A 144179-nucleotide genomic window follows, 5' to 3' on the forward strand; every position below is an offset into this window, starting at 1 on the left:
AGGGCTGAGGATAAAGATAAGGTCATGATGGCGTGAAATAGGGAGAGGTCAAGGTTGATAGTGGAGTTGAAAATGTTGCACAAAAGAAATTTGAAGAAAGCTTGTGTGTGCTTTCTGGTCTTTGCCAACCAAGTGGAGCATAACATTGTTTTCCTGAGTCGTCTCCCCTATTTCCTAAATTCAATAATTCATAGTTTCCAACAGCCTAACAAATTTTGATATATCATATAGAAATGTTAAACTTTTTTATCGGGTGGGCTCAGAGTGTTCAGACTGCGTCTAATAAGAACGAGACGGGAGCCCGCGTTGTCTTCTGGCTCTGTGTCACATGACATAATGTAAGTCTATGAGGCCATATCATCCACATAGGCACAACGTGGGGGAAGAGGTGCACTGATCTGTTATGTCCTGGACACTCAGATCCCAACAGATAAAAACTTTTGACAGGTCTCTGATACTTCTCAGTTTTTTGGGTGACAGGTACGCTTAAAGCTACTGCGTGCGTAAGGAAAGCTGAAATTTAATATGCTAAATCACCCTTGCTTCTAAAGTTTGCCATCAGGGACAGGCTGTCACTACAGAACTACAATTATCAGCCCAATCCTTCAAAATCACCTGAATTGGCCAACATTTACTTGACGTGTAAGGCCAGTGTGCTGCAAAGTAAAGAAAAAGTTTCCGAAAGCGACCACAGCGCAGCTCAAACAGACAGAATACACGAGTTATTAAGTAATAGTACCCTCCGACGTCAGACGCTCAGACACAGGGGAAACCATTCTTTTTGTTTTATTTAGAAATAAATCAGACAACTTTAGATAACTGAATTTGCAATTATACAAAATATTTACAAAAACATCAGTTTTTGAAGCTCGGAAACAAATTTACTTTTTTTTTTTTGTTTGTTTTATGATTTTGTAGTAAAACGACATGAAAATGCAGTGCTATGAACATGGAACATGAATGATACATCAGAGTCTTCACACCAGGAAATTACGAGAAACTACCAAGTCTTCGACCTTTGAGCTGTGAACAGCTTATTATATGCTAGCCGCCGTTAGTTCCAATATAGTTGAAATATAGGACTCTAAAGTTGAATATATACGAACAGTTTAGGAAAAAAAACTCATGAAAATGAGTTTAAGGGTGGATTTAGACATAGCGTTTAGATTTTTTTGTGGAAAATGTTACTGCAGTTTCTGAGCCAAAGCTACAAGTCAAAAACTGTAGTGAAGTTTTTTCCCCAAAAAATAAAATAAAATAAAAAATACGTCCTTATATTAGCACAATATCTTTCTGTTAGAAGTCCTGTTATCCCAAAAGTACAAAAAATAAAAAAATGTGAAAACAGAAATATACAAAATGCTTATAATATAACCTATCATCAGTGCTATAATAAGGCAGTAGCACAATGATATCTGTCCCTTTACAGTAAAGCTGCCATCAATTTGGCCTTTATAGAAATAGGTCTGTGATATTCTGTATAGGCAGTGCCTAAAAAACTAAGTGCCTGACCTGATACGGGTGTGAGTGGGATGAGTCGGCTGTATGTCTCTTTTTTTTTTTTTATTACTATGGGGCTATTAGATAAACAGCACAATATTACGTTCTGCCACGCAGTACCGCACCCTAGCTGGCCTCTCATTATAACAAGCCGCCATTGGATACCATGTTCTCGACAGACCAAGTTTACAGTCTTACAGGTTTACTTTACAAAGTTTACTTTCTTAATGGAACTGATGGTGAGCTTCTGTGTCACAGATAATAACTATATCAGACTACAATAGAGTTTGCGGTGCCCGAGCCAATTCTTGTGTTATCCGACCATATGAAATAACGGGCATATATTAGGAACAAACCAACAACAGAGCCTGGTGTCTGCCCAATATAACCTCACTACAAGGACCGAGAATGAACACCCCCTCCCCACTCCCACGCACAACCACAGGCACCACCATGCCAACCAGACACACCAGACTATGAAGCAGCACTAGTATGGTCTAAATGCTTAATTCTCAACACATTCGCTTTCAGATGCTAAACTGTGCAATTAAATAATCCCATATTATGAGAATAAATGACAACCTGTAACTTTGCATTAGATGATTCGGGATTGTGTCTTAGGCCTATTGTATCAAGTCCGTCTTGATGGAAAAACATGGACTTTGGTAGCGACATTAGTTGTCCAAGACAGTTTTGATTGGCGTCAAATCTTTAGAATATGAAGTGTAAAGACTTTTGTATGAAAAAAATCACAGCACATAAGCAAATTCCTGATTGGCTGTTGAGCGCTAAAAGCCCCATAGACTCCCTCCAGTGCTCCACCCATGGATTGCCTTCAATCAACTGTAACAACTGCAAAAGTTTCCACTGGTTTTGCTAACTGGTTGAGATAAAGCAAAGACTCTATGCGACTCTACAGACGGCTGCTCACAGTCCTGTAACTTTGTTATTTGGAACAGCAATTCTTTAAAGTGAATGGACGCTCAGGTACATCGCTGCTTTTTCTTTTACCATAATCTTTTCCCGAGCAACGGTCCGCCCCGAAGCACTTGGGGCAGGTCCGCTGCCCCCTAGTGTGACAAAACCCCTTTCCCCTCTTCGATGAGGCTCCATAGAAGGGGTTTGTCACACTGGGGGGCGGCAGGTCTACTCCCAGTACTCTGGGGCGGAACGTTGCTCGGGAAAAGACCAGGGTCAAGCACGGGAACTGGGCAGCATTTCAAAAAACAAAAAGGACCGTGCCACCATCATCCCCGCACCCAATAATTAAGGTTAGAAAAAAGCAACAATGTACCTGATGGTACATTTGCTTTAATAAGTGCAAAGATATTCACTTGAGCTAGAGTGGGTATCTAAAAACCTCCATGTCTCACAACATTATAGTACTGGCAAAGCCTACCCAAGCTGGCAATAGCTGGCACACACACTGATGCTTTCTTTTAACTACCCAGACAATAGTTATAGAGCAAATAATTGCTGGGTGTACATGTACTGGGTGTAGCAATGTAGCGTCAGGATGAAAAAAATACTCCCCACTTGTAATAATAATTAAAAAAAAAAATATATATATATATATATAAATATATATATATATATATATATATATATATATATATATATATTAGCACAGTAACCTTATCTTAGTTCAGTACAGGATACAGAAAAACAAAAACCTGGCCACCACTTTTACTGTGAAATGAAATGTAGTCTTACCCTGGGTTCACGCTATGTTTTTTTCATCCGTTTTTGCATTGACTTCCATTATAAAAAAAAAACAAAACCCACAGATGGACACAAATGCATCAGTTTTCAGTCTGTATTTTGTAAAAAACGGATGAAAAAAAACCTTAGTGTGAACTCAGCCTTAGGGATAAATAGCATATGCCTTACTGATTGTGAACTTGTGGCAGCTGGTGTAATCGATATACGGCATGTGATCAAATCCTTCTAGACAACCGTTTTTATTGTCACCCTTCGCTAAGGTTAATTATTGATACAGATATTTCTTAGGTATCCATACAGTTGTTGCTTCATTTTTTTTTACAGGGCTTTATAGTTCTGCAATATAAGTTACTGATGGCAACAAAACGGTGAAATCTATTTAGCTTTTATATCTCCACCTCTAACTTATGACTGCTCCCCACCATCTCCCCTATACATATATATACACATAAATACAACGGTGAGTGATGGAAACAGGTAAGTTGAAAACATATAATTGGCCCTGCGTGGCGATATTAACAGGAATAGCGAGAAGTTAGTCATTCGCCCTCTTCCTTTATGCGCTGCTGCTTATTTCTACGAGCATCCATATCGAAATTGAAATCATTCCAATCGTCACGCGGGGGGAAGGAGATGGTCTGGCGGAGCGTGAACCGCACTGCATCGATGACTCTTTCTCCACGAGATTCGTTGGATCCCACGCTGACGGTGGACGCGCTGCTTGTTGTCCGCAGCAGATGGGGAGGCGAGGAGAACTCGTGGATTTGCCGGTGTTCTACTAGACCCTTCCAGATTGCATGGCGGAACTGCTCAGGAATCTTGAGACTAATCAAGTCCTACATGAGAAATAAATAATGGTGAAAAACTGTAGAAAGCATGAGGGTCAATGATTGTATTCTATATCATCTATACCATATAGAAACAATTCAATCATATGGTTTAGAGACTTTTTACTGGGGTCTTTCAGATAGAACATGGTTGTGATTGGGCCTCACTATTGCTGACAGTCTATTGTAAAATTATACAAAATTTTATAACTTATGTTTTAAGGGAATCTGTCACTAGGTTTATTCCGCCTTAAATTAATACAGCATAAACTAGTGACAGAAATGCTGAACAGATCAGTGTATTACTGACATCATTCTGTCCAGCCGTTCTCCTAATATGCAGGAGAATAGGATTCTTGCCACACCCCACTCCCACCCTCCAGCTGCTGATTGACAGGTGACTGCCTATACTTAGCATGGATAGATAACTGCCAATCAGCAGCTGGTGGGTTGAGTTTTCTGCTTCTCATGAATATCCAGGACTACTGAGCTCAAGTACATAATGGAGAGGACTACTTATTGTCCATGTTATTCAGGAGGAGATCTCTGGATCAGCTGCACAGAACAATGTAAATGATCCACCATTCTGTTTAGCTTCTCTGTCACTAGTTTATACCACCCTGAGATAGGACACCATAATCCTACTGACAGTCTCTTTAATCTGTCTTCAACTCAATTTAACATTAAAATAGGCCAAATAGTTCTCACTTATGTTGTTAAACCCAAGCCTGTGCAGCCCACCATCATGTCTGTCAAAGCAGATCCTTACTTGCCTCACAGTTTGAGAAGTACTTTTATATAATACAATATAACACTTTCCTTTAACAACTATTACACTTGGATATAAGGAGATGAAACCTCCGACCTTCATGATTTACCCTTATTTACTCTCAGTTGGAGAGAAGACGATGGAAGTTATAAATGAGTAAAAATAGAGCCAATCCCTGTATCAGATGTGAGGAATGGGATACAATGGGTTTGGTTTGGAATCTCACCTCCATGGAGTAGTGCTCAATCTGATAGATGCTGCTCAGGCCCTGGGTAGTGAAATAGTCCAGACAGGATGAACATCCCAATCTCGCTAAAAAACTAGAAGACAAGAAATAGTATTTTGTGTTAAAAAAAGTAGGCCCTGATTCGGAAAACTTTTAATTTTCAGAAAACACGTTTTCAGAAAACTACACGAGATATCAGACAACATAACATCTGTTATGTGCTTTCTGAATCTTTTAGCACTTGGAGGCTCTTTAAGAGGCTGACTTCAAAGCTATTAAGTATGAACCTTTATATAACGGCAGTCTCCTCTCTCTGAGTAAGGAGAGATGAAGACTTCTGCTCAAGGCAGTGTTCAGACATGCTCTAAAGGTAGAAGAAGCATCAAGACCTAGAGGGACCCACTGGCAGCCAGAAAAGTCAACTCAGGAGTATGACGGCAAAGATTAAAGCACCTGACCAAGCAAGCAGCGTGGCTGAAGGTGGCGGAGTTGTAGGGAACTTCCGGAGACGGCAGAGAAGTTCTCAATACTTCACATTTCACATTGTCCAACTTCACTAATCTAATGTGAAGTGCCCGAAACTCAGCCACGTTAGCCAGAAGTATTCCTTAATACAGAGACTAGTAAAGGACTGGGTTGCAGAGGTAAAATCGGTGTCATCTCACCTCACGTCTTTCTTTTACTTGTCCGTACGCATGCACAAATTGATTAGGGGCGGGGGATGAATCCGAGCCCAGGTGACTGTAAGGGGGGTGCAAAATACAACCCCTTACTTTGCATATATTTAATATGATTTAGATGTCGATACATAAAAGATGCAGAAGGCACTTACAAGTAATACAGCTATGCTTACGTTAATAACAGACATGCAATCTACTATACGACAACGTACAGAGAACCGACACAGTCTACACAGAGTTTAGCATGATGCACAGAAATCTGCTCAGGTTATATCAGGAGGCAACAAAAAGGACTTGCGAGAACTTGAAAGTTTAAACTCTCAGCGGAAACCAATGATTTCTATGTAAAGAAAAAGACAGGACGATATGGAAACTGATAAGACTCGTTAAAGGAGAAGTCCGGTGGGGGGCAAAAAAATTATTCCAGGCTGGGGGCACATAAAAAGAAGTCATATGTCTTCTTAGCTCCTCTCCGGCTACGTCATGACCCGGTTGACGGATGTCCCGCTCAGCTAGTTAGTGACTGGGGAGAGACACCGCTGCAGTCACTGATTGGACGAGCAGGCTAAGTCCCACCCTCTTGTCACATTCAACCCGGGTCATGATGTACATGGAAACTGAAAGAAGAGGACACCCGTCAGGGTAGGGAGCCCGGTGATGTGTAAACATATTGTCCTTTTATTTCCCCCTGCCCATAGTGATTTTTTGCCCCCCTCCTTCCGTCGGACTTCTCCTTTAAATATTAAATTTATTCAATCTAGCAGATCCATTTTGATTTGCACATAACCGATGCCTAGTTGTCCATCAATCTATATGTCCCAGACCTCTCTAAAGGGTTGGGTATATGCAGTCACCTTTATTATATTTGGTTCCTAACAGATGGGTGTATGGTATGACTGTATATATAGAATCCGCTAGAATAACAGGCTTTTAAGAAGCCATTGGACAACTTTTTGTTCATGTTTTCATTAAGGAGCGCTGCATCTGTCCATCTGCACTATAACATTCTGTACATGCAATCTCTACGCACTCATATTTGAATTTTTTTCATACTATAAAAAGTTAAACTTTCTTATTGCCGTCAATGATCAGACTTATTTGTATTGTTTTTTTAAGCACTTACCTGGAGATGCTGCAGTCTGTTGGATATGGAGGAGGCGGCGTGCAGTGGGACGTGGTTGTCATGGATAGGGAAGGAGGCAGGGTCTGTGGTGGGCTTAGTCCATTAAGATCACCAGCCATCGGCATATGTGCACTCATCATCGGAACTGGTAACGAGAAGAAACCGCCTATAAGGTAACAATCAATCTTTTGATGCAATCAATCTATTTTTTTTAACAAGAGTGTTAGGGCCCTATTACTCAGGACGATTATCGTTATGTCATTTGAATTTAAACGATAATCGTTCTGAGTAATTGCAGGCAGTGTCGTCGATCGTTGATTTAGATCTGAACCTAAAATCATGGTTAATCGCTGTTATTTCACATTCGTTAGCTCAAGTTCCGTATTTGTTTACTAATCATTCAGTGTAATTGCACAGATCAGATGGTGTAAACGATCATAGTAACGATCACAGTAACGATCATAGTAACTTTCGTAACTAACGACTATCGTTTGCGCTTGTTTATCGTTAGTCGTTAAAAAACGCTTTAACTCGACTGTCTTCATAACAATGCTGCGGGTAGAACACATGGCCTGCGGCTCTATCATTCCTATGGAGCCACTGGAAAGAGACAAGTAAGCACATTTCCAGCTTACTCGGCTCCCTGCAGCAGCTCCATAGGAATGAATAGAGCCGCGGGCCATGTGATCTACCCGCAGCATTGTTATGAAGACAATCGGGGGGTACAGAGGTCGGACAGTGTTTGATTCCTCCACCACATGCAGTGTGTCATGGGTTCTCTCCTCTCTCTACACATATACACAGCCTGTGTCATTACTCCTTCCTCCCTCTCGGATGCTTCTCCCTCTCTGACAGAGCCGGGAGCTGCGTGAGCTACGTCAGAAGCAACAGGAAAAATGTGAAAAACATGTGAAGAGGTGACAAACACTCTACAGCAAAATGGTAGGAAATTCCAAATAAAGACCTAATCTAAAGATCTAGAAATTTGCTTAATTTTGCATTAAGCCAATGAACAAAAAAAAATATTCAGTGCAAGGCTAGGTTCACACCTGGTACGAACAATGGCGACTGTTGCGTTGAAAATCGCATTGAAATCAATGCACAACGGCCGGAAAAAATTGACAAAGTCAATTATTTCAATGGCCGTTGTTCAATAAATTGTGTGGACAATGACCGTTTTTCAATACATTGTGTGGACAATGGCCAGAGTTTGCATTAACTTCAATGCAACACATTTCACTATAATAAGATGAAAACAACGTCCATACTTGTCACAAAAATAAGTTGTGTGAGCATAGCCCAAGAGTGTACAAACCCTTTAATAAACCAAACAGTAGATATTCTAGGACTGCAGGTCTGGACTTCCTCATGCAGCTCAGTGGATTACTCGGTGTAACCTCAGGCCGCATTCTGTATATGTATCTTATCTGAGAAATGGTGCAGATGTGCAGCACGAAAAATGATCTGCTACCTGCTGCAGGCGAATGCTGATCACATGTTATTAGATATTTGAGATGGAGCACTTGTCTAAAACTTCCCATATATATTATGTAACTCGTCTAAAGTTTCCCATATGTAACGTTTCTATTGATTTACCAATAACAGCAAATGTAAATGGACACTGAGAATGTAACTAAAATCACTGCCTTTTAAAGGGGTTGTTCACTAAAAAAATGTTTTCTTTCAAATCAACTGTTGTCAGAAATTTATATAGATTTGTAATTTACTTCTATTAAAAAAAATCTCCAGTCTTCCAGTACTTAACAGCTGCTGTAGGCCCTGCACAAAATGGCATATTCTCTCCAGTCTGATACCGTGCTCTCTGCTGCCACCTCTGTCCACGTCAGGAGCAAATCCTCAAAGAAAACCTCTCCTGCTCTCCAGACTGGAAAGAATACTACTTCCTGCAGGACATACAGCAGCTGATAAGCACTGGGTAAGATTTGAGTTGATTTGAAAGAAATTTTTGGAGGGTGAACTACCCCTTTAAGAAATTTTGTTCAGGGAGAATACGACCAATACTTACTGTTCGATCCCATGCCGTCTGCCATGGCATTTGGAGTAAGAGAATTCCTCTGCTGTGGATTCATCAGCTGACTGACTGACGGCAATTTGTTCATACTGTTCATCTTGCCAAGCGGGGGAGATGCAGATCCAAAAGAAGGCTGTGCTTGTAATGACGATCTGCAGGAGTGCAAAAAAAAAAAAATCTGACGGTTACACGCTGACAGGTACTGAGCTAAGTAACTTGTATAGATCAATGTTAGTTTTACATGTATCCCAGATTTGTAATTTACTTCTATTAATAAATCTTGAGTCTTCCAGTACTTATCAGCTGATACATGTCCTGCAAGAAGTGGTATTCTTTCCAGTCTGGAGAACAGGAGAGGTTTTCTATAGGAATTTGCTACTAGTCTGGACAATTCCTGATATGAACAGAGGTGGCAGCAGAGAGCACTGTGTGAGACTGGAAAGAATACACCACTTCCTGCAGGATATACAGCAGCTGATAAGTACTGGAAGACTTGAGCTTTGGCTGTCCAGGCATTATGGGAATTGTAGTTTTGCACTAGCTGAGGGTCCTGAGATTGACCCCCCTGACTATAAGGCCATTTATCTTTGTAGCATCTCGGTGTGCTGCCTGGTTTCCATGAAGCTCCGGAAAAGACCAGAATTTCTATTTATACGTTCCTATGAGGAAGAGGAGATATTTTTCCCTAACTCCATCATTCCAGTATCAGTGAACACATCTTGCGGGCAGGTATGTGGAGAGATAGGATCGCTCTCAGCCTCCGGGTATACGGCATGAAGCCAAGTGGAGGAGGTGCTGATCATACACCCTCAGGCACTGGCTGCAAGACCTGAGGATTCTATTACACAAGGATTCTAATATACAGTGCAATGCAGGCAATGGCTGACAGCGAGGAGAAGGGCGATCACACAACACGGGGCTTAGGTCTATGATTCAGTCAGAAAACGGATGAATCAGCTTTTACTATTACAGCTTTTATAATCACACATGACGATTGGAACCGGATCAATTACTGGAGTATATATATATATACACATGTATAACGTGGTATGAGCCAGGCCAGCTAGGCACTATGTCCACCAAATGAGTTTACAGGAAATAAAGGAATTTTTAAAGGGGTTCTCCAGCACTACAAAAACATGGCCACTTCCTTCCAGAGACAGCGCCGCTCAGGTCTCCAGTTCAGGTGCGGTTTGCAATTAAGCTCCATTCCCTTCAATGAAACAGGGAGGGCGAAAGCGGGCGCAGCAAATCGGCAGCCCGTGCATGAAGGGATGGGCAGCAAGGGGTTAACTGGAGCAGGGCAGATGCACGTGGGGAACATGGGACAGTTAGCTGGGGACGCTAGGATAGGCCAATCAGGGGTTAGACTGAGGCATAGGGGGTGTGTTTGGAGGGGCCAAATATATAGGAAGGGGGGAGGGGTTTACTCACTTGCTCTGTGCCTGGACAGGGAAGCGCCCGCCCGCCCTATGTGTGTTGGCCGGTGGGTGGTTGGCTATATGTCTTTACTATTCGTTGCGGTACTGTCTCTGGGAGAAAGCGGCCATGTTTTTGTAGTGCTGGAGAACCCCTTTAATCAACCTACTTGTATTCTGTAACTTTAAAGTTGTCTATACTGTAGCTCCTGCCTTAGAATTTGTGGCTGCGGCTCTAAAGGGCGTACACTTGGCTTTTATCTAGGACTTTTTAGCATCTTTTTTCTTTTCTCTTACTATATTTTCCTGCTCAAGATACTCACCCTAGTTGTAAGGGTGAAACTGAAAATTTAAAGGGGAACTAACAGCAGGTGAGATGAATCTAACCTGCTGCTATGTCCCTATTGTACAGGAGACGCTGAGGAGGAAGGTATGATGGAGATTTATCAAACATGGTGTATAGTGAAACTGGCTCAGTCGCCCCTGGCAACCAATCAGATTCCACCTCTCATTCCTCACAGACTCCTTGGAAAATGAAAGGTGGAATCTGATTGGTTGCTAGGGGCGACTGAGCCAGTTTCACTTTACACCATGTTTGATAAATCTCCCTCTGTGTCTCCTATAGCGTGTCTCTTGTAGCGTGTCTCTTATAGTGTGTCTCTTATAGTGTGTCTCTTATAGTATGTCTCTTATAGTATGTCTCTTATAGTGTGTCTCTTATAGTGTGTCTCTTATAGTATGTCTCTTATACTGTGTCTCTTATAGTGTGTCTCTTATAGTGTGTCTCTTGTAGTGTGTCTCTTGTAGCGTGTCTCTTATAGTATGTCTCTTATAGTGTGTCTCTTATAGTGTGTCTCTTATAGTGTGTCTCTTATAGTGTGTCTCTTATAGTATGTCTCTTATAGTCTGTCTCTTATAGCGTGTCTCTTATAGCATGTCTCTTATAGTGTGTCTCTTATAGTGTGTCTCTTATAGCATGTCTCTTGTAGCGTGTCTCTTATAGTGTGTCTCTTATAGTGTGTCTCTTATAGTGTGTCTCCTATAGTGTGTCTCCTATAGTGTGTCCCTTATAGTGTGTCCCTTATAGTGTGTCTCTTATAGTGTGTCTCTTATAGTGTGTCTCTTATAGTGTGTCTCTTATAGTGTGTCTCTTATAGTGTGCCTCTTATAGTATGTCTCTTATACTGTGTCTCTTATAGTGTGTCTCTTATAGTGTGTCTCCTATAGTATGTCTCTTATAGTGTGTCTCTTATAGTATGTCTCTTATAGTGTGTCTCTTATAGTGTGTCTCCTATAGTATGTCTCTTATAGTGTGTCTCTTATAGTGTGTCTCCTATAGTATGTCTCTTATAGTGTGTCTCTTATAGTATGTCTCTTATAGTGTGTCTCTTATAGTGTCTCTTACCTCCTCGTGCCATTCCAGGGCAGTTAGTAGTTTTCTCCACAGTCCGGTGAGGCTGTTAGGAACATTGCGCACCCCCAGCCGGCCCAATCCATTCCTTATCATTAGAAAGGGGACGGATCAGCGCTATGGGGGTGGCCAGTGCTCCTAACAGCCTCACCGGACTGTGGAGAAAACTACTAACTGCCCTGGAATGGCACGAGGAGGTAAGAGACACACTATAAGAGACATTACTATAAGAGACATACTATAAGAGACACACTATAAGAGACATACTATAGGAGACACACTATAAGAGACACACTATAAGAGACACACTATAAGAGACACACTATAAGAGACATACTATAAGAGACACACTATAAGAGACATACTATAAGAGACATACTATAAGAGACACACTATAAGAGACACACTATAAGAGACACACTATAAGAGACACACTATAAGAGACATGCTATAAGAGACACGCTATAAGAGACAGACTATAAGAGACATACTATAAGAGACACACTATAAGAGACACACTATAAGAGACACACTATAAGAGACACGCTATAAGAGACACGCTATAAGAGACACACTATAAGAGACACGCTATAAGAGACACACTATAAGAGACACGCTATAAGAGACACACTATAAGAGACACGCTATAAGAGACACACTATAGGAGACACACTATAAGAGACACACTATAAGAGACACGCTATAAGAGACACATACTATAGGAGACACGCTATAAGAGACACACTATAGGAGACACACTATAAGAGACACACTATAAGAGACACACTATAAGAGACATGCTATAAGAGACACACTATAAGAGACACACTATAAGAGACACACTATAAGAGACACGCTATAAGGGACACACTATAAGAGACACGCTATAAGAGACACACTATAAGGGACACACTATAAGAGACACGCTATAAGAGACACACTATAAGAGACACGCTATAAGAGACACACTATAAGAGACACGCTATAAGAGACACGCTATAAGAGACACACTATAGGAGACACGCTATAAGAGACACACTATAGGAGACACACTATAAGAGACACACTATAAGAGACACACTATAAGAGACATACTATAAGAGACACGCTATAAGAGACACACTATAAGAGACACGCTATAAGAGACACATACTATAGGAGACATACTATAAGAGACATACTATAAGAGACACGCTATAAGAGACACGCTATAAGAGACACGCTATAAGAGACACACTATAAGAGACACACTATAAGGGACACGCTATAAGGGACATGCTATAAGGGACACGCTATAAGAGACACGCTATAAGAGACACACTATAAGAGACACGCTATAAGAGACACACTATAAGAGACACACTATAAGAGACACACTATAAGAGACACACTATAAGAGACACTCTATAAGAGACATACTATAAGAGACACACTATAAGAGACACACTATAAGAGACACACTATAAGAGACACACTATAAGAGACATACTATAAGAGACACACTATAAGAGACACACTATAAGAGACACACTATAAGAGACACACTATAAGAGACACTCTATAAGAGACATACTATAAGAGACACACTATAAGAGACACGCTATAAGAGACACGCTATAAGAGACATACTATAAGAGACACACTATAAGAGACATACTATAAGACACATACTATAAGAGACACTATAAGAGACACACTATAAGAGACACACTATAAGGGACACACTATAAGAGACACACTGTAAGGGACACACTGTAAGAGACACACTGTAAGAGACATACTATAAGAGACATACTATAAGAGACACACTATAAGAGACACATACTATAGGAGACACACTATAAGAGACACATACTATAGGAGACACACTATAAGAGACACACTATAAGAGACACACTATAAGAAACACACTGTAAGAGACACACTATAAGAGACACACTATAAGAGACACATACTATAAGAAACACACTGTAAGAGACACACTGTAAGAGACACACTATAAGGGACACACTGTAAGAGACACACTATAAGGGACACGCTATAAGGGACACGCTATAAGGGACACGCTATAAGGGACACGCTATAAGGGACACGCTATAAGGGACACACTATAAGAGACACACTATAAGAGACATTACTATAAGAGACATACTATAAGAGACACACTATAAGAGACACACTATAAGAGACACACTATAAGAGACATTACTATAAGAGACATACTATAAGAGACACACTATAGGAGACACACTATAAGGGACACACTATAAGAGACACACTATAAGAGACACACTATAAGAGACACACTATAAGAGACATACTATAAGAGACATACTATAAGAGACACAGTATAAGGGACACACTATAAGAGACACACTATAAGAGACACACTATAAGAGACACACTATAAGGGACACACTATAAGGGACACACTATAAGAGACACACTATAAGAGACATACTATAAGAGACATACTATAAGGGACATACCCTCCTCCTCAGCGTCTCCTGTACAATAGGAACATATCATAAGGTTAGATTTGTCTCACCTGCTGATAGTTCCCCCTTAAGGTCAACAGAGCCGACTGCCTTATGGGCGTTAGGGCCCTATTACACCAACAGATAATTTGACATATTTTTTAAGCCAAAGCCCGGAATGGATTTGAAAAGAGGAGAAATCTCAGTCTTTCCTTTATGACTTGTTCTCTGTTTATAGTCCACTCCTGGCTTTGGCTCAAAAAAATCTGTCAGATAATCTGCTGGGGTAATAGGGCCCTTAGAAACGATCGTTGCATTTCCTGAAAATGACAGTAGATTTCCACAATGTACTATATATGAAAAAGAACCCTGTATAATACCTCACTATGACCTTACTGACCTTACTCTGGATTAAGTACTAGAGAGAGAACAGGAACTGGAACAAAAAGACATTTAATGTCCAAGATAAACTAGTATAAATATTTATTGGCAATTTAGAACATGCAGCCACTCGAAGCCGCACTTCACCGTGGTGCCAAGGGGAAACCCGGAGGAATTTGTCTACACAAAAAAAAAAAGAATATTTTCCAATTTTTATACAAGATCACATTTTTATTTTTTCAGTGAATGACACAATATAAGAAAGTACAGCATGTCCATTGCATACAATCCAGTGTGAACAGTACTATGGAAACAGCGGAGGTGAAACAGCATTGTTACAGTGAGCTCTATAATTTTACCAATGGTGTTAACAATCCGATAGTAAATAAAACAATACAACAAACAATAAAATTAAAGGGGTTGTTCACCATTTTTTTCCTTTCAAATCAACTAATCCCAGCAAGTGCCAGAGATTTATAATTTACTTCTATTAAAAAAGTCTCAAGTCTTTCTTTCAGTACTTATTAGCTGCTGTATGTCCTGCAGGAAGTGGTGTATTCTCTCCTGTCTGACACATCTGCCACCTCTGTCCATGTCAGGAACTGTCCAGAGCAGGAGAAGTTTTCTATGGGGATTTGCTGCTGCTCTGGACAGTTCCTGACATGGACAGAGGTGGCAGCAGAGAGCACTGTGTCAGACTGGAGAGAATACACCACTTCCTGCAGGACATACAGCAGCTGAAAGACCTGAGATTTTTTTTTAATAAAAGTAAATTACAAATTTCTGTCACTTGCTGGGGATAGATGATTTGAAACAAAAATTTTGGTCAACTACTCTGCACGCTATATTTTATCTTTATATTGCCAGTAAGTCTTTGTAAGAAGGTTCCACTGTATTACTGTTTAAACCTATAACTTAATAGTATCCTGGTATGATGATGGATCTGGCAGTATTATAACTGTGTTTAATCTAAATGTAATCTACCAGAGAAATGTTCATGTAATCCAATGCAGCTATGACTATTACTTATCCATGTTGTCGATGAAAGTATATTGTAACCCTAAAATTGCTTACATAGCCCAAGCTGTCGCTCAAATATAACTAATAAGGAACATTTGCCTGTCCAGCAGAAACGGTACATAATCTCACATGCCCAGCATTCACTAACATCAGCAACCTGGAAAAAAAACATATTTTCCCAGAGTTTTACATATTTAAAACCATTCAAATATAATAAAAAAATAAATGTATACAGTTGAGTCCTGCTCAAACAGACACAAGTATTACAAACACCAATCCAGAAAGATCTGCCGCTGAAAAGGACCGGCTAGAAGGCACATAGTCCGCCACAATGGCAGAGCTGTACTTGAGTCCCTTAATAATAAAACTACATTGTGAACAATCAAATGAAAAACAAAGCCGTAAAAACAACTACAAGACGTCATCTAAGAGGAGCACAAACAAGAGAGTAACTCTGCAGTATGTCCGCTATGACTCCCACTCCTGTTACAGATGTGCACCCAGCCCCTGGGGTTAAGACCTCAATGTTTCTATGTTTTGTGCAAATGAATAGTGTCTGACCTGAGTTACATCAATTTCTTAAAGAGACTCTGTCAGTAGGTTTATAGTGTCCTATCTCAGGGTGGCATAAACTAGTGACAGAGAAGCTGAACAGAATGATGTATCACTTACACTGTTCTGTGCAGCTGATCCAGAGATCTCCTCCTGAATAACATGGACAATAAGTAGTCCTCTCCATTATGTGCATGAGCCCAGCTGTCCTGGATATTCATGAGAAGCAGAAAACTCCGCCCACCAGCTGCTGATTGGCAGTTATCTATCCATGCTGTGTATAGGCAGTTAACAGTCAATCAGAAGCTGGAGGGCGGGGGGAGGGGTGTGGCAAGAATCCTATTCTCCTGCATATTAGGAGAACGGCTGAACAGAATGATGTAAGTAATACACCGGTCTGTTCAGCATGTCTGTCTCTAGTTTATACTGCCCTCATTTAAGACAACATACACCTTGTAACAGATTCCCTTTAGGCTCTACAGAAAATGACTGACACCTTACAAGAAGAGTCAGGGACCTTTTACATCAGAGCTCTACAATTGCTCAAACCACTTAAAAACTCTCCACTGGATGGAGCCAACCACTGATCACGACAGCTCCTATATTCCATGGTCATACAGGCTACAAGTCAAAGCTATCGCCTTTACTACTATATTTTACTCTCTTCCAATCCAATAAGATGATATATATTAAGCAGTCCTATAATCTTGGGAAGTAACTTTACACGAGATCCGCTAGTAAGAGTTGTCTATACACAGTACCGATACAGTACAAGCACTACTAAAGTCAGTAAAACAGTATTGATCATTGCAATAATTCTTTTTTATATTGAGAAGCTATCACTATTATGTAGATGCATTAGAATAGAAGCATTATATGACATGTATGTCTAGCTCTATAACCAGGCAGGATGACGACCACTTTCACACAGCAGGATTTAATAAGTATTTTACGTCAGTATTTGTAAGGGAAAACCTGGAATAGAACTATAATGGAAGGATTTTCACCTACTCCAGGTCTGATGCAAAACACTGAGAAATATACTGTTATGTGATAGTGGCCTACATCTTTCTCCAGTACAATAATTTCAAGTGTAATATTTCCACATAATAATATACATTATATTTTATTTCATAATATTTTCATATAATATTATGCTGAGGCTGTACAGAAAAGAAAAAAAAAAAGCAAAAGCTTCTGCAGTCCCTTGCCGGAGCAGGACCTGCCCAATGAGCCAATCACTGGCTGCAGAGGTGTCCTGTCCCATTCAGTGATTGGCTGAGCAGGGAGGAGCTGCAGGGGGTACCAGGCACAGGTAAGTATAGTTTTTTTCCCCTTCTTCTCTTCAGACGCAATATTATATGGCGTTTTTGGGAACAATGAAATACCCCCAAGTGTTGCAGTTATCAGATAGTTTTGAGGCCTCCACAGAAGAGGAAATATGTATTCCATCCGATTTAGACATACTGAGATTTGACGTATAATTATTTTTCTATCTAAGAACAGTAATGTCCTACAGCAAGGCAGAATGATGAATAGTCTACATTTATGGAAACATTGCAAGGTGGGGGAATGTTGAGTGTTTTAGGAAGGTGTCTTTGTCTTTCAGAGGTTCTCCCCGAGGTTCCAGGAGTTCATTCCGGAAACAGGCAGACAGAAGACTGTAAGGAAGAAAGCAGAGAAGAAAAGAAGAAAAGATGAAGAGACGAGGAGTTGGAAAGTTCAATGACACCACTATGACCAATGTGTGACATACTATAGGATGGGAGAAGTCTGCTCACATGATAGTAGCTCTACCATAGCCCCTCAATGAAGAAGTGAGTTAAGGACAGCGTCGGGGAACACGCTCCTCTTCACTGGCCAGGTGTTAGAAAATGCCTTAGCCCGTCCTTTATTCTCTTAGAATTGGCAGACTTCACACAAATATTCATACAATATTGCTTTTCTGGGAAAATGGACGTGAGAGAGCAAGTGTACCACAAAGATCTAGAAACAAAGGCTCACAATGTTGGGATTACAACACGTGCCAGCTCTGTAATTTCCTGAAATTTAAGCCAACAGCATGAGGAGAGGACAAGCAGCCTGCTTAAGGTGGAATGAAACCTAATGCTTCCTCCTCCTATTCCATCTTGATATGGCTCCAGTAACTAAACAATCCTAATGCCCAAAGTTCAAGTGATCACCGAGTCAGGCGTACGATTACACAGAACTGCCATTATGATGGGGAGGGATCTGGGCACTGTCATAGTCATTTCACTATTCTTTCTTTCTAATCGCTGTAGACATCGTCCTGTTGACGGAGATGTGTTCCGTTACAGACACATTTGCTAAGTTACTTTCAAAGCGTCGCTGTCATTCGACAAAACGTTTGACGTGTGGAGACGCGTCTAAGGTTTCGATCGGTCGGGATGTTCGGACCACCAATGATTGCTAGATTGAGCCAGAAGAAGCACTCAGCTAAGTGCTTCTCTTAATAATAAACTTAATAATAATAATAAACTTAATAATAAACTTTCTATAGAGTCCATCTCCTACAATAAGATGGGCAGCGAGCTGAAGAAAGCAGCGATCAGCCAAGTGCTCCTCTCTAGTGATCAGTGGAGATTAGAGATGAGCGAACTGATTGTCCAAACTTAAGCATGCTCGATGTTCGCTCATCTCTAGTGGAGATCTGAACACCAAGACCATCCGTAAGGAACTGTGGCTCCCCAGTTGTTGCAAAACTACAACTCCCATCATGCATGGACAGCCAAAGCTAAAGCTTTGGCTGTCCAAGCATGATGGGAGTTGTAGTTTTGCAACAGCTGGCGAGCCAAGGTTCCCTGACCTAGACCTTGATTGATCAAGACTTCGGACACGCCGAAAAATTTGTTGAATGACAGAAAGTAGAAAGTAAAGTATAGTCTGATTCCAGGAGGAGGGGGAAGTGCATCGCTTTCGATTATGGCCCGATGTCTTGGTTACAGATTTACGCACATTTTTTTACACTACATTTATTACACGACAGTACGGTCCTGCATACAGGGTTGGCCTATCTTGTATCCCGACTGCAGGAAAAGCTCTATGTCATATAGAAAACAGGTGTGCATAAAAAACCACAACACACCACAAAACCCAGGATAAAGGAGCAAAAACATCAACACCTTGACGGAACAATGAGCCATGGCGGCTTTGCTATCTTTGTGGGTGAGCTATAATTTTAGCAGTCACACTGTGATCACAGAGGTGCGGGGGTTAGTGAGGAAAAACAAAGGGAACACATTAGAAGAAATCTGACATGCAAAATGGGAGACTTGAAAGGAAAGCAGAGAAAGGAATATCCACCACAGCGACAATCTTGAAAGGACTGTCAACATTTCTCTAGACCATGGTAAGGATGAGTATGCCACATTTACACACGATGCTCCTTCTCCGGTGAAATAACACCCCGGCTTTCATCTTTTTTTTTCCAGGATCTATAGATCTACATTCAGGCTGTGTTCACACAGGGCCGTGTTGCTGCGTTTTCCCCAGTATGCAATTTTCGGTAATAATGTCCTGTTTGTAGCGGAATTTCCACAACTGAGGTAAGATAGCGAAAGTCTTTATGCCACAATTTTGGAAAAATTACAGGAATAATGCTGCAAAACCGCATAGTGTGAACACAGCCGCATGGAGTAAAGGAATTCACCTTTGTGATAGTAAATAAGGTAACCAACCACTACTACCAATGGCTGTCTATGGCCCTCGCATGGCTGTGTGTGTAACTGTATGCACCTCTTAGCAATGGGAGTGACTTTTTTGCCCGGAAGACCCCTTAAAATCTTTCAGTTTTTGTAGCCCGTCTTTTGACCTGTTCTATTTTTTCAGTCTTGTAGTTGAGGTCTCCAGAACTGGACACAGTATTCCAGATGTAATGTCACCAGCTCTCTATACAGAGGGATCACAATCTCCTCTTCTTACAGGTTATACCTGCCCAGCGTGTGTGTGTGTGTGTGTGTGTATAATATATATATATATACACACACACACACACACACACACACATACATACACAGAGGTACCTTGGTTTAAGAGTAACTTGGTTTAAGAGTTCAGTTTTTTTAAATTGTAACTTGGTGTAAGAGCTCCCTGTACTGGGTGGGAGGGGGAGTGGGGGAGGGGCATGGTCTGCATAGCGGGGTCTACAGCCCTGTACTCTGACCCAGGAAGTCTCCCTCACCTTCCAAATCATAGCAGATCCACTTCAGGCTGGGGCTTACATCAGGGGACAGGACTGTGGGGGTAATCTCTCCATAGCTGTAACCCCTCTCTCCCCTGACAGAGAGTGCTGCATGTATGTGCCCACATCTGCCCTGCTCATTCCTTCATGCTCCCTGCAGTCTCTGTCAGACCTTGTTTTCCATCCTCTTCATTACTGTACAGTAACTTATAATTTAACATATTCTGCTGTTTCTGAATCTTTGTTTCCTTTGTTTTACATGCTATTTAGAATAATAAATCATTATTTTTGGGGTGTGGAACCAATTGTCTGCATTTATATGATTTCTTATGGGAAAATTTGCTTTGGTTTAAGAGCAGATTTGGATTACAAGCGCCGTCCCGGAACGAATTATGCTCCTAATCCAAGGCACTACTGTACAGCCCAGCATACCATTATATATATATATATATATATATATATATATACAGCCCAGCATAATATTATGTATACAGCCCAGCATATCAGTATATATATATATTTTTTTTTTTTTTTTTTTTTTTTAACAAGCCAGCATATCATTATATAAATACAGGCCAGTATGTATATCTCTCTCTCTCTCTCTCTCTCTCTCTCTCTCTCTCTCTATATATATATATATATATATATATATATTCCCTTCCGCCTGGTTGCACTGGTGCCTTACTTTAAAGCTCTCAGATATCACTACCCCTGAACCCTTCTCTTCTGAAGTTCTCCACAAATATTTCTCTCGCTAAAAACATGAGCACTTGTTGAGGTTGAAATGTTTAAAGGGAATCTGTCACCATGTTCATGATGTCCTGTGTGAGGTGTGAAATCGGGCCAGAAATGCTGTTTCTGTTAGACTATGTGGTGCTTTTTTTTTTTCTTCGCAGCTTAATAGTTGCAGTGCGATGCCAGCGCTATGAAACAAGAGTCCCACCTATTCATAAGATGACGGCCTCCTTGACCACTAGCCGCTGACTGACAGCTTTGTTCCTGTACACAGTAATAAAATAAAAGCTGTCAATCAGCAGCAGGAGGGGGCAGTCTGCAACTCATATACATACATTACACTTTTGCCTCATAGTACTGGTATCTCACTGCAACTATTAAGCTGCAAATGTAACAAAAACACCACTACAATCATAGATGAACACCGCCCCGTCCAGAGAGGGCCGCATATACTTGGTGACAGATTCCTTCCTAGAGCTGCTTTAGTCTATGATGACTTACAATGCTACACACCTAACTTACCACGAACTATATAGAAACTGCATAAGTTGTAATAAAAATAATATAGCAGTATATATTACAAGCAAAAATAACTTATTTATTATACTTGAAAAGGCACAAAAACATTACTTAAACGTGTAATTTTTATCATTGTGGAAAGGACCCCCAATCAGATGCCTATTGACGTATCCCACCCTAACGTGCTGTCCGAGCTGAAGGTGAGGGAACCACATTTGCAGACTGCGGTGCTTTCCTTGGACTGGACAAGAAACCATCTCAGACTGTAGCTATACAACTATAATGGAGAACCCTTGTGGTGGGCGTCTTCTTTTCTCCACCTCCTCCTTGCCCTACGTACCACGCTCTTTCTATGTTCTTCAATGCTCCTGATTCTGCCCCCATAAATACACCTTATATATCGTATATATAACTACTACATATACAGAATATACATAATACAATATGAGGCGATATCCTATGCTGCAGACCGAGCCAGAACTTCCATGGATCACCTAGATTTGCACATCACGGTGGATTAAACTCTAACACAGGTTAATAGATGGTAGTGAAGTTGTACCGTTCATTTAGGTAATTTTCGTCTCTGACATCTTGTTCTACTGGAGAAAACTTTAGATTGTGTTCCATGTAGTTGGGGCTGTTCTGCATTCTTTTTTGCCATTGATGTCTGGAGAAGATGTCACTCCTCCCTGTATTTCGGGGGCCGGGCATGATGTTGCTTTGTAGGCTTCTGTCCCTAAGCAATTTAATGTCACGTATTAAGAGTCTTAAAGCCAACTTGATGAAAGCTAATGCTATCCTAGGAAGCTTGGGTATGCTACTATAAGTGATATCTATACCCTGAGAGGACAGTCCTGCCTTGGTGCTTGTAATACTAAGACAACATGTAACAATCTGGCGTGTGCACCATGTCTGCACTTCTGGATATGGTGGTATAACTCTTACTAGTCAATGGTCCACTATGTAATAAGGGGGGGGGGTGCAAAGTTGAGCTCTACTACATGCAACAATCCTTCCCATGCCAAACAAAGCGCACACACAGCTGAGTTGCTATATTCCCCCGTATATACTCACTGTTTCTGCAGTAGATGCTGCTGTTGCTGTCTGTAGGTCTCGATGGTGTGTTGGGGAATGTACTGCATAAGCTCCAGCGACTCTTTAATCTTTAATAAAGTTTCATAGATCTCCCGGCCTTTCACCTAAAATTAGAAGGGGGTCGGGTTAAGACTATAGTATGTACAATACTCTTATTCTAATAACTTAAATGACCAACCAAGGAATTCTAATTCCTTAAAATTGCCAACGCGTTTCGAACCAAACTGGTTCTAATTCATGGTATCTTGGTTTGAAGAATATGCATTCAACATGAAGTCACCATAAAGCAAAGAAGCTCTTATAGGACAGCGTCGCCTGCACGCTTCCTACACAGAGATGTCCTATCAGAGTTTGTTTGCTTTATGGTGACTTCATGTAGAATGCATATTCTTTATCTATTCAGACCAAGATACCATGAATAAGAACCAGTTTGGTTTGAAATGCGTCGGTCATTTTAAGCATTTACTACAATAAAATATATTAATATTAGGAGCTGCCAGATTTTGGTCGTTTAACAGATGACTGTGCCAGGGGGAGTCTTGTCTAGCTAAATATTCTCCTCCACAGGAGAAATGGAGTACTAAGCTGCACCCCTACTTTCTAACTCATAGAGAGGGGGTTCAGCTAACCTTTTAAAGTGACCCTGCCACATCATTAAACTTTTGTTAAGTTCTAGAGAGTTGTAAAATTTCTAAAGGGGAACGAATCCAACCTGCTGATATGTCCCTATAGCGCTGGGGACACTGAGGAGGAAGCTGTGTGTGTTACCTACCTCCTCAGTCCCAAGCTTTTAGCCGGGTAAATGCCGCTCCGGAGCACCGCTGCGTCATCCAGCTTGCCCCTTCTAATGATAATCAATGGAGGGGAGCGGTCGGATGACGCAGCAGTACTACTAAGGGTGTTACGGAGCCGAGGAGGAAGGTAAGAGACATACCTTCTCCTCAGCTTCCCCGGCACTATAGGGGCTATCAGCAGCTTAGATTTGTCTAACCTGCTGATAGTTCCCTTTTAAACAAAGCCGGGAGAAGTGCTTCCTTGTCCGCCTCGCTGCAGAAGATGGGTTCACTTAAAATGCAACAAGTCAGAGAGTGAAGTACTTCGCCAAGTGTTTTTCCCTGCTCTAATGATAGAAAATAAAGTCTTATTGCGATATAAACTGTATATATAAAAAAAAAAAGCATGTAGAAAATAAAGTGTTATTGCTATGTCGTCGTATCTTTTACTTACTCCCAAAAACCTGCAAAATTTCAAATCCTCTGATGTGTTCCAATGATAGGGGACTGTGCCCATTAATAATATGGATGCAAGATGTCACAGAGATGTGTGGTGTTAGCCCTTTGCTGCTCGCTGCTCTTTCACTATAGTAAAGAATAGAGATCAGTGACTTACAGGTAGGTATAACACCTCATCATCTGGTAACCGCCGCTTTTTCACAGACGTCATCTGAATACCGTGTGTGGTCTGTCGGAAAGCTGTCAAGAAAATCAGAAGGAACAAAGATTAACACTGAAGCCAGTGCACAGCTCAAGCTGTAATTTCAAAATCAATATGACTATATAATTGCTGGATTACAGTTAACCTGATATACGGGCATCGATCAGCCATCTTGGGTTATACTGGACTGAACTTACAGTAGATCACTATAACCCCTATCCTGAACTTTAGTAGAACCTCAGAGATCCAGAACCGCAGCCATAATACTGATGAGATTATTAATCTACATTACATCTGCTTAAGCCTTCAGCCTCTTTGACACGTTCAGTGATTTTTCTGGGCTGCAAATCCTCCCATTATTTTTTCTCCATGGTCCGTGGAAAATCATCCGTATTTGTATCCGTATTCATAAAATGCAAGTTCTAGTTGGCGTAGATCTTTGTTTTTTTATGGACGTCACAAATGTGACATCCGTCGATAATATGGATCCCATAAACATCTACTGGTAATCCGTACCACAATCACAATTCGTACTAAGACTTGCCTTTTTTTTTTTTTTTTTTTTTACTGAACGGATTGCGGATCAAAATTAAAGCGGACAGTGATTATGGATCCGCAATTACGGACAAGTTTACGGGACGTGTGTATAAGGCCTAACTAATATGAAACCCCTGCTCACTGCTGCCAGCTACATGGAGTCAACTTACATTCCTTCATACCTTCTCCGTTTTTTGAGCTGTCTGAGACTTGCTGTTTCCGGATACTATCCTCATCCGCCTTTCTGTCTCTGCCCGGACAGGCACAGATCCGAGCCTCAAAACATCTGCGTCCAAGTACTTGACCACTGAGAAAAGTTTAAAAAAAAAACAAAAAAAAACACACATTACACCTTTTACCAAAGACGTTTTATGTGATGAAGGAACTTGTCGTCAAGATGTATCTCACTGTATCCAAGCCATGAAGACAGCTTGTGAAGTTGGTGACAGATGACCAGATACTCACTCTCTAGTTTCCAGGGTCACAATGATCAAAATTGGCCGACGATTCATTCCCCCGACACAACTGCTGTTGCACATAAAATTATACAATATGGTGGTGAATTCTGTGCCAACCTGAAATATAGATTGAACAGAAGACAATGAGGTTTATAAGGTCCTGGTTGCATTTTCCCAGCACACCTCCATTGTCTTTTCCCTTCTTACCTGTGGAGGCTCGTAAGGCACCAGGACACTCTGTCTCCCAGTTATTGGGTCTTCCACATACTGCGCATGGCTGTTTCCTTCCACTCTTATGAGGTGACTTGCAGGCGCCATTTGACCTACAAATAATAGGTGCATAAAGGTTTCACTAGCCTTTTTTTTAACACTAGCGTATAGCTGATATCAGGTACTGCCTTAAAGGGGTTGTTCAGGATTAGAAAACATGACTGCATTTTACATTTTTAGGACACGTCAAAAGTTTTCTTTAAATAACATGTTAAGGAATCTGTCACTAGGCTTATTCCACCTTAAATGAGGGCAGCATAAACTAGTGACAGAAATGCTGAACAGATCAGTGTATTACTTACATCATTCTGTTCAGCCGTTCTCCTAATATGCAGGAGAATAGGATTCTTTCCACACCCCTCCTCCCGCCCTCCAGCTGCTGATTGACAGTTAACTGCCTAAACACAGCATGAATAGATAACTGCCAATCAGCAACTGGTGGGCGGAGTTTTCTGCTTCTCATGAATATCCAGGACTGCTGGGCTCATGCACATAATGGAGAGGACTTTTTATTGTCCGTGTTATTCAGGAGGAGATCTCTGGATCAGCTGCACAGGACAATGTAAGCAATCCATCATTCTGCTCAGCTTCTCTGTCACTAGTTTACGCCACCCTGAGATAGGACGCCATATAACTACTGACAGAGTCTCTTTAAGGTCTATTAGTACTTGTATGGCATATTTGATCATACCCTCATTAAACTCTCGGCTGAGCTCATGGTTCGGGCAACGTTTTACGACTTCTGTGACATGTTCGGCCTTCTTGTAGACTGGCATTGCCCTGATAACAGCTCCTTGTGGTGGCGGGGTCATTACTTTGATCTGAATCGGACATGTCTTGGCGATTTGGCAGTAGAGCTTCTTCAGATCTGTAGAATACTGAAAGATAGAAAAAAGAGAAAGAGAATTACTAATAAATTTGTCAGTCTTCGTAATAACACGTATCAAAGGGAATAAGGAAAGGGTGATTCTCCATGCCAGGCACTTCTGCCACTGTGCCTACTATAGGTGTGGCATCACTTAATCCTTGGACCTGTCCGCTTCTCATAGAGCTGATTGAATTGTTAAGACGTTTAGACTACATATCGTAATTCACCATATCCCTGAGATCATAAAATTATCAGCAATAAGATTAACACTTCATAAGCTTGTAAAGCAAACAGATGAGCAATGGGAAACAGTATTGTCATGTAACCAGGTGTTGGTAGGGTGCAGCCCTAACAGGATTAAATGTGCGGATTAACAAAAGAAGATTTACTATTGCACTTTGATAACTTAGCATAAAAGACCATGTACTAGATGTGAACGCCCATCCATCATCCCGGGAGGGTTATATATCAGTTTGTTGTATAGTTCAAGCTCAGTTATTGGGAATTATGATGCTGAACCCATTACACTGCCAGCTCAGCCAACCTTATAGTTTGCTATACTTACTATGACTCCAACTTTAGCAATTTCTTATACCCAATTGCCTAAACCCATAGACATAGAGAAACGCGTCTCCATTTTATGACCTTTTGTGAGTTACAGAATGCAGGAACATTCCCCTTTAGATATAAGTAAACTTGGTATATGGAGGGGGATATGATTTTTCTTTTTTTGCAAATCACGGCTTTAGATAAAACGGAAGGCGTATCACTATGAATTGCTGGTTGTTATTGTGCAATCTGTCGCGTACCCTGAGGCGAAGGATTAGAACAGAAGAGCTTTAAGTAGCCTGCGGATACAGCGAATGCTGCCAGGAGATAAAACACACATTGTGAAAGACATTCTTTTTACTTCCTTCTTGTAAACTTGAAAAAAGAACTACATTAGGCAGCTGGCGTTAAATAAACATGATATTAAATAAAAAAAGTGAGCTAAGACACAAAGCGTGACTGTCCAAATTGTTATTTTAATAAAAGTTTACTTCTGAATGCGGGTTAGGCCGGATCCTAGGACACGTTTCTTAGGAAAGCAAATCAGAAATGCCCCAACAAATTACAGGAATCCAAGGCTACTCTCAGAATGTCCGCCATGGATTACTTTACCCTAAACTGATTATTACTAATAATTACCCTGTATTATTATACCCTAAACTGACTATTAGGTACAGCTGCCCCAGCTCGGGGAAGCCTTCTCCTGCCTGCAGCAGCTCCCCATGTTCTTCTCCTGGCCCCCGGCATCCTCGCTCCAGCGGACAGGAGAAGGTCCGGGAGCTGCTGCAGGCAGGGGGAGCTTCTCCCAGCAGCGGGGGCTGCCCTGATGAGGGGGGAGAATAAGCATGTGGGTGCCGGATGAGCCGTGCCAAGAGCCGCCGACACTGGAGCGAGGGTGCAGGCGGCAAGGAGAAGGTCCTGAGGGGGCTGCTGCAGGCGGGAGGAGGCTTCCCCAAGCAGGGGCAGGCTGGGGGAGCGGTTCCTACTGGGCAGGTGCACAGGGCTGCCCTCACACTGGCAATGGCATTAACCTAGGGGAAAGGCACCACAACTGTGCCGGCGCAGAAATTGCAAGAAATTGAAGACTTCGTGCAGTAGTAGGTGCAGAAAAAAACACTATGTACATTTCACGTTATAAGTGTCTATTGGTAATTTGTATAATACTTTAAAATAGCTTTGAGCATGAACAAAAGGGCAGTGTTTATGTGGGCAGGAACCAGTGATGGTGCATAAAGTATAGGGGATAGATAGATAGATAGATAGATAGATAGATAGATAGATAGATAGATAGATAGATAGATAGATAGGAGATAGATAGGAGATAGATAGATAGGAGATAGATAGATAGATAGATAGATAGATAGATAGATAGATAGATAGATAGGAGATAGATAGGAGATAGATAGATAGATAGATAGATAGATAGATAGATAGATAGATAGATAGGAGATAGATAGGAGATAGGAGATAGATAGATAGATAGATAGATAGATAGATAGATAGATAGATAGATAGATAGGAGATAGATAGGAGATAGATAGATAGATAGATAGATAGATAGATAGATAGATAGGAGATAGATAGATAGATAGATAGATAGATAGATAGATAGATAGATAGATAGATAGGAGATAGATAGGAGATAGATAGGAGATAGATAGATAGGAGATAGATAGATAGATAGATAGATAGATAGATAGATAGATAGATAGATAGATAGGAGATAGATAGGAGATAGATAGGAGATAGATAGGAGATAGATAGATAGATAGATAGATAGATAGGAGATAGATAGATAGATAATGGATAGATAGATAGATAGATAGATAGATAGATAGATAGATAGATAGATAGATAGGAGATAGATAGATAGATAGATAAATAGATAGATAGGAGATAGATAGATAGATAGATAGATAGATAGATAGATAGATAGATAGATAGGAGATAGATAGATAGGAGATAGATAGATAGATAGATAGATAGGAGATAGATAGATAGATAATGGATAGATAGATAGATAGATAGATAGATAGATAGATAGGAGATAGATAGATAGATAAATAGATAGATAGGAGATAGATAGATAGATAGATAGATAGATAGATAGATAGATAGATAGGAGATAGATAGAAGATAGGAGATAGATAGATAGATAGATAGATAGATAGATAGATAGATAGATAGATAGATAGGAGATAGATAGGAGATAGGAGATAGATAGATAGATAGATAGATAGATAGATAGATAGATAGATAGATAGATAGGAGATAGATAGATAATGGATAGATAGATAGATAGATAGATAGGAGATAGATAGATAGATAAATAGATAGATAGGAGATAGATAGATAGATAGATAGATAGATAGATAGATAGAAGATAGGAGATAGATAGATAGATAGATAGATAGATAGATAGATAGATAGATAGATAGGAGATAGATAGAAGATAGGAGATAGATAGATAGATAGATAGATAGATAGATAGATAGATAGATAGATGATAGATAGATAGATAGATAGATAGATAGATAGATAGATAGGAGATAGATAGATAGATAGATAGATAGGAGATAGATAGGAGATAGATAGATAGATAGATAGATAGATAGATAGATAGATAGATAGATAGGAGATAGGAGAGAGATAGATAGATAGATAGATAGATAGATAGGAGATAGATAGATAGATAGAAGATAGATAAATAAATAAATAATAAATAGATAGATAGATAGATAGATAGATAGATAGAAGATAGATAGATAGATAGATAGATAGATAGATAGATAGATAGAAGATAGATAGATAGATAGATAGATAGATAGGAGATAGATAGATAGATAGATAGATAGGAGATAGATAGATAGGAGATAGATAGATAGATAGATAGATAGATAGATAGATAGATAGATAGGAGATAGATAGATAGATAGATAGATAGATAGATAGATAGGAGATAGATAGATAGGAGATAGATAGATAGATAGATAGATAGATAGATAGATAGATAGAAGATAGATAGGTAGATAGATAGATAGATAGATAGATAGGAGATAGATAGATAGATAGATAGATAGGAGATAGATAGATAGATAGATAGATAGATAGATAGATAGATAGAAGATAGATAAATAAATAATAAATAGATAGATAGATAGATAGATAGATAGATAGATAGATGATAGATAGATAGATAGATAGATAGATAGATAGATAGATAGATAGAAGATAGATAGATAGATAGATAGATAGATAGGATAGATAGAGGCTTTTTCTGCCGACAATCTTCTATGTTTCTATGTCCCTCTTGTATCTCTGTAATAACAGGCAATGTTTCCCGACTTTCCATACAGTTACAATATCCTGAGGGCCATGTCGGTGTATTTGTATTTCCAGCATACCCACTGACCTAACCTAATCCAGTGTAAAAGCCTGTAAGTTCCCTGGCAGCTCCGTCCCATCATTCTGGTTGATAAATAAGAACAAACAGAAAAAAACTATAGCCTGGGGGAATGTGTCTTGGAAGTGATATCCAGTATTCTTATTGCTGCAATCCGGGATCAGATTACCTGGCATGCCTTTCCTATTCAACTCCTTGTTTTCAGGTTCACCTGCAATGTCATGTTTAAATAAGCAGCTTCAGGTAGGCAAAGCGGGAGAACAACAGCGTATTCGGGGACATTAATAATAACACCTTATAAAAGAACATTCCAATGACTATGACCCCAGTCTCACCACCTGCCTCCCCAGTTACAGAGTCCTGGCATCCCAGTCTGATTCCTTAGGACAATGTACCTGCGTGCCAGGGACTGACACCACACACCTGTCTGCTTTCTTAAGAAAATCACCAATATTTCTCGTATCTGCAACAGAGCATAAATAAATCCTATCCCAGATAAAATCGGTATTCTCAGTGTGAACTGTATATTGGATGTTATCGCAGAGACAACAAACAGGGCACTGGACCGCCTGTTTAAAGGGGTTGTTCACAAGTAAATTTCTTTCAAATCAACTGGTGCCACAAAGTAATGGTGCGTTTACACAGGCAGATTTATCTGACCAATTTTGGAAGCCAAAGTCAAGAATGGACTTGAAAAGAGGAGAAATCTCAGTCTTTCCTTTATGACCTGCACCCTGTTTATAATCTGTTCCTGACTTTGGCTTCAAAAATCTGTCAGATAAACCTCTCTGTGTAAACGCACCATTATATAGATTTGTATTGTAACTCTTTTTAAAAATCTCCAGTCTTCCAGTACTTCTCAGCTGCTGTATGTCCTGAAGGAAGTGGTGTATTTTCTCCAGTCTGACAGTGCTCTCTGCTGCCACCTCTGTCCGTGTCAGGAACTGTCCAGAGCAGCAGCAAATCCCCATAGAAAACCTCTCCTGCTCAGGACAGTTCCTGACATGGACAGAGGTGGCAGCAGAGAGCACTGTGTCAGACTGGAGAGAATACGCCACTTCCTGATAAGTATGGGATGACTGGGGAATTTTAAATAGAAGTAAATTACAAATCTATATAACTTTCTAAAACCAGTTAATTTGAAAGAAAAAGATTTTTGCTGGAGTACCCCTTTAAAGTGACTGTACCACCAGGCCCAGGCTGAAGCACTGGAGGCGGCCGACCCACCCTTAGTGGGAGGAAACCCCCTCCCCCCTCTATGATGACTCATGGAGGGGCTGGAGTTTCTTCCCACTAAGGGTGGGTCGGCCGCCTCCAGTGCTTCAGCCTGGTGGTACAGTCACTTTAAAGAACTACATAAAACCAGACCCAAAAAGCACTTGTTGATAAAATATCAGATATTAAAAAACATATATATATAATTATGAATTGAAAGAATGAATTGAATAAAAATCCCTAAAAGAATGTTCTGAAAAGGTTCCCATTTTTAGACTGTAAAAACATACATTATATCCCCCCCCCCCAGCGCTCCCCCCACCCCCCGCCTAGATGGCTTCATAAAAAAATTACTATTCAACCTGATATTAAATTTTAATTTTTTAAAGCCACTATGGAAAGCATATCAGGGTCAGGGATGGGGAACCTTGGGCCCTCCAGCATTAGCTCTCCAGGCATGATGAGAGTTGTAGTTTTGCACCAGCTGGAGAGTGGACGGTTCCCCACCCCAGATACAGGTGAAGGAAAAAGGACGCAGCGTTTATTTTAGGCCGTTTAGACCTGGAACCTTCTAGAGTCCGTTCTCTGCTGGAAGAACTGTATTCTGTGCAGAAGATACTTGTCTAAACAACTACTTTAGCATCGCGCTGATATGGTCAATAGAGCGATGACTAGGTGTACAATGTGGACCAAGAGGTGTTTGTTCAGTGTGCATGGTATATACCTGCAGTGCTCCGCCGCTGCCTCCTGCCACCTGTCAGTCACAGCAGATTAATGACCTGGGCGGCCAGTGCTGGGAGCGGCACATTCCAACCTGGCCGCACCCAGAGGTGTTGACATCAGACAGGTGAGGTCCCCCTCCTAAACTGCTTGGAAGGTTGCAGACTGGCCCCACCCTGCAATGTCCCCACTCACTATATGACCCCTGCGGGCAGAATAGGAGAGCGCTACGCCTCTGTACTGGATGCGGTAAACACTCCCTTCATTTAGCCGTGATTAGGCTGAGGCGAGGAGTTCTAGCCTGGGGGACAGTTTGAGCAAATCAGGACATTGTTGTCTACGCTGCACATATTTAATCTGAAGGGATTCCAGTGAATGGATGGTGCCGAGAGCAAGGCGTACGTCTACAGAATCGCTGCACTCATTGTATTAGGAGCCAGGGTCCTCTCACCATCTCTACACCCCCCACTTGTTGTCCTATGGAACTTGGTAGCAACAGCGGAAATTACGGGATAACAACAAAAAATGCCATACAACTTTTTGTGATATAGATTCAAATCTGTTCTCAGTTATTAATATAGTATAGCAATAAATATATAATAGTTTCTGAGAAAATACGTATAATCGCTCAATCGCTGATCAGCAAGTACTGAATCCTTTTCAACCCATTGATTTCTATGGTAAATTTTTTTAGAACTACCCCTTTAAATTGCAGATCCACAAAATACGGATGATTTTTTTTTTTTTTTGTGGATGAAGACTTTAATCCTGTGAACGTGAACGTGGCCTAACTTAGCGGCAGCACAATATCACTGGAGGGAGGGATAGGGAGTTGGAGGGAGGGATAGGGCTGTCGTGTGCCTGTAATTGCAGCACCTCCCGCCTGGCTGGCTGCCCCGGGGGCTATGCCTCACCCTGAGGTTTTGGGCCACGTTCCAGCCACGCTGCCCCGGTATAAATGAAAAGAAAGAATAATAAGAAAAACCTGATAACTACCTCTAGTCAAACATAGTTCAGTTTACACAGAAATTAAAAAGACAAAGCGGTTGGAGGGAGGGAACGGCATACTTGAGTTTCTCTGGCATGTGTGCCTGGAGGCTACATATATATATATATATATATATGGACAGAACGGAGGAAGAAAAGAAGTGTTTGAAAAGGCAAACCATTCAGTCCATTAAGCAAGAGGAATGTATCATACAGTCAGCGCTGCTTGTTACATCACTGCCAACCAACTAAGTCAACAGAGGACGGGGACAAGTGAAGAGAGTAAGCCCTCCGCAGACACAGAGATCGCACCAAAGTACAAAGAGAACCCTGTGCGGTACTGCATGCTGTCTATAGACCGCCGCCATAATGGATACCACTGCTAGGTTGTAGTCAGCACACTCTCTACATGAACCGTGACATGAACTGTGGAGAGCACCAGTATACATGAAATACTATTAAGCTATGGAGTAAGGCTGGGTTCATACTGCGTTTTTGCAATCCATTTTTTTCATCCGTTTTGTGCAAAAAAAAAAAAAAGAAGGATTAAAAAAGGGATGCATTTGTGTACATCCGTTTTTCCATTGACTTCTATTATAATAGAAAACACATTTCTCTTTTTAGTGTGCATAAAAACATGGCGACCACATATTTGTGTATGCTAAAATAAAGATGCATTTTTTTATTTTTTTTTTCAATAATAGAAGTCAATTGAAAAACGGATCAAAATGGATGCACACAAAAAGATCCAAACTCAGTATGAACCCAGCCTTATAGTCAACAGTTGGCTAAACCCCTCGACTTTAGCGAGACTGGCCTAAAGTGTATGGGGCCCTCCAGACTCTCTAACAATAGATAACGTCAGGGGAGTAAAGGGTCGGACATGTTGGATTTCAACTGCCTATTCCCTTTGTTCTCAGACACATAAGCCACTGTCTGGCAGCAGCTTACCTATTGAGATTAGAAAAGTGTGGAAAGAAACACATTAGGATGCATCACAATCTTGTAGTGTTAAAAAGAGTTAAAGGCCATGTTCCCATGAGTGTGTCTGACATAAATGTGTACAACTATGCTAAGCATATCCATAGGGCTCTGGAAAAAAAAAGCCAAAAGGGAAGGAAAAGTGTAATTGACTACACTAATCTGAACAACAGTATACGGTAAAGAAAATGGTATACAGCACAGTGCCCAGATTATTTGCAATGGGACCCTATAGGTGAGATATCCTGCTGTATGTCTAAACTAGGGATGGGGAACCTAAGGAAACAATCAGCCAATGATTGTTTCATCGGCTGATCGCTGTCTCTATGTCCTGATTTGGCCGATTATCGCTGTGTTATACGGCCCTTACAGACCCAGAGGGAGGCCTTGTCGTCCCACGCTCACAAGATGCGGGATCCACCTCTGCACTCTCTCTCTTTCGCATTACACTCTTTTCCAGCTTCCTGTGTGCACAAAAACAAACAAAAAACAGGCAAAGGCTACGTACACACAAGGTTTTTTAGGCAAAATAACGGCCAATGTTTGATAACGACAGTCGTTAATAATGTTCATGAACATTACTGACGGCCATGATTGTAAAATAACAGCTGGTATTTTATAAACAATGGCCGTTATTATAAAGAGACAACGTGTGACCAAAGCCAACCAGTGATACGTTGCGGCCTTCTACTGGTTTATGTGGTGTCCTGATTTATTTCTCCAAAATTTACTCAAAAGATGATGGAAACTCAAAGGTACATAACAAAACAAAATTAGTATTTTCAACAACATAGTATATAAAATATGGGCCCGGGCCCTATTACATGGGACCATTATTGTGTGAAAAATTGTTATATCGTTCGAATTTACACGATAATCCTTCTGTGTAATTGCAGGCAACGATTGAAAAATCATTTATGTCATTGATCTTTGATTTAGATCTGAACCTAAAATTATCGCTAATCGTTTGCTGTAATTCCACATTCGTTCGCTGTATTGTTCAGTGTAATTGCACATTGTTCATTGTTTTGCTGGGATCAGAAGGAGTAAACAATCATAGTAACGATCGCAATAACAATTGTAGTAACGATCGTAACTAACGACTATCGTTCTGTGTAATATGGTGAACGGTAATAGGGCCCTAAGTGCTCGCTTACAAAAAGTAATCGCTCTGTGTAATAGCGCCCTAAGTGCTCGCTTACAGAAAGTCATCGCTCTGTGTAATAGGGCCCTAAGTGCTCGCTTACAGAAAGTAATTGCTCTGTGTAATAGCGCCCTAAGTGCTCGCTTACAGAAAGTCATTGCTCTGTGTAATAGGGCCCTAAGTGCTCGCTTACAGAAAGTCATCGCTCTGTGTAATAGGGCCCTAAGTGCTCGCTTACAGAAAGTCATCGCTCTGTGTAATAGGACACTAAGTGCTCGCTTACAGAAAGTAATTGCTCTGTGTAATAGCGCCCTAAGTGCTCGCTTACAGAAAGTCATCGCTCTGTGTAATAGGGCCCTAAGTGCTCGCTTACAGAAAGTAATTGCTCTGTGTAATAGCGCCCTAAGTGCTCGCTTACAGAAAGTAATCGCTCTGTGTAATAGCGCCCTAAGTGCTCGCTTACAGAAAGTCATTGCTCTGTGTAATAGGGCCCTAAGTGCTCGCTTACAGAAAGTAATCGCTCTGTGTAATAGCGCCCTAAGTGCTCGCTTACAGAAAGTCATCGCTCTGTGTAATAGGGCCCTAAGTGCTCGCTTACACAAAGTCATCGCTCTGTGTAATAGGGCCCTAAGTGCTCGCTTACAGAAAGTAATTGCTCTGTGTAATAGCGCCCTAAGTGCTCGCTTACAGAAAGTAATCGCTCTGTGTAATAGCGCCCTAAGTGCTCGCTTACAGAAAGTAATCGCTCTGTGTAATAGCGCCCTAAGTGCTCGCTTACAGAAAGTCATCGCTCTGTGTAATAGCGCCCTAAGTGCTCGCTTACAGAAAGTCATCGCTCTGTGTAATAGGGCCCTAAGTGCTCGCTTACAGAAAGTCATCGCTCTGTGTAATAGCGCCCTAAGTGCTCGCTTACAGAAAGTCATCGCTCTGTGTAATAGGGCTCTAAGTGCTCGCTTACAGAAAGTCATCGCTTTGTGTAATAGGGCCCTAAGTGCTCGCTTACAGAAAGTCATTGCTCTGTGTAATAGGGCCCTAAGTGCTCGCTTACAGAAAGTCATCGCTCTGTGTAATAGGGCCCTAAGTGCTCGCTTACAGAAAGTCATCGCTGTGTGTAATAGGACCCTAAGTGCTCGCTTACAGAAAGTCATCGCTCTGTGTAATAGGGCCCTAAGTGCTCGCTTACAGAAAGTAATCGCTCTGTGTAATAGCGCCCTAAGTGCTCGCTTACAGAAAGTCATCGCTGTGTGTAATAGGACCCTAAGTGCTCGCTTACAGAAAGTCATTGCTCTGTGTAATAGGGCCCTAAGTGCTCGCTTACAGAAAGTCATTGCTCTGTGTAATAGGGCCCTAAGTGCTCTCTTACAGAAAGTCATGGCTCTGTGTAATAGGGCCCTAAGTGCTCGCTTACAGAAAGTCATTGCTCTGTGTAATAGGGCCCTAAGTGCTCGCTTACACAAAGTCATTGCTCTGTGTAATAGGACCCTAAGTGCTCGCTTACAGAAAGTAATCGCTCTGTGTAATAGGGCCCTAAGTGCTCGCTTGCAGAAAGTAATCGCTCTGTGTAATAGCGCCCTAAGTGCTCGCTTACACAAAGTCATTGCTCTGTGTAATAGGGCCCTAAGTGCTCGCTTACAGAAAGTCATTGCTCTGTGTAATAGCGCCCTAAGTGCTCGCTTACACAAAGTCATTGCTCTGTGTAATAGGGCCCTAAGTGCTCGCTTACAGAAAGTAATTGCTCTGTGTAATAGCGCCCTAAGTGCTCGCTTACAGAAAGTTATTGCTCTGTGTAATAGGGCCCTAAGTGCTCGCTTACAGAAAGTCATCGCTCTGTGTAATAGGGCCCTAAGTTTACACCGTCCATGAACTGGACGTGCTTAGTAAATTCTCCCCTAAGGCTGATGGTAAGTACAATAGAAATACACTAACATACAATCAGGTATATTATAGTAATATTAGTATATGCACAGTATATTGCTATCATAATGGTAACACCAGACCAGAATCACTATGCAGAAAGGCTCGTGCGCATGGCGGATGACTTTTCTTTTCATGGGACGGTCATTACAGAACATTATCCATGAACATTACACAGGGCCGATCAGTTCTTTCTAAACCATCAATAATGAGGTGCACTTAAAGTTATGACTTTATCGACGGTTGGCATAGAAGCTTTACGCATCATGTGATTCAATTAAAGGGGCAGCAGAAAGCTTGTCGTCTGGCACTTTAGAAGAGCTCCAAAGAGCTTAGTATAATTTCCAGAGATCAAACAGTGGTATCCAGATCATAGGCTGGGAACCGTGACCGGGGCTGAAGCCGCACGTCTCCGCTTCAGGTGTATTGTAGGAAGAAAGTCCTCATAAACCTTCCCCTCTTATTAAGAGACAAATGTAGTAATGACAGATAAATGTAGAGGATCCATCTAAAATGGCGTGCTCATGGGGAGAGCTGTCAGTCTGGAGTCTGAGTCTCTATGTCTGGAATACTGACGAGGATCATTTGATGTTCATGGGGACGACGCTAACAGAACAGGCCGGGGTGGTGCACCGTGCGGCTTCCAGGATGGGGGAATGCTAAAGTGGGACGGCATAAGGAGACAGCAGATGTTCAATGTGAATAGAAGAGGAACCTGTCATGCTGCCTGAACGACAAGTCATTGGGGTGGTCCCCGGTGGCTTCTGCCTGTCCTGCCGGCTTTGAATATATCTCTCCCCAAACAGGGATGGATTAATCAGTGGAGGCTGGTGGGGTGGGGAGAAGTCGCTTAGGAATGACTCAATGACTGGTGATTTAGGCACCATGATAGAGACGACAGCCTTTGGTTACATTAATCCTATGCTACAACAAAGACAATGCTGGAACCTTACATGTATTATATAGGCAGTCCTCAGTGGACACAAAATCCTTTTTGCATGGTGGCTCATGGTTAGCACTGTAGCCTGGCAACACTGGGGTCCTGGGCTTAAATCCCACCAAGGGCTACATCTGCAAAGAGTTTGTATGTTCTCTCCCTGTTTGCGTGGGTTTTCTCCCACACCCAAAACATACAGATAGGTGAATTTAGATTGTGAGCCCTAATGGGGACAGGGCTGCGGAATCAGTTGGCGCTATACAAATATTATATAAATATATGTGTCTGTAATGACATCCAACAGCTCAGCTTTGAGTAACAGACATGTACAGTTCCATAATGCAAAATATGCCATTTAGCCCTAAATTGATAAAGACATGAGAACATCACGTAACATGTTAGTATAAGATTCACAAAGCAAACTACTCAGCATTGTATGCACAGTAAAGCTCCGAGTTATCCTTTAAACTGAGCTTCATTTGACTATATGAACTTAAAGACGAACTTCAGCTACCAAAAAATAAATAAAAGCATATAGGTGCACTCACTAAACCACCACCTATTGTTGGACACCTTCAAAATTTTACTAATAATTCCAGTTTTACAATATGTAATCATTCCAGGAGACTACATCCCCCAGCATGCACTGCACCTCAGAGCCAATGACCGGGTACCCTCCTGTCTTGTAGTATCTGCCCACCACTGGCTCCATCTGTTTCTGATTTGCCAAGTACTTGTCTGGACTTTGTCAGAAAAGTTTCAGCTTACTCTACATGCACCAATTGACTTTGCTCCATATAAAGGGCAATAACATAAAAATTGAGATGGCAGAGAGGTGGCTAATGTATGGCTTTATGATGACATATATATGAAGCTAGCTGCAGAAGTATAGGAATCTCAATGAAAGGTGAAGTCCAGCAGCGGGCCGGGGAGGAGGTGGCTGAACATAACATGCACCGACCTCCCCTCCCCCAGCGCTGGGGTCTGCTGTCCCCCCGCTGCGATGCCTGGTTCCCTGCTCCGGGTTGTGAAGTGTCAAGTCCACTCAGCCAGTCAATGGCCAAGACGGGACCCCGCTAAGACCAGGAAGAGGCCGGAGGACAGGGGACCCCAGGAGATGGGGAGGTAGGTGCAGATGTTATGCTCAGTCACCTCCTTCCCGGCTCTTTTGTAAAAAAAAACGACCAACCTTCACATGGAAACAGTCTTTAGCAATCCTTGCCTATGCTTCTCCAGTGGGTGTGGAGCTCCGCTCTTGTGTTATATAATTTATCACGGTATAATATCAATTCTATAAGTCTATGGCGGTATTATCCCTGCCAGTAAAACACATCATTATAGAGTGAGTAATTCCCCTGTTTACTTCAAACACTTTTCCCAACATGGGCAGGTCTGATCAGGCAGCATTTTGGAACGAGTCTCAGCGTCCCAATTTCTACATAATGCTGTAGGCCACGGGAGAAAGGCAAGTCCCAACCGCGCTCCATACAGTAATCAAGCTTTACGGCGCCTCTGGTCTTGCCTTCTGCATATTTTTCAAGTATCGTCATGTCTTCAAACTTTGTCTTCAAAATCTGTCTCATCTGCCGTCCGCACAAACATGCTTATCCGGCCTTTACATTTATACAGTTCACACAGCTGAACCTCGGCTCTGCTTTACATATTCATCATTACCCGGCTGCACGGCACTGCCCCAAATTACAGAAAAATAGAGAGAAGAAGACATCATTCTTCATAGTTTAGTTCCTTCATGAACGCTATGTAATAGTATGACTATACACTAGGATGTGGGAGCCATTCGATAAGTAATAACATGACAGGCCATCAATATTGGGGGGGGGGGGTACATCCGACACCCTGATTAGCTGTTTTAAAGGGGCCATTGAGAAAAGGTTACAGCCTCTTTGCAGGAGGTGCAGCTGCCCCTTCATACCGCTGATCAGCAAGGGTGCCACCAGTTGGAACCACAAATCAAAAATTCATGGCTTACCTGGGAGAAAGGCCAGCAATTTTTACAAGCTGGATAAGGCTGGGTTCACACTGTGTTTTTTTGCAATCTGTTTTATGCAAAAAAAAACCTGATGCATGTGTGTGCATCTGTTTTGATCCTTTTTTCACTTTTTTTTTTTTTTATAAAATGGAAGTCACAGGAAATACTGATCAAAACAGATGTACACAAATGCATCAGTTTTTTTTGCATAAAACAGATTGCAAAAACACAGTGTGAACCCAGCTTAACCCCTTTAAGGTTCCCATGTGTCCTGATATATGTGACACTTGATGGGTAAAACATCTTATGGCTCATTGAGCACCAGTGTACCTCACCCTCTACCATCCAATGACAATATTCTTATTCCTAACATATTAGGTACTCCTTATTTCTACCATTTCTTCAGTCCAGGGACCCAGTATCCTCCTGTAGAATGGACTCCCAGAAAGCTCCAGTTTGGGCTCCTGGCTGGCACCATTGCCCTCAAAGACTAATATTCCCCATCACTAATACTGTGTAGGAGCCGGATGATAGGTAGGTAGAATAAACATAACTGGTAATATTCCCATTGATCAGTATGGAGCATTATACAGCCGCAATAATAAGCCACAGTGGCCAAAATTACACAAAATGTCCTGAATATAGGAAGATGATGGGCTATAGATCAGTACAGACCAAGGCCAGTCCTTCTATTCAGTCCCTCAGGGCAGCCGGCTGTGCTACTTAGAGGCTTCTGCATTCTTCCTCCCAACTCATAATTACATCTAAAAAAGTTTTCGATTTAATAATTCTTCATTGTATGTTTTATACAAGACGTATAATGGAAGGTGCCATGAAAAGGCCTGAAAAGCCAAATTACTTTTTTTCTTTTTTTTTTCTCCAAACTTGAAAATGCTCTTTATTCCTCCTCCTCCTCCCTTGTTATGGTTCCTTACATCTGTCTAGACACTTTTAGTAATAATATGGGGCAGCATTAAGTAGGTGGGCCCGCCAGTAAGGTGTTCTAGCCTATGGCAAAGGAAACCGCCTGAACAATACGCGGTACCAAGCCCAAATGTGCCGCATGACTTCTGTAAAATCAACAAGGAAATAAAGGTAACAAAACAAAAACATCTGACATCATTTACCGAGGATTATTATTATTATTTTACAGCCCACTCATGTACTTTACAAAGACGGCAAAAAGACCTGTTGAAATAAATGTAGAAAGATCAGTCATAAAGTAGAAGCACTAAATAATTGAAGTTAAAGGGTGAAAATCTTTGTCTTTCAAATATACTGGTTCCAGAAAGTTATGTAGATTTGTAATTTACTTCTATTTAAAAATCTAGAAGTAACCCCCTTATATCTTAGTAGTTAGCGCAGGGATCAGATTGTAAGTCATATCCAGTAAACAAAAGTTGTTGCTATGCTGATTTTCGAGTTGACGACAGATTAGCAGAGGGGAGGGAAGATGCTTGATATCAGGACAAGGAAGCATTTTTGTCTGATAAGATATATTGCAGAGGTTTTTTTATATATATATATATATATATATATATATATATATACTTGTACATCTGTCCAAAGTCAGCTCAAACGTCAGTGCCTCATTAAATTTTGTCACTTATTTGAAAGTACATAACCTTAAAGAGTTCCTGTCACTACAGCCACCGCTTGATCTGCGGTGAATTCAAATCTGAACCCAGAAGTTCAAGTACCAATAGAAATGAACTCATCATTACAACAATTAAGGCAACCCCCATTCTGATCCTATCTGCCTCCGCCAGAATTTGGCTGAAAAAGTGTCTCACAAGATTTTTCTATATATTTATTTAGCATTTAAGACACTTTTCTACAACTTTCAGACACTTTTCCGCTTGGTATAAAAAAGGGGCGGGACTATACAAAAATAGGGTGTGGCCTACTTTGCACTAAAAATAAAAAATAAAAAAAATGAATCTGCCTGAAAAATTGTTGCAGACTTCAAGCCAAGTAATAGATGCTGTAAACTTTACACCACAAACTAGACAGTCTAAGGGGCCTATTCCACGGAGCAATAATCGGCCGATCGTTCTGTGGAATAGAGACAACAATCAGCTGCTGATCGTTTATTTAGGGTTAAACCTAAAATCATGTGGAATAGCGATGCGCGGCGGCCGACGATTTTACAAGCACCATACATTACCTACACATGTTACTGGTCTTCTTCCTCTCGGTCCCGCGCGCAGCAGCAGCTTCGGTGCGGCCTGTCTTAGCTGACAGACCGCTCAGCCAATCACTGACCAGGACCGCCGCGGCCAGTGATTGGCTGAGCGGTCTGTCAGCTCAAACAGGCCGCACCGAAGCTGCAGCTGTAATGTATGGTGTTTAAATAAGGGCTGCAAAGACATCGGTAATGACGTCCCTGCAGCCCTTGCTATCGATTATCGGGCCGTGGAATAGGCCCAGTAAACGAGCGGCGATCTAGCAGATCGGCACTCGTTTACATTATTGATCGGGCCGCCATCGGCCTGTGGAATACGACCCTAAGTGGGACAGATTTATCAAACAGCCTGATAACTCCGGTACATTTATAGATTGTCTAGTCTATATTGTGTCTCCGGCTTAGAAAGCACCACTGATCTAAGCAATGTGGATCCCCTAAACAACAATGGTAATTTTCTGGAGTGTTTTCTACGACCCCCCTGACCTTCTGACTCTTCCGCTTATAGCTGACAGTAGTCACAGTTCTCATCTCTCTATGACCTTATTTCTAAAGAAAAAAACAGCACAGTTGATATTGCCAAATCCATTGACTAATGGACTGCACATTCATTTTCCAGACATAAATCAATATGCGCTGTATAATTTCTTTTCTCTAGAAGTATAGGTATTCTTTCTGCCCTGTGCGTGTTATGACAGGCAGCAGGATACAAACAAGTCTTGGCCCCATCTCATACAGAACGGGCTGGCTGCAGATGTTCTCCTGCAAGCCGCGTCTTGTCCCCAGCAAGAACAATCATCTCAGAAACACATCATTTTGTATTCTTTGCCTTCAGCAAAACTGAGGAGTGGTTTTATTAATAGTTACATAAAATACTTTCCTAAAGGGAACTCTAAAACGTACGGGCCGTGCCCCTGACCAACTCTTCCCTCCCAGCAGTACTAGGCTGTCCTCTGTCGGTAAAATCTATGGCCCCCGTACAGATGTATAGTCACCGAGCAGTCAGATAGGATAGAGGCCCAGCACTACTAGAGGCTAACCTAATAACATATATTACATGTGTATACTGCTAACTAGATGCTAACCTAGTAATATATAATACAATGGTACCTTGGTTTAAGAGTAACTTGGATTAAGAGCGTTTTGGTTTAAGAGATCAGTTTTTCAAAATTGTGACTTGGTGTAAGAGCATTGCTTTGGTGTAAGAGCTCCCTGTACTGGGTAGGAGGGGGAGTGGGGGAGGGGCATGGTCTGCATAGCGGGGTCTACAGCCCTGTACTCTGACCCAGGAAGTCTCTCTCACCTTCCAAATCATAGCAGATCCACTTCAGGCTGGGGCTTACATCAGGGGACAGGACTGTGGAGGTAATCTCTTCATACCTGTAACCCCTCTCTCCCCGGACAGAGAGTGCTGCTATACTGTGTTCACCCTATACCCTGCTAATTCCTTCGTGCCCCCTGCTGTCTCTATTATCCCTTGTGTTTCCCATCCTCTCCATTTCTGATATAATGTGCCTGTACTTACACTCAGCTATACATACTGCTGCTATGATGTGCCTTCACTCACACTCAGCTGTACACACTGCTGCTATAATGTGCCTACACTCACACTCAGCTATACATACTGCTGCTATACTGTGCCTGCACTCACACTCAGCTATACATACTGCTGCTATAATGTGCCTGCACTCACACTCAGCTATACATACTGCTGCTATACTGTGCCTGCACTCACACTCAGCTATACATACTGCTGCTATACTGTGCCTGCTCTCACATTCAGCCATTATGGCGATCTGCAGTTCCATCCATGGACCAGGCTTTCAGAGGTCCACGAGGGGATTAGGTGAGTCCTGGATGGTGGCACAGGTTGGAATTAATTTCAGGGGTGCCCTAATTTTGAGTAGGGGGATGCCTTACTTTAGGTAAGAGTGTAGAGTAGGTGGGTTGTCTTATTTTAGGAGGGGAAACATGGTAATATATAATACACCTTCAAAAAGGATTCAACAGATATCAATGTTTTCGAACTAACAGTTCATGGGAAAATCTTTTTGATGGGGTCGGGGTGCTCAGACACAGAAGCAGGAAGACGATAGAGGACCGGAATGAGAGAAATGGCAGCTGCAGGGGCCCGAGGGTAGGAACATCAGCAGGTTAGACAAATGAATCCTGCTGATATGTCCCTATTGTACAGGAGATGCTGAGGAGGATGGTATGTCTCTTATAGTGTGTCTCTTATAGTGTGTCTCTCTTACAGTATGTCGCTTAAAGTGTGTCTCATAGTATGTCTCCTATAGCGTGTCTCTTATAGCAGGTCTCTTATAGCAGGTCTCCTATAGCAAGTCTCCTATAGCAGGTCTCTTATAGTATGTCTCTTATAGTGTGTCTCTTATAGTGTGTCTCTTATAGAGTGTCTCTTATAGTATGTCTCCTATAGTGTGTCTCCTATAGTGTGTCTCTTATAGCGTGTCTCTTATAGTATGTCTCTTATAGTGTGTCTCTTATAGTGTGTCTCTTATAGTGTGTCTCTTATAGTGTGTCTCTTATAATGTGTCTCTTACAGCGTGTCTCTTATAGCGTGTCTCTTATAGTATGTCTCTTATAGTGTGTCTCCTATAGTGTGTCTCTTATAGCGTGTCTCTTATAGCGTGTCTCTTATCGTGTGTCTCTTATAGTGTGTCTCTTATAGTATGTCTCTTATAGCGTGTCTCTTATAGCGTGTCTCTTATAGTGTGTCTCTTATAGCGTGTCTCTTATAGCGTGTCTCCTATAGCGTGTCTCTTATAGCTTCTCTCTTTTAGCGTGTCTCTTATAGTGTGTCTCTTACAGCAGGTCTCTTACAGCAGGTCTCTTATAGTAGGTCTCCTACAGTATGTCTCTTATAGTATGTCTCTTACAGCAGGTCTCTTATAGTGTGTCTCTTATAGCGTGTCTCTTATAGCGTGTCTCTTATCGTGTGTCTCTTATAGTGTGTCTCTTATAGTATGTCTCTTATAGCGTGTCTCTTATAGCGTGTCTCTTATAGCGTGTCTCTTATAGCGTGTCTCTTATAGCGTGTCTCCTATAGCGTGTCTCTTATAGCTTCTCTCTTTTAGCGTGTCTCTTATAGTGTGTCTCTTACAGCAGGTCTCTTACAGCAGGTCTCTTATAGTAGGTCTCCTACAGTATGTCTCTTATAGTATGTCTCTTACAGCAGGTCTCTTATAGTGTGTCTCTTATAGTGTGTCTCTTATAGTGTGTCTCTTATAGTGTGTCTCTTATAGCTGTCTCTTATAGTGTGTCTCTTACAGCAGGTCTCTTACAGCATGTCTCTTATAGTATGTCTCTTACAGCAGGTCTCTTATAGTGTGTCTCTTATAGTGTGTCTCTTATAGTGTGTCTCTTATAGTGTGTCTCTTATAGCTGTCTCTTATAGTGTGTCTCTTACAGCAGGTCTCTTACAGCATGTCTCTTATAGTGTGTCTCTTACAGCAGGTCTCCTACAGTATGTCTCTTATAGTATGTCTCTTACCTTCCTCCTTGGTGCCACTCCAGTGCATTCATTATCATTAGAAAGGACCAGGCCGGTCAGGGCTGAATCGATGCTATGGGGACAGAGCTCCTAACAGGTGTCCCAGTTCTGATCAGAGCGGGAGCGGCTGCTGAGACCGTCTGTGATCAATAACTTTTGACGTGTCTGATGACATCAAGGTAATTGACAGTCCAACGGCATCCATGGTAAACATAATCCACTTTTATTCAGCCATACAACGTTTTGACCAATCGATGGTCTTCATCCAGTATCATACTTGATAAAGACCAGTGATTTGTCGAAATACTGTACAGCACTTGGCTAAATAAAAGGGGATTATGTTTACCATGGAGGCTGTTGGACTGTGAATTACCTTGATGTAAAGGTTCTCTAATATGGGATTGTGAATCCCCGCTGTGTATCCTATTGACCTACTTGAGTATCTAGTGATCTACTGGTGCTGCTGGACCCCTCACTCTCTGCTATGTCTGAGGACATAACATAAGTACCACATTACAATAAGATAAACTTCCTGTCCTGGAGGAAGTGGCGTATTCTCTCCAGTCTGACCCAGTGCTCTCTGCTGCCACCTCTGTCCATGTCAGGAACTGTCCAGAGCAGCAGCAAATCCCCATAGAAAACCTCTCCTGCTCCCAGACCAGAAAGAATCCCTGACTTCCTTCAGGACATACAGCAGCTGCTAAGTACTGGAAGACTGGACTTTCTCACAACAGTTGATTTGAAAGAAAAAGATTTTTGCTGGAGTACCTCTTTAACTATATAAAGAGTAACAGTGTATCCACACAATCTATCAAACACATGCATCCAAAACCAGGTTCCGATGTGTTGGCCAAAGGCGGCACAATGTTGACGATTTTTTTGAAATTTACAACTGTAGTTTCTATCGGACTAAGTAGGGGGGGACTTAAAATAATAATAATAATAATATTTAATTGTATAGCGCCAACAGATTCCACAAAACATATAACACAGGATAGGGGACAAGTACAATATCTGATCGGTAGAGGAATGACCCGCCAGGACCTCCACCAATCACAAGAACATGGGTCCCTTATGCCAGATGACTGAAAAGGGTACTCCGGGCGGGGGTTATTTTTAGGGTATGGCCAGGGACTTACCTCCACGGTTCCAGCTCCGAGTCCCGGATCGCCCCGTTCTCCCATCTGGCTGCTGCTTCCTGGTCTGAGCTGCGGCTTGGGACGTCACGTCTCAAGCCGCAGCTCAGACCAGGAAGCGGCTGCAATACAGGAGAACGGGGCTGCGCAATCCGGGACTCAGAGCTGGAACCCGGGGAGGTAAGTGACCGGTGGCCTCTATTTCCACCACTTCCCCGGCCATACCCTAAAAATAACCCCCGCCCAGAGTACCCCTTGAGGCAGCAGATGGATGTTCCCCCTAAAGCCAGGTGCAAGGACTAGGCACAGACGGGGATAGTTTCATAGATTTTAAGTAAAACCGAACAGAAACAAAGAGACGCAGCGCTCACATGGACGTTTCTGTCCCTTTGTTATAAAAATGAGTGAGGGTCCTGGCAACCGGACCCCCATGGATCACAACTTATGACATCACTATGAGCTGTCAGAAGTTGTCTGAAAGTTTAGACACACTTTATGGAATAGAGTGTCCCCGGCTACCTGTTATTACTTAGGAAATAAGTGCGGCGAGAGCTGTCAGGATTCACTGGCAGACACATGATACAGTGACAATAGGATCTCAGCACCAGTGATAGCGTCGTCTTGGTAGGTGGTAAAGCTCTAAATTATTACCTGGCAAAAGACAAGAAACCAGGTGCTGCGACTTTATGGTAAGTTAAAAGCCGGGCTCTAATGTTCTGACCACCTGTCTGACGGCCAGGACGTTTGTAGAGATGACATGAAAGAGAGCAGAGAAAAACATAACATCCTTTTCCTCGTAAAAACCACAAGAACTAAAAGCAACATCCACTCTACAGGGCAAGTGAGTTTTTTAGACAATTGGCCGAGAATATTTATGAAGCAGAAGTGCGAGACGGAGAAGATCCCGACTTCTGTCATACGCGGTAATCCAATAATCCGAGACTTTTAGAGAAGTCGGGAAAGGTTTTATATGAGGTGTCTGTAGTCTCTCCTCGGCTCGTAAACCCGGCTCTCAGCCAATATTGCCAACGGCTTTGGAATGTGTTTATTGTTCGCCTTCACACGGTGATTTCACTTTATGCGCTGAAAGCAGATTTAATCCGGGCTCCCAGCCGCATTTTCTATAGTAAAACAGGGTGGGGTTTCATTTAGAATATGGCAATTAAATGTAATGATCAACTCTACAAGCCTGGCAGAGGAGCGGGCCATCAATCCTCTACAGCTGTCTGGGGAAATGTCACCCCTTTGTAGTTAAACAGCTATTATGACTTTAAAGGGGGTTTCCATCATTTTTTTTTCTTTCAAATCAACTGGTGCCAGAGATTTGTAATTTACTTCTATTTAAAAATCTCCAGTCTTCCAGTACGTATCAGCTGCTGTATGTCCTGCAGGAAGTGGTGTATTCTCTCCAGTCTGACACAGTGCTCTCTGCTGCCACCTCTGTCCATGTCAGGAACTGTCCAGAGCAGCAGCAAATCCCCATAGAAATCCTCTCCTGCTCTCCAGACTGGAGAAAATACACCACTTCTTGTAGGACATACAGCAGCTGATAAGTACTGGAAGACTTAAGATTTTTTAATAGAAGTGAATTACAAATCTCTGGCACTTTCTTTCACCCCTTTAATTTTGTGATCTTTATATCCCAAACCACAATGATCATCTAAGAAGCAGACACCACATTACCTCTCAGGACTTTATAGTGTAATTGAAAATAAATAAAATGCTGGTGACATTGCAACCTAGTGCTTTATAAAATAATTCCAACTAGTAACCTGATATCTGTAACATATGTGTCAGATGAAACAGGTTCTGCAGGTCACATCTGATTGCAGGACGTATTTGCAAACAAACAACAGGCAGAAGCTGTTTGGCCTTCCTGTAATTTGCGCACTGGACAGAAATCTTAGGTGTAGCACCGTCCCAGATGTCTTGTCTTCCTCCAGCAGGTGGGAGGAGGCCGAGGCTGCACATGGGAATGTGACTGCTGACAGTGTCTCACCATACAGAGAGGAGAATAAATAATGCATTACTAATTACACCGTCTTCATGTCACTGGAGTAATGACACAGTCAGCGTGTCAGAGAAACTTCATGTTCACTTCTTGTCATGTGAGTCGCTCAATTATCTTAAAGTTTTCAGTAATAACACAGCAACACCCCACACATAAGAGGACATCAAGGTCTTAGTGAAGGGGCCTCGCAGTTAAATAAATGAAAGTTAAAGGGGTACTCCAGCGAAAATCTTATACTTAAAAATCAACTGGTTATTATTATTATTTATATTATTTTTATATTATTATTTATATTATATATTGTTATTATTTATTTTTAAAGCGCCTTTGATTCCAGAAAGTTATATAGATTGGTAATTTACTTCTATTTAAAAAAAAAATCTTCAGTCTTCCAGTACTTATCAGCTGCTGTATGTCCTGCAGGAAGTGGTGTATTCTCTCCAGTCTGACACAGTGCTCTCTGCTGCCACCTCTGTCCATGTCAGAAACTGTCCAGAGCAGGAGACGTTTTCTATGGGGATTTGCTGCTGCTCTGGACGGTTCCTGACATGGACAGAGGTGGCAGCAGAGAGGACTGTGTCAGACTGGAGCGAATACACCACTTCCTGTAGGACATACAGCAGCTGATAAGTACTGGAAGACTGGAGAATTTTTAAATAGAAGTAAATTCCAAAACTATATAACTTTCTTAAAAAAAAAGATTTTTGACGGAGTACCCCTTTAAATCTTTGCTAAAAATTAAATAGAAAACCTTACTGAGCAGGTAAATAAGTTATGATTCCCTCAAAAGAACCCAGTACAATTGTATATGGAGTTGTGGTAAATCCTCTCTCTGTATCATCATTTCCTTCTTGAGCATTGCGTAATATATTGGTGGACGGTCCTATTATACAGCTCGATGATATTTAGCTTACCGTCCATGTGGCAGACTTGGCCGTGCTGGACTGTTGAAATGAGACATCGAAGCTGTGAGGTCCTGGGTAGTCAGTGTTTGAAGGAATCGCTGGAGAAGGAGACAAGGCATCGAAGGTCGAGCTTGGCTGAGCATACGGGGACGGTGTCGTCACACTGTTCTGTGCATGTTCATTGGTATAGGGACTCGTGGATGAAGAACCGTTCTGGATCTGCTGCTCCATACTGTTCAGCAGGCCCAGGTTCGTATACTGCGGCTAAAAAAAAAGAACAAAAGCAATGATACAACCTGAATAAGAAGAAACACAGCATTTATAGTACACAGTTTAGAAAAATGTTTAATACACAAGCAACGTACCATAACCAATGGGGTTGTCCGGCAGAACACAACTTTTTTTTAATTAAAAAAAAAAAAGCAGGGCAGACTATGTAGAAAAAAGGTAATACTCACCCCACACCAATCCCCTGCCCCTTCATCAGTATACAAGACCCTGATCTCCCCCCTCTGGTCCTCATCTATCTCTAGACAGATTAGAGGTGGCCATAAACCCCCAATAACTGAAGGCCAAGCTCTCTCCCGTCCGTCCCCTGTCCTCCACATACACATCCTATGTTCTCTATGGGGTAACAAGGATTATCTCTTCCAGAACAAAAGGTATCGAGCAGTGACTTCCATCATCTGTCGTTGTCAGGAAAGGTGAATGGCTGAACCCGCTACGGGCACTAAAGTATAAGGTGTATGGGGGACCTGTGTGTTAAGATATGGACAAGAAAGTGGAGGTCGGCAGGGAGGAACCCCTGTACCATCCAAACAGCACAGGGAGGGAATGGGGGGAGCACTGCTTTTTTTAAATTTAGGTTATTTTTTAAAAAATCTTATCCCTTTAAAAAGGAACATAAACACTGATAATAACTTAGTTCACATAGCAAATATTATGACTTGAGCAAGAAATAAAGAAAAAAATGATTACTATTTTATTATAGGCTATGTTATTACTATATCTAAAAGGAATCTGTCAGCAGTTTTAAACTGCCAGCACTATACAAAGGACATGCCTAGGGGGATGGTCATGCAGGTTACATAACTGAAAATCCTAGTTCTAAGGCCCCCGGCACGGAGTATCCAGGAAGCGGCAGCTCTAAGTTGGCCCCTCCTCCCAGCTGAGTGGCAGCTCTAAGCTGGCCCCTCCTCCCAGCTCTGAGTGGCAGCTCTAAGCTGGCCCCTCCTCCCAGCTCTGAGTGGCAGCTCTAAGTTGGCCACTCCTCCCAGCTCTGAGTGGCAGCTCTAAGTTGGCCACTCCTCCCAGCTCTGAGTGGCAGCTCTAAGTTGGCCACTCCCCCCAGCTCTGAGTGGCAGCTCTAAGTTGGCCACTCCTCCCAGCTCTGAGTGGCAGCTCTAATGTCCAATCAGAAAACCACTGGAGACATGAGGCAGAGCTAAGAGGAGCAGATGAGAAAGCATTTAGTGCAGAGAGCTCTGGGAACTATAAAGCAGTCCCCCGGGCCCGCCTAACAGCAGCACCACTGTTTTGACCCTACAACCTGCATGACCTTTACTCTAAATATATTTACAGTTCCTTCCCTGTCCATATATACTTCATTGCTACTGCTGCTTGTAGATTCTAGAACAGGGGTCCTCAACTGGTGGACTGCGGAGGCTAGCTGTCTGGACCCCTGCTGCAGCTCTGTATACCTGCATACTGAGCTGTGCTCTGCACAGTAACTATGTTGCCGTCATAGTTACCGTGCAGCAGCACTGACAGGGAGGGAGCCATCGGCTCCCTCCCTGTCAGTCACAAGGGGCTGCTCTCTGCCTCTGGTGCTGGCGCTGAAGTGACGTCACTGGAGCGCCGGCGCCAGGACAGGGGGGAGCGGCCTCTTGTGACTGCTGCAGTGCGGCCACAAGAGGGAAGAGAAGAGGAGACGCCCGGACCAAGGTGAGTATAAGTGTTTGTTTTTTTTATGTTATATGCTTTATGGGAGGGGGACTATATAATTAAGGGAGCACACAGCAGGGGTTTATATTTACTACTGCGAAGCACACAGGAGGGCTGTATGTTACTGGGGGAGCGCACAGGGGGACTATATACTACTGAGGGAGAACACAGGGGGACTATATACTACTGGGGGAGCGCACAGGGGGACTATATACTACTGGGGGAGCGTACAGGGGGACTATATACTACTGGGGGAACGTACAGGGGGACTATATACTACTGGGGAAGCGCATAGGGGGATTATATACTACTGGGGGAGCACACAGGGGAACTATTTACTACTGAGGGAGAACACAGGGGGAATATATACTACTGGCGTGAGCGCGCAGGGGAATTATATACTACTGGGGGAGCACACAGGGGGATTTTTTACTACTGGGGCAGTCACCCCCTTTGTACCTAATTTCAAAGGGCCGGTGAGAGAGGAAAAATGCCAGTTTTCCCACTAATAAGCATTAATTCTGTATGTAAATAGTTCAACAACATTTGTAAAGAGAAACAAAACACATTTACTACTAATGTTCAGCTTAGACTTTCACCTGACAATAGACCCCGGTAAGTGGACCTTCACTAAAAGTTGTTGAGTACCCCTGTTCTAGACGCCATGTTAAAGTCAGAAGAATACAAAGTGTCCAGGAGTATGCCATTGTTTATGAGCGTATTATAAGGTAAAAGAGTCTTCTTTGCCTTACATCTGCCAGGATAGCACAGAACATAAGGTTTTACCCCTTGTGGTGGATGCGGTCCACACGGCACACAATGAGACCCATGCAACTAAATACAGTCATAGAAAGGTGAGCTAAACAGCACAAGGCCCGGTGGCTGGGAATTTGCCATTTGAGGATAATCTGCTTTATAAGAACCTGTCTGACTGCTTAAAGGTAAAATACAAACAGGTAAGCCATAATTAATATAGGACTTTCAAAAGAAACAACTGAATGGCAGATGTGAAGATCAGTGTCTCAAAAGTGCACACAGGGACACTCCCAGGTACACGAGTGATCTCAACAAGGGAGATTAAATGTAAAACTAAAGCATGTCCAAACTGATATAAAACATACACATAGAACATACAAACATATGCGTACATGTGTGAGTGTGTGTGTGTGTGTATACATACATATATATATCTCTTTCAGTATAGTCAAGAAATAGTTTATATGGAACTCCACTGGACATAAGTAAAAAGGCTACAGAGAAGCAACTGCTTAAAGAGGAATCTAACCTGCTGATATGTCTTGACGCCGAGGAGGAGGGTATGTCTCTTATAGTATGTCTCTTACCTTCATCCTCAGTGCCGTTCCAGCGCAGTTAGTAGTTTGCTCTACAGTCAGGGGAGACTGTTAGGAGCATTGGGGCACAATTAGGAGCACTGCCCGTCCCTGTAACCCTAATCTGGCCCACAGATCAGCGCTATGGGAGTGGGCAGTGCTCCTAGCGGTCTCACCATGGAGCAAACTACTAACTGCCCCAGGAAGACACCGAGGAGGAAGGTAAGAAACATGCTATAAGAGATGCACCATCGTCCTCGGCGTCTCCTGTGCAATAGGGACATATCAGGAGGTTACATTTGTCTAGCCTCCTGATAGTTCCCCTTTAAGACTCAGAATAACTATATCCAACATAATTGTAGCAGTCACACTTCTAGTTAGGCTTTATCTTTGAGCTGCAGCTTCTTTGCTGTTCTCGGTCTATATGCTAACCCACTGACATATATTGGGTACCATGAGCCAGTTTTTGGCCTAAAGTACTGAAAACGTGACTAATCAATGGGTGTAAACTGCCCACAGCGACCACTGACAGCTTTTATAGTAGCAGAGCTAAAGGCTGAGCTGTAACAGGTTGTGTCTTACACACCATGACAAATCTAGGCCATTGTAGGCACCAAAACGGTACATAATTTTATTTTTCCATCAAAATTGAAAACGGAGAAGGTCTTCAAGGACAGAACATAAAAATGGTGAGGATTCTGGCACATATCTAATCCTGCTCTTGTAGCGTCTTAGGGGTTTTGCGTATGATCCTCATGCTGTACTTTTTATAAATATCTGTAAATAGTGTATGATCACCTTTTGAGTACTTTGAGTTAAAAACACTGGGAAACATTAGCGACGGAACCTGCAGTTAGTACCGTTATAGAATTACGGAGGCCATGGTAAAGAAGTCATTCTTTCACAATATAGAAGATAGGTAGATAGAAAAGCCTGGCACTCACCAAATGAATTTTGCTTATTTATTCAAGTGCAGCATGCATAAGTATTACAGTTGGGACGTGTTTTGGCCAAGCACGGCCTTCATTAGCTTGTCAAGCTGGCTGCTTCCTGACTGTACTACATACATGCATGCTGCGCTTAAATAAATAAAATTTATTTGGTGAGTGCCGGACACTTATATCTACCATTCTTTCAAGATATGTGACTGAACTTGGCAAGGAAGTTAAGAAACACGGAAGGGGTGTCTCTTTTTAGGCACTGTGCATCATATAGAAAGGTTTATTTAACATATAGAAACATATAACACATCAAATCATAATCACCACGGGAACATCATGCGTGTCATGGCGCTCTTTTGCTCTTGGCCAAGCAGCTTCCTTCTAAGAAGGTGACTAAGAGGAGTACCTTGCCTAATGGGAAGTGTGAATAAGCACCCAGAAAAGATGACTCAAGCTTTACAAAATGTGTCTATTGTGGTTCTTAACTCCGTCTACCTAACTATTAAGTCTGTCACACAGATCACAGAGTTTACAGCTGGAATGGGGAATTTTGCAATTCTTAGGTGGAGGTCCTTTGTCTCCATTTATAAAACCTACAAATGCAGACGACACCTGACAGCCGCGGCTAATGGCAGATCTGCGATATCGCTAACAGAAGCGCCGTTTACCAGGTTTCCATCACAACAGAAATAAAGGAACAAATAAAAAAAAAATTCTCATACTTAAAAGCCCGGGCTGCAAAGGAATTCTAGAGATTGGGTTACAGAGGGTTTGTAGCAGGCGAGGTGAGATGCCTGTATCCCAGACAAGTGTGATGCCCAGAGAGCGGAGAACGGCATCAGACGCTCTCACGTTGCTTCTCTAACAAAAGACGTGTCAACGAGACGGACAGAAGTATCGGGGGCAGGAAGTGTAAAATGCTAAACCAGGTGAAAATCTGAACAAATTCAAGAGCAAAGATCTCATGACAGAATAAACAAACGTCTACGTCTCACTAACCCCTAACCCGCTGATAGGTTGGCCTAGTGACAAAGATTATCAAGCGTGTATGTCTACCACCCTATAAGACTGGGGCCCCCGCTGAACGACTTCGGGATTACTTTGTGTAGCTATTGCTTTAATAAAAACCTGTCACCGGTAGTAGAAATACAGGATTGTAATTGGATACGGTATATGATAACAAATAAGGAAAAGTAAAAGAATATCAAGGAACCTTGTTTTCCAAGAATCAACAGAAACTACAGTGAGCTTAGAGGGGTTGTTCACCAATTTTTTTTCTTTCAAATCAACTGGTCCCAGCAAGTGCCAGAGATTTGTAATTTACTTCTATTAAAAAATCTCCAGTCCTCCAGTACTTATCAGCTGCTGTATGTCCTGCTGGAAGTGGTGTATTATCTCCAGTGCTCTCTGCTGCCACCTCTGTCCATGTCAGGAACTATCCAGAGCAGCAGCAAACCCAATAGAAAATCTCTCCTGCTCTCCAGACTGCAAAGAATTCACCACTTCCTGCAGGAACAACCCCTTTAAGTCAAGTCAAGTGTATGTGAATAACACTGATCATAGTGCATTGGAAAGAGATAGATAGTGCAAAGCCTTGTGTATTGTGCTGAATTTTTTTTTTTGCCTCCACTGTAATGGAAACCAGGTAAGATAGTGACTAAAATGTCTCCCGAATAACATCAGCGAGTATGTTTGCTATCAGGCGGACACCTCTGACTCTTGGCTGCCCTAAGGGCAGGTATTTATAGGGCAAAGCCTAGACTGTCTCCTGCACATTCCATGTCAAATCAAAGTTCCTGCAGGGCACAACCGAAAGTTTACACTTCAAGATCCCTGATAGAAGAATTCCCCCTTAAAGAAGGGTCAGAGCGTATTACTCATCACATCATCACTACTCTTCAGGGTGAAGGTAATATAGACATACAGTATGTATTTTCTCCTATGGTTGTACGGTAACTAAATCTACTGGATTCTTTGTCTTTTCCTAGAAGGAAATGTGGTTACAACAATCGACCTGTATAAGGAAAGCCACAAGTTGCCTAACATTACAAATGTGCTGGGACGGTTATTATATTGCAATGAAGCATCATGAGCAAATAGACGGCATGAGATGGAAGGCGATGGAGATGAAAGGTTTGGAGGCATCCTCCCACCTGCAGACTGGTTTCACAAGAGTTTCCCATAACTATCCAGATAATAAAAAGGAAGCACTCCTGAAGCCGCAGCTCAAATCACCCATAGACACCCACCCCCATGAGGAACCCCCACCATCATCTGCTTGAACACACTTTAAAGCCAGATGATCAACACCATCATGCGGTGGTTGTGACTCAACAAATGACGGGATGAGATCATAATAGTCGGGAATGGTCCGAATATCAATAAAGGCCGCAACAAATGAGGCTTGAGAAGTCTTTCACCAACACGTCACTGGATGCAGCAAACCAGCTATATCAGGGATTTACTACCTCCATCTTTATCATGGTAAATACTTGTAATCAAAGTATTTTAGGAGTGATTCCTTTATTGGCCAACAAAGATTAGTCAGAGCTGTGAGCTTTCGGGATTCATTACAAGTATTTACCACGATACCGATTTTTCTGGCTAACACGGTGCCATACTATACATTTTTTTCTACCTCCATCTTATAATGGGCCTCAACTTTTTAAACCTGTGACGTAGCTCCCTGCCCCTTTGTTTCTGCTCCTCAGAAGTTTGAGCACACGTGGTACAGACGCCACGATGGTCTCATAGAGATAAATGGAGACTGTCATGGCGCCTGTGCTCCTTGCAGATATGAAGTGGTCAGCTAAGCGCTTCTGCCCTTCATTTTCAGTCACAGCAGGAAAACCTCCAAGGAACATAACTTCTTACTTGTCTCTCAGAAGTTGAATAAAAGTTTAGATACTCTTTAAGTGGTGAAGTCTTAGAACTACAAATAGCCGATATGACAATGGACTATAAACTTAAAGGGGTTATCCAGTGTTAGAAATACATGGAAGCTTTCTTCCAGAGACAGCGCCGCTCCTGTCTCCAGTTTGGGTGCAGGTTTTGTAACCCATTCCATTGAAGTGAATGGAGCTTAACTACGAAGCACACCTGACCTGGAGACAAGAGTGGGGCTGTCTCTGGAAGACAGTGTCCATGTTTTTGCAGCGCTGGAGAACCCCTTTAAAAGAATTTCTAAAAACGAGAGCTACTGATTACCGATTTCTTAATGTTTATCCTGTGTTTATGTTATTAACTCTCAGCATAGACGACTTATAACTATATACACACACACACACACTCACTATGATACAAAGGTAGGTGTAGTGGGCTTCAGATGGGGATTCTTCTTTAATGGCCAAAACTATAACTCATATATATATATATATATATATATATATATATATATACACACACAGACACATATATGACACCGATGACTATACAAGCAGGCTGATAGTAGATGGCAATGTTTCAACTCAAAGGAGCAAATGAGTAGACTGGCTGTACATACGCTGCTCACTTTGCTACCAGGAGCCCACAGATGCTAACTAGTTGCCCAAATTATTTTGACCTTTGCAATACTCCTATTCACAATGCTATTGTAGACCAGTAATGTAAGCAACTCCCATCAAACTGTAATCTGAACGCAGGTGTATAAAGCTTGTAGCACAATACTAGGGAGGGACCGGACAAGTGACAACTGTATCGCTGCAGCAGAAGAATCCTCCGAGCAGTTGTCAATTACCTTCCTCCATTCGCCATTAAAAGAGGCTGAACCCTATATTTGCTGTAATAGATTGCAGAACATTGAACTCTATGGCTATTTAGGTCTAGGAAGAGAGCTCAATCCCCTGGTAAAATCTATAAAATTTGTTTTCAGGATATTGCGGCAATGTCGTCTACTACAGAAGCGTGCACCAAAACATGTTGTCATTGCTTCTATATTAGATGGCTGCTTCCTTTGAACAATCAAATAACATCATAAGGACCCACATGGGGGCGGCTCAGAATGCATAGGGGTATGTTTGAATTACAATTTCTTCCATTTTTTCAAAAGGTATGAGGCTGGAAAAAAGATAGGGGTGGGGGGAAGCATGACAGACGTGGAATTCCTTTCCTCCCAGCCCCCTGGACACTATTACCAGCTTAATCCCCCGGTCTTAGCCCCTTCTTCTTTACCTTTTAAAACTGATCCATTATCACCAGCCATGCACTTAGGCTGCTCTAATGTGTTTAAGCAGTTTATAAAGACTAGGCAAAACACCAAGACTTCCTAGAGCAAAAACTCAAGTGCTCGAAACTAGCAAAATTGTATGAGACAGGAAAAGAACGTCTCCTAAGGGTGTGTTCACACGTACAGGATCTGCAGCAGATTTGATTAAATTTGCGCCATCAAATCTGCTGCAGATCCTGTATGTGTGAACGCACCCTAGACATGTATGTTATCTCACATTGTAGTAATACAGATTATAGAATTGATGACCGAGATTAAACTGTACATAGAGGGTAAGGAACCTTGGCTCTCCAGCTAAGGCTTAGTGTGTCCAGGCATGATGGGAGTTGTAGTTCTGCCACAGCTGGGGGGCCAAAGTTCCCTACCCCTGGATTAGAGAATGAGATGAAACTGTACGTGATCCGTTGTTGCATTGACTTTAATGTTAAAAAAATAAGAAAGTAACAGAAAGTAACCTCTCTAGTAAATGGGACAACACAGTATACTTTCATTTAAAGCATTATGCAATGACATCCCCAGTGTGAACCAGGCCCTGATAGCCCTTCCTACTCATAAGATGATGCACTATAACCTTTCTTCTTGAGCAGAGTACTGCAAAGTAACGATAGATTAAGATGTGACTACTAGAATTACAGATGGTCCATTTGTATCATTACAGTGCTAGTAATGATGTATAGGGTCAAGGTTTCAGGACATGCTCAGAGGCTGCTGACTCCACTGACAGTGTATGCACTGAACCTGCTGTCTTACCCTAAATGGCCATTGTCTGTGCACCAGAAACACATCCCACACTGGAAATGTCCCCGACCACATGAAGGTCCATCATAACCTGACCAATGTCGTCCAACATTTGGACAAGTGGAATTGTTAATGGTCGGTTTTCACCTTTAGGTAAATAATCCGTCTGCATTCAACACCTCATTAGAGGCTAATGCAATCCCTGACAGAACGGCCCTCGCCATGAAGAACAACAGCAGCTCTCTTTCCACCTGCCTATAGAACAAACATTATCGCCGCTAACAATCAATTCACATAGACATCTTTGGAGAACTTCCAGGGCCATAAAATACTACTCAAAAAAAAAAAAGGCTATTGAAAACTTGTAATCAAACCATATGTACTTAAAGCGTAGAAAGGGTCCGGTAACAATAAGTAGCTAATCATTCCAAGAGTACCGCACAGTCCTCAGCTATTCACATCTGATCGTATTGCACAATGCCGTGTAATTCCGGCCATTCACAAGCGGCAGCTGCACTTATACTGTTATACTCCGGAATGTCACATCAGCCCTGCGCCATGAGCCGGGATAAAAGTTATTATAAAGTCCATAGCAAAGAAAACACATACAATAAAAAGTTATTATAAAGTACACATAGAATACAATGCATGCTCATTAAACATGCTATTGGTTACTATACAAACTGTATGTGCCATAAAGAACACTATGCATATATATATATTCATGTAAAAATCCCTACATTCTACATTGCAAAACCAATAAAGCAGCACAAAGATGCAAATATATAGTATAATGGCATTGTTATTTCAGGTGTATAACTCAATATAATATATATATATATATATATATATATATATATATATATATATATATATATTGTATTTAAATGAATAAATAAATAATAAAGTGGGAATATGTTACCTCGCTATACTGAGCCTGGGCATTATTTTCCAGGTACAACATCTTGGCTGTGAAGTTGATCAGAGATGCTGTCCTTTCTTCAGGCTCCAGGATCTTTGGACAACCCCTCCCCCCCCAAGATGGCCCAAAGCAGGTAGAGTTCTTGCAAGAAGACACCAAGGATGATGAAGTTTCTCTCCCACTGTCTGTCACATCATTTATTTCCCACTCTGTTTATATATATACACCTAGATTCAGGAGCAGAGGGGCGGAGCCTTCCTTATACCTGTCCAATCTGTCAGAAGTTCCACCTTGGTCCCAGATCAGCCTCTCCCACCTCACCAAGTAGTTAAAATTCCTTAAAAACTCCTCACAAAAGAGACGGACAAAAGGGACCTGGGGGCCATGTCCACATGCAGCCAGTAGGAAGCTGGTACACACACCCGGTGCCGCTATATAGGCTGAGATAGAGGGAACCCTGCACAGCTGCACTCCTCACCCAACAAAATGTATATAGAGAGAGAAGTAGAACCACTAACATGTTAAAGGGGGACTCCCATCTCAACTAATAGAGTTAAAACATCTGACATGTACGAGGTTTGTTTTGGTCGGGGTCTGGGTGCTAAAGGGCCCCCGACTATCGTTAGAATGAAAGGGCAAACGCGCGCACTCGGCCTCTTCATCTTTGCCTCACAGCTAAAGTATCGGTGGACGGATTTACACTACCATTCAAAAGTATGGGGTCGCCCAAACAATTTTGTGTTTTCCATGAAAAGTCCCACTTCTTCACCACCGTACGTTGTGAAATGAATAGAAAATAGAGACAAGACATTGACAAGGTTAGAAATACTGATTTGTATGTGAAATAACATTGTTCTTCCATCACACTTTGCTTCCGTCCCAGAATCCTCCTTGTGCAGCAATTCCAGCATTGCACACCTTTGGCATTCTAGCTATTAATCTGTTGGGGTAAGCTGGAGAAATTGCCCCCCACGCTTCTAGAAGCAGCTCCCACAAGTTGGATTGGTTGGATGGGCACTTCTGGCGTACCATACGGTCCAGCTGCTCCCACAATGGGGTGGTGATCTGGTGACTGCGCTGGCCACTCCATTACCTATGATAGAATACCAGCTGCTGCTTCTGCTGGAAATAGTTCTTGCACAATTTGGAGGTGTTTAGGGTCATTGTCCTGTTGTAGGATGAAATTGGCTCCAACCAAGCGCTGCCCACTGGGTATGGCATGGCGGTGCAGAGTGATCGCCTTCCTTATTCACAATCCCTTTTACCCTGTACAAATCTCCCACCTTACCAGCACCAACCCCAGACCATCACATGACCTCCACCATGTATAACAGATGGCGTCAGGCATTCTTCCAGCATCTTCTCATTTCTTCTGCGTCTCACAAACCTTCTTCTTTGTGATCCAAACACCTCAAACTTGGATTCATCCATCGTCCACAACACTTTTTTCCACTCTTCCTCTGTCCAATGTCTGTGTTCTTTTCCCATCTTAATCTTTTTCTTTTATTGGCCAGTCTCAGATATGGCTTTTTCTTTGCCGCTCTGCCCTGAAGCCCAAAATCCGGCAGCCGCCTCTTCCCTGTAGATGGTGACGCTGTTTTTTTGCGGGTACTATGTAATGAAGATGCCAGGTGGGGACCTGTGAGGCGCCTGTTTCTCAAACTAGAGACTCTAATGTGCTTATCTTCTTGCTTAGTTGTGCAACGCGACTTCCCACTTCTTTTTCTACTCTGGTTAGAGCCTGTTTGTGCTGTCCTCTGAAGGGAGTAGTACCCACCGTTGTAGGAAATCTTCAATTTCTTAGCAATTTCTCACATGGAATAGACATTTCAATGTGACCCCAAATTTTTGAACGGTAGTATATATATATATATATATATATATACATATATATACATATATATAGTGGTATCTTGGTTTAAGAGTAACTTGGTTTAAGAGCGTTTTGCAAGAAGAGCTCACAGTTTTTCAAAATTGTGACTTGGTTTAAGAGCATTGCTTTGGTTTAAGAGCTCCTGGTATTGGGTAGGAGCGTGAGTGGGGGAGGGGCATGGCCTGCATAGCGGGGTCTGCAGCACAGTACTCTGACCCAGGAAGTCTCTCTCACCTTCCAATTTATAACAGATCCACTTCAGGCTGGTGTTTGCATCAGGGGACAGGACTGTGGGGGTAATCTCTTTATAGCTTTAACCCCTCTCTCCTCGGACAGAGAGTGCTGCTATACTGTGTCCACATCTGCCCTGCTCATTCCTTCCTGCTCCCTGCAGTCTCTATCAGTCCTTGTGTTTCCCATCCTCTCCATTCCTGCTATAATGTGCTTGCACTCACACTCAGCTATACACACTGCTGCTATAATGTGCTTGCACTCACACTCAGCTATACACACTGCTGCTATAATGTGCTTGCACTCACACTCAGCTATACACACTGCTGCTATAATGATTATAAAATGATTTTTGGGGTGTGGAACCAATTGTCTACATTTCAATTATTTCTTATGGGAAAATTTGCTTTGGTATAAGAGTGGATTTGGATTACAAGCACGGTCCCGGAACGAATTATGCTCGTAATCCAAGGCACCACTGTATATATATATATATATATATATATATATATATATATATATATATATACAGTATATATATATATATATATACATATATATATATATATATTTATTTAGATGTATAAGGATAAGGTGTATATAATGTATAATATATATAAATATGTGTACTCGGTAACCTAAACAATGTGTGCTCGGTAACCTAAACAATGATCTGTCAACAAATTGAGGGGAAGAGCGGCCTATCAGGAGAAGGAGGAAAGTTTGCCAGATGAATGTATTTGCAGAAAATATTTAAAGGCCGGTGAACGGTCAGATTAGAGCTTGCTTGCTGCTGTTACACACACCGACAGCGAACGGGGAAGAGCAGGGAGACGCTCCTATTACATGGCGCAAAGGCCAGCAGACCGTCGCCATTGTCATAGTTTTTTTCCAACATGTTGAAAGACAAGGATCAGCCAACCCTGAGCATGTCAGCTGATCGTTGCCTTTTAATACTAGCTGTTATACAAAGTAATTATCGGCTGTAACAGACAAATATGGCTGATAATCGCTTGGTGTAATAGGGCCTTAACTTTACGAGCCTTAAAAGTTTACCTATAATTGTTGAGATGGGAATACCCCTTTAAACGAGTAACGCAAATGCGTTGTCCCACCACGGGTGTTACTATTGGTTACAACCTTCGTAAAAGCCTCTACTTAAAGGGGTTATCCAGCGCTACAAAAACATGGCCACTTTTCCCCCTACTGTTGTCTCCAGTTCAGGTGCGGTTTGCAATTAAGCTCCATTTACTTCAATGGAACGAAGTTTCAAAACCCCACCCAAACTGGAGACAACAGTAGGGGGAAAGTGGCCATGTTTTTGTAGCGCTGGATAACCCCTTTAAGTGGTGATGAAGGTAGTGATAAAGTTTCACCACTAGATGTCGCTGTATTAGATATCTGCACTTAGATGCTGCACGGCTGAAGTATGGAAAGTATGGAAAATTGTTTATTTGTGTGTCACATGGTTCTGTGAACCTATGGGAATCTTTTCTTCTCTCCTATCATCTCGCTCTTTACTTCTTCTAGTGCACTCTACACCCACTCACAGCGCACCTTAGATACGCTGGGGAAAAAAAGTCACGTGGGAGACAGGAAGAGTAGTTCAGTCTTAGTCAGATCCCGGTATGTGTAACAACACAGGACACAGCTTACAGTCTCTGCCCAGTTTACTGTACACAACACTATGCAGTGTTAAAGGACAACTCCGGCGGGACCCCCCCCCCCCCCCAAAAAAAAACACAGACACACACAGACACCATACTCACCATCCCTCCGGTGACGATTGCCACTCCATTCGCCCACCGTCCGCCTCACCGTCACCGCCGTCCAGCGATGTCTCTGACTTCCGGGTCCTGGGGATGGAAAAGGCTGCCAGTGCGCTTGCGCACCGGCAGCCTTTTCATTGGCTGGAGCGCATCACATGGCTTCCAGCAACCTCAGCCAATCAGGGCTGAGCAACCTGGAAGCCATGTGATGCGCTCCAGCCAATGAAAAGGCTGCTGGTGCGCATGTGCCCCAGCAGCCTTTTCCGTCCCATTCACTCTCTATGAAGACGCCGAGGAGGAAGAAGCCCCGGACCGCCCCTTGGCTCTGACGTCGTCGTCACCAGATGCCGCCCGGGAGAAGAGGACCGTGACGTCCGTAATAGGTAATGTATACATTCTTTAACTTCCGGGCGGGGGGTTGGGGGTCCGAAAGTGGGGGAAGGGGGCCAGACCGGGTATTTAACCACATTACAAAGTTATATAACTTTGTAATGTGTGTTAAATAAGCTAAAAAAAAAATTCGTGGGAGTTGTCCTTTAAACTCCTAAAGGAGAGGACAAGTTAGAGATCACCTCAACCCACGCCGTGGACTAGGAGAGTCACAGAGCAGGGCAGTATCCACAGACAGCAGTAAAATAGTAACTGATCTGGATAGAGCAAAGTTTCTAAGAGCCTAGGAACTCTATCTCACAGCACGGTTGTCAGCAAGGAACCCTGAGCATTTTGTTCATCCCTGGGGCCTTGTGTCACCCTCATAGGACGGGTCACCCGATACTGGTGGGCATTAGGTGGTGTGAAGACCCAAAGGCCAATACACGGGCACAATTATTCTCTTTTTCTTCTAAGTATTCTTCTACCTCATCCTCCAACATCCCGGCAGAGCACAGTAGTACTTGGGTTTAGACTCTCACGACATCCTCCTCTCTGCTACTCTGATTCTTTGTATCTCTCAATACGCTACTCAGTCAGCACGACTGTACTCTTCACTGTTTTCCTATCACAAATTTGGTGTTGTATTATCATGTGTACTACCGAGTGTATTATCAAGTGTATTATCAAGTGCTTTCTCAAGAGAAACGTCACGGGAAAGGGAAAGTTGTATTGCCTGCTGTACACGAGTACTTTTAAGGATGAAGGATACAACGACTATCAGCGATTGATTCACAGTGATTTACAGGTAAAGCTGCGCTTATATCACAATACACATCGGCATCAGGATACCCAGGTATATGCCAATATACAGGCATGGGCCCCATTCACTTCAATGGCCAGAACACAGTCCGCTAGTAACTAGTCATTTTCCAAGCATATAAGTGTTTGTGTTCAGACCATAAAGCCTAGCAAACCACACTTTAGGGTTGACCTATAAACACATATACAGTTATGGTCTTAAAGGGGCACTTAAAGAGGTTTTTCGCCTAAATGTTTTTCTTTCAAATCAACTGGTGTCAGAGATTTGTAATTTAATTCTATAAAAACATTTGTTTTCTTCCAGTACTTATCAGCTGCGGTATGTCCTGCAGGAAATGGTGTATTCTTTCCAGTCTGGAGAGCAGGAGAGTTATTTTTCCAAAAAGTTATTGGAGCAGAAGATGTTTTCGATAGGGATTTGCTGCTATTCTGGACAGTTCCTGACATGGACAGAGGTGGCAGCAGAGAGCACTGTGTCAGACTGGAGAGAATACACCACTTCCTGCAGGACATACAGAGGCTGCTAAATACTGGAAAAATTGAATTTTTTAATAGAAGTAAACTACAAATCTCTGTCAGTTTCTGGTAGTTGATTTAAATGATTTAAAATATATATATTTTGGTCAACAACCCCGTTAAGTCAATAGGGCCCAAGCCGGTCCTTGCACATATACATCAGCATCCCATCTGTACAGTAAGGCCCATGAAGCTGCGTTAGATCGGTTATTGTTATGGGCAGATTTTTATTCTAGAGAATTTGTGGTTATCAGCACAAACAATATACTGTCCTATTTAACAGAAAACCGCCGCATAATGGCCGAAGCGCGCTCAGAAACCAAAATGTACGACACCCCCTAGTTATACAAGACAATCTGCAGGTGGTTTCCATCGGTGGATACTACAAGAGAGATGCCACCAATTCAACAGTAATAAACTACTCGACTGAACATACAAAAAATAAAAATAAAAAAACAAAAGCATTGTCCTTTTCTGTCAATGTATTCATTCTATTCACTCAGATGGATGTGTCTGGGGTATACTGTTTATACAGACCAAAGTTAGGGTCCTTTTGCACAGACAGATTATTTGACAGATTCTTGAAGCCAAAGCCAGGAACAGACTATACACAGGGAACAGGTCATAAAGGAAAGACTGAGATTTCTCCTCTTTTAAGATCCATTTTTGGCTTTGGCTTCAAAAACCTGTCAGATAAATCTGTCTGTGTAAATGCAGCCTAAAGCCCCTATTCCACGGGTCGAATGAGAAGAGCAAATAAGCGCTGTCATTGCTCGTTTGCTCCTCGTTCCCCGCTCGCTGCCATTGCTATTACACGTGCTAGCAGCGAGCGGGTGAGTACAGGGGCGGCAGGGAGCTGGTTTAGTTACGAGTGGCCGGGAAGACAACCATAGCCGCTCAATGCTCCAATCCAGATACGGAAGTAAAAGTATATACTAATTTATTATTCAGACACTTATGAGCTAATGTTAACACTTAAGGTGAGGAATATTATAATACTGCCACATACAATAATGACTGGAAGAAGTTATAATATATGGAAATCATCTTTTAAAGTACGGTGGCCAGCAGGGACATCTCTAATACAGCTTGTGGGGTCACCGACCAGAGAATGTTCTAGACTTCTTATTTACTAATCGGGAATCGGGTGTCAGAGTGGAAGAACGTTTAGGTTCCGGCCACCACCAGTTCAGAGGAAGGCGAGTGCCCAGTAACCTGTGGCCGAGCAAGATGGTGGACCTAATAAATAGAGGAGCCATTGCCGTGCTCTAGCAGCTGCCTCTGGGGAACCAGGTTAACAAGGATTTACATATACAATTTACTCTTCAATGGATAATAAGAGCGATTTATTACCAGCAATCATTGTCCTGACGTATGTGATGAAGAATATATGTGTGAAAAACGTGTGAACTCTGGATTAAAGGTTACTAAGAATCAGCTGCTGTGGCCCGGTCATGGGTCATGCCCACCAGTGCTACCGTTCCTGTATCTAATGATCTTGCCAGGACCGCCGTTATACTTGGCGCTGCTACTTTTATTGTACAATGTGTTATACTGTCAGAGTAGCGGCACTGGTCCAGGGCTCCTCTTGCGGTCCGCTTCTCATCAGGTCCCGCGCGCTGCAGCTTCAGAGCGGCCAATCGTAGCTGACAGGCAGTCCTGGCCAATGATTGGCTGAGCGGCCAGTAAGCAGAGACAGGCCGCTCTTAAAGCTGCAGCGCGCGGGACCCGGGGAGAAGCGGACCGCAAGAGAAGCCCTGGACCATGGCTAGGTAATGTATGCACTTTGCAAATTGTCAGTCGCCGGTTACGCACCGCTATTACATGTAGCGATGCGCGGTCAGTGCCCAACAATTATAGGTCCAAACCTTTATCAACGATCAGCCGATGATCGTTGACAACGGCTGATCGTTGTGTTTATTACACGGAACGATAATCGGCCAGATAGGGCCGATTATTGTTACGTGTAATAGTATCCTTAGTAAATCCAGCTGGGGTAAAGGGGATGGGGTCTAATTTAGAACTGGCGTACATGTATGCCAGTCTTTATAAATGTCCCCCACTGTGTTTCCGATGCAGAGGGGTAAGCTGCAGCCAGACTGCTCTGGTGGTGGCTTATCTCTCTATGAACAAAGGCGTCTTCCTATTTTGTTTCTTCTAATTATCTCATCCTGGACTTGGCTAGTACCCCACTTAGCTCCAATATACAGCAGGGTTGTATCTCCAATCCTCTTTAAGGAATATGAAGCAGTCTTTTGCAAACACCGGACACACAGTTTTTCTTTGCTCAACGTCCTTTCACTGTTTATACTATTAAATTCAATGGACTTTCAATAAGAAACAAAGGGCGATCCGTCCACCTGACCTAGAATAACGGACAAACAGCCGTCACCGCACTGACAGAGAGAAAAAAAGGTTGTGGAAACATAGCCTATACCTGCTCTCTTTATACCATCATTCTCCTGAGGTAATTGCTCACGCAACATAAGAGAAACAGCTGTTTTGTGGCCTCCCACCACTTCATTTGGCTCTCACAGTTTTACATCTAAAAGGGGTTGTGCCAGAGATTTGTAATTTACTTCTATTAAAAAGTATCCAGTCTTCCAGTACTTATCAGCTGCTGTATGTCCTGCAGGAGGTGGTGTATTTTCTCCAGTCTGACACAGTGCTCTCTGCTGCCACCTCTGTCCATGTCAGGAACTGTCCAGAGCAGCAGCAAATCCCCATAGAAAACCCCTACTGCTCTCCAGACTAGAAAGAATACACCACTTCCTGCAGGACATACAGCAGCAGATAAGTATTAGAAGACTTAAGATTTTTTTAATAGAAGTAAATTACAAATTTCTGGCATCAGATGATTTGAAAAAAAAAAAATAAAATGTGAACTAACCCTTTACAAAGATAAAAAAAAACCTGACATATTTATCCACCACTGCTCCTGTTGAGTTCATTACATATTCATGTATATTTTATAGATGCAGATTTGTCTTGTCTGCTTACTTGTATATCCTAGTTAAAATAGATTGATCTATTTATTTCTCTATCTCTAACCACATCAGTAATAACTATGAGTGTAAGTTTTTTTTTCTCCTTGATCTACTACCATCAGCTCCATCTGAGATCATTCATTATATAACACCTGGGGATCTGTAACAGAAGTTTAATGGACTGCCGGGGTCATTCGCTTTTGTTATCTTGGCAACTGAGAAATAGCTAATAAAGATATATAGTGATCTTCTTGACATTGTCATCTCTATCTTCTTATATCTTACATGGTTCTATAGTGTTGTATATGCATCATCTGACCAGGCTGCCTGGCACCTACAGTTATAGAATGTGCATGAAGCTAGTGTACTGTATATGCATCTTAGACTAAGTCAAAGTCATGAAGCAAAACACATATACGTAAAAGAAGTTTACACAACATTTTTGCAATCAGTTTTTTTCATCCACTTTTTTGCAAAAACGGATGAAAAAAACGGATGCAGTTGTGTGCATCCGTTTTGATCCGTTTTTCCATTGGCTTCCATTGTAAAAAAAAACAAACAAAAAAAAAACGATCAAAAAAGATGCTTTTTTTTTTTTCAACGTACACAAAAACGTAGACAACCTCATTTTTGTGTCCGTTAAAGAAAGATGATCTATTTTTATCTGTTTTTTTTTTTTTCCTTTTTACAATGGAAGTCAATGGAAAAACAGATCAAAACAGATGCACGCAATCGCATCGTTTTTTTTCATCCGTTTTTGCAAAAAAAATGGATGAAAAAAATGGATTGCAAAAACGTTGTGTAAACCCAGTCTTAGTGGATGTCCAAAGGTGGGCCGTAACCGAGGGCAAACAAAGCGGGCACATGGGGCATTAGTAAGTCTATAGCTTTCATATGATACGCTGTCTGACACTGATACTACCTGATCGGCCGTGGGAACGTCATTTTTATTTTATTTGGATTCTGGGCACATATGGGTGTAGCCTGCAATCTAAATCCCCATTGAACTCTATGCAATTTACGGCCATCAGACCGGCTATACACTATGTGAACAGAGTGTGAACAACGGCCATTGCTCTCACTCCAGCAGCCAGAAATAACTCACATTAATTATTTCCATGGCCGTACCGAACAATGGCTGTAGTTCAATACAGTGTGTGAACAACGGCCTTTGTTGTACACAAAAACATGGTCAACCACTTCATAAGAGTCAAGTAATGAGTCCTGGCTAATACAAACTGAATATAAAATAATCCCACAAGACACACCTGTCAATAAAGGTCCAAACCATTAAAATACCATAAAATTGGTTACCAGAAGATACAAAGTTGCAGTGTGGCTTTTACAGGGTATACAGGAACCGTGGTAGATAGGAGTGTGCCATCTCTCATGACAATAGGGCCGCCCTCTGACCCCCTCTAAACACCTGCATTTGCGGACTCTTTCAGCAGTAATAGTTTACCTTGTATCTTGGAAAACTCCCTCCAGGGCTGATTAGAATGTTACTGATGTGCATGCTACAGATAGCACAATAACAGGGGCGTTGCTGGGGTCTTAAAAGATCAGAGGTACAAGCCCCAGGACACATGGTTTGCTGACCTCCCTCCCCTTCCCAAAAAAGTAATAATACATATGAGAGGCAGCTCGATGTCACCAAGTAATGGTCAGGTACTAGTTCTACAGTGAGAGGCCAACGCAATATACAGTACTTTAGTTAAAGCGGTACTTCAGCAAAAAAAACGTTTTCTTTCAAATCAACTGGTTTCACAAAGTTACATAGATTTGTATTTTACTTCTATTTAAAAATCTCAAGTTTAACTATAATTATCAGCTGCTGTATGTCCTGCAGGAAGTGGTGTATTCTCTCCAGTCTGACACAGTGCTCTCTGCTGCCACCTCTGTCCATGTCAGGAACTGTCCAGAGCAGCAGCAAATCCCCATTGAAAACCTCTTCTGCTCTCCACACTGGAAAGAATACATTATTTCCTGCAGGACATACAGCTGCTGATAAGTATTGGAAGAATGGATATTTTCTAACAGTAGTAAATTACAAATCTCTAGCACCTGTGGATTTGACAATTTTTTTTCCCGATGAACCACCCCTTTAAAGTGCTCCGTCATTATATAAAAAAACTCTGAAAACAAAAAAACCTCTGATTAGTCTGGGTCTTAGGGTTCAGGACCCCACTGATGTATAGATATTAGCAATATTAGCAATAGGAAGCACTCAGCTAAATGCTTCTTTCTCCAGCTTCCTGTGATTATGGTCATTATAAACCTCTATGGAGACAGCCGGACACTGCGCTCAGTTATCTCCGAAAGGTATTAAAGAGAGTGAACACAGCAGTCACATATACAGTATACGCAACCAGCTGCTCTATTCTAACAAGGGACCAAGGTCCCCATTCACTAGATAGCAGTGGGCTTCAGAGTTTATACCCCCCTGGGATCAGATGGATAAGACCCCATCCTGTGGGTAGAGGATAACTGATCAAGTTGGAAAAAGCCTTTTAATATGGCGGCATGTACATTAGAGAAGTATAGTGGTACCTTGGTTTAAGAGTAACTTGGATTATGAGTGTTTTGAAAGAAGAGATCACCTCTGATAGCAGTCTCGCTTCTCTATTCTAGCCTGTTGTACTACGCTACTGAATTATGGAGATCTGCAGCTCCATCCTGTATCTACAAGCTGCTGCTGTGTTATCAGGGTTATACAGTTACTATACATTATATACCACATGCTGATTGCTATACTGTACAGTAACTTATATATCACATATCCAGCTGCTGCTGTGTTATCAGGGTTATACAGTTACTATACATTATACACCACATGCTGATTGCTATACTGTACAGTAACTTATATATCACATATCCAGCTGCTGCTGTGTTATCAGGGTTATACAGTTACTATACATTATACACCACATGCTGTTATACTGTACAGTAACTTATATATCACATATCCAGCTGCTGTGTTATCAGGGTTATACAGTTACTATACATTATACACCACATGCTGCTATACTGTACAGTAACTTATATATCACATATCCAGCTGCTACTGTGTTATCAGGGTTATACAGTTACTATACATTATACACCACATGCTGCTATACTGTACAGTAACTTATATATCACATCCAGCTGCTGTGTTATCATAGTTATACAGTTACTATACATTATATACCACATGCTGATTGCTATACTGTACAGTAACTTATATATCACATATCCAGCTGCTGTGTTATCAGGGTTATACAGTTACTATACATTATATACCACATGCTGCTATACTGTACAGTAACTTATATATCACATATACAGCTGCTGTGTTATCAGGGTTATACAGTTACTATACATTATACTCCACATGCTGCTATACTGTACAGTAACTTATATATCACATATCCAGCTGCTGTATTATCAGGGTTATACAGTTACTATACATTATATACCACATGCTGATTGCTATACTGTACAGTAACTTATATATCACATATCCAGTTGCTGTGTTATCAGGGTTATACAGTTACTATACATTATATACCACATGCTGCTATACTGTACAGTAACTTATATATCACATCCAGCTGCTGTGTTATCAGGGTTATACAGTTACTATACATTATACACCACATGCTGCTATACTGTACAGTAACTTATATATCACATCCAGCTGCTGTGTTATCATAGTTATACAGTTACTATACATTATATACCACATGCTGATTGCTATACTGTACAGTAACTTATATATCACATATCCAGCTGCTGTGTTATCAGGGTTATACAGTTACTATACATTATACACCACATGCTGATTGCTATACTGTACAGTAACTTATATATCACATATCCAGCTGCTGTGTTATCAGGGTTATACAGTTACTATACATTATACACCAAATGCTGATTGCTATACTGTACAGTAATTTATATATCACATATCCAGCTGTTGTGTTATCAGGGTTATACAGTTACTATACATTATATACCACATGCTGCTATACTGTACAGTAACTTATATATCACATATCCAGCTGCTGCTGTGTTATCAGGGTTATACAGTTACTATACATTATACACCACATGCTGCTATACTGTACAGTAACTTATATATCACATATCCAGCTGCTGTGTTATCAGGGTTATACAGTTACTATACATTATACACCACATGCTGCTATACTGTACAGTAACTTATATATCACATATCCAGCTGCTGCTGTGTTATCAGGGTTATACAGTTACTATACATTATATACCACATGCTGCTATACTGTAAAGTAACTTATATATCACATATCCAGCTGCTGTGTTATCAGGGTTATACAGTTACTATACATTATACACCACATGCTGATTGCTATACTGTACAGTAACTTATATATCACATATCCAGCTGCTGTGTTATCAGGGTTATACAGTTACTATACATTATATACCACATGCTGCTATACTGTACAGTAACTTATATATCACATATCCAGCTGCTGTGTTATCAGGGTTATACAGTTACTATACATTATACACCACATGCTGCTATACTGTACAGTAACTTATATATCACATATCCAGCTGCTGTGTTATCAGGGTTATACAGTTACTATACATTATACACCACATGCTGATTGCTATACTGTACAGTAACTTATATATCACATATCCAGCTTCTGTGTTATCAGGGTTATACAGTTACTATACATTATACACCACATGCTGATTGCTATACTGTACAGTAACAATACACTGTACAGTTATAATATCACAGATTCAGCGATTTCTAAATGTTTAATTTGTTTTACATGTTTTTCAAAATAAAACATGATTATTTTTGGGGTGTGGAACCAATTGTCTGCATATCAGTGATTTCTTATGGGAAAATCTGTTTTGGTTTAAGAGTGGATTTGGATTACAAGCGCCATCCCGGAATGAATTATGCTCCTAATCCAAGGCACCACTGTACTTCACAAGTTCTGGCATTGAAAATTTTTTTTTATTTTCATCCAAAGGACAGTAATAATTTAGTAAAGTAAGGCAACAATTAAAAAATAACTTTATTAAAAAAATAGTAAAAATTTGGGAAAGATAAAGGAGTATGCTACGAAACATAAAGGAGTATGCCAGGAAAGATAAAGGAGTATGCTACGAAACATAAAGGAGTATGCCAGGAAAGATAAAGGAGTATGCTACGAAACTTAAAGGAGTATGCCGGGAAACATAAAAGAGTATGCTACGAAACATAAAGGAGTATGCTCCTGGAACAGATCTGAGCTGCAGTTAACACATTTATATCTGACACTTACCCCCCAGATTACTACCCGATTATTTCACCATTGCACTATTACCGGCTGGAGCACAGTAGCCTGAGCCTGGAGCAAGGATTACAACTAGAGGGCTCTAACTAGACATATGTATGAAAGGAAAAAATGTGTATAGACAGGAGCGAGAGATAAGACCCAACATAGAGATAAGACCAACCTAAAGAGTGTTAGCGAAAGGGCAGGGAGGGGTTACCCACTACTACAACAACTCAACTTGTGATCAACCTTGTAAGTGAATCTTATTCAAGCAAATATTTACTTTCCTTTTTAAGGCTTCTTTGGGCACACTTACCGCCTGTAACCGGCAGCAATCGCTGATACAGCGATCGCCACTCGTTTACTTTCTGTTTATGTTGTAATGAACCAGAGTTTGTAGTAGTGATTTCTCACGTGACATAAAGCACTTTGCGTTACTTACTGTATGTCGCTCCTCCCCTGCTTAGGCTCAGTTCACACTACGTTTATCTATTTTTTCCATCAGATTTTGCAAAAAACAAATGTAAAAAAAAAAAGGATGGAAAAACATCTGTTTTGATCCATGATTCCATTGACTTCCATTTAAAAAAAAGATCAAAATGCATTTTTTTTTTTGCCTACACAAAAATGTGGTCAACTACATTTTTGCGTATGTTAAACAGATACATTTTGATCCTTTTTTTTAATAATGGAAGTCAATGGATGAACACAAATTGATTTGTTTTTTGCAAAAATAGAGGGAAAAAAGGGATGAATAACTGTAGTGTGAACCCAGCCGTACATGAGAGGCCATAGTGACAACAAATATAACACGTCCTGCCAACAGACATGTAATCTATCATTTGTTTTGATTGTGGGCAATGATCCGGGATGTAAGAGACCATTACACAGACAATACCGACAATTGTGGACCCCATCATGATCAGCTTTATATGGCACCACATATACTGCTGTACAACTGGGACAGACAAGAAGTTAAATGACAGGTAATCTTCACTGACTATGTTAAGAAGGGAAGAACAATTAAAAACGTGTTTTATGCAAACTAATCGTGTGTTGACGGAGATATTGCCGGAGTAAGCAGTCAGCGGGGAGTTGTTTGCGCTGCCGCAATCTTTCCTCATCTTCTGATCAGAGCGGGTGTCAGCACTGAGACCTGCTGTGATCAATAATGTCTGAAATGTCAGATGACAGGTAGTATATGCGTTAACACTGCAAATAGCAAGTAGACACAGCAAATGGTCCTATTAGTCTAACTGCTTCGCAACATCAAATAGCAACAATCTAAAGACAATATTCACCTTATAAAATAAAATGATATATGGAATTATAGAGAGGGGGAGGATAATTGGTGTAACTTATGCTCATATTGAAATTGTAATACACATTATGATTTATAACAACATATATATATATATATATATATATATATATATATATATATATATATATATATATATATATTGCATATTTATGATGATATTTGCCAGGACTATGTTCAAGCAAATCAGTTTTTAATTGCACGCTAGCACTTTTGATCATGCATCTTTTTATGGGATTTATATCCATCACTAAGCACTATGTATATTTGCACATGTATCCTTACTGATGTACTGTATGATTATGTACAATCACAATGTTTATATTCACATATTCCCTCTGTGGATCACCGCCCAGGGGGTTGGTTTCACTAATGAGATAACTATTTAAACCTGTGTCAGTGACCTATTCACTATGCTTGATAATGGTTCTGTGAACTGAAACGTTGCCTCCTGTGTTTCTGCACATTTTTGTAATAAACCACTACCTTTTTTCACCTTATGCTGGAGTGCTTTGGATTTTCGTGTGATACTTGGGGATCCCCCCTGCCAAGGGATTTGCATCCAACTGCACCCGCTACACCTGTGAAGAAGTGCAGAAGTGCGGCTCCTTTCTCCTCTGTATATATATATATATATATATATATATATATATTAGGCTGGGTTCATACCAACATTGGAGGCTTTTCAAGCCTCCGTTGCAGAATAAATTCAAATAACCGGACAAAATAAACATTTTTTGTCCGGTTAAAATCCAATGAAATTAAAGATGTTATTAAAAAGGAAATCCAGCTGGGGAGGAGGTGGCTGAACATAACAACATGTACCTACCTCCCCGACTCCGTTCCGTTTTCGACACCCCGCTATGGCCCCTGACTGGATAAGCTGGCATGATACATCACGACCCAGGCCCCTGCTCGGACCAGTAAGCGGCCGGAGGACCGGGAACCGGAGGGGAGCACAGAGGACCCCAGCGTGTTGTTATGTTCCACCACCTGCTCCCTGGCTCTTTTGGGGGAAGGGGGGGGGGGGGTTGGGAAGAAGAGTGTGAGCCCGGACTTCCTTTTTAAATACAATAAAGTCCTTCTGATTCTGTTGGTATTCATCGTGCAGTAAACCAGCTGGCTCCATTTACCGCTTCTGTACAGAATTTGTGCGTCTGACATAGATGTCAACCTAGCCATAGGGATGCATGTAAAAACTTTATACAAAAAAAAAAAAAAAAGGATTTTATGTTCTTTGTCTTCTAGGTATTGCTCCAATTTTAAATGTTGAAAAGAACATGCTAAAAAAAACACAAGGCATACATAGATAGATCAATAGATAGGCAAATGGGCATATAAAATATCCATTAATCCATTTAAAATTAGTTTTTTTTTCTAACACCATTCTATATAACATCTTGGCTCAGTCTCTACCAAGAAAAAAAAAATTATCAATAGATCAAAGCTTGCAAAAGCAAGACAATGTGCAGAGGAATTTTTGGTGCCATCATCAAAATAAGGATGGGCAACACTAAGAACAGAAGCCCCTGGGCCCTAAAGCAAAATCTATATGGAGGGGCCTTTTTGTGAATTTACTCCCAATGTGATATGACGAGTGAGTCAGGAGCAGCACGAGGACCAGTCCCATCTGTTAGGCAATGGAGATGAAATCATACGTATTGTATATATTCATGACTCATACATGGTCTCTGCTGATCACAGGTAAAAAGACCATGTTAAATATGCATGGGATTGTTCAATGTGATTCAAGTCATTTAGTCAGACGTTTAGGCCAAATACAATACAGTGAGCTGTCTGGCCAACACCCACAGCAGGATATTACAAAAAATTAAAGCTAAGGTCGTAGTCAAACCATGTTCTTCCCATAAAATTGGTGGTATATGTCCACTGCAGCGCTGCCCTTTAGTATAGGCCTGGCAGAGTTAGGGCCCTATTACACGGGACGATTATCGTGCGGAAAATCGTTATATCGTTTGAATTTAAATTATAATTACCCTGTGTAATTGCAGGCAACAATTGAAAAATCGTTTAAGTCTCGTTGATCGTTGATTTAGATCTGACCCTAAAATCGTTCAGATGGAGGAAATGATCGTGGTAACTAACGACTATCGTTCTGTGTAATATGGTGAACTATTTCAGTTTAAAGATAAACAATCTCGTTTGCCATCTTTTATCGTTATTCGTCAAAAATAGTTTCGACTAATAGGACCCTTAGGGTAGGTTCACACTGAGCAAATGTATCATGTATAGGAGGTTACCGACGCTGCCCAGTGGGAGGTAGATCTGAATATCATCGTAAAAATCTGTATCTGCCTGGAAACCTTCACACTGACCACGGTAAATATTGTAATGGAATTTCTAGTCTTCATGTCATCGAGTGAACTGCACATGACACCGCATACCTGAGAGCTGTACAGCCTTTCAATTCACAGGTAAAAAATACAGATTTGAGTCTTTTTGTCTGTATTTTTGCTGTTGATGGAATGGATGTCCCACCACAATGTATACCCTCGGGCAGCTCTGTAACTGCAAAGAAATCTGTTTTAAGGTAAACATTCCTAAAAACTGGTTTCTCCAGCAGCGACTTAAAAGAACGAGGCCCGAGGGGCTTCATTAGGAAACCAAACAAAAACAGGTACCATCAACAGAAGAAGATTTCCCTACAATCTCTTTATTCCGCCAAGCACCGAAATGTTAAGGAGCATTAGCTAAAAACCTGTGACAGGTTCACTGTGAGTAAGAAGATTCTGCAAAGCAGCCACAAATCCCAATGCAACAAATAATAAAAACTAACAAACATCTATAAACACTATTTTTTTTGGGATTGAAAATGGTTCATTGTTCTTGGATTGTACATTTTTTCATTTAAAAATAACTTCATAGGTGAATAACACAATGGGAAACTTAAAGGGAATATGTGGCTGCTTTCTATACAAATTCCACCTGTCCACAGGTTGTGTGTGACCGGGAAGCACAATCTTAGGGCCCTATGGGATGATTATCGTGCAGAGAATAATTATATCTTTCAAATTTAAACAAAAATTGACCTGTGTAATTGCAGGCAAGGATCGAAAAATCGCTTGTGTGTCGTTGAATTAGATCTGAAAAATCAAAAAATCTAAATCATTGTTAATCGTTCGCTGTAATTCCGCATTTGTTCACTAATCGTTCGCTGTAATTCCGCATTTGTTCACTAATTGTTCGCTGTAATTCCGCATTTGTTCACTAATCGTTCGCTGTAATTCCGCATTTGTTCACTAATCGTTCGCTGTAATTCCGCATTTGTTCACTAATCGTTCGCTGTAATTCCGCATTTGTTCACTAATCGTTCGCTGTAATTCCGCATTTGTTCACTAATCGTTCGCTGTAATTCCATCGTAGTAACGACTATCGTCCTATGTCCTGTCTAATATGGTGAACAATTTCAGGATAACGGTAAACAATCTCGCTTGCAACCATTTATCGCTAAAAATCGCTTCGTCTAATAGGACCTTTTTAACGATAAATGATCTCAAACAACTGCTTTGGTGAACGACCTGAATTTGTTCACCCAATAACACAGAACGATGATCGTTACTTGGGATCGTTCTTCCGGTCGTCCTGTCCTTGATCGTTCATTTAAGAGCTATTATATCTACAGAACCTATGGGAATGACCAAACAATGTATTATTACACCGAGCGATTTGCAAACGATCAACAATGATTATAGGTCCGGGTCTAAACAAGCGATCAATGATTTCTCGTAATAGGGCTCATTTCAATAGAGTTACTGTAAGCTGTAATACCAGATACAACTAATGGCATCTGTGGCATTGTGACTCTTAACTTTACCTATAAATGGGGGCTCTGATCTGAGGGACTTCTTCACAACCTTATTGGCCTTTACAACTAAAACTTTAAGGGGTACTCTGGACTCTAAAATATATATATATATGTTTTGCTAAGATTCTCAGGTAAGTATTTTCAATCTTGCAATTAAAGTGATACTGTCACATACGCCCCGCTTCATTTCTCCGGTGGACAGTGTCATCTAGGCGGGAAGCAATGAAGCCCCGCCCGGGTGACACTGTCCACTGATTTTAGAGTAGAAAAAAAATAGACAACTATTTTTGAGGGGCTATTGTGGTTCTATAAAGGGGCTTAACTATTTGTGGGACATTAAAGAGGGAATTATTTGTGGGGCAATAATGGGGGATTTGACTATTTGTGGGGCACTAATGAGAGAATTATATGTTTGGGGGGCACTAATGGAACAATTAGCTATTTGTGGGCTACTATTGCGGAATTATAAGGGGAATTACCTGTTTGTGGGGTACTATTAGGGAAATTACTATATGAGGAACTATTAGGGGTTTACCGACTGGGGAAAATAATGGGGTAACTACTGTGTTGGGCAACTACAGGGGGCAGGGGGCGCTGCTCTGGAATAGTATGTGCACTATATGGCTATGTTCACACTACGTATATTTGAGGCTGTATATTTGAGGCTGTATAGCAACCAAAACAAGGAGTGGATTGAAAATACAGAAAGGATCTGTTCACATAATGTTGTAATTGAGTGGATGGCCGCCATTTAATGGCGAATATGTGCCCGAGCACCGCCTGGAAAACAGGGATACAGTACGAACCTGAACCTCGGCCCTGTTTGATCATCTCCACTCCTGATATGCTGCTCTTTCCCTCCTATTGTTGACAGCTCAGTGTGTAGGTTGCAGAGCACCTCTGCACCCTAAAAACACTGGTTTTACTTGAGTACATATAGCTATAATTTAGATGTCTAGATATCTATTATCATTATTTCTTTTTAAAGTGCCCCCGATCCCAGTGCGCTATACAAGTGATAGGGGACGACAAAAAGAACATAAAAAAAATCATGTTATATGAATAAGGTAAATGGCAGCAGACTGGTACATAGGGATAGAGGACCCTACTCCTGAGCGCTTACAATCTACTTAGAGTATATATACCGTATAACATATATGACCATGTATACTATATATTTATATATATCTATTTATACAACCGCCAGAGCACAGCGGTCGTCTGTAACTACAAGGATGTCAACAATGGGAGGGAAAGAATGAGAATACAGGAGAGGGAGGCAAGTTTGGTAAATTCATCTATTTGCAAATATATCTAGCTTATTGAGGCCTAGAAGTATAACTATAATAGTTAGGATGGGGATACCCCTTTGAGAGTATTATAATGTATGAGAACGGTCTCCTTTTCTCCCTGTTGATGCGGCTGTTCTCATAGGAGTCCAGTGTTTCAGAGCCATTGTCATGGCAGCCCATGGCAGAATGCTAATCTAAGGGATCAATGCAGAACACGTGTTATGCATTGATCTGTATGGAGTCGCAGGCTCTTTCCTGAGGCTCCATAAAGCTGGAAATAGACAAGTACAGCACTCGGCTGTTACCGCTGCCTTCATAGGAATGAATAGAGCCGAGGGTCACGTGCTGTACCCATGGCTGAACTCATAACAAAGAAGCCGGGGAAGGGGGGTGATCTGGAGATTGGCAGAGGGGTATGGAGGTTTGACCCCCCATGATCTCTTACTTGTCCCCTATACTGTACAAGTAAGTTTTGAGTGGACAACTGCTTTAAATGTTTTATTATGGAGATCTTAATGTGGCCCTGCTCTCAGGCTTTGCACGATGTAGTAAACCATCCCAGGAACAATATGACAGGATAGATATTACATATATAAAGAAATCTTGTTGCTATTTACTCACCCGCTGTGACTCATAGTGGAGTAATGAACATCTGGTTGTAGAAGGATTCGCACAAGAACGTTTGTCTCTCTATTTTTTCATCACCTGTTTTCTTGAGACACCCAACTAAAGTCATTCTACTATATAGATATAGATTTAGAGGAGATGTATAAAAACAAATTGAGGAAAAAAGAAAAAGGAAAAATGAAGTAGTTACATAAGGAACTGATCACTTTGCACTGTTTTTCCACATGCCTTCCACCTTCCTTCTCTGTACACAGACACCTTACAGTCCTTCTTGCTCCTGTATTCCTGCCCACTTCTTACCATTTCCATTGACTCACTAGGTGCCCCAGACACCTGGTTGTATGCACCATAATGCATAAAGTATAAGACAGAATCATGAACATTTTCCTTTATTAGGCTATGTTCACACTACGTACAAGCTATCGGCAACAACGCCCGTACTTTATGCGCCTGTGAACACTGCCTATAGATCTATGGGATCCCGGCCAGAGCGTATGCACATTGTATACGCTCTCGCCGGGATCCCGTGCGGTGCCGCAAATAACTGACATGTCAGTTTTCTGCGGCCGCAATTCAGTGAATTGCAGCCGTAGGAAACCCTGTCAGTTTACACAATGAAGCGAGCGGCTCCGGCCGCATGCTTCATTGTGCGCAGTGGGAGGCGCAGAATGAACCCTACGGCCGGAATGATCCGGGCAAAGACCAGCCGGGTCACGGAACGGCCGGTTTCATACGTAGTGTGAACATAGCCTAGGGGTTACATCACACTGCCTTAAAATCCTGGAAAAACACTAATAAAAAAAACAAGTTTTTTTTTTTTTTTGTAAAAACGCCAGTGGCCAGATGTTAGCTGGAGGTCAATGGAAGTTTAGGATCGGCCTTACACACACGTCTTTTTGGGGTGGTTTTTTTCTCGCTCCTTTCTGGCATTTTTGAGGTTCTGTGACAGTTTTGTCAAAACGCAGCATGCTGAGGTGGTGGCATTTTACCTGGGATTTTTGTCACCTTTTCTGGTCAAGGAAAAAAGTTCAGCACACAAAAATCACAAAAAATGATCATTCAAACAAAGTCAAAAAACACCAGAAAAAACACCATGTAACCCATTGGCATCTTTCTTGGGCCTGGTTCACACTGAGTTTTTGGCGTACGTTTAACATGTATGTTATACGAGGTGGGGATGCAAAAACGGATGCAATTGTGTGCACTCTGTTTGGCACAGTTTTTCTATTGACCTCCATTCAGGGGAAAAAAACAAATCAAAATGGATGATTTTTCTTCTTTTTTTTTAGCACACACAAAAACGTGATTATCACTTAAATTTGAACAGTATAACGATTTCTTGTCCCGTGTAAAAGTGTCCTTAAACCTTTGCTACTTTAGGGTACTATTACACGGAACGATAATCAGCCGAATCAGCCCTATCCAGCCGATTGTCGTTCCATGTAATAAACACAACGATCAGCCGATGATCGCTGTCATCGGCTGATCATTGATAGGTTGTGAAATACAATTGTCAGCCACCAACCGGTGTGCGGCCGGCGGCTGACAATCTGCAAAATAAATACATTACCTATCCATGGTCCAGGGCTCCTCTTGCTCCTCTTCTCCCAGGGTGCCGCACCCTGCAGCTTCAGAGCAGCCTGTCTTAGCTGACAGCCCGCTCAGCCAATAACAGCCCGGGACCGCTGCGGACAGTGATTGGCTGAGGGGCCTGTCAGTTAAGACAGACCGCTCTGAAGCTGCAGGGTGTGGGACCCGGGGAGAAGCGGACCGCAAGAGGAGCCCTGGACCATGGATAGGTAATGTACGTCAGTTTAGCAAGGGCTGCAAGGACATCGGTAACGATGTTCATGCAGCCCTTGTAAAACAATTATCAGGCCGTGTAATAGGCCCAGTAAACGAGCGCAGATCTAGCAGACAGGTGCTCGTTTACCGTTATTATTGGGCCTTCATCGGCCCATGTAATAGGACCCTTAGGGTACTTTACACGGAACGATAATCGGCCGAATCGGCCCGATTCGGCCGATTATCGTTCCGTGTACTAAAGACAACGATCAGCCGATGATCGTTGTCATCGGCTGATCGTTGATATAAGTTCAGACCTATAATCGTCGGGCGCCGACCGTGCACCGCTACGTGTAATAGCGGTGTGCGGCCGACGCTGACGATTAGCAAAGAAGAATACATACCTAATCCATGGTCCAGGGTTCCTCCTACTCAGAGCTGTGAAGCTGAAGTGCGCAGACCCGGGGAGAAGTTAAGAAGAGGAGGAACCCTGGACCATGGATTAGGTATGTATACAGTTTAAACTAAGGCTGCAAGGACATCGGTAACGATGTACCTGCAGCCCTTGTTTAACGATTATCGGCCCGTGTAATAGGCCAAGTAAACGAGCAACGATCTAGCAGATCGCTGCTCGTTTACAGGTATTATCGGCCCCCCCATCGGCCCGTGTTATACCACCCTTAGGGTACTATTACACCAAGCAATTTTCCGATGACTAACGATTAACGATAAACGATCTTAAACGACCGCTAAGGCAAACGACCCGAAATCGTTCGCCCCAAGTACACGAAGCGATGATCGTTATTTATGATCGTTCTTGCGGTCGTTTAGTCGTCGCTATTGCGTACGTTTCAGCTGTGAATTTTTATTCCACCGAACGATGAGCGAACGATCAAACGATAAAAATAGGTCCGGATCCTATTAAACGATCAACGATTTCTCGTTGGTCGTTTAATCGTTGCCTGCTATTACACGAAATGATTATCGTTCAAATCCGAACGATTTTTCGAACGATAATCGTTCCGTGTAATACCACCCTTTAGTCTGCAGAAATATCTGCTCTTCTTTTGGCATAAATGTCTCCTGTGCTGGAAGTTGCAGATAGCCTGCCCCGGAGCCTCTGTAAGGGATAGCCACAAGGGAGCAGCCCTAATGCAGGTGAAAGATCAGAGGAGTCACCAGATAACATCTCAGTTCGCTGCCATCAGGCTGAATGTTCCCAGCACTTCTATCTGATGAGTAACACCAGGAAGGCCGAGCACCCTTTCCTGTCCAGTGGTGTCCTATGCAGCCAGTTCTCAGCTCACCTGGATTGCAGCACATCCAATATAAAGATGCTCGGCACTCGGCCTTTTATTGACATACGAGTGATTTCCTTTACTAGCAATCTCCTGAATTCCTCCTTTTGCCCTTAGGGCCATGGATGATTTCAGTTGCAGAGACATCCTTCTCAATTCCTTCTAGAATAACGTCAATCCTGCCTGCAAGCTGTGTATATGACAAATACGAATCTACTCATTACAACGGACAAGGAAAAGACCGAAGGAAGCAGAATCTGAAACCTTCAGCTTGGAAGACACAGAACTTATTCCGGATGATACCCACAAGCCCCCACACAAAGCGTATAGGTGAGGAAGGTCTCAAATAAAAGTTCTTTTCTAATAAACTACTAAAGAGCAAGAAGAGAAAATAATGAGTCTATATAATTTGTAGTATGATTATTATATTATAATAGTCCAACAACTGATAGATGCATAGCTTATCTTTAATGTACCTTTAAATGGTTTGTTCGCAAAAAAAAAATTTTTTCAAATCAAATCAAATTCAAATTTGACTTCTATTAAAAAAATCTCCAGTCTTCCAGTACTTATCAGCTGTTGAATGTCCTGCAGGAAGTGGTGTATTCTCTCCAGTCTGACACAGCGCTCTCTGCTGCCACCTCTGTCCATGTCAGGTACTGTCCAGAGCAGGAGAGGTTTTCTGCTGCTGCTCTGGACAGTTCCTGACGTGGACAGAGGTGGCAGCAGAGAGCACTGTGTCAGACTGGAGAGAATACACCACTTCCTGCAGGGCATACAGCAGCTGATAAGTACTGGAGGACTGAAGATTTTTTTTTTTTTTTTAATAGAAGTAAATTATAAATCTCTGGCACCTTCTGGCACCAGTTAATTTGATAGAAAAAGAATTTGAGTGAATTATCCCTTAAAATCTATCTTCAAAGTTAGAAACAAATACACAGAACAAAAATGTTCTAAATTTTAATTTAACCAGCTGTTATATTGATGAAATAACATAGCAGTCAAAAACATATTTTACTTGGTCCAATGATTAGAAATACAGTTCTGACTAGGCAGCAAGTTGTTTCATCCCCGGTCACTATAAGCTAGAATAGGATCCTTCTGCCTACATTATGTAAATGATAAATTAAATGTATTCCACCTATATGCCTGAAGAAACTTCTAGAGCACTCCCTGATTACGTGGTAAGAGAAGAAGCCTTTAGGGTAAATCCAGTGCATTTAAAGCCGTATTTCATGACTGGGTGGACATTTTTCTTCCACACCCCGTAAATTACCATGTTGCACAGAACTCCTGCAAGGTTTTGTTCTACTGCACATTCACATGGTTTTAAAGCCCTTTTCCTTCTAACCCTTCATTCCCGTACAGTACATAAAAGACTGTCATTATCATCTCCGCCACTCTGTGCCCCACCATAAAGTGTGAATATCATGTATACGGATAAGTGGATGATACATTATGACTGTGAGAGACAAAGACAATGCTGATGTGAAGATTAGACACATAAAGAATACTTGCATCATTGGTAAAACTAATTATACAAGGCTCACTTTAGTATAAATCTATACACCCAAAATCTGCAAAATCCACATAATAAAAACACTACCTTCAGTGCCAGGTAAAAATAATGCCCCTAAGGTATAATACTGCCCTTTGTGTACCCACAAGCTGTAACAATGCTCTCTTTTGTGCCCCAAGCTGTAACAATGCTCTCTTCTGTGCCCCAAGTAATACCCCAAGCTGTAGCAATGCCTTCTTCTGTGCCCCAAGCTGTAACAATGCTCTCTTCTGTGCCCCAAGTAGTATAGTACCCCAAACTGTAACAATGCCCTCTTCTGTGCCCCAAGCTGTAACAATGCCCTCTTCTGTGCCCTAATTACTATTATACCCCAAGCTGTAGCAATGCCCTCTTTTGTGCCCCAAGTAGTACAATACCCCAAGCTGTAACAATGCCCTCTTCTGTGCCCCAAGCTGTAACAATGCCCTCTTCTGTGCCCCCATTACTATAATACCCCAAGCTGTAACAATGCTCTCTTCTGTGCCCCAAGTAGTATAGTACCCCAAGCTGTAACAATGCCCTCTTCTGTGCCCCAAGCTGTAACAATGCCCTCTTCTGTGCCCCAATTACTATAATACCCCAAGCTGTAACAATGCTCTCTTCTGTGCCCCAAGTAGTATAGTACCCCAAGCTGTAACAATGCCCTCTTCTGTGCCCCAAGCTGTAACAATGCCCTCTTCTGTGTCCCAATTACTATAATACCCCAAGCTGTAACAATGCTCTCTTCTGTGCCCCAAGTAGTATAGTACCCCAAGCTGTAACAATGCCCTCTTCTGTGCCCCAAGCTGTAACAATGCCCTCTTCTGTGCCCCAATTACTATAATACCCCAAGCTGTAACAATGCCCTCTTTTGTGCCCCAAGTAGTACAATACCCCAAGCTGTAACAATGCCCTCTTCTGTGCCCCAAGTAGTATAATACCTCAAGCTGTAACAATGCCCTCTTCTGTGCCCCAAGTAGTATAATACCTCAAGCTCGAACAATGCCCTCTTCTGTGCCCCAAGCTGTAACAATGCCCTCTTCTGTGCCCCAAGTAGTATAATACCTCAAGCTCGAACAATGCCCTCTTCTGTGCCCCAAGTAGTAGTAAATGTCTCTCTTGGTAATTAAAGGGCAATGCCAGGGAAAACATTTTTCTTTCAAAACAACTGGTGTCAGAAAGTGCCAAAGATTTGTAATTTACTTTTCTTAAAAAAATTTCCTATCTTCCAGTACTTATCAGCTGCTGTATCTCCTGCATATCTAAGTCTACTGGTCCATTTAGAAGGAACGATAAATCGATCAATTGATCGTTAAACGATTTTGCATCTCTGTTTTTTTTTCTGTTTTTTTTTACACCTCTGCCTATCAGTATTTAGATGGAGAGATAAATAGTTTAGAAAAATCATTAGAGTGATCGCTTTAAGATCATTCATCTAATGGTTTTTGCACGGTTCCTATAACCGGCCCACACAATAGGTGTAATCTGTGACCGTTTACATGAACAGATCATCGATACATGAGAGAAGACGATTTGAGATCATGCTGAAAGACCCCGACAACGATTAATCACTCGTGGTTTGATCTATAGGAGGGTTTACATGGACGGATAATCTCTGCGATTAGGTGGTTTTTGCGAATTTCTAAATGATATTCGACCCGTCTAAAAGGACCATTAGTCTATGACATGCAGCAGCTGGTAAGTACTGGAAGACTAGAGTTTTTTTTAATAGAAGTAAAATACTAATTTCTGGCATTTTTTGCCACCAGTTGATTTGAAAGGAAAAGAAAAAATAAAAAAATCGATAGAGCTGCCTTTTAAATTTTTTAGTAAAAAAAAAGGGGGGGGGGAAGAGGGGGAATCACTTCTCCAGTAGCTCCGTCACTGGTGCGCCCTCCAATGGACCGTGCCTGGTAAAGGCCCTATACCAATCTCATCACGCTGCCTATGCCAAGAAGTGGTTAAAGGGGTTGTTCACCAGAAAATGTTTTCTTTTAAATCAACTGGTGCCAGAGATTTGTAATTTACTTTTATTTAAAAAAAAAAATCTTCAGTCTTCTGGTTCTTATCAGCTGCTGTATGTCCTGCAGGAAGTGGTGTATTCTCTCCAGTCTGACACAGTGCTCTCTGCTGCCCCCTCTGTCCATGTCAGGAACTGTCCAGAGCAGCAGAGAATCCCCATAGAAAACCTCTGCTGCTCTCCAGACTGTGAAGAATACACCACTCCCTGCAGGACATACAGGATGACTACTGATTTTTTTTTTTATAGAAGTAAATCAAAAATCTCTGTCACTTTCTGGCACCAGTTGATTTGAAAGAATTTTTTTGTTAACTACCCCTTTAAGACGTCTTAAGGACACAGACACAGTTAATGGGGGGTGGCAGGGAGCATGGCATTAAAATGGAGTTCCTGCTTCTGTATGCACATTAGCCAATAGCGTATTGCATCACAGGATATGTGTACAGGAGCAGAGCCTACCTTCTATCACTAAACATCCTGCTCTTGTATCATAGTGAGTGGCCAAACATCCATAACTAGGGTGTTTTTTTTACCACTTCGGGTGTATAGTATTGATTGTGTCTCTCCATGTATGATGGGTTATAACTAGAGATGAGCGAACCTGGAGCAGCTGGAGTCCATCTGAACCCGAACTTTCAGCATGTGATTAGCGGTGGCTGCTGAAGTTGGATAAAGCCCTAAGGCTATGTGGGAATCATGGATATAGTCATTGGCTGTATCCATGTTTTCCAGACAACTTTGGGGCTTTATCCAACTTCAGCAGCCCCCGCTAATCAAATGCCGAATGCTCGGGTTCAGATGGACTCCAGCTGCTCCAGGTTCGCTCATCTCTAGTTATTACTTTTTACCCTTGTTTTGCCTAGTGCATAATACTGCTATAGTTGCAGCACTGTTTCACCTAGAGGTAGTTTGCATTGCCCATTCCTCTGTGTTATACTGTATGTGTGTCTAATATTATTTTACTGATTATTTTGTGTAATTTCTTTTGCAATGCAAAATTTTAAATAAATACCTTACTAGTGATATAGTTATAGTGGGCAGCATTTTAATGTGATGGGTTCGGCTGGGTTCACAGTGCATTTTTGCAGTCAGTGTGCATTCATTTTGATCAGTTTTTATTCACTTCCAATACAAATAAATAATAAAAAAAAAAAAGATCAAAATGCATACTCTTTGTTTTAGTTTACACAAAAATGGGGTTGACGCTCGGTGTGGTCCGTTTATTTATAATGAAATTCAAAAGAAGAACGGATCAAAACAGATGCACACAAATGCATCCGTTTTTTAAACCAATTTTTGTGCATAAAACGGATTGCAAAAACGCACTGTGAGCCCAGCCCTCCCTTAAACTGCTCACCAAGAGGCATCTGGGTGGTACAAAAGTGAGAAGAGCCGTGCAGTTCTGTCTGTCATTACACCGATTCTAACTAAGGGGTTCCCACGTTGGTCTGTAATGCGTTACAGTCTGTAAGGGGTTCCCACGTTGGTCTGTAATGCGTTACAGTCTGTAAGGGGTTCCCACGTTGGTCTGTAATGCATTACAGTCTGTAAGGGGTTCCCACGTTGGTCTGTAATGCGTTACAGTCTGTAAGGGGTTCCCACGTTGGTCTGTAATGCGTTACAGTCTGTAAGGGGTTCCCACGTTGGTCTGTAATGCGTTACAGTCTGTAAGGGGTTCCCACGTTGGTCTGTAATGCGTTACAGTCTGTAAGGGGTTCCCACGTTGGTCTGTAATGCCTGGTTTGTACTTTGCATCCCTCCAATTTCAGTGGTGCACACAGGCTGTATGGCTTTGTACTATATGTGGCAGGGCCCAGCGGCCTGTACAGCCCAATAAGTGTCCTGCGTATGAATTTGTTCACAGACCCATCAGATAATAAAAAGTTGTATTTAGGAAAGGTGTTTGTAATGCAATGAAGAACACAGGTTTGCTGGTCAGTGGGCACTGTAGTGTTAATTAAGTCCATGTCGGACATGATATTCCCTGTGTACTGATGCTTACTAAATAGACTGATCTGTATCTCTGAGCACTGTGATACCAGCATATGCTTTCACTGCTCCATTCCTTTGTTTCTGCCCTTCTCACCTCTCTCAGGCTATGTACCACATCTAGAAGAGACATCTTTTAGACTTTCCCAAAGACAGGTGATGGTGGAACTTGCACCCTGAGGCTTAAAGAAGTAACAAGGCACAGAAAGAGGTATTTCAATTTACAGATCCCCGGCCCCTCCTCCTCCCCTGAAGCCATACTCGCTGCCAGTGTAAACTGAAAAAAAGAAGGAAAGAAAAAACATAGCCACAAGGAACGCAAACACACCTTAAAACACAATAAGGATCATTATTTCTTACAGTAAATTAGTACGAAACAATATTGGCATTGATTCTATTGCTAGTGCCAAAAAAACACAGACATCTTAGAGGAAACTGGGAACTTACTTGGTGAACACATCAGGGGTAATGGAAATAAAGGGAAGATCTGGTTAGAAGGTGCGTCTGATTTATTATAGAATGAAAGACCAGAGGAGCCCTTCTACAGATAGACTGCCCTTCTAAGAGAACGCTGTATATAATGCCGTGCACTAGACCTCTCTCAGGCCACATATTCATCTGCAGATTTGCTGCAGTAAGACTGGGTTCACACTGGTATAATTCTCTCCGCCAAAATTCCATTCAGCTGTTTGATTTTTAAACTACATAAATGGACTCTGACGTATCTGCGCAACACAATGTTCATTTCTATGTATGTTTATTGTGCTCAGTTTGTCATAGTTGTGCTCTGCTCACATGTATTCAGTCAGTGTTCCGTTTTTTGGAAAGGAAAAAAAAAATCGGAACACAATCAAAAAGTGCACTTCAGGTTTTTTTTGTTTTTTTTTTTATAGTAAATGAGGAAGGATCTTAAAAAAGAAGGTATTTCCATTCACATCTGATTGCAAGTTTCAGTTTTCATCAGCTTTTTCACTAAAAATGTACAGAAGTTAGAAACCAAAAGAAGAAATATAAACTGATTTGTAAGCGTATACTGATTGATGCTGACTGATGCAGAACGATGCAAACTGATGCAGACCGATGCTGACTGATGCAGGCCGATGCTGACTGATGCAGAACGATGCAAACTGATGCAGACCGATGCAGACCGATGCAAACTGATGCAGACCGATGCAAACTGATGCTGACTGATGTAGGCCGATGCTGACTGATGCAGGCCGATGCTGACTGATGCTGACTGATGCAGGCCGATGCTGACTGATGCAGACCGATGCAAACTGATGCAGACCGATGCAAACTGATGTTGACTGATGCAGAACGATGCAAACTGATGCAGACCGATGCTGACTGATGCAGGCCAATGCTGACTGATGCAGAACGATGCAAACTGATGTTGACTGATGCAGAACGATGCAAACTGATGCAGACCGATGCTGACTGATGCAGAACGATGCAAACTGATGCAGACCGATGCAGACCGATGCAAACTGATGCAGACCGATGCAAACTGATGCTGACTGATGTAGGCCGATGCTGACTGATGCTGACTGATGCAGGCCGATGCTGACTGATGCTGACTGATGCAGGCCGATGCTGACTGATGCAGACCGATGCAAACTGATGCAGACCGATGCAAACTGATGTTGACTGATGCAGAACGATGCAAACTGATGCAGACCGATGCTGACTGATGCAGGCCGATGCTGACTGATGCAGAACGATGCAAACTGATGTTGATTGATGCAGAACGATGCAAACTGATGCAGACTGATGCTGACTGATGCAGGCCGATGCTGACTGATGCAGAACGATGCAAACTGATGCAGACCGATGCAGACCGATGCAAACTGATGCAGAGCGATGCAAACTGATGCTGACTGATGTAGGCCGATGCTGACTGATGCTGACTGATGCAGGCCGATGCTGACTGATGCTGACTGATGCAGGCCGATGCTGACTGATGCAGACCGATGCAAACTGATGCAGACCGATGCAAACTGATGTTGACTGATGTAGGCCGATGCTGACTGATGCAGACCGATGCTGACTGATGTAGGCCGATGCTGACCGATGCAGGCCGATGCTGACCGATGCACAAGAGTCATTTTTTTAAAGCTAAAATGCAAACGAACCATTAAAAAAATGAACATTTTGCAATCAGTTTGCATCGGTCTGCTCCTCAGTTTTTGCTTATCAGTTTAATTAATTTGGACAGATCAGTTAGCAAATAAGAAAAACGCTAGTGTGAACCCGGCCCTATTTCTTATTTATTTAAAAGGTGTTTGCAGAAATTTACATACTTGCCCCATAAAACCTCATTCATAAGAAAATTTTGCCACAAATCTGCTGTATGTGAATATACGGCGAGGTCGCGTACATACGCATCGTGTAACTAACGTCTAATATGAGAACACATTAGAAATTCATTTGTATCTGGAAATATATAGCCCTCTAACATACAGTGGTGCTACTGCAGTTCTAATCCTTCCATAAACTCCTAACAGGAATCTTCCCATAAAACAGGGGACTTAAAATTCCCAGCATTTTATATTGGAAGATTGGATCATTTTTTATGGCAGTCTGTAATCTCTGTCCCATTAAGCAAACAGAGAGCTGACAAAAACAAGGGTGTATGCTAGGAGGCAGTTTAACAGTTAAAGGGGCCATCCCACTAAATGGTAATATACAATGCTATTCCCTTAAAGTGTACCTGTCACTATAAAACACTTTTGACATGTCATAGAGACATGTCAAAAGTTTTGATCGGTCCAGGTCTGAGTAATTGCACTTTCAGTGTCTCCCACTCCCACACCACCTCCTCTCTTGCCATCTCACTGTTGGTGTCCCCCAAGGCTCTGCCCCTGGCCTCTTCTCTTCCCCATCTATACCTCTGGCCTGGGACACATCACAAAACCCCACGGCTTTAAAGGAGAAGTCCAGCGAAAATTTTTATTCAAGTATTGTATTGCCCCCTAAAAGTTAGACAAATTACCAATATAAACTTATTATGGGAAATACACATAAAGTGTTTTATCCCTGTACTTAGTACTACATCAAGGCTTCACGTCCTGTATAAAATGGTGATGTCACTTCCTGGATAACATGGTGATGTCACTTCCTGTATAACACGGTGATGTCACTTCCTGGATAACATGGCGATGTCACTTCCTGGGTAACATGGTGATGTCACTTCCTGGATAACATGGAGATGTCACTTCCTGGATAACATTGTGATGTCACTTCCTGGATAACATGACGATGTCATGACCCGACTCCCAGAGCTGTGCGGGCTGTGGCTGCTGGAGAGGATGATGGAAGAGGGACACTGAGGGACACTGAGCATCCCTCTGCCAATCCCTTCACTGCCTCTCATTGGCCAACGTATTCATTTTAAATTGTCGACCATGACGTACAAGGCCGTCCACAACCTGTCCCTCTGAGACCTGATATCCCGCTACCGTCCCTCACACAACTTCCAATCCTCCAGTGACCTCCCCCCCTTGTTTGAACCTCACACAATCACCTCCAAGATTTTGCACAAGCCTCCCCCATACTCTGGAACTCGCTACCCCGTAATTCCCTGTTACACCAAATAATTGTTCCATACTGTATCTACAAACTGCTGCTGTGTTATCATAGTTATGCAGTTACTATACACCACATGCTGCTATACTGTACAATAACTTATATATAACATATCCAGCTGCAGTGTTATCAGGGTTATACAGTTACTATACATTATATACCACATGCTGCTATACTGTACAGTAACTTATATATCACATATCCAGCTGCTGCTGTGTTATCAGGGTTATACAGTTACTATACATTATACACCACATGCTGATTGCTATACTGTACAGTAACTTATATATCACATATCCAGCTGCTGTGTTATCCGGGTTATATACTGTAGTTACTATATATTATACTCCACATGCTGCTATACTGTACAGTAACTTATATATGACATATCCAGCTGCTGTGTTATCAGGGTTATACAGTTACTATACATTATATACCACATGCTGCTGTACTGTACAGTAACTTATATATCACATATCCAGCTGCTGTGTTATCAGGGTTATACAGTTACTATACATTATACACCACATGCTGATTGCTATACTGTACAGTAACTTATATATCACATATCCAGCTGCTGCTGTGTTATCAGGGTTATACAGTTACTATACATTATATACCACATGTTGCTATACTGTACAGTAACTTATATATCACATATCCAGCTGCTGTGTTATCTGGGTTATACAGTTACTATACATTATACACCACATGCTGCTATACTGTACAGTAATTTATATATCCCATATCCAGCTGCTGTGTTATCAGGGTTATACAGTTACTATGCATTATACTCCACATGCAGATTGGTATACTGTACAGTAACTTATATATCACATATCCAGCTGCTGTGTTATCTGGGTTATACAGTTACTATACATTATATACCACATGCTGATTGCTATACTGTACAGTAACTTATATATCACATATACAGCTGCTGTTGTGTTGTCAGGGTTATACAATTACTATACATTATACACCACATGCTGATTGCTATACTGTACAGTAACTTATATATCACATATCCAGCTGCTGTGTTATCAGGGTTATACAGTTACTATACATTATACACCACATGCTGTTATACTGTACAGTAACTTATATATCACATATCCAGCTGCTGTGTTATCAGGGTTATACAGTTACTATACATTATATACCACATGCTGCTATACTGTACAGTAACTTATATATCACATATCCAGCTGCAGTGTTATCAGGGTTATACAGTTACTATACATTATACACCACATGCTGCTATACTGTACAGTAACTTATATATCACATATCCAGCTGCTGCAGTGTTATCAGGGTTATACAGTTACTATACATTATATACCACTTGCTGATATACTGTACAGTAACTTATATATCACATATCCAGCTGCTGCTGTTATCAGGGTTATACAGTTACTATACATTATATACCACATGCTGATTGCTATACTGTACAGTAACTTATATATCACATATCCAGCTACTGTGTTATCAGGGTTATACAGTTACTATACATTATACACCACATGCTGATTGCTATACTGTACAGTAACATATATATCCAGCTGCTGCTGTGTTATCAGGGTTATACAGTTACTATACATTATACACCACATGCTGATTGCTATACTGTACATTAACTTATATATCACATATCCAGCTGCTGCTGTGTTATCAGGGTTATACAGTTACTATACATTATATACCACATGTTGCTATACTGTACAGTAACTTATATATCACATATCCAGCTGCTGTGTTATCAGGGTTATACAGTTACTATACATTATATACCACATGCTGCTATACTGTACAGTAACTTATATATCACATATCCAGCTACTGTGTTATCAGGGTTATACAGTTACTATACATTATACACCACATGCTGATTGCTATACTGTACAGTAACATATATATCCAGCTGCTGCTGTGTTATCAGGGTTATACAGTTACTATACATTATACACCACATGCTGATTGCTATACTGTACATTAACTTATATATCACATATCCAGCTGCTGCTGTGTTATCAGGGTTATACAGTTACTATACATTATATACCACATGTTGCTATACTGTACAGTAACTTATATATCACATATCCAGCTGCTGTGTTATCAGGGTTATACAGTTACTATACATTATATACCACATGCTGCTATACTGTACAGTAACTTATATATCACATATCCAGCTGCTGTGTTATCAGGGTTATACAGTTACTATACATTATACACCACATGCTGCTATACTGTACAGTAACTTATATATCACATATCCAGCTGCTGCTGTGTTATCAGGGTTATACAGTTACTATACATTATACACCACATGCTGATTGCTATACTGTACAGTAACTTATATATCACATATCCAGCTGCTGCAGTGTTATCAGGGTTATACAGTTACTATACATTATATACCACTTGCTGATATACTGTACAGTAACTTATATATCACATATCCAGCTGCTGCTGTTATCAGGGTTATACAGTTACTATACATTATATACCACATGCTGATTGCTATACTGTACAGTAACTTATATATCACATATCCAGCTGCTGTGTTATCAGGGTTATACAGTTACTATACATTATACACCACATGCTGATTGCTATACTGTACAGTAACTTATATATCACATATCCAGCTGCTGTGTTATCAGGGTTATACAGTTACTATACATTATATACCACATGCTGCTATACTGCACAGTAACTTATAATATGACATATCCAGCTTTCTAAAATTTTGTTTCATTTGTTTTACATGTTATTCAGAATTAAAAAAAAAAACACATTATTTTTGTGGAACCATTTGTCTGCATATCAGTGATTGTGCACTGAAGTGCGATCCCAGAAAGAATTATGCTCCTAATCCAAGGCACCACTGTATAAGTACTTCTACCTGTATACAGCAATGATAATGGAATAAATTAGTGAGGAAATAAAATGTGGCCATACAGACACACACAAGATCTGCACTAGTTCCTCCAGAGGTACAGAACATAATATACTACACACAACCGAGCGCCCTCTACTGGTGGTAATGAGAACAACATAAAGAAATGTATCATGTCCTACAGCCAGCCTAAACAGGAATGGGGAACCTTCGGTTCTCCTCTGTAGCAAAACTACAATTCCCATCATGCCTGGTTTTACCACAGCTGGAGAGGTGAAGGTTCCGCATCCCTGGTTTAGAATAATGTTAGCCTAACCCACAAATAATCTATTATGTAAAGGGGGCAACCTAGAAGTCACCAACATTCTCTCTTGGAAGAAAGAAGGGCTGAGTATGTCGACAACCAACATCCTTGAGCCTTTGCTTCCATAGGAGACAAGTTGCTATCAGCATGGTCATCCAAAGGAATAAGCCTCTCCCAAGTCAAAAGAACAAGGAGATTCCGCACAGCTATAGAAAGAGAAATAACATTGCCGTACACTAAAAGGTGATGTCATATGTTGGCGCTATATATATATTATTTTTAATTATGAGTTATCCCCCCAAAAAAAATAACATAGCTCCTCCTTGAAGAAACAGCGCCACTCTTATCGTCAGTTTATGTGTTGTACTGCATCTCAGTTCTACTGAGGTGAAAGGAGTTGAGGTGTAATACCACACACAACCTGAGGACAGGGGTGGTGCTGTTTTTAGAAGGAACTTGCTATAAATTTCTAAACCCTTTAGAGACTTAGGCTACGTTAACACGTACCGGATCTGCAGCGGATTTCTCGCTGCGTATTCGCAGCGCGATCCGCTGTGGATCCTTGCCCAGTAAACTCTATGGGCAGACAAACTTGCAGCAGGATGTACATCTCGCTGTGAGTATGTCAGCAGCACGCCCAGTTAACCCCCCGGCCGCCAGATAGTATACTTCACCTGGTCCCCGCTCCGGCTTGCTTCGGGGCTCCCGATGTCTTCATGTCCGGCTCAGCCAATCAGTGCGCTGTGGCGGGGCAATGCACTGATTGGTCGAGTGGGACGTGCCGGGAACCCCCGAAGCAAGCCGGAGCGGGGACCAGGTGATGTATAGGCTCTGGCAGCCGGGGGGTTAATGGGACAGGCTGCGGACAAACTCACAGCGGATCCGTTACGTGTGAAGGCACCCTAAAGGGAATGTGTCATCTAAATTCTCTTTTACTGATTGGAGTCAGATACTAAAACATGTTCTTTTATTCTAATCTGTTTCTATTTTCTGACAGTAATTTTCATTTAGGCTGGGTTCACACTGCGTTTTTTTTCATCCGTTTTTTTCATCCGTTTTTTGAAAAAAACGGATGAAAAACGGATTGCAAAAACGGATGCATTTGTGTGCATCCATTTTGATCCGTTTTTCCATTGACTTCCATTATAAAAACAAAACGGATCAAAACGGACACAAAAACGTTGCTTACACTATTTTTTTTATCTGTTAAAAAAACGGATCCGTTAAACGTATGCTAAAAACGTAGTGTGCACCCAGCCTTACCATTTCACCATTTCTACATTATTATGGGGGTGGCCATATTACCTGGGCCGTTGGTGACATGCTTTACAGAAAGCCTCATAGACATGCTGCTGATATGCTGCCGTTTCCCTCGCACTATTGACAGCTCATTACCTGAATTACAAACCACAACTCTGCTCTAAAAGCAGTGGCCGGGCTGAGAGATATAGATATATCTGTAATGTAGTTGTATAGAGATATAGGCCCAGATTTATCAAAGGATGTAAAATACAGACCAGTGTAAACTGCCCACAGCAACCAATCACAGCTCAGCTTTTATGTTACCAGAGCTGGAAGCTGAGCTGTGATTGGCTGCTGTGGACAGTCTTTATTTTACACCCTTTGATAACTCTCCCCCATAATGTATATACACTGTGTAATGATATATAGATATATATATATAGTATCTCGGAAACCCAGTCTTGTGGTGTCAGCTGTGAGGCGCATAGTCCCGGGTGCTAAACAGGATGGTGGAACAGCGCCCTGTCCAGCCGCATCCCATTGCCATAGACCCGCACTGTACAGAAACGCGGCTGCAGCGAGCGGGTGAGTACGGGAAGGAGCGGCGGGGAGCTGCGGGGAGCTGCTCTGCCCGGGTGATCGCTGATCGTCCGGGCAGCCCATAGGATATAGCAGCGTCTGCTGCCAATGCTCCTATTTAATGGAGCGCCGGCAGCAGATCGCTGCTATATCAGTCGCTTGTTTTTCAACATGTTGAAAAACAAGCGACTGCAACGATCAGCCGACATGAACGATGTCGTCTGATCGTTGCACTCTATTCCACGGGACGATTATCGTTCCGTGGAATAGGGCCTTTAGACAGGCGTTATACTGCCCTAAAATCCTGAAAAAACACCAATAAAAACGCCAGCAGCCATGTGCCGCGCTGGCGTTTTGTCTGGCGCTAGAGAAAAAGAATACGTAAGGGCACCCTAAGAGAAGTTATCCAGCATTGGAAAAACACGGCCACTTTCTTCCAGAGACAGCACCGCTCTTGTCTCCGGGTCAGGTGTGGTTTGTAGGTAAGCTCCATTCACTTCAATGGAACTGAGTTACAAAACCTGCACCCAAACTGGAGACAAGAGCGGCCCTTTTAAAGTGACAGTGCCCAACCATGGCAGAAGCTCCACTTATGGATGTTATCAAGTCCGTTTGAAAAAAATAAATAACTGAGAGAGACATTTCAACAGGACAGCCAAACGTGATGTGAACAGGCCCTGACATAGACGATAGGGTACAATCCAGACAAGAGGTTAAATAATAACAGACTAATGGGTTTTAGAAAAAAAAAAAAAGAGAAAAGAAAATCAGAAAAGTCCTGACTGCCAAAAGAAATCCTATTCATGTCCGACAATATTTGCTCTTGATGTTAATGTTTAATTAATATGGAATGCACGCTCTCTATTCACTCTGCACCTGCCTACAGAACACTGCGCAGAAGTCTCAGCATCATGTGGTTACACGGCCGCTGCCCCAAAGTAATGAGTACAAATACCTGATATAAAGCAGACTTATCGAGAAATGGTTCATATATAATACTACAGCCACTGGATCCATATATACTGTAATGCTACAGCCACTGGATCCATATATAATGCTACAGTCACTGGATCCATATATAATGCTACAGTCACTGGATCCATATATAATACTACAGTCACTGGATCCATATATAATACTACAGTCACTGGATCCATATATAATACTACTGTCACTGGATCCATATATAATGCTACAGTCACTGGATCCATATATACTGTAATGCTACAGCCACTGGATCCATATATAATACTACAGTCACTGGATCCATATATAATGCTACAGCCCCTGGATCCATATATAATGCTACAGTCACTAGATCCATATATAATACTACAGTCACTGGATCCATATATAATACTACTGTCACTGGATCCATATATAATGCTACAGTCACTAGATCCATATATAATGCTACAGTCACTGGATCCATATATAATACTACAGTCACTGGATCCATATATAATACTACAGTCACTGGATCCATATATAATGCTACAGTCACTAGATCCATATATAATGCTACAGCCACTGGATCCATATATAATGCTACAGTCACTGGATCCATATATAGTACTACAGTCACTGGATCCATATATAATGCTACAGCCACTGGATCCATATGTATTGCTACAGCCACTGGATCCATATATATTGCTACAGCCCCTGGATCCATATATAATGCTACAGTCACTGGATCCATATATAGTACTACAGTCACTGGATCCATATATAATGCTACAGCCACTGGATCCATATGTATTGCTACAGCCACTGGATCCATATATATTGCTACAGCCACTGGATCCATATATAATGCTACAGTCAATGGATCCATATATAATGCTACAGTCACTGGATCCATATATATTGCTACAGTCACTAGATCCATATATAATGCTACAGCCACTGGATCCATATATAATGCTACAGTCACTGGATCCATATATAGTACTACAGTCACTGGATCCATATATAATGCTACAGTCACTGGATCCATATATAGTACTACAGTCACTGGATCCATATATAATGCTACAGCCACTGGATCCATATGTATTGCTACAGCCACTGGATCCATATATATTGCTACAGCCACTGGATCCATATATAATGCTACAGTCACTGGATCCATATATAATGCTACAGTCACTGGATCCATATATAATACTACAGTCACTGGATCCATATATAATGCTACAGTCACTAGATCCATATATAATGCTACAGTCACTGGATCCATATATAATGCTACAGTCACTGGATCCATATATAATGCTACAGTCAATAGATCCATATATAATGCTACAGTCACTGGATCCATATTTAATGCTACAGCCACTGGATCCATATGTATTGCTACAGCCACTGGATCCATATATATTGCTACAGCCACTGGATCCATATATAATGCTACAGTCACTGGATCCATATTTAATGCTACAGTCACTGGATCCATATATAATGCTACAGTCAATAGATCCATATATAATGCTACAGCCCCTGGATCCATATATAATGCTACAGCCCCGGGATCCATATATAATACTACAGTCACTGGATCCATATATAATGCTACAGCCCATGGATCAATATATAATACTACAGTCACTGGATCCATATATAATACTACAGTCACTGGATCCATATATAATGGTACAGCCTCTGGATCCATATATAATGCTACAGCCACTGGATCCATATATAATACTACAGCCACTGGATCCATATATAATACTACAGTCACTGGATCCATATATAATACTACAGTCACTGGATCCATATATAATGCTACAGCCACTGGATCCATACATAATGCTACAGTCACTAGATCCATATATAGTACTACAGTCACTGGATCCATATATAATGCTACAGTCACTGGATCCATATATAGTACTACAGTCACTGGATCCATATATAATGCTACAGCCACTGGATCCATATGTATTGCTACAGCCACTGGATCCATATATATTGCTACAGCCACTGGATCCATATATAATGCTACAGTCACTAGATCCATATATAATGCTACAGCCACTGGATCCATATATAATGCTACAGTCACTGGATCCATATATAATGCTACAGTCACTGGATCCATATATAATGCTACAGTCACTAGATCCATATATAATACTACAGCCACTGGATCCATATATAATACTACAGTCAATGGATCCATATATAATACTACAGTCACTGGATCCATATATAATGCTACAGTCACTGGATCCATATATAATGCTACAGTCACTGGATCCATATATAATGCTACAGTCACTGGATCCATATATATTGCTACAGTCACTGGATCCATATATAATGCTACAGCCACTGGATCTATATATAATGCTACAGCCACTGGATCCATATATAATGCTACAGTCACTAGATCCATATATAATGCTACAGCCACTGGATCCATATATAATGCTACAGTCACTGGATCCATATATAATGCTACAGTCACTGGATCCATATATAATGCTACAGTCACTGGATCCATATATAATGCTACAGTCACTGGATCCATATATAATGCTACAGTCACTGGATCCATATATAATGCTACAGTCACTGGATCCATATATAATACTACAGCCACTGGATCCATATATAATGCTACAGCCACTGGATCTAATACAGTACTAACAGAAATGGGTTTGGTGAATGGATGAAATGGTGTAGAGCACATATATGGCAGCCACTTTTTATTTTCACTGTACATGTTCCGTTCTTCTTCAGCTTTTGGGTAAGAATCACACCCTGACCACTCGGGCTGAAGACGCATGCATACACATTAGTAAATGACTAGGTAGATCCTGCCAGAGGATCAATAGCGCGGTTACAGCATCCTCCATTGTGTGACTATAATTAGGGAGAGGCAGGCCGGATCTGGGGTAGGCAGTGCTCCTCAGGGCCCTATTACACGGGACCATTATCGTGCGAAAAATCGGTCTATCGTTAGAATTTAAACGTTCTGTGTAATTGCAGGCAACGATCGAAAATCATCCATATGTCGTTGATCATTGATTTAGATCTGAACCTAAAATTATCGTTAATAGTTCGCTGTAATTCCACATTTGTTCACTAATCATTCAGTGTAATTGCACATTGTTTTGGGATCAGAGGAATAAATGATCATAGTAACAATCGCAATAATGATCATAGTAACTATCGTAACTTACGACCATCGTTCTGTGTAATTGGCTGAACGATTTTAGATTAACGATAAACAATCTCGTTTGCGATCATTTATCGTTAGTCGTTAAAAATCGCTCCATGTAATAGGACCCTAATGGTCTCACCAGACTGTGCAGCAAACTACTAACTGCACCGGAACGGCACCGAGGAGGAAGGTAAGAGACACAATATAAGAGACACAGTATATAAGAGACACACTATAAGGGACACAGTATATAAGAGACACACTATAAGAGACACGGTATATAAGAGACACACTATAAGAGACACGGTATATAAGAGACACACTATAAGAGACACGGTATATAAGAGACACACTATAAGAGACACAGTATATAAGAGACACAGTATATAAGAGACACAGTATATAAGAGACACAGTATATAAGAGACACAGTATATAAGAGACACACTATAAGAGACACAGTATATAAGAGACACAGTATATAAGAGACACAGTATATAAGAGACACACTATAAGAGACACAGTATATAAGAGACACAGTATATAAGAGACACAGTATATAAGAGACACAGTATATAAGGGACACACTATAAGAGACACAGTATATAAGGGACACACTATAAGAGACACAGTATATAAGAGACACAGTATATAAGAGACACAGTATATAAGAGACACACTATAAGAGACACAGTATATAAGAGACACAGTATATAAGAGACACAGTATATAAGAGACACAGTATATAAGGGACACACTATAAGAGACACAGTATATAAGAGACACACTATAAGAGACACAGTATATAAGAGACACAGTATATAAGAGACACAGTATATAAGAGACACACTATAAGAGACACAGTATATAAGAGACACAGTATATAAGAGACACAGTATATAAGAGACACACTATAAGAGACACAGTATATAAGAGACACACTATAAGAGACACAGTATATAAGAGACACAGTATATAAGAGACACAGTATATAAGAGACACACTATAAGAGACACACTATAAGAGACACACTATAAGAGACACACTATAAGAGACATACTATAAGAGACACACTATAAGAGACACACTATAAGAGACACACTATAAGAGACATACTATAAGAGACATACTATAAGAGACACACTATAAGAGACCTACTATAAGAGACACGCTATAAGGGACACACTATAAGAGACACACTGTAAGACACACTATAAGAGACATACTATAAGGGACACTATAAGAGACACACTATAAGGGACATACTATAAGAGACACAGTATATAAGAGACACGCTATAAGAGACACAGTATATAAGAGACACACTATAAGAGACACACTATAAGAGACACAGTATATAAGAGACACACTACAAGAGACACAGTATATAAGAGACACACTATAAGAGACACAGTATATAAGAGACACACTACAAGAGACACAGTATATAAGAGACACGCTACAAGAGACACGCTACAAGAGACACATACTATAAGAGACACACTATAAGAGACACATACTATAAGAGACACTCTATAAGAGACACACTATAAGGGACACACTATAAGGGACACACTATAAGAGACACACTATAAGAGACATACACTATAAGAGACATGCTATAAGAGACACGGTATATAAGAGACACACTATAAGGGACACACTATAAGAGACATACTATAAGAGACATACTATAAGAGACACGCTATAAGACACACACTATAAAAGACCTACTATAAGAGACACGCTATAAGAGACACGCTATAAGGGACACGCTATAAGAGACACGCTATAAGAGACACGCTATAAGAGACACACTATAAGAGACACACTATAAGAGACACACTATAAGGGACACACTATAAGAGACACGCTATAAGAGACACACTATAAGAGAGAGACTATAAGAGACATACTATAAGAGACACGGTATATAAGAGACATACTATAAGAGACACACTATAAGAGACACACTATAAGAGACACACTATAAGAGACATACTATAAGAGACACGGTATATAAGAGACACACTATAAGAGACACGGTATATAAGAGACACACTATAAGGGACACACTATAAGAGACACACTATAAGAGACACACTATAAGGGACACACTATAAGAGACACGCTATAAGAGACACACTATAAGAGACACCCTATAAGAGACACCCTATAAGAGACACGCTATAAGAGACACACTATAAGAGACACACACTATAAGAGACACGGTATATAAGAGACACACTATAAGAGACACGGTATATAAGAGACACTATAAGACAAACTATAAGAGACACACTATAGGAGACATGCTATAAGGGACACACTATAAGAGACATACTATAAGGGACACATACTATAAGAGACACACTATAAGAGACATATACTATAAGAGACACACTATAAGAGACATACTATAAGGGACACCCTATAAGAGACATACTATAAGAGACATACACTATAAGAGACACACTATAAGAGACACCCTATAAGAGACATACTATAAGAGACATACTATAAGAGACACGGTATATAAGAGACACACTATAAGAGACATGCTATAAGAGACACGCTATAAAAGACACGCTATAAGAGACATACTATAAGAGACACGCTATAAAAGACACACTATAAGAGACATACTATAAGAGACATACTATAAGAGACATACTATAAGAGACATACTATAAGAGACACACTATAAGAGACACGGTATATAAGAGACACTATAAGACAAACTATAAGAGACACACTATAGGAGACATGCTATAAGGGACACACTATAAGAGACATACTATAAGGGACACATACTATAAGAGACACACTATAAGAGACATATACTATAAGAGACACACTATAAGAGACATACTATAAGGGACACCCTATAAGAGACATACTATAAGAGACATACTATAAGAGACACACTATAAGAGACATATACTATAAGAGACACACTATAAGAGACATACTATAAGGGACACCCTATAAGAGACATACTATAAGAGACATACACTATAAGAGACACACTATAAGAGACACCCTATAAGAGACATACTATAAGAGACATACTATAAGAGACACGGTATATAAGAGACACACTATAAGAGACATGCTATAAGAGACACGCTATAAAAGACACGCTATAAGAGACATACTATAAGAGACACGCTATAAAAGACACACTATAAGAGACATACTATAAGAGACATACTATAAGAGACATACTATAAGAGACATACTATAAGAGACACACTATAAGAGACACAGCTTCCTCCTCAGCGTCTCCTGTGCAATAGGGACATAGCAGCAGGTTAGATTCATCTAAAGTTCCCCTTCTGAACTACCTCTGGAACATTGGCAGTATTCATGTGAGTAGAATGAAGGGTCCATCTGTAAAGTTAGCTATCTGGCGGAGCAGAGAATTGCTATTCTCAGTTCTTTGTTTTTTTCCAACCTTGCCAACTGTTGGGGCATTCTAATAGCGATAAAACAAACTTCATCCTCCTCTGTTTTTTCACACTCCAATTACAACTTCTTCATAATGGCTGACTAATGGCTACCACACTTACTGTAGGCTTTTCACAGTCATTACGTTTAAGTTTTGAAGGCAGAAGTGGAGTCGGTATATTACTACTGCTTCTAACCCCAGGACTCCAGCCCTAGTTCTAACAATAAATCAGGTAGGTCATACCTAAAGGGGTCCTCCGGATAAACAAATTGTGGGGCACTGAATCTAACATCCCAAATTATACAGAATTGTAATGTGGGATAGTAACAACTCCACTGTTTGGGTGCAGTCATATGGCACTCACCCCCTGGAGCGGTGGAAATGCAGCCACATCCGTACTACTCCATCTCACTCTTCTCCCCTCCCCCTCCCATCAGAGACAGGGAACATGTGATCTCCGTCTCCTAAATGGGCCTGGCTTGCTATTGCTTGTAATAGAAAGTCAGGCCCCTCAGCCTCCTAAGGCAATACAAGATACTCTGTGCAGAGAGAGCGGTAGGCAGCCTGGAATGCTGGGAGCTGCAGTTTACTGGTGGCGCATAATATAGGGAGAAGATACCGGTCCGGTGAAGAAAAGGTTTACATGGGGCCACCGAAACAGCAGGAGTCCATTTGTGGTGTGTTTTTTTCTGTACCGGTTTCGGAAAACCCCATATAACTTATTATCCTACTCCGTTGATTCACAGAAATAATTCCGAAATTCAGATATGGCAACTGGAACAAGGGCTTATGCCTATGGTGGTACACCGGCTCCATCTTACATAAAGCCATAAGGATGCGTGAGCAACCGCTGTACTTCACTCTACAATTTCATGCAGAGATTTTTGTGTCAGATTATGGGAATCCAACCCAAACATTCACCCTTAATGGATCAGCACCAGCGCAGGGATGCTGGTGTCGCAGTCTTAGGTTTTTTTTTTCTGTTATTGCCTCCTGGTTCCCGTGCTTTTTGGGAGCACTGGGAGCATTGGCCTTCCCCAAACCACTTGGGGCAGGTCCGCTGGCCCCCAGTGTGACAAGACCCCCTCTGTGACGCAGCTCCATTAGAGTCAAATAATGTACGTCACAGAGGGGAGGGGATATCACCACACTGGGGCTGGTGGGCCGCCTCCAGCGCTCAAAGGCAGGAAAGTGCTCTCATAAAGACTGGCGTCGAGTGCGGGAACCAGGAGGCAAATAAAAAAAAAAAAAAGGAAACCGCGCCACCGACATCCCTACCCTGGTGCTGATCTATTAAGGTAAAGAAAGCACAGCTATGTACCTGATGGTATATTTGCTTTAAGTTTTTCCATTAAAAAAAATAATTTCTCTGACATTCAATTCCAAAGACTATCTGCTCCATCTATGGATACAGAAATCTTCTTTCCTACGCTGAATATAATGTTTTATTTCACTCTGTGGCCCTATAGACTTATGTATATATTCTGGAAATAAACTTTTCATTTATCATCCCCCGACCTAGGGCAACTGGCTAAACAAGCTGTGTGTGTTTATGTAAGATATCCTAGGCAGACGCCAAATGCATTATCATTTTATTGACACGTCTTACCTTTTTGACTATTTTTCTTTTATTGTTGATACAGGAATCCGACGGCCCTGGTGAGCAGCACTAGTAAGAATATAGTGTACATTATCACAAAGGACTGAGAAAACACAAGTGTTATCGGAGAAAGTTAAAACACTCCGGGCCTTTTGTCAAAGGGGAAAAGGATTTGAAGCTTTTGTTGTTTACGCGGCTGAGGAAATAACCTAATTCAATAACCAGGGTGTGTTTGTGTGCCTTAATATTTTATGAATGTGAATGAAAGAAACGCTTCGAAAAGAAGAGCAGCGCTAGTCACGATCCTTTAAATGAAGCAGGGAAAAAAAATAACCATGTTTAGAAACAGTGGTCCACTCACCCACATTGGGTCCGTCAGTTCATAGTCCTGCATCCTGATACAGTCCATGCTGATTTCAATCTTATTCTTGGGACCTCTTTCCGTTGGATCGCTGGAAAAATTCAAGTCAATGGGTTGCACAGAATGCATTGGTCTGCAAGAGAATAGAGAGTGAAAACATGTAAATAACAAAATCCCAATGGGGGACATTTACTAAGGAGTGTAATGTGTGTGACTCTTCTAATGAGGGTTGGAAAATATTTTATTCCAATATCTTCTGGTTTATTAAACTGTAGCACTGCTATAGTGAATGCAACTAAGAAAAAAAGTCGCAAAAGTGGATCCAACTTAGACCACAAATGGAAGATTATGCAAGTTTGGGTCTATTAGGGTACTATTACACGGAACGATAATCGGGCGAAATGGCCCTATCCGGCCGACTATCGTTCCATGTAATAAACAACACGATCATTCGATGACAACGATTAGCGGCTAATCGCTGATATAGGTTCGGACCTATAATTGTCGGGCACCGACTGCGATGGCTGGCGATTTGCATAGTTAATACATTTCCTATCCATGGTCTAGGGCTCCTCCCGCGTGCTCCAGCTTCAGAGCAGCCTGTTTTAGCTGACAGGCCACCCAGCCAATCACTGTCCGGGACCGCTGCGGCTAGTGATTGGCTGAGCGGCAAGAGGAGCCCTGGACCATGGATAGGTAATGTATACAGTTTAGCAAGGGCTGCAAGGACATCGGTAACAACAATGTCCATGCAGCTCTTGTTAAACGATTATCTGGCCGTGTAATAGGCCCAGCAAACGAGCGCCAATCTAGCAGATCGGCGCTCGTTTACAGTTATTATCCGGCCCCCATCTGCCAGTGTAATACTACCCTAATACAGTAAGAAACCAGACATTTTGTAGACCAACATAAAAGTTTTTTTTTAATGCAAATCTCATTCCTAGTTCGAATAGAGGGACATATAAGGGGCAAAGAGGGATAAAAGGACTGTCAAAAGTAGGGACTGTCCCTGATAAGACTAGGTGATGTGATTTTACCTGCTGCCACTGTACCTGTGGGACTACACCTATATATATATATATATATATATATATATATATATATACAGCTCTCTGAATTAGAAGGTGATCAGAGTGTGACTATAAAAACTAATGGTGCGTTTACACAGAAAGATTTATCTGACAGATTTTGGAAGCCAAAGCCAGGAATGGATTTGAAAAGAGGATAGATCCCAGTCTTTCCTTTATGACCTGATCCCTGTTTATAGTCTGTTCCTGGTTTTGGCTTCAAAGATCTGTCAGATAAATCTGTCTGTGTAAACGCACCATGATGCTGGGTTTACACGGAACGAATTTTCACGATAACGATCAAATTTGAACGATAATCGTACGTGTAAACGCAGCGAACGATCGAACGACGAGCGAGAAATCGTTCATTTTGATCTTTTATCTTGTTTGTCTTAAATTGTCATTCGCAAAAAATTTGGCGATCCTTCCGTGTATCCCCCCGCTCATCCGTAGCCAGGCCCCCGCTCATCCGCAGCCCCTGCGCCTGCTTGATCGCCACGCGCGCCGCCCCGATCGCCACCCCGCCGCCGCTCCGATCGCCAACCCCGCCACCGCTCCAATCACCACCCCCGCCGCCGCTCCGATCGCCAACCCCGCCGCCGCTCCGATCGCCACCCCCGCCTCCGCCGACCCTTGAAATCCCCGACTCCCCTCTTCAGTGCATTGATTGGCTGAAGAGGAGCACTGATTGGCTGAAGAGGAGCCGTTTGAAATTCCCGGCTCACCTCTTCAGCCAATCAATGCACTAAAGAGGGGAGCCGGGGATTTCGAAGACCTGCTACGCCGAGCAGGTAACGTATGCTCATGGCGGGGGCGATCGTAGCGGCGGCGGGGGTGGCGATCGTAGCGGTGGGGGTGGCGATCGGGGCAGCGCAGGGGGCTGCGGTTGACCGTGGGGCCAGGCTGCGGATGAGCAGGGGGCCGGGCTGCGGGCGTGCGATCGCAAAAAATTTTTCCCTACGATATATCGTACCGTTTAAACGCTGATTGTTATGAAAAAAAAATCGTAACACCGACATCGTTAATCGTACGATCGGGCCAATTATCGTTTCATGTAAACCCAGCATAACACCAACCAATAAAGGGGGCCTTTTCCCCAACCTATGTTACTGATACGTACATCAGCTGTCTGTGATTTTAAGTTGTAAGCAGAACTGCAGCTGCTAACTGTCAATAAGGAACCATCCTATCCTGGGGAAAGTCTGATTTCATAAAGACAGACAAAACAAAAGTTAAACTTATCAGTCCCTCCAAAATGGGACACTTGGGAGGTATGCTTTAGGCATTTCAAATCCTAAATGTTTAGATCCACCATCATCCTCTGCCAGTAGATGTGTGAGGCCGCTATACACCTTAGACAGGTGTCCTAACCTGTCACTATGGGGGAGGGTTCAGCCCCCTTTGGTATAAGTGTATAGACATCTTAACCCTGGGCTCCTGGGCCTATTTTACATCTTCACACAAAGGATCCGCAGCAGATTGAATGCTTTGTTCAGTTATTTAGCTTAAATCTGCTGCGGATCCTGTACGTGTGAACGCACGTCAAGTTACAGTGCATTACCGATAAAACTATAATGTACATGTACAAAGCTTACCCTAGAAATTCCCAGAGACGATCAAATACATCAGGGCCCTTGTTGTCTGAACCCTGCGAAGTCTGAGACATGGCTGCACGATAAAACCTTTCCTTACAGGAGAAACGTGTTGACGTATCCACAAACCTGGTTAAAAAAAAAAAGGCAAAAGGCACCGTTATTCTAAGCCAGGGGTGAACGTTCTGTAAGTTCTGATGATAATTTGTATCACAATATAATACCATAACAATATACTATGCGGACACAACAAACTGTATGCTTTGCTCTGGCGTGGTGTCTTGTATGTTCACTATGGAAAGGAAACTTTTACAGAAGATAAATGGATAGATAGGAAAGTATCAATAAATAAAAACGTAAAATTAATAAAGGAAACAAGGGTTTTGGAAGGCAATGACTGATTGATTGAAGACGAGCACTCATGTGAGAGTGCTGAGTGACGGTCAGGCAGTGACCCAGGGAATGGGGGAGGTGAAGCGGACTGATGAGGTTTAGTTATAGCAATATGATACCAGACTAGTATAAACACAGCAAACAAGTTATAGAGACGTAAGGATGAAATACTGTCACTGCTCATAGGGTGACACCTGACAGCGGTTTCCTGCCAAACATCTATATTACTGATGATAAACTTACAACCAAAAATCCTGAAGAGGAGCTAAAAGAAAATGTCATCACCGCTCATTATAGACCTCAGTAAGGTACAGTACACCAGCAGCATCAAATCTGTCCAGAAATGCGTTATCGTGCTGTGACCAAGGTAGACGAGACAAGTCGCTATAGCAAACAGTCACAGCGGGTCGGGCTCCTGGCACACAGGCAACAGGAAATGACATTCACCCAAATAATATTACATAGCAGTCATCAGTGTTCCCTTTAAAGGGGTAGTGCGGCGCTAAACATTTATTCACAAAATAACACACATTTCAAAGTTATACAACTTTGTAATGTGTGTTCTGTAAGTGAATGGCCCCCTCCACCCCGGAAATGTGGTGCATTATACTCACCGCATTACTGCCGGCCTCCATCTTGGGACAATGACGACATCTTCAGGAGGCCGGCCGAACCGCTCCAGCCCTCCCTCATGCCAGCCCCCCTCTGCCGCGTCATCAGCTGCTCAGCCGCGATTGGCTGAGTACAGTCATGTTCAGCCAATCGCGGCTGAGCAGCTGATGACGCAGCAAAGGGGGGCTGGCATGAGGGAGGGCTGGAGCGGTTCGGCCGGCCTCCTGAAGATGTCGTCATTGTCCCAAGATGGCGGCCAGGGGTCGACAGTAATGCGGTGAGTATAATGCACCACACTTCCGGGGTGGAGGGAACACGGGGAAGGGGGCCATTCACTTACATAACACACATTACAAAATTGTATAACTTTGAAATGTGTGTTATTTTGTGAATAAATGTTTAGCGCCGCACTACCCCTTTAAAGTGTCCCTTTAAACAGTAGATGTGATATAAAGCAAGTCTGCTATATATATACATTTATTTATATTTTATTTTCATGGAAAACACAGCACTTTCTGTGCTCTGACTCTTCATGTGATTGATGGACACAGTGAGCCGTGACTCTCTGTACTGGTCAGACTTCCTGTGTTTAGTCTCTTATATCAACCAGCACAAGACTAAAAAGCTTCAGGAGACTGGCCTGGATACAGTAAGTATAGCTGTTATATAGCGGCCTTCAGGAGACTGGACCTAAATACAGTAAGTATTGGTGTTACATAGCTGCCTTCAGGAGACTGGACCTGGATACACTAAGTATAGCTGTTATATAGCTGCCTTCAGGAGACTGGACCTGGATACACTAAGTATAGCTGTTATATAGCAGCCTTCAGGAGACTGGACCTGGATACAGTAAGTATTGGTGTTATATAGCTGCCTTCAGGAGACTGGGCCTGGATACAGTAAGTATAGCTGTTATATAGCTGCCTTCAGGAGACTGGACCTGGATACAGTAAGTATAGCTGTTATATAGCTGCCTTCAGGAGACTGGGCCTGGATACAGTAAGTATAGCTGTTATATAGCTGCCTTCAGGAGACTGGGCCTGGATACAGTAAGTATAGCTGTTATATAGCAGCCTTCAGGAGACTGGACCTGGATACAGTAAGTATACCTGTTATATAGCTGCCTTCAGGAGACTGGACCTGGATACAGTAAGTATAGCTGTTATATAGCCGCCTTCAGGAGACTGGACCTGGATACAGTAAGTATAGCTGTTATATAGCTGCCTTCAGGAGACTGGACCTGGATACAGTAAGTATAGCTGTTATATAGCTTCCTTCAGGAGACTGGACCTGGATACAGTAAGTATAGATGTTATATAGCTGCCTTCAGGAGACTGGACCTGGATACACTAAGTGTAGCTGTTATATAACAGCCATCAGGAGACTGGACCTGGATAAAGTAAGTATAGCTGTTATATAGCTGCCTTCAGGAGACTGGACCTGGATACACTAAGTATAGCTGTTATATAGCAGCCTTCAGGAGACTGGACCTGGATACAGTAAGTATTGGTGTTATATAGCTGCCTTCAGGAGACTGGACCTGGATACAGTAAGTATTGGTGTTATATAGCTGCCTTCAGGAGACTGGACCTGGATACAGTAAGTATAGCTGTTATATAGCTGCCTTCAGGAGACTGGACCTGGATACAGTAAGTATAGCTGTTATATAGCTGCCTTCAGGAGACTGGGCCTGGATACAGTAAGTATAGCTGGTATATAGCTGCCTTCAGGAGACTGGACCCGGATACACTAAGTATAGCTGTTATATAGCAGCCTTCAGGAGACTGGACCTGGATACAGTAAGTATTGGTGTTATATAGCTGCCTTCAGGAGACTGGACCTGGATACAGTAAGTATTGGTGTTATATAGCTGCCTTCAGGAGACTGGACCTGGATACAGTAAGTATAGCTGTTATATAGCTGCCTTCAGGAGACTGGGCCTGGATACAGTAAGTATAGCTGTTATATAGCTGCCTTCAGGAGACTGGGCCTGGATACAGTAAGTATAGCTGTTATATAGCAGCCATCAGGAGACTGGACCTGCATACTGTAAGTATAGCTGTTATATAGCAGCCTTCAGGAGACTGGACCTGGATAAAGTAAGTATAGCTGTTATATAGCTGCCTTCAGGAGAATGGACCTGGATACAGTAAGTATAGCTGTTATATAGCTGCCTTCAGGAGACTGGACCTGGAAACAGTAAGTATAGCTGTTATATAGCAGCCTTCAGGAGACTGGACCTGGATACAGTAATATAGCTGTTATATAGCTGCCTTCAGGAGACAGGACCTGAATATGGTAAGTATAGCTGTTATATAGCTGCCCTCAGGAGACTGGACCTGGATACAGTAAGTATAGCTGTTATATAGCTGCCTTCAGGAGACAGGACCTGAATATGGTAAGTATACCTGTTATATAGCTGCCTTGCATAAATCCAAACAATCAGCATTTGAATCCTGCTGCCTGGAGAAGGCAGATGCAGCCAAGGATTGCCTGGAGAACATGGATGTTTTCCAGGCAGTCCTTATCCTGCATCCACCTTCTCCAGGCAATGGGATTCAAATGGTGATGGATTTGTGCAAACACGAATATTCGTCAAGTTCGCGCACTTCTACTAATGAGGTATTTTGGTGTACTGGGATTGGGACTTCCCCCTTCTCTGTACACCTATCTTCCCAAGCCGGCCTGTCCCTTCTAATAATTATCAGCAGAGTGGAGGTTGGATCGGTGCACCAAACGGCTCATCACCATTAGAGATGAGCGAATTTGCCGAAGTTCGGGTTCGTATCGGCTTCTGATTCCCGCTGTCTGCAGCCTCCGTAAACAGGGTGGATACAGTGTAAGGACCGCCTGGAAGACTGGGATACAGCCTATGCCAATGTCTGTATCCCAGTTTTCCCTGCAGTCCTTACGCTGTATCCAATCTGTTTACGGAGGCCGCAGACAGCGGGAATCAGAAGCCGATAGTTCAGGTTCATACGAACCCGAACTTCGGCAAATTCGCTCATCTCTAATTACCATAGGAGCTAAACTGCTTATATCAGGAAACCAGCGCAGAGGATGAAGGTAAGAAATTTAACTCCATCCTCAACACCCCCTACACTATAGGTACATGTCAATATCAGCAGATTAGATTCTTCTTACCTGCTGAGAGTTTCCCTTAAAAATAAAAAGGGGTAAATTTTATATTAGGGTAAATGGTAAATTTTTTAAAATGTATAAAAGGTTATAAAAAAATTTTTTTTTGAAGCTGTATCCATTGCCAACGTATGGCAATGGCTATAAACTTACTGGACAGGACAGGTAAAAATTTTATGCTACTAACTTTTCTTCACAGAAGATTGCATGGTGGTGTGGTTTTGAACAACAAATATCTATTCCCTTAGGGAGTGATGGTGAGAAATTGAAACATAGAAAAAATTATGTCTTAGGTAACAAATGCACATCCAGCAAAACAAAAAAATAAAAAAAAAATCTTCAAATCAAATGAACTGGTGCCAGAAAGTGACAGAGATTTGTAATTTACTTCTTTTAAAAATCTCAAGTCTTTCAGTACCCATCAGCTGCTGTATGTCCTGAAGGAAGTGGTGTATTCTCTTCAGCCTTACAGTGCTCTCTGCTGCCACCTCTGTCCATGTCAGGAACTGTCCAGAGTAGCAGAAAATCCCCATAGAAAAACCTCTCCTGCTCTCTGTGCTGGAAAAAATACACCACTTCTTGCAGGACATACAGCAGCTGATAAGTATCGGAAGACTTGAGATTTTTTTAATAAAAGTTTAAATTACAAATCTGTGACACTTTCTGGCACCAGTTGGTTTAAAGATTTGTTTTTTCTTAACTACCTCTTTAATATCCTCACCTGTCATTCTAGACCTTGTAAAACCACGCTTAACACTTTCTTTTAGTTTTTCTTGGGGCAGTTTAATTCCTTGCAGGGTTAGAAATCTTTTGTTACATGACCCTTGGCTTTGGCCTCAGAAGCCTTTGGCTATCTATAAGGCACTATGACCTACTGCAAGCCGTCTAAGCTTACTAATCACAGCAGACAGAGAGCCAGAGGCTGTGCAACAAGACAATCCTCCATTAGAATCTCTCATCACCCTGAAGAAGCAATCCACTACTAATCAATAAAATATAGGGGCAAAACACTCATTTTCCATATAGAGGGGAAGAGCACCACCGGGTAATTTACTCAACTTTAAGAAGTTTCTAATGAGTTTTTGAACCATGAAATGTAGAAAAGAAGCATTAGGCCACAAAGACAGCCATGAGTCCATGACATAAGCAAAGCTGACTACTAGTCAGACAATAGTGACCAGTGCTTTGTGTTAGGCTGGAAGATGCTGGAGTCTTGCTCGGTTTGCTTCCTTGCAGGTTTCTGTATTTTCTCAGCTTGTGTTTCTCCGTTCCCAGTGCCTTCTGGTGGTTTCTGCTAAATATACAGTAGTTTATAGTAAAGGTCAATTGCGGGAACACTGCAGCGGGTTGTAATGATGGTTGGTTTTAGCTTACAGTTTGGAGAGTCATTACAGAGAGTCAGTTCAGGCCAGGCCCTGTATGTGTCATCCTCGGTTTCATTTCTGGCGGCCATCACTATCATTCAATCATCTCCAGTTCCGGTCATCTAATAGTGATTGCTAATCTCATTCTTGTTCTCTCTTTAAAGGGGCACTCTTGCAAAAATCTTTTTGTTTCAAACCAGCTGGCTTTAGAAAGTTATATAGTTTTGTAATTTACTTCTATTTAAAAATCTCCAGTCTTCTCATACTTATCAGCTGCTGTATGTCTTGCAGGAAGTGGTGTATTCTCTCCAGTCTGACACAGTGCTCTCTGCTGCCACCTCTGTCCATATCAAGAACTGTCCAGAGCAGCAGCAAATCCCCATAGAAAACCTCGCCTGCTCTGGACAGTTCCTGACATGGCCAGAGGTGGTAGCAGAGAGCACTGTCTCAGACTGGAGAGAATACACCACTTCCTGCAAGACATACAGCAGCTGATAAGTATGGGAAGACTTAAGATTTTTAAATAGAATTAAACTACAAATCTGCATAACTTTCTGAAACCAGTTAAATTGAAAGATGATTTTTGCCGGAGTACCCTTTTAACTACCCACAAATACTGTAGTGTAATAATATGGCATCGCTTTTAACCACTTCTTTAATAAGGTTAATAAGGACAGGAGAGAGAAGCAAACCCTTATTATTTTACATGGGGCACTTATCAAACAAAGGACATTTAGAGATGATATTACCAGAAACAAGTGATTTTTTTCCTATGAGAGTAGATGCCATTTGTGAATATGCTTCTTACACTGCAGACACTTGGCAGAGTATTGTGTTCTGGAATTCCCCTAGATTATAACACAGCAAAGCTTGGTAGCCATCCTTACTCAGCAGGGCCCAGCTGTGCAGGGAGCGGGGGGCGCCTCTCACTGCCAAATGCAGAGCTCAGCTTGGCAGCAAGTGTACTGCGGAATTCCCCTCCCTGGAAATGGGATCTATATCCCTGCAAATCACTAAGGAAAAAGACCATTTCTATTCAGGTTTATTACCTTACAATAAAAATATATTGGCTTATATGTCTGCTGTCTGCATATGCTTAGGTTCAGGGGAGCAAGTGGTGGACCGATAGCTGAGAGGACACTGAGGGCCCTATTACACCGAGCCATAATTGTCTGACACAGATAGGTTCGTCCGATTATCGCTCCATGGAACAGAGACAATGATCATTGGCTGATTGTGTAATAGTGATGCGTGGCCGACCATTAAATAAGCTGTTATAATTAACCTCTCCACACTCCTCGCCTTCTCCTGCCCTCTGGTTGCTTCCCAGGACTAACACAGCCAGTGCTGTCAAATTGAATAGTACATAAAGCGCCATCCCCCGGCGGCCCGGAGAATACTTCACCTGTCCGCACTCCGGCCTGCTTCTGCGACTCCCTGACGCCCCACTCAATCAATGCACTGTCCCGCCGCACCCACTGATTGGCTGAGCGGGATGCCAGGGAGCCGTGAGCCTCAGAAACAGGCCGCAGATCAGACAGGTAAAGGGGATGATGCTTTACTTACTCGTAGCGGAATTTTTTATTCCATTGCAAGTATCTAAACCTATTCAATATGATAGTGCCGGAACTCACAGCGTGAGACCCGCTACAATTGCGGTATGTGTGGACCCACCCTTACTGGGTAGCCACACACAGACAAACAGCATAAACATCTCATGACAGTCTCGGGACACGCCACATCTCAGTATATGATATTAATGAAGGGTTTAAGGGGGAAATCCGGCGAAAATTTTTTATTAAATTATTGTATTGCCCTCCAAAAGTTATAAAAATCCCCAATATACACTTATTATGGGAAATGCTTATAAAGTGTTTTTTTTCCCTGCACTTACTACTGCATCAAAGCTTTACTTCCTGGATCACATAGTGACGTCACTTCCTGGATCACATGGTGACGTCACTTCCTGGATCACATGGTGACGTCACTTCCTGGATCACATGGTGACGTCACTTCCTGGATCACATGGTGACGTCACTTCCTGGATAACATGGTGACGTCACTTCCTGGATAACATAGTAATGTCATGACCCGACTCCCAGAGCTGTGCGGGCTGTGGCTGCTGGAGAGGATGATGACAGGGGGACACTGAGGGACACAGGGCACTGGAGGGACACTGAGCATCCCCCTGCCATCATCATCTCCAGCAGCCACAGCCCGCACAGCTCTGGGAGTCGGGTCATGACATTACTATGTTATTCAAGATGTGACATCACCATGTTATCCAGGAAGTGACGTCACCACGTTATCCAGGAAGTGACATCACCATGTTATCCAGGAAGTGACATCACCATGTTATCCAGGAAGTGACATCATCACCATGTTTTCCAGGAAGTGACATCACCATGTTATCCAGGAAGTGACATCACCCTGTTATCCAGGGAGTGACATCACCCTGTTATCCAGGGAGTGACATCACCCTGTTATCCAGGGAGTGACATCACCATGTTATCCAGGGAGTGACATCACCATGTTATCCAGGGAGTGACATCACCATGTTACCCAGGAAGTGACATCTCCATGTTATATAGGAAGTGACATCACCATGTTATCCAGGAAGTGACATCACCATGTTATCCAGGAAGTGACATCACCATGTTATATAGGAAGTGACATCTCCATGTTATATAGGAAGTGACATCACCATGTTATCCAGGAAGTGACATCACCAGGTTATCCAGGAAGTGACATCACCATGTTACCCAGGAAGTGACATCACCATTTTATCCAGGAAGTGAAGCCTTGATGCAGTAGTAAGTGCAGGGAAAAAAACACTTTATAAGCATTTCCAGTAATAAGTGTATATTGGGGATTTGTATAACTTTTGGGGGACAATACAATACTTTAATAAAATATTTCGCCGGACTTCTCCTTTAAGGGGTACTCTTTACTACGCTGCGCAGGCGCAGTACAGCAGCGTCTTCTCCCGGGTGACGTCAGCATGCAGCGCTTTCCAAGACGCCCTTAGGGGCGTGATTACAATGCCCAGAACCCCGCCCAGGACCATCACTAGCTGACCCAGTCACACGCCCAGATGACTACTTAGCTGGTAATTTAAATACAGCGCAGGAGATTATTAAACTAAGTTTGCGGTTTATATGTACATGGGAACCAGGCTACAAGGGTATGTTTGGGAAGCGTGCTGGGTGGTGTACCAGCACGTTTCCTTAGCTTTATGGCCGTTTTCAGCGTGACTGGTTCCCTTAAAAACAATGGCCATTGCTTTGAAATGACGGCCATTATTTCCCATTAAATGACGGCCATCCTCTCAATTTCAACAGTGTGTAAACATAGCCTTTCTGTGTATTCAATCCACTCCTGGTTTTGGTTGAAAAATACTGAGCAAAAATACTGTCAGGGTCCATAACCTAATGGTGGTATTGGGGGCCCGATAATACCTGTAAACGAGCAGCAATCTGCTAGATCGTTGTTCGTCTACTGGGCCTATTGCATGGCCCGATAATCGTTTAACAAGGGCTGCATGGACATCGTTACCAATGTCCTTGCAGCCCTTGTTTAAACTACATACATTACCTATACAACAGTATTAGTTTGCATATTGTTTATATGCGACATCCGTAAAAAACACGGATCCCACAGACTTCTATTGGTAATCCGTACCGCAATCACAATCCGCACTGGAGCATGTCCTTTTTTTTTACGGAACGGATTACGGATCAAAATTAACACGGACTGTGTAAATAGCCCAATTGAAATCAATGTGCTCTAAGTTGAACCGTGATTACGGATCCAGAAAAACTGACAACTTTACTGAACATGTGAATAAGGCCTTAGGCTATGTTCTCACACGTATTTAGGTCAGTATTTCTTGTCAGCATTTGTAGCCAAAACCCCCCCAAAAATTATAATGGAAATATTTGCATTATTTCTGTGTTTTTAACCAACTCTTGGTTTCACACACTTGCTCTCTCCTAGGTGGTGCAGGGAACGGAGCTTCAACAAGGTACAAACAAAAATATTCCAGCATCTCTAATCGGATAAAAGGATAATCTTTCAGTACAGTACAAAGATAAGTGGTGGTGATCAAGGCGGATAGCCGAAACGCGTAAACCCAAGCGCTAATCTGTACTGTCTTGGAATAAATTAAAGATTATCCTTTTATCCGATTGGAGGTGCAGGAATATTTTATATCTGTGACCAAAAAAAAAAAACCATGATGAGTGCATGGCTCCTAAAACCAGTTTACCCTTTTATTGAAGGAAACCAGACAGTGTCGGCCTTCCTTGTCTACACCAAAGCCCTAGTAATTATATGTTGCTTGAAGAAGGTGCCAAGTTTGTTACACATCATCTTGTTCTGCTGTCATATTCCAGAATATAGGGGAGGGATAGGAGGTATACCACTAGAATCAAGCAGAACACAAGGCTACCATGCAACTCCTTCTGCAGTCTAACATCCAGGTTTCAACATTCTGGAAACAGGATGTAAAAACATTCTGCATGGCAGTGACCGAGTTAAAGCAACTCTGTACCCACAATCTGACCCCCCCCCCCCCCCCCCCAAACCCCTTGTACCTTCGGATAGCTGCTTTTAATCCAAGATCTGTCCTGCAGTCCGTTCGGCAGGTGATGCAGTTATTGTCTCAAAAAATACTTTTAAACTTAAAGCCCCGTGCCAAACGGAAGTATCTGTGCTCCAGTAATGCTTCAGGCAGATTGCCTCCTATTCATCACCTGTGTCAGCCCGGCACATGGGCTGGATCGTTAAGCACCTGTGCAATATTCAGCATGGAGAAAATGTTTCAGTGGCATTCCTAATGATGAAGAGGGTGGGGAGGAGGGACAGTGGGGTGGTGCAAAGTTAGGGCACAGATACTCCCGTATGGCACAAGCTTCAAGTTTAAGGGTGCCTTCACACCTAGCGACTCGCAGTGTAAATTACGCTGCGAGTCTGTCAGGTCCTTGCAGATCACTTTCACTACATACACGCAGCGGTCTGAACGACCGCTGCGTGTATGTAATTCTTCCGGCCCCTTAAACCCTTCAGCTCCCGCTCCCACTCCGCTGTATACATTACCTCTCCTCACTGCACGGGTCCCGGCGTACTGCTCTCCCGCCCGGCCAATCAGTGGCTGCGGCAGGGCAACACACTGATTGGCCAGGCGGGAGAGCAGTACTCCGGGACTCGTGCAGCCAGGAGAGATAATGTATACAGAGCGGGAGCGGAGCAGGAGCCGGGCGGCAGCTGAAGAGGTTAAGGGGCCGGCAGAATTACATACACGCAGCGGTCGTTCAGACTGCAGTGTGTATGTAGTGAAAGTGATCTGCCAGGACCTACCCGACTCGCAGCAGAATTTAAGCTGCGAGTCGCTAGGTGTGAAGGCACCCTAAAAGTATTTTTTTAGGACAATAACTTCATCACCTGCCGAACGGACCCCAGGACAGATCTTGGATTAAAAGCAGCTATCCGAAGGTACAAGGCGTTTGGGGGGGTCAGATACAGAGTCGCTTTAAAGGGGTACTAGAATGTTATATCGATTTGTAATTTACTTCTTTTTAAAAAACCTCAAGTCTTCCCATACTTAGCAGATGCTGTATGTCCTACAGGAAGTGGTGTATTCTCTCCAGTCTGACACAGTGCTCTCTGCTGCCATCTCTGTCCATGTCAGGAACTGTTCAGAGCTGGAGAGGTTTTCTATGGGGATTTGCTGCTGTTATGGACAGTTCCTAACATGGACAGAGGTGGCAGCAGAGAGCACTGTGTCAGACTGGAGAGAATACTCCACTTCCAGCAGGACATACAGCAGCTGATAAGTACTGGAAGGCTGGAGAACTTTTAAATAGCAGTAAATTACAAATCTATTTAACTTTCTGACACCAGATGATCTGAAAGAAAAATATTTCCGCTGGAGTACCCCTTTAAAGATAAACCATGCAAAAAATATAAAATATATATTTATAAAAAAAATAAAATAAATTATATATATATAGCTTTTTGAATAAAATACATAATGCAAGACTAATTAAGATTCATAGCTTAGGGCACAAACAGTTCATCCACACCCTGCATTACCTGTTACCTTTCCTATCACGCCAATAACATTGTGACATCACAAACATATTACTGAGCAGAAAGTGGAAAGGTATCAAGAGGCTTAAACCGAAGTCAGTGCATTACTACATATAATAGCATGTATAACATTATATGTAGGCCTATATGTATTAAATATCAAAGCTGTATACTGTTTGTGCTGTATAATTTGGAAACAGAGAGGCAGCTAGCCCACATTTCTTCTGTCACACATTTTGTACCTTTAAAGGGATAGTGCGGCACTAAAAAATTATTCACAGAATAACACACATTACACAGTTATACAACTTTGTAATGTATGTTATGTCTGTGAATCGCCCCTTCCCCGTGTCCCACCCCCCCACCCGTGTACCCGGAAGTGTGTGGTGCATTATACATTACCTGATCTGTGTCGAGGGCCGTCCCTCATTTTGTGCCAAACGTCATCTTCGGACGGACGGACGAATCCCTGCAGCTGTCCCCCCTCCGCCGCGTCACAACTGTGCTCAGCCGCGATTGGCTGAGCACAGTTATGCTCAGCCAATCGAGGCTGAGCAGCTGATGACGCGGCCTCGACACCACACACTTCCAGGTACACGGGTGGGGGGGGTGGGACACGGGGAAGGGGGCGATTCACAGACATAACATACATTACAAAGTTGTATAACTTTATAATGTGTGTTATTCTGTGAATAATTTTTTAGCGCCGCACTACCCCTTTAAGAAAAAATACACACTGCAAAAAGTGATGTATAAGCTAAAGTCAGTATACAATTCTAGTCCATTCGATAGATTTTTTTTTTTTAAGTGAAGTTTAGTTCTCTTAGACTGGCTTCACACTGCCTTAAAATCTCAGAAAACCGCTAACAAAAACGCCAGCGACCAGATGTTAGCTGGAAGGAACGACATGGACGTTTATCTTACACACACATTGTCTTTTGAGGTGGCGTTTTTAGGCTTTGTGGCAGTTTTGTCAAAACGCGGCATGCTAAGGGGGTGGCGTTTTTTCTACCGTAGACTTCAACAGGATTGTTCTGGATGCTCAAAAATGCCATTGCTGTGCTTATGGTTTTGGTCACCTTTTGGTCCAGCAATTAGGTCATGTCAAGGAAATCAGCCATCTTGGTACACCCAAAACGCCTACAAAAAAGATTATTCACACATGAAGTCAAAAACAAACAAAAAATGCCAAAAAAAAAGCCATGGGCCCCACAGTTTTATCTCTAGCGTATTATCCCCTGCAGTCAGTACAAGTCAGGTGAGTTTGAGGATCTCTATTGGAGAATTGGAAAATAACGCCTACATGCATATAGACGGGACTTTTTTTTTATCCCCTAAGACAATGGGGAAAAACACCAATATTTAACGGCAAATGCACTGAAAAATGCAAAACTGCCCTGAAATGTCACTATAGCAAAAAACATCCTGTGGGTATTGTGCTCTCCGACCTCCTCCACCCCACTGACTCTGCGCTAACTCCTGCCCGCTGTATCTTTCACCCGCTAAAAAGACATGCGCCAATGTTGGTGTTTTTCTACTACAGTCATCTGTGTATCTAGACAGTCATGTATATACTGCACATGAAGGAAAGTGCTTAGTATACGAAACCTTAGAGGTGAAGAGATGGATATAATGTAGGATTTGGGGCAGAATACCGGCGCTGATGATAACCATATACATGTAGTTTTTATAGAAATGTAATAGTCTGTAAGCTGATGCATGTGAGCAGGGACCTCATTCCTCATGTATGGGTAATAATAATATGTAGATCTCTGTAATGTCTGATTGTTGTCTATGTATGAACCCCCAGAATTGTAAAGTGCTGCGGAATCTGTTGGCGCTGTATAAATAAAAATAATAATAATTATTAGTATTAATATTAAATGTAACAGACTCCTAAACCCATAGGAATTCTGCAGGTGTGTAAAGCCATTATGAAGATGACTCCAGAAAAGCAATGATCTCCGGACCTCGACTATTGACCAAGTGTCACAACACATTCTGATCTCTCAAAATCTATCAGCTTCAAAAGCTGCGTCTAATGACATCCTGGTTACACCCAGCTGGTTACAGCCGCAATTACATCCCCAGCTCCATATACCGCTGCCTGCAGCCAAGAAGTCATTGTGCTCCCGCTGCTCATCCGCCTTTTATCAGGGATTAGCGGCACACCTCACACACCATGTCAGATCACTGCCAGGAGTACGGCTCTATACAGACACTCACCCACATGATATATCAGTAGGAAGGTGACATGAATGTGATAACATGTCTATTCTAATTCTCTTTATATCTTATTTTTTAGTCTATCCTCTATACCTAAAAAGCGTTACTGATACTAATGTGCAACAACTCAGAAATTCTGAAAACAAATGGCTATCACCCTATACAGCAAATGTTCTCTGAAGCTTTCATTTTCCAAGGACTAAAGGTTTGTCCTACGATAATAATTACAGGGAATTTTTACAGGCAAATGCAATTGATAACCTATCCCCCACGACACAGCTATTCACTGCTCACTCTTCCGGTCACCAATAGTTGGCCTTTCCTGTGCATAGTTCATCAATTGGACTTGTCTGGAAAATCCCTTTAAGGGCCAGTTTACACGGAGTAAAACCGGTAGAATTCCACCAGTCTCTGTGTCATGCTGGCAGTCTAGGGGAGGCTCGAGTGCCTCCTCTCTCTGCACGGAAGAATGGACATGTCAATTCTTCCGCGCAGAGAGAGGAGGCGCGCGAGCCTCCCATAGACTGCCAGTATGACATGGAGGCTGGGAAAATTCCGCCGTCTGAAAGGAGCCTTTCGGTCTATCAATGTTAGCACGGCACTAGAGCTGAGATCCAAAAAGCTGAATGTAGCCCAGCTATCACATCCTCCTGGCCATCAGAGACGGCACCTGCACTCATACCAGTACAAAATAGAAATGGACTGAATTTCTGATTGATACGCCAGCTATATTTAGAAAAAAGTTTTTTTTTTAAATGTGCAGTCACGTCCTACATTTTAAACCTTTAGGCCATGCTCAAACACGGCATGAACATCTGCTGTTGTCTGACACGGCCACTGCTTGCCGTGTCAAAGAACAGCCAATGTCTCAGATGTTTACATGGACGATATTGAACCTCACTTCATTTTAATTAGAATGCACATGTGGGTGTACATCCGTGTGCCCGCACTCTAATTAGCCATTTTTGTTTGTATAGAGACCCTATGTGCTTCCCCCGTTTGTATAGAGACCCCCTGTGTGCTCCCCCTGATTGTATAGAAACCCAGTGTGCTTCCCCCGTTTGTATAGAGACCCCCTGTGTGCTCCCCCCATTTGTATAGAGACCCCCTGTGTGCTCCCCCCAATTGTATAAAGATCCCCTGTGTGCTCCCCTGTTTGTATAGACCCCCTGTGTGCTCCCCCGTTTGTATAGAGATGCCCCCGTGTGCTCCCCCCGTTTATAAAGACCCCCGCTGTGTGCTGCCCAGTAGTAAATAGCCTCCCTGTGCTCCCCCCCCCCCCCCCCCCCATATAACATATAACATTAAAAAAAAAAACACTTATACTCACCTGGGTCCGGACGTCTCCCTCTTCTCTTCCCCTCTTGTGGCTGCACTGCAGCGGTCACAAGAGGCCACTCTCCCCTTGTCCTGGCGCCAGAGGCAGAGTGCAGCCTCTTGTGACCGCTACGGGCAGTGAGAGGTAACTGACAGGGAGGGAGCCAATAGCTCCCGCTCTGTCAGTGCTGCTGCTGCACGGTAACTATGAGCGCTCATTACAAGCGCTCACCAGTAGCGTACCGGGCCCGCCACAAAGGGGGGCCCGCGGGGCCCTCAGGGCCCCGCAAGGCCCTCCCGATCAATCACTCTTGTGACCACAAGCATTGTTTTGCTTGCGGTCACAAGAGTCCGACTCCGTCTTCCCCCAGCTGCTGCGCGGCTGCCGGGGGTGTCGCGTCTTATCCCCGGCAGCGCGCGCATCCCAGAGCTCCCTGCGCGCCTTGGGCCCTGACTTCCGGTTCCGGCGCGCAGGGAGCTCTGGGATGCGCGCGCTGCCGGGGATAAGACGCGACACCCCCGGCAGCCGCGCAGCAGCCGGGGACAGACCGAAGGAGTGAGGATCAACGTGGGAGCGCGTTGTCAGGTGAGTTAAGTTTTGTTTTTTATCAGCCTGCAGGGTGGGGGGAAAGAGGGGGAAAGAGGGGGGCATCTATGAGGGTGGGGGGAAAGGGGACCATCTATAAGGGAGGAGGGGGGGGGAAGGGGACCATCTATAAGGGAGGAGGGGGGGGAAGGGGACCATCTATAAGGGAGGAGGGGGGGGGGAAGGGGACCATCTATAAGGGAGGAGGGGGGGGGGGAAGGGGACCATCTATAAGGGAGGAGGGGGGGGAAGGGGACCATCTATAAGGGAGGAGGGGGGGGGAAGGGGACCATCTATAAGGGAGGAGGGGGGGGGAAGGGGACCATCTATAAGGGAGGAGGGGGGGGAAGGGGACCATCTATAAGGGAGGAGGGGGGGGGGGAAGGGGACCATCTATAAGGGAGGAGGGGGGGGGGGTGAAGGGGACCATCTATAAGGGAGGAGGGGGGGTGAAGGGGACCATCTATAAGGGAGGGGGGGGGGTGAAGGGGACCATCTATAAGGGAGGAGGGGGGGTGAAGGGGATCATCTATAAGGGAGGGGGGAGAGGGGGCCATCTATAAGGGAGGGGGGAGAGGGGGCCATCTATAAGGGAGGGGGGGAGAGGGGGCCATCTATAAGGGAGGGTGGGGGGAGAGGGGGCCATCTATAAGGGAGGGTGGGGGGAGAGGGGGCCATCTATAAGGGAGGGTGGGGGGAGAGGGGGCCATCTATAAGGGAGGGTGGGGGGAGAGGGGGCCATCTATCAAGGAGGGGGGAGAGGGGGCCATCCATAAGGGAGGGTGAGGAGAGAGGGGCCATCTATAAGGGAGGGGGGGGGAAGGGGACCATCTATAAGGGAGGGGGGAGAGGGGGCCATCTATAAGGGAGGGTGGGGGGAGAGGGGGCCATTTATCAAGGAGGGGGGAGAGGGGGCCATCTATAAGGGAGGGTGAGGAGAGAGGTGGCCATCTATAAGGGAGGGGGTAGAGGGGGCCATCTATATGGAGGGGGGGAGAGGGGGCCATCTATAAGGGAGGGTGGGGGGAGAGGGAGCCATCTATAAGGGAGGGTGAGGGGAGAGGGGCCATCTATTTGGGGGGGGCAACATAGGGGGAGAGGGAATACACAGAGGGGGGCATATATTATTAGGGGGTCACATAGAGTCAGGGCTACCCACTAAAGGAGTGTGTAAAGGGGCCAATACAGATGTGCAGTGTGTATATAGATGAGGATGGTGCCAGAGTGAGGAGACTAATATGTCTGTCTGGCAGATTCTGTGGATTCGTGGCTCGGAGAAGTTCTCATAACGGCCCAGGGCAAATGGAGAAGATGAAAAGGGAAGAACTCCGATCAGAAAAGACGTCTCCTGTGAGTCACCTGATATAACTGCACAGTAATGTATATGGTGTATAGAACCTGTGAAGAGCTGGGGCCACCTCTATATGACTGGATGAGGTGATTTAGTGTACTGGATTTGGTCAGTAACAATATGGTGGTGATGGTAGTGGTTGTGGTGTGGCAGTAATGTTTCCTTCCTATATACTGGTATTACTGGTAATATTGGTCTCAGTATACAGGATTTGGTCAGTAACAGTATGGCAGTAATATGTACGGTGATAATACTCTTCTTCCAATATGCTGGTGTTATTGGTAATATCTGTCTCGGTGTGTGTGTATGTATGTATATTTATATATACACACACCAATAGCATCACTTGGTCGTGAAAGGAGGGGGGGGGGCCCAAGTTGGCCTCTCGCACCAGGGCCCAGGAGACATTAGCTACGCCCCTGGCGCTCACAGTTACTGTGCAGAGGGCAGCAGCGCAGCTCAGTATATAGGTATACTGAGCTGCAGCCAGGGTCCAGACCGCGGTTCGCCAGTTAAGGACCCCTGCCCTATGTCATCTTAGGTCCCCAGTTGAACGATCCATCTCCACTTCTGAGCTGGACTAGTCTGAGTGTGACAGACTGCTCAGCCAATCAATGGTCGCGCTGCTGTTTCATCTTGGCCAGTGATTGGCTGAGCAGGCTGTCACCCTCAGACGGGTTCATCTAAGAAGTGGAGACAGAATCATTCACCTGGGAGATTAAAGTGACTCTGTACCCACAATCTTCCCCCCCCCCCAAACCCCTTGCACCGTCGGATAGCTGCTTTTAATCCAAGATCTGTCCTGGGGTCCGTTCGGCAGGTGATGCAGTTAATGTAATAAAAAAAAACTTTTAAACTGGCAGCCCTGTGCCTTTTGGCCGTGGCCTAGATTGTGTATGCATTAGGCTGGCACACCTCCCTGTCCCTCCTCCCCACCCTCCTCATCCTTAGGAATGCTCCAGGCAGATTGCCTACTATTCATCAGCTGTGTGAGCCCGGCACATGGGCTGGATCGTTAAGGCACCTGTGTAGTTTTCACTGCAGAGGAATAGGAAAAATGATGAAGAGGATGGGGAGGAGGGACAGAGAGGGTGTGCCAGCCTAATGCATACACAAACTAAGCCACGGTCAAAGGGCACGGGGCTGCAAGTTTAAAAGTAGTTTTTTTATGACAATAACTGCATCACCTGCCGAACGGACCCCAGGACAGATCTTGGATTAAAAGCAGCTATCCGAAGGTACAAGGGGGGGGAGGGACAGATTGTGGTTACAGAGTTGCGTTAAAGGGGTAGTGCGGCACTAAGAAATTATTCACAAATAACACACATTAGTTATACAAAGTTATACAACTTTGTAATGTATGTTATGTATGTGAATGTCCCCCTTCCCGTGGACCCGGTAGTGTAGTGCATTATACATACCTGATACATGTCGACTCTCGTCCGCCGTCTTCTGACATTGCTGTAATCTTCAGGAGGCCGGCCAACCCGCTCCTACCGTCCCTCAGACGGCAGGAGCGGGTCGGCTGTACTCCTGAAGATTACATCACTGTCAGAAGACGGCGGACGGGGGTCGACACGAATCAGGTATGTATAATGCACTACACTTCCGGGTACACGGGGAAGGGGGCCATTCACATACATAACATACATTACAAAGTTGTATAACTTTGTAATGTGTGTTATTTTGTGAATAATTTCTTAGAGCCGCACTACCCCTTTAAGATGACATAGGGGAGTGCAGAGAGGTAAGAATATGCTGTTTGTTGTATAATTCCCATGGGCAGCAACATATAAGAAGTTGTTTTTGAGCAGCGACCCCCTTTAAGTTAACAAGTTTAAAAAAAATCATGGAGCCCTGAGGCTGACTGGAAAACATGGATAAAGCCAAGACTTTAAAGGACAACTCCCGCGGGACCCCCCCCCAAAAAAAAAAAAAAAAAACACAGACACACACAGACACCATACTCACCATCCCTCCGGTGACGTTCGCCACTCCATTCGCGCCCGCCGTTCGCCTCACCGTCACCGTCGTCCAGCGATGTCTCTGACTATATGGGGATGTACAGCAGGGGGCACTATCACTATATGGGGGTTACAGCAGGGGGCACTATCACTATATGGGGGTTACAGCAGGGGGCACTATCAGTATATGGGGGTTACAGCACGGGGCACTATCACTATATGGGGGTGTACAGCAGGGGGCACTATATGGGGGTGTACAGCAGGGGGCACTATCACTATATGGGGTGTACAGCAAGGGTCACTATCACTATATGGGTGGTACAGCAGAGCTATTAGTACTATATGGGGGTGTACAGCAGGGTGCACTATCATTATATGGAGGGCACAGCAGAGGTATTAGCACTATATGGAGGGCACAGCAGAGGTATTAGCACTATATGGGGGTACAGCAGGGGGCACTATCACTATATGGGGGACACAGCAGAGGTATTAGCACTATATGGGGGAATACAGCAGGGGGCACTATCATTATATGGGGGTGTACAGCAGGGGGCACTATCACTATATGGGGGTGTACAGCAGGGGGCACTATCACTATATGGGGGTGTACAGCAGGGTGCACTATCACTATATGGGGGTGTACAGCAGGGGGCACTATCACTATATGGGGGTGTACAGCAGGGTGCACTATCACTATATGGGGGTGTACAGCAGGGGGCACTATCACTATATGGGGGGACACATAGTACATATGATTGACACTGCAGTCACAGGACTCGGGAGCCACAAAATGGCGACAGTTACAGAATCAACGATGAGCAGAGCCGGTGAGGAGTTATTCCACTTGTTTCATTTACCTGGTGCAGCAGTGGGGTGCACAGCGGGGCATTATCACTGTGTGGTGGGGAGATTAGGGGTGCAGTCTCCCGCTGTGGGGCATTATGTGGTGGGATATTGGGGGTGCAGTTTCCCGCTGTGGGGCATTATCACTGTGTGGTGGGGTATTGGGGGTGCAGTCTCCCGCTGTGGGGCATTATCACTGTGTGGTGGGGAGATTGGGGGTGCAGTCTCCTGCTGTGGGGCATTATGTGGTGGGATATTGGGGGTGCAGTCTCCCGCTGTGGGGCATTATGTGGTGGGGATATTGGGGGTGCAGTCTCCCGCTGTGGGGCATTATGTGGTGGGATATTGGGGGTGCAGTCTCCCGCTGTGGGGCATTATGTGGTGGGATATTGGGGGTGCAGTCTCCCGCTGTGGGGCATTATGTGGTGGGATATTGGGGGTGCAGTCTCCCGCTGTGGGGCATTATGTGGTGGGGATATTGGGGGTGCAGTCTCCCACTGTGGGGCATTATGTGGTGGGGATATTGGGGGTGCAGTTTCCCGCTGTGGGGCATTATCACTGTGTGGTGGGGTATTGGGGGTGCAGTCTCCCGCTGTGGGGCATTATCACTGTGTGGTGGGGAGATTAGGGGTGCAGTCTCCCGCTGTGGGGCATTATCACTGTGTGGTGGGGTATTGGGGGTGCAGTCTCCTGCTGTGGGGCATTATGTGGTGGGGATATTGGGGGTGCAGTCTCCCGCTGTGGGGCATTATCACTGTGTGGTGGGAGATTGGGGGTGCAGTCTCCCGCTGTGGGGCATTATCACTGTGTGGTGGGGAGATTAGGGGTGCAGTCTCCCGCTGTGGGGCCGGCCCCGGTACACATCGCTGTAATTCTCCCGCTCACCTGTCACCTGACTCCTCCTCGGCGCTCCTCCCCGGCAGGCACAGGCTGCTTTCCCAGTACGCGGTGGGCGATAAAGGCGGGGCCTCCAGAGATCACGTGATGTGTGGCGCGCTCTGCTGGCGGGAGGTCTATGCTCTTCGCACACTGTGAGGTGACTGTCATGTCTGTACATGTCTGACCCCGCTGGGGGCTGCTCCTCCGGGACGCGGCCGCTCCTCTCAGGGGATGGATTATATCACATGTATATGATGTGGAGTTATATAAAATAATGCGGAGTGTAATGTTATTCAGTGATGGCCGAGAACCATCCGGGCCTTTTGTCTATGGGCTCTCAGCAAGTGAGGTAACTGGCCTACAACCCTGCGCTTATACTAGTCAGCGCCTCAGCTACATTCTAAGGCTATGTTCACACACTGAATTGTTCCTCGGTATTTATACAACAAGAATCAGGAGTGAATTGATAACACAGAAAAGTTATGTTCACACAGGTGAAGGTCAGTGAATTTAATATATAGTGTTAAAATTATTTGCCATTAAATGTCGGCCGTCCACTAAATTTCACCTGTGAGAACATAGCCTTTCTGTGTTTTCAATGCACACCTGGTTTTGGTTGCAAAAATACTGTGTGTGTGAACATAGCCTTGGGCCGGTTTCACAAGAACCGGAATCACGGTGGATTCACGCTATGGGTTTCGCATCGAAATCTGCTGTGTTTCCGGGTTCTGTCAGTTTTTATGGGATTACATACCGGCTGTTTGTTGTTTTTTTTAATTCTGCTGCGAGTATGTATAACCCCGCCCCCTTATCTCGCCACCGCCCGGTGAATACTTTACCGCCCCGTCCTGCGGCTGCTTCTGTGGCTTCCTGGTATCCTGCTCAGCCAATCAGTGCACTGCCTGGCCACACCCCCTGATTGGCTGAGCAGGACATTACGGAGGCGGAAGCCACAGAAGCAGCCGGAGCGCGGACCAGTAATGTATTCACCAGCCAGCTGGCGGGTTAAGGTGGATGGCATGTACATCCTCACTGCGGAATAAGAAATCCCCTGCCCATATGTAAACCCATTTAAAGCGACTCTGCACCCACAATCTGACCCCCCCAAACCACTTGTACCTTCGGATAGCTGCTTTTAATCCAAGATCTGTCCTGGGGTCCGTTCGGCAGGTGATGTAGTTATTGTCCTAAAAAACAACTTGCAGCCCTGTGGCCTAGAGTGTCTATGTATTAGGCTGGCACACCCTCTCTGTATCCTCTCTGTCCCTCCTCATCATTAGGAATACTCCAGGCAGATTGTCTCCTATTCCTCACCTGTGTCAGCCCGACACATGGGCTGGATCGTTAAGGCACCTGCGCAATATTCAGACAGGAGAAAATGTTCCAGTGGCATTCCTAATGATGAAGAGGGTGGGGAGGAGGGACGGAGGGGTGGTGCAAAGTTAGGGCACAGATATAAGGGCTGTGGGTACAGAGTCGCTTTAAACTAACGGTCAGCAATCGCAGTGGATTTCGTTGCGGAACTCGCAGCCTGACATCTGCTGGCCTTAGACAGTCAAGACATTCAGACGTCCTTCAGTCTGAGGGGCGGTGTAAGGGCTCTTTTTTTGTCTATAGTTTTTGTCAATTCAACTTTTATATGTGACCTTCTCTGGGATGTGACCAAAAATCATTGCATTTTGGCTCTTATTCCATTACTTGTCCAGGATAAGGAATGTGAAAAGTTCATAGCCCAGACAATTTTGCCTGTGGCAATACCAAATATTTATTTTTTATTTAAAAAAAAGAGGGGGGGGATTTTTCAGAAAGTTACATGGATTTGTAATTTACTTCTTTTTAGGAATCTCCAGGCTTCGAGTACTTATCAGCTGCTGTATGTACTGCAGGAAGTGGTGGAAGGGAATGGAGTGTCAGTACTCTGTGTGGCAAACCTACAAGGTACCGCTCTAACAGAATTGGCATAACTAGTAGGTTGTAAGCCATGTGGTGCACTACATGTAACCTTGAAGATCAGTATATGTAAAACTAGTAAACATACAGTAATAACAGATTAACCCCTTAAGGTCAAATTTTCGTTTTTGCATTTTTGCTTTTTCCACTTTATGTTTAAAAGTCCATAGCGCTTGCATTTTTTCACCTAGAGACGTATATATGAGCGCTTATTTTTTGCGAAACCAATTGTACTTTGCAATGACAGGCATTATTTTTCCATAACATATGCTGCGAAACCGGAAATAAATCATTTGCGCTGTCAAATTGAAAAAAAAAGTTATTTGTTTTGATTTCGGGGAGTTTTGCATTTACGCCGTTCGCCCTATGGTAAAACTGACTTGTTATATATGTTCCTCAAGTAGTTACGATTACAACGATATGTAACATGTATAACTTTTCTTGTATCTCATGGCTTGTAAAAAATTCAAACCATTGTTAACAGATATATGTTCCTTAAAGGACAACTCCGGCGAAAACATTTTTTGGCTTATTTAACACACATTACAAAGTTATATAACTTGGTAATGTGGTTCAATACCCAGTCTGGCCCCCTTCCCCCATTTTCCGACCCCCGACCCCCCACCCCGGAAGTTAAAGAATGTATACATTACCTATTACGGTCGTCACGGTCCTCTTCTCCCGGGCGGCATCTGGTGATGGGTGACGTCAGAGCTGGGGGGACGGTCCGGGTCTTCTTCCTCTTCGGCGTCTTCATTGAGAGTGAATGGGAGAGAAAAGGCTGCTGGTGCACATGCGCACCAGCAGCCTTTTCATTGGCTGGAGCGCATCACATGGCTTCCAGCTTGCTCAGCCCTGATTGGCTGAGCTTGCTGGAAGCCATGTGATGTGCTCCAGCCAATCAAAAGGCTGCCGGAGCGCAAGCGCACTGGCAGCCTTTTCTCTCTCATGGACCCGGAAGCAAGAGACATCGCTGGACGGCGGACGCAGGTGACGGCGAGGCGGACGGCGGGCGAATGGAGTGGTGATCGTCACCGGAGGGATGGTGAGTATGGTGTCTGTGTGTGTCTGTGGTTTTTTTTTGGGGGGGGGGGGGTCCCGCCGGAGTTGTCCTTTAAAATCGCTCTATTCCCAGGCTTATAGCGCTTTTATCCTTTGGTCTATGGGTCTGTTTGAGGTGTCATTTTTTGCGCCATGATGTGATCTTTCTATCGGTACCTTGATTGTGCATATATACGACTTTTTGATCACCTTTTATTACATTTTTTCTGGATTTGATGCGACCAAAAATGCGCAATTTTTCACTTTGAAATTTTTTTGTGCTGACGCTGTTTACCGTGTGAGATCAGGAATGTGATTAATTAATAGTTCGGGCGATTACGCGCGCGGCGATACTAAATATGTTTATTTATTTGTTTATTTATTTATTTATATTTATAAAATGGAAAAAGGGGGGTGATTTGGACTTTTAATATGGGAGGGGATTTTTTATTAATAAAAAAACATTTTTACTTTTTTTTTTACTGTAACTAGAAGCCCCCCTGGGGGACTTGTATATAGACAGCACTGATCTCTCATAGAGATCAATGCTGTGTATATACACAGCAAAGATCGATTAGATCGGTCATAGATTGCTATGGCCTGCTGCAGGCCATAGCAATCTATTGCCGAGCCGGGATCAGCGTCATTCCGACCCTGAGGCCCGGCACGGGCAGAAGAATGGATCTCCCCCCCCCGCAATCGCATCGCGGGGGGGGAGATCCGTCCCACAACACACCATGGATGCACGGAGGAAAGCCTCTAAGTGCAGATGTCAGGTTTGACAGCTGCACTTAGAGGCTTAATTAGCCGACGCGGCAACGGGACCCGCGCCGGCTAATAGAGGCACTGCCCGGCGGGACCCCTCTCTGAACACCCCGCGTGGCACCATGACGTATCAGATACGTCATGGGTCGCTAAGGGGTTAAAATATAGTACACAAAATACATGATAACACAATTCATATGTTTCCTAGGTTGGCAGTGTTAGGTGGACAAAATTTCTGCCAAATACCCTATACACATACACGAGGCTTTGCCGTATGTCTTCTCTATAGAGAGAGAAGTAAGCTGCTGCCAGTAAGGTGGTAGTTTGTCTTGCATGGGAAATGAAAGAAGTCTGATGGGGGGTCCGGAGCTTACCTGTGCCTGCGTTGTGCCAGGTCACCGGGCTCCCGTACCCCGCCGGGTGTCCTCTTCTCCTAGTTTCTGGGTACATGACAAACTGGGTTGAATGTCTCAAATGGATGGGATTAAGCCCGCTCAGCCCATCAGTGACTGCAGTGGTGTCCTGCCTCAATCACTGTCAGGCCGTGCAGGGATCCGTCAGCCGGGTTGTGGGACGCGGTGCTGCGCGGGCACAGAGACAGGTAAATATATAACTTCTTTATGTTCTCCCACCCCCTGCACCAAACAATTTTTTTTTCCCTGCACCGAACTTCTCCTGCTCTCCAGACTGATAAGAATACATCACTTCCTGCAGGACATACTCAGGATCATTGGCTGAGCTTGTCGTTATCAGCCGCTCTCTGTCTAAACATGATGTGCGGCTGATAACAATCTATTCAATGGCTGAATGAATGATGCCGCGATCGTTTGTGTTCCCTGGCTGTGCGTTAAGCATACAACATGCTCACTCCTCCCTCCTCTAAAATCTGCTAATGGAGGTGAAGCGGGAGAATTTCATACACGTTAGGTGGTTGTCTGGTCCTCACTATCTTCTATCACTATCACTATGTATGAGCAGCTTCAGATGTGAAGAATGACCAACCTCATCCATTATATTCTTCTACTACTAGTGATCACAATATAAACAGCACAATTATTGTCTATCTGTAAGGGCACAACAATAAGAGATAAATACCAAGAGAAGTAAAGACAAATCTAAAGGAAGGACGCGTCTTCCTAACCACATTCAACCTACATCACCTACATATTACACATACAACACTACATATTACACATATAACACTACATATTACACATATAACACTACATATTACACATATAACACTACATATTACACATATAACACTACATATTACACATATAACACTACATATTACACATACAACACTACATATTACACATACAACACATACATATTACACATATAACACTACATATTACACATATAACACTACATATTACACATATAACAAATACATATTACACATATAACACTACATATTACACATACAACACTACATATTACACATATAACACTACATATTACACATATAACAAATACATATTACACATATAACACTACATATTACACATATAACACTACATATTACACATATAACACTACATATTACACATACAACACTACATATTACACATACAACACTACATATTACACATACAACACTACATATTACACATATAACACTACATATTACACATATAACAAATATATATTACACATATAACACTACATATTACACATACAACACTACATATTACACATACAACACTACATATTACACATATAACACTACATATTACACATACAACACTACATATTACACATATAACACTACATATTACACATACAACACTACATATTACACATATAACACTACATATTACACATATAACACTACATATTACACATATAACAAATACATATTACACATATAACACTACATATTACACATACAACACTACATATTACACATACAACACTACATATTACACATATAACACTACATATTACACATATAACAAATACATATTACACATATAACACTACATATTACACATACAACACTACATATTACACATACAACACTACATATTACACATATAACAAATACATATTACACATATAACACTACATATTACACATACAACACTACATATTACACATACAACACTACATATTACACATATAACAAATACATATTACACATACAACACTACATATTACACATACAACACTACATATTACACATATAACACTACATATTACACATATAACACTACATATTACACATACAACACTACATATTACACATATAACACTACATATTACACATACAACACTACATATTACACATATAACAAATACATATTACACATATAACACTACATATTACACATATAACAAATACATATTACACATATAACACTACATATTACACATATAACACTACATATTACACATATAACACTACATATTAAACGTATAACATGTACAACACTATATATTACACATACAACACTACATATTATGGCTGGGTTCACACTATGTATATTTGAGGCTGTATTTGTGAGGCTGTATAGCAACCAAAACCAGGAGTGGATTGAAAACACAGGAAGGATCTGTTCACATAATGTTGTAATTGAGTGGATGGCCGTCATTTAATGGCAAATTTTTGCTGTTATTTTAAAACAACGGCTGTTATATTGAAATAATGGCAGTTATTTACCGTTATATGACGGCCATCCACTCAATTTCAACATTGTGTGAACAGATCCTTTCTGTGTTTTCAATCCACTCCTGGTTTTGGTTGCTATGAGGACCTGACTTGAGGACCAAATACTGCCTGAAATATACAGTGTGTGAACCCAGCTTATACATATAACAAATACATATATCACATACAACACTACATATTACACATACAACACTACATATTACACATACAACACTACATATTACACATATAACACTACATGGTTAATGGTTGCTTATTAAAGATGTGCGCAACACAAATATGCTCGAGTCTGATCGTTAGGCATCTCTATAGCACTGGCTGAAGAAGTTAGATGCAGCCCTAGGGAGTATGGGAAAACATGACTGCAGCCTATGGCTTTATCTCTATTACTTATTATGAGGCATGAGGCATGAGCTGTTTTAGGACAAGGGACCTATGTGACTCCTTTGTGGCCTGTGTCCACCCCTTATGTAGCGGTAGGCTTGGATGGACTGGGCATCAGCGGGGTCGGCCCAGTATAATTGGGTTTTTCAGTTATGACTTTTGTTCAAGTGACTCAAAGCTCCTATTTCTCCATCTTTCATGAAGCTCCACAACATATGCGCCCTGATCTTGGGATCGGCTTGGATCAAACCTCTTTGCTATAAAAAAAAATCAATTCTTTCTAAAAGTCACTAATATCCAAACTTTACCAATATATGTGTGACTGTGTAGCATCTACCGTATCAGATTTGGCTGTCTTGGATTATCAGTAGAGATGAGAGAATTTAAATAAACCCAATTACAAAGTTTCTTAAAATCAGATCATCAGATTCATCAGAAAAAAATAACAAAACAGGATGTCAGTGTGCTTGGAGAAGCACAGGTGGTCTTTATTGCAATGACCTATATATTATATATATATATATATATATATATATATATATACATTTTTCAGTCAAAGCAAAAATGTAGATCCTCGGAAAATGAATGTAGTGACTTAGCGGTATGAATCCTAGTATAAATACTGATCTCAGGAAGTATAGATGGGAGTGGTGAGCAGAGAGAGGAAAAGATGATGCAGACCTTTTTCACTTGAAAGTTTGAGGCATATTATTCAGATACAATTCAATAAGGTTATACAATAAATCCCCCCCAAAAATTATCACACTAATGGGTAGGGGATTTCTAAATCTAACAGTGGTAGCTGAAAAAGTATGTGTATACATATAAAAAAAATTGTGTGTGTGAGGGGGGAGGGGAAGCTATATAACAAAAATAAAGCAAAAAGGCAAACAATACCCATAGATGACATTATTGGGAAAAAAAACTGTGCATTGGGGCTAATATAATGCTATTCTTCCATTTACAGAGAACATGGTAGATGGTAAACATGTAAAAATATACATTGCTGAAGGTCGATTGTCCAGACTCATTGACAATGCAGCGCTCAGTTTTCATTATTATTGATCTGCATTATGGTGCGTTTACACAGACAGATTTATCTGACAGATCTTTGAAGCCAAAACCAGGAACAGACTATAAACAGGGATCAGGTCATAAAGGAAAGACTGGGATCTATCCTCTTTTCAAATCCATTCCTGGCTTTGGCTTCCAAAATCTGTCAGATAAATCATTCTGTGTAAACGCACCATTAGTACTGCTACAATGCAAGCTACATTACATTTATCAAAAGAGGTTTAGTTGGGGCTCAAGGTACCATATCTCTAAACCTTACTGAGTCACGGTGTCAGCACAGTGTTTTGTACGTGATACAGTAGATATTAGAAAACTAAATATGTCAATACAATATCAATATATGTCAATAATAGAATTACAATATAGTAAGCAAAGTAAGAATAGATTCTAAAGGAGCTGGACTGATAAAATATCAGTGCATATATATATATATATATATATATATATATATATAATCAGTGCTTATATATTGGGGGTTGGATTTACTTGTCCTAAATGATCACATTATTTGGTTTGGCACATCTCAGCTACTCACCATTTACTAATGATATATACACTGTTTGGGCAACACTTTTTCGACATGTTCAAATTTAAAGAGTCCCCCTACTGAAGAGGGGGTGTGGTTAGAGGGATTTATGTTTTCACAATAATTTTACTTAAAAAGGCGGCTTATTTCTGGAGCCATTTTTGATGCAAGCTACACAAAATAATCAGAGGTGTATATTGTTTCACATTTTCCATCCAAAATAGAAAATGACACAAAAAATACACAGTGCTCAATGCGAGGCGGGTGGCATGTTGGTAGATGAGCAAACGAAATTACATTTACCACAATATGTTTATTCCGAACCAAAGTAATGTAAATACTTCAGAAGAGGACACAGTGAGAGGTTACTGGTGGAAAGATCAGAAAATATTACTTTACTGAAAGAGTAGTTGATGCTTGGAACAAACTTCCAGCAGATGTGGTTGGTAAATCTACAATAACAGAATGTAACCTGCCTGGTGTATACATATATCAATCAAAATCTATCTATAAAATCATCCACTAGCCATCAAAATAGCCAACTACTTCATCTCTTCAATTTAGTTTGTATGTGTCACAACCTTTACCTAAAAACTGGAAATAAACCAGCGCACATTACAACAAAGAGCGGTCCGGCAACATAAGAACCCAATCATCCTGGGTCGGACATTTCACTCACATTGTATATGTAGCCACAGGTTACTGCAGCCTTTACATTGCTACAATATAACCAGTATACAGATTCATAACAAAAGTATACAGAAAATAATGATATATATATTCAGAATACGATGGAACAGCAGACATGAAGTAGCTCAGCACTCACCGTGATATATGTGGATCATGATGGTATGGCAAAGCTGTACAAGGCGAAGGCTCAAAATTCATTTTCTTCAGCTTCTTTTGAAATAAATAGAGAAATAAATATCTAGTAGAGATGTACATGTAGATATGAAGTATGAAGACCTCAACTATAGTGACAAGTGGCAGAAGTGATAAAAGTTTTTGACATCTGTCAATAGGCGGGACTTGTAGTGGAGGAGCCAATGACAGGGGCATCGGCTCCTTCCAACCGGGCACCTTCATTTATTGATTTGTTTTGCTGGGAGCCTTGGCACACGATAGGCTTCACGCTTGTTGTGGTGTATGTGACGTTGACCTGTAGTTGGCCGATGTATGAGTTGAACCTCTTGGTTGTTACCATTGATCAGTTTGTACTTGGTGACTTTTCTTCATGTGCCGCCCTGTTTGTGGATTTCCATTGAGGCAGAAGATTACATTGTAGAGCAAAAAAAAAACATTCAGGGGAATTTTTGTATGTCCTCGATATGCACCTTCTCGTGGTAAAGCTGTCGATACAGGGAAATCCCTTCACATCAAATACAGTTTGGTCCCTAAATAAATTTTTCATTGCAAAGGCTGTGCTGTTCTATTCCTATGATGATGGCTATTATTCTCTACAGCAGGGGTAGGGAACCTTGGCTTTCCAACTGTTGCAAAACTACAACTCCTATCATGCCTGGACAGCCATTGGCTTACCCCTGCTCTACAGTGATGTAAAACCATATTCTGAGTTCTGATCTGTGATCATATAAAAATAAACATCATAAACAACACATAAGGCATAGGTAAATGATTAAGCATGGCACTCACTTGCTGATAGCTGCATTACATGTCTGTATATAGCAGGAAGCTACAGTAACGGTGGCTGTGCCTCTTCTTACTCGGTTCCTACAGAGACTCCCACCCAAACATTGTACGGTAAGCTGATATGGGTTTTGTGGTTTTGTAGAATGAAGGAAATATGAATCAGGTTCTAATTTAAAACCGATTCCAAGAAGAAAAATTAGAATTGGGGTAGCTATGCAACCAGAGTGTTGCATGCCTAAGCAGAGGATACGACCCGGTGGCGGAATACCTAGAGTGTACCTTTATGATGGAAACATCAGCATAAATGCCACACTTGTGAGACACACTCGGATACTGTGTATCATTTATGTCTTGTAGAAAGTGCCATGTGGAAATTCCTCATCTCTGCTGTGTGTGCCAGAGTGGTCAGAATGCTATTTAAAACTTGACATTCTCCACCCACAGACAGCTTGATAGTCCCGAACATCTGTGAATTGTGAATCCTGTAAACTTGGAGTCTTGAATGTCCGCCAACTTAAATACTTTGGATAACGGCATGGGCAAATTGCAAGACAATGAGGGGTACACAAAAAGAGATCGGTTTCAACATTAATTATAGATCCATTAATTGATTTTAGCATCTGTAATACGCAGAGAACTTTTCCTAGTTATTAAAGGGGCAGTTCATCGATTTGTTTTTTTTTTCTTTCAGATTAACTGGTCCCAGCAGGTGCCAGAGATTTGTAATTTACTTCTATTAAAAAATGTCCAGTCTTCCAGTACTTTACCAGCTACTGTATGTCCTGCAGGAAGTAATGTATTCTCTCCAATGTGACACAGTGCTCTCTGCTGCCACCTCTGTCCATGTCAGGAACTGTCCAGAGAAGCAGCAAATCCCCATAGAAAACCTCTCCTGCTCTGGACAGTTCCTGACATGGACAGAGGTGGCAGCAGAGAGCACTGTGTCAGACTGGAGAGAATACACCACTTCCTGCAGGACATACAGCAGCTGATAAGTCCTGGAAGACTGGAGATTTTCTAATATAAGTACTTTAAAAATCTCTGGCACCAATTGATTTAAAAGAAAAAAATGTTTTGGTGAATAAGTACTTCGCACACTAAGTAAATTTGGCGGATTTCTGTGGCAGAACTCTCTGCCATGGAATCCCACCTGCCTCAGTGTGCCATGGCCTGTCTATGAGAGGGCTCACTCTCATAGACAGGCGGGATCTCTGCTGTGAATGAATTCCGTCACATATCTACTTAAATGATATTTTTTTTAGACAGCTGTGAGTATGCAAACTTACAGTGGACTGACCACAAGAGTAATGCATGTTACCTCACAATTACCCTTATATTCAAAATTTTTTATTTTTTTTTTATTATTATTAATTTATTTTTCTAACTGTTTGGAAAACCCCAAATTTGCTGCCTATGCCTAAAATACACAGCAGGTACACCTAAGCAAACAACTATTAACCACAGCAGTATGGACATATGTACAGTGTACTCTCATTGCTACTGATATCCTTGATGGGTTGTACCAATTGAGTGCTACATGTTATCACAGCACAACATGTTAAGCAAGTGCAGCCACATCAGCCTATGCCTGTAATTTTAAGATTTTTTTTCTTTCTTTAAAGACTTGAACAAGATCTGACTACTGGTGGCCTATTTTACTGCACTGACTCAGAGTCTGAAAAGAAGTATCCCGGCACTCACCAAAGTTTGCTTATGACAAGCGTAAATAATCAGTGAGTCTTAGTCTAGAATTATGTACAAACAATGTTTAGAGGAAAAAAATAAATAAAAAATAGTTTTTAATCTCCTGTCTCTATTAAAGTACAGTCCACTACTGAAATGTATTTGTCACGAGCATAATATTATACAAAAGAAAAAAATAATAAAAATATATATTGCCAAAGAAGTGGACAAGGCAAAGTAGGTTATAAATGCTGCTAAAGAGAGAACAAATGGCTAAATGGGAAATAACATCTACTTTAGATATATCAGTGCTATGAACAAAAATGATGGCATTACAAACATTAGTAATAGGTAGAAATCTTTATTAATAAGGTAGTCGCTGACCATTTGAAAAGCTGCTTCTTCTCAATTTTATTTTTATAATGCGGCTTTCACAATCACAGTATGGAAGGACATGGCATCGCCTACAGCTGATGTTTTAAGGGGAACCTACATGTTTAAAGTTGAATAAGGCGATGGGTCCAGATGATGTCCACCCCAGGATTCTTAAACTCAGATCTGTGAATGCTACCCCCCCTGAAGGATCTGTTTAACCGTATAACTACATATCTGTTCCTTATGATTGGAGAATGGCTGATGTTATACCCATCCACAAGACGAGGAGTAGAGAAGAGCCCAGTAGCTACAGGCCAGTTAGCCTGACATCTGTAGTAGTAAAATAATCACAGTAGAAAAAAATAACATATAAAAAAAGAAAATAAATAACTAATGTTTTAAAAAATTAAAGCCTTGATGGATCCAAACCAGCATGGCTTTACTGGGGACAGACCATGAAGCCGGTATCGTGTGTCAGCAAAGCCTTTGATACAGTTGCCCATAAAGAGCTGATAGAGAAGTTTGCACTTAAAGACTTGAAGAAAATTGGGCTTAATCCCTGGATAGTTCAGTGGATTTGTGGTTGGTGAAGGAGAGATATCAGAGGGTTGTTGGTAATGATGTATATTCCGAGCAGAGACTGGTTACAAGTGGTGTGCCTCAAGGGTCTGTTCTGGGTCCTATCCTTCTGAATATGTTTGTAAGTGATAAGGTTTGGTAAGTAAAAGGGTTAATGCTCCTGGAGGTGTCCGTAATATGGAAAAAGATTTAGCATTACTAGGTAAATGGTCAATGTTTCCAAATGTAAAGTAATGCACTTGGGTGAAAGGGTTTCTCTGTCTGAATATCAAATAGCAACCAAGATAGCTCGCTAGCTTTTTTTAAACGGCTAAGGGCCCTATTACACGTCCCGATTAGAG

General features: G+C 42.3%; 1 protein-coding gene across 6 annotated transcripts; it reads right to left on the reverse strand.

Annotated features, from left to right (window-relative positions):
• Window positions 1–1166: 1166 nt before the first annotated feature.
• TP63 (tumor protein p63) lies at window positions 1167–60126 on the reverse strand. 6 transcript variants are annotated; one of them, XM_069974419.1, is made up of 14 exons: window positions 59945–60126; window positions 49853–50107; window positions 26079–26265; window positions 25325–25440; window positions 25125–25234; window positions 24830–24966; window positions 24078–24160; window positions 22668–22792; window positions 22153–22329; window positions 8874–9031; window positions 6848–6992; window positions 5710–5785; window positions 5045–5138; window positions 3971–4058 (listed from the first exon to the last, which is right to left on the reverse strand). In XM_069974419.1, the coding sequence occupies exons 1-13, from the start codon at window positions 59984–59986 to the stop codon at window positions 5061–5063; spliced, it is 1689 nt and encodes a 562-aa protein (XP_069830520.1). In that variant the 5' UTR covers window positions 59987–60126; the 3' UTR covers window positions 3971–4058; window positions 5045–5060. The 6 variants fall into 6 exon arrangements, with proteins under 6 accessions (XP_069830516.1, XP_069830515.1, XP_069830519.1 ...); XM_069974415.1 differs by lacking the exon at window positions 5710–5785 and having other exon boundaries at window positions 1167–4058; window positions 24842–24966; XM_069974414.1 differs by lacking the exon at window positions 5710–5785 and having other exon boundaries at window positions 1167–4058.
• Between the last annotated feature and the right edge of the window lie 84053 nt (window positions 60127–144179).

This window comes from Dendropsophus ebraccatus, chromosome 6, assembly GCF_027789765.1.
Source record: "Dendropsophus ebraccatus isolate aDenEbr1 chromosome 6, aDenEbr1.pat, whole genome shotgun sequence".
Lineage (NCBI taxonomy): Eukaryota > Metazoa > Chordata > Amphibia > Anura > Hylidae > Dendropsophus > Dendropsophus ebraccatus.

Bases quoted from the DNA above. Each gene is read 5' to 3' on its own strand.
- TP63 (XM_069974414.1), bottom strand. From the start codon at position 59,986: ATGTTGTACCTGGAAAATAATGCCCAGGCTCAGTATAGCGAG. The intron at 25,441-26,078 runs GTATGATCAAAT...TATTATTTGTAG, and splicing joins CAGCCGAGAGTTTAATGAGG to GTCAAATGGCGCCTGCAAGT. The intron at 25,235-25,324 runs GTAAGAAGGGAA...TCTATATTTCAG, and splicing joins TGCCTTACGAGCCTCCACAG to GTTGGCACAGAATTCACCAC.